The sequence below is a fragment of the Zalophus californianus genome, chromosome 13, assembly GCF_009762305.2.
Source record: "Zalophus californianus isolate mZalCal1 chromosome 13, mZalCal1.pri.v2, whole genome shotgun sequence".
Lineage (NCBI taxonomy): Eukaryota > Metazoa > Chordata > Mammalia > Carnivora > Otariidae > Zalophus > Zalophus californianus.
This window is the reverse complement of record NC_045607.1, coordinates 28251177-28395355: the sequence shown is the minus strand read 5'-3', so window position 1 is coordinate 28395355 and position 144179 is coordinate 28251177. Positions and strand designations below refer to the sequence as shown.

General features: G+C 37.4%; 1 protein-coding gene and 1 pseudogene across 1 annotated transcript; one reads left to right on the top strand and one right to left on the bottom strand.

Annotated features, from left to right (window-relative positions):
* Positions 1 to 1386: 1386 nt before the first annotated feature.
* LOC113935217 lies at positions 1387 to 1504 on the bottom strand (annotated as a pseudogene).
* A 48080-nt stretch (positions 1505 to 49584) lies between these two features.
* SMC2 (structural maintenance of chromosomes 2) lies at positions 49585 to 121675 on the top strand. The gene is made up of 25 exons (XM_027616772.2): positions 49585 to 49735; positions 50566 to 50794; positions 51415 to 51564; positions 53891 to 54013; positions 55044 to 55082; positions 57490 to 57600; positions 57774 to 57818; positions 59054 to 59287; positions 59502 to 59651; positions 61695 to 61928; positions 63705 to 63864; positions 71196 to 71313; positions 79367 to 79505; positions 79866 to 79985; positions 81860 to 82064; positions 92710 to 92845; positions 95064 to 95188; positions 99505 to 99698; positions 100663 to 100806; positions 104268 to 104462; positions 106634 to 106834; positions 108789 to 108905; positions 111963 to 112123; positions 115688 to 115835; positions 116911 to 121675. The coding sequence occupies exons 2-25, from the start codon at positions 50627 to 50629 to the stop codon at positions 117067 to 117069; spliced, it is 3576 nt and encodes a 1191-aa protein (XP_027472573.1). The 5' UTR covers positions 49585 to 49735; positions 50566 to 50626; the 3' UTR covers positions 117070 to 121675.
* Positions 121676 to 144179: the final 22504 nt, after the last annotated feature.

Sequence of the window (144179 nt, the reverse complement as noted above, 5' to 3'; positions counted from 1 at the left end):
CACTACTTTTGCATCTTTTGGGTAAATACCCTGTAGTGTAATTCCTGGGTCATAGGGTAGCTCTATTTTCAACTTTTTGAGGAACCTCCATCCTGTTTTCCAGAGTGGCTGCACCAGCTTACATTCCCACCAACAGTGTAGAAGGGTTCCCCTTTCTCCACAGCCTCACCAACATCTGTCATTTCCTGACTTGTTAATCTTAGGGTTTTCACAAGATATATAAAATGCTCTTCTGCTGAGCCATGATTCAGATTTTTAAACTCAGTCATTAGAGGGAAATAATCGCTAACAAATTATAAAAGTGTAGGTTTGCTTCAAAGGAAGTTTTTTCATTTATTCATGCATTCAATTATTTATGTATTCTTTTCAACAGGCACTTTTTAGTGTCTCCTATGTATTTAAAACCACATTAGGTGCTATAGGGAATGGAAAATAAAATATAATATAATCCCTATCTCAGGACCCTTATAATCTATTTTAAGAGACTAGAAAATCATATGTCACCTTTTGAAATCAAAGATGATTAACCAATAATTAAGTTCCAAAAGTATTGTGCAGGGAATTCATCCTCATAGACATTTATTGGAGACTGAAGTTGTTAGATGTCATTTCATGGAAAAGACCAAAGAGAAACAGAAAAGATTATGGACTGATTGTGGAAACTGCAAGGATGGCTGGAACAACTAAAGGGTGTGTGGCAGGGCAGCTGAGAGGGGGAATGAGCTGGTAGTGATGAAGCAGTAGGCAAAGGCAAGATCATGAAGGCCCTGACGTTCTCCTAATCCCAAAATCTGTTGGAAACCATGGCATAATTTTCCATGGTAGAAAGGGACAGGGCAGCAATGGCTTATACAAGGCAAAGAGATAAGCTATGAGTATTCTAGATAATCTAGATATGAAACATCAGAATATAGAAGAAAAAATTTTTTGTAATTGATTGAATACCATGAGGTGGAGGAGGTTGAATAAGATGTGGAAATAGAGTATCAGTTGTAGGATTCTTTTTTCAGAGATTGGGAAGAAGATGGCACCATTTACAGGAAAAGAAAAAAGAACTACTGAGCGTAACACATTTATGGCTAATCCAAGATTATTTGACTATATCAGGGCTTTCAATACATTGACCCTCCCAATTTTTTCATTATTCATTCCCCCAATCCATGTTCTCGCTTTTTACCCAGCTCAGACTCCATGCCTAGAATTAAAATAACCCTCTTGCATATACCCACATTTCCTTTCTCCCCCTCTCCCTCTGAAGAACTTATATGGTAAAACCCCTTCTCCTATTAATCACAACCTTCCACCTACTTCTTCCTCTGTACTTGAGCAGCTAAATGTATTGGGAGAAAAAGCATAAACATGCTCATTTGTCACACTATTTGTTAAAGCCTCAGCACCTGGTATTCCCAGATAGTCTCCCATCCAAGTACTAACCAGGCCAGATCCTGCTTAGCTTCCAAGATCAGACAAGATTTGGCGCATTCAAGGTGGTACGGCCATAGACTCATCTGTCACACTTTAAAGTCAAAATCACAAATGCATAGCAGATTTTTACCATTGCTGGACAACCCTACAACATATCCCTAATTTATGTACTCCCCATTTCCCATTATTCCCTCCTCTCTGCTCAAAATTTCAAAGCCCTTTCCTCTTCCCACTTTTAGCTGATGCCCTTATTTCTCACTTCATTGATAACAAACACATATGGCAAAAACTGCATAGAGTCAAATTAACTTTGAAAATTTCTTGGAAAGTTGCACCCTGGAGACTGACACATCCTTACTTAGGAAGTCTAATATGACCAGTTTTTGCCCTGGCATTGAAACTTTCCTTAGGTTAGTATCAGCTACAATATATAGACTACATTCGTGTTCATATTTTACCAATGTCTTTAGACATTATAATCCTACTTTCTACAGCTAGATGCTCACACTGTGAGAGCTGTTTGAGAAGTGACGTTGGCTGGGGAAGGAACATATTCACCTCTCCCATCTCACTCTCACTCTGGGGCATAGGCCCGCTGAATGAAATGGAAGGAAAATGTTTCTATAAATTTATATTCCTATAGCTTTTTAATCTCTCTTTTTTGGTGAGTGGAAGCTGATGAGTGTGAAATGTTAATTCACATTGTATTCACAGATGTATGATGTGACCCTGCTGAAAAACAGGATGCATTTTCTGCTTCTTGTCAAATGTAGCCATCTATTTAAAATGCTTAGCACAGTGCCTGGCATATAGTAAACAATAAGTGTAAGCTATTAGTAGTAGTAGTGTTAATATTCCAGAGTTTATGTTACAACTAAATGGAGAGGACATATGAATATAAAGATAAATGGTGGCATACGAGAAATACTATTACAGGTGCTTTAGAGCAGAGAGAGATCACCGTCAGATAAATCCTCAATGATTAGATTTAAAATGGTTTGTATAAAAATGCATGAGATTATAACAAGAAGAAAGCTAGCAGCTGTGAACCAACAGTTGAGATTAGATGCAGGACAACACTGGAGATCATTTCCAGACCATTTCCAGAAAAAATAAGCCACAAAATCAAAGTTTGCACACATATGCTTTATGGGTTTCAAGAAATATTTGCCTTCATTATCTGTCTCATTTAATCCTCATGGAACTTAGTTGATGGAAGGGAAGGTATTCCTGTCCTCATTTTACTAATGAAGAAACCGTCCCTTGGAGCTCTGCAACTTGCCTCAACCTCCCTCCACTCGGTGGCAGAGCCTGCCTGAGAGCTGCATTGGGTTCTCGGACTCTAAATCCAGCACATTTTCCATCGTATTCCTCCTTTTCCACCTGCAACGATAATTCAAAGAGAAGAGCATGTGCTCTGTTAAGTGCCAAGTTTGATATATTGCTGAAAGTACTTCAGTGTGTTGACAAAGTCCATTTAAAAAGAACAAGAGAATCTTTAAAAGTTGTGCAATCATCAATACTGTTACTCCATTAACTAGACATGCTGGTATCATCTTAATTTAAATATTTGTAAGCAGAAAAGAGATGCTCATTTTTATTCACAATGCCTTTGCTATCCCATCTGGCACAAGCAATTTCCTTTTTGTGTGCCTTTAAACTGTGTTATAAAGAAATTAATTTTACCCTGAGGGCTTTCACTATGAATCTCACAACTTTCATTCTGGTTATTTCTCAGTTTCATCATCAGTAACAAATTGTTCTTGTGGGGGGAATTGTACCTGTCAATTGTTCTAGTTTAGCCCATCAAATTTTTCATCAGGTGTTGCCACTAACAAATGCCTTTGTTTTCTTTCCAAAGTTGTTGGCAGCTATTATAATTATTTTATCAGAAAAACACAATTTACATTGGTATATATTTATTAATTGGAAAATTACCTTCCAAATTAGTTCATAATGACAGTGATTATGTTTACTATCACTTAGACAAGTGGTAAATAAAAGAGTCAATTCAAATAAAGTATGTGATTAATAATTAAAAATACAAATGGGTGTCTTGTCATTGTTTCACTGTACTTCTTGCCGAGTTTGTCTCAATAATTTCAGTAGGTGATTAGAAAAATCCAATGATGAGTAACCTCAGCTTCCTAAAGGTCAGTGGCCTTTGGGAGATGAAAGACAAAAGAGAGGCGCACCTGGGTGGCTCAGTCGGTTAAGCACCTGCCTTCGGCTCAGGTCATGATCCCAGGGTCCTGGGATTGAGCCCCACATTGGGCTCCCTGCTCTGCGGGAAGCCTGCTTCTCCCTTTCCCACTCCCCCTGCTTGTGTTCCCTCTCTTGTTGTGTCTCTCTCTGTCAAATAAATAAATAAAATCTTTAAAAAAAAAAAAAAAAGAAAGACAAAAGAGAGAAAAATGCTATTACTTTTTTAAAAAATATTTATTTTATTTGAGAGAGGGAGAGAGCACTCAGAGAGAGGGGCAGAGAGAGTCCTAAGCAAACTCCCCGCTGAGCGTGAAGCCTGATGAGGGAGCCGATCTCATGACCCTGAGATCAGGACCTGAACTAAAATCAAGAGTCAGATGCTTAACCAACTGCGCCACCCAGACACCCCGAAAAATGCTATTACTTTTATTAATTCTTTCTTGATTCACTTCTCTAAGTTGGACTTGGCTTTGTCATCAGGGCCATAAAGATAGACATGGCATAACTCCTGACATCAAAGAGGTCAGTCTAAAAATGTCACAGTGTCAACAGCCATCAATTACCCAACATTTCTACATAATGGGCAGAGGTCCAGGTTTTTTCACAAGGTACATAAATATTTTGTCATTTAAATATATTAACCTTGGAAGGAAAACACACTGTAAGGAATGTGAAATTCGCAGAGCTTACTTCCTAAAGGCTCTCAACCTAGGCAATAGGAGGATTCAGGCTGTGAACCTCAGTCTCCTTCTCTGTCTCTGTCTGTGTCTGTCTCTTTCTCCTTCTTGAACGACCATGAGATAAGAGCCATAATAGTGATGGAACCACCAGGCTATACAAACATAGAAAAGTCTCTGCCTTACTTTTCTTGGTCCCTGCTCCTCAGAAAGACCTAACCCTGAATGTTAGTCAAAGAAAACCCCATATACATTGAACTAGCCATTTTTCTAACATGCACTGTCATTAGAATACCCTGGAGACAATGTCTGTATCTGCAGCATCCCTCTCCACCAATCACCAAGTATTGCTGGGGTTTTTGGTCAGAGCTTCCAGGTGTCATCATGCTCTCTGTCTAAGCCTAGAGCCATGACCACTCAAACTCCCACCGTGGTATCATATCCCATCCTAACTTCAGATAAACAGATATTTCTGAGCCCAAACTGTGTGCCAGGAACTGAACTAGGAGATAGAGATAAATGAAAGATTAACACATGATGTCTGCCCTCAGAAATTCTAAAGGAGGATCCACTATAAACTCATTTTGATGAGGATGAAGAGTACAGGTGAAATTTATTCAGAGATAAACAGCAAAAAAAAATTATTTTTCTTATTAGAAATGTCCAAAGACTAAACATGCTCAGATGTTCTTCCTTGGGGGTGCTTGGCTGGCCCAGTGAGTAGAGCATGAGACTATTGACCTCAGGGTTGTGAGTTCAAGCCCCATGTTGGGTGTAAAGACTACTTAAAAATAAAATCAACAAAGAAAAAAGGAGGGGCGCCTGGGTGGCTCAGTCGTTAAGCGTCTGCCTTTGGCTCAGGTCATGATCCCAGGGTCCTGGGATAGAGCCATACATCGGGCTCCCTGCTCGGCGGGAAGCCTGCTTCTCCCCCTCCCACTCCCCCTGCCTGTGTTCTCTCTCTCACTGTGTCTCTCTCTGTCAAATAAATAAAAATCTTTAAAAAGAAAAGAAAAAAAGAGTATTCTACCTTGGTTGTCAATGGTGGGGGGAGATCTTGGTGGGAGAAGGATCTAAGTAAAGAACATTTAAACATTTAAAACAATTCCTAAAAATATTTATCAAAAATCAAACTAAAGAGGTGTTAAAAGTACAGACTGAGGTGGACAGATTAGATTTATTTATTTTTTTTATTATGTTATGTTAATCACTATACACTACATCATTGGTTTTTGATGCAGTGTTCCATGATTCATTGTTTGCATATAACACCCAGTGCTCCATTCAGTACGTGCCCTCTTTAATACCCCTCACCAGGCTAACCCATCCTCCCACCCCCCTCCCCTATAGAACCCTCAGTTTGTTTCTCAGAGTCCATAGTCTCTCATGGTTCGTCTCCTCCTCTGATTTCCCCTCCTTCATTTTTCCCTTCCTACTATCTTCTTTTTTTTTAACATATAATGTATTATTTCAGAAGTACAGGTCTATGATTCAACAGTCTTACACAATTCACAGCGCTCACCATAGCACATACCCTCCCCAGTGTCTACCACCCAGCCACCCCATCCCTCCCACCCCCACCACTCCAGCAACCCTCAGTTTGTTTCCTGAGATTAAGAATTCCTCATATCAGTGAGATCATATGATACATGTCTTTCTCTGATTGACTTATTTCGCTCAGCATAATACCCTCCAGTTCCATCCACGTTGTTGCAAATGGCAAGATTTCATTCCTTTTGATGGCTGCATAATATTCCATTGTGTGTGTGTGTGTGTGTGTGTGTGTGTGTGTGTGTGTGTGTGTGTGTCACATCTTTATCCATTCATCAGACAGGTTAGATTTAAAGCCTAGTTTATTACTTCTCTTAGACTCAGTTTCCTCATCTGAAAAAATGTTAGTAATGACATCTACTTTTTTTGTTGTATATATGATGCTAGAATGAGATAATGTGTGTCAGTGCTTAGCACTTATCTAGCACTTATTATTAAGGCAGACTGTGTACATATAACATAGAATTAGTATTTAAATTTTCAGGACACATGTAATTTACCTTCAGAGATTCTGGCTCATGTTATAAGATATAGACTATCAGGTTATAGGATATAGGATATCAGACAGTTTTGACAATTATTTTAGATGAGTATGTCCAATATTTATGTGTATGGAAGGGAATAGAACATCAGAAATGCTAGCTCATGTAATCCTATGATCGATGAAATATCAGATAATACTGATTTTTTTTTTATCATAGGGTTGTTATGAATGCTTTAAGCTGGAAGACCTCACATACTCAATATAAACCTGGATTTATACATCCTAGACCAGTATGTTCTTACACACTGACAAGAGTGGATCATAGTTACTGTGTAAATGCCTATGGCACCACCGTATTGTGATTTCTCACAGCAGGTACTGTGACTTCTGTCCTTGAATCTTGAGTGCCTGACATGTAGCAGGTACTTAATAAGTGCTGGTTGAAGGGAAACTAATAACTTTTACCCATTTAAACATTATAAATTTCATTTTTTATGATAGGTACATACATGACATAATTTCGGTTTCTAATCACAGTGTAATAGAATTATTGAGAAAATCACACAACTGGGGAAATTGATGTAATTAGTGTCACTTTAAATTCATGAACACCGTGATCACCAGCCTTTAATAGATATTCGCTTATGCCATGCAATGTTGCTCTGTTTCTCCAGGAAGCTTATTTTTCTATTCTTTACTCAGATAATTACTTTTTTTTAAGATTTTTTTTTTTTTGACAGAGAGAGACACAGTGAGAGAGGGAACACAAGCAAGAGAAGTGGGAGAGGGAGAAGCAGGCTTCCTGCAGAGCAGGGAGCCCCATGTGGGGCTCGATCCCAGGACCCTGGGATCATGACCTGAGCCGAAGGCAGACGCTCAATGACTGAGCCACCCAGGCGCCCCTCAGATAATTACTTTTTATTACTTTGCACACCGCCCCACACCATTTTATTATGCTGACCTTGTCTCATAGTTCACAGATAAAACAGAAGCCATGATATGGGAAGAATTCCCTCTGCCTGTCACTAAGTCAGCAAACCTGCCTGATCTGTACTTGCTTTTTCTACATTTCAGATGCAAAAGGAGAAGCTCCCCACACCAGCTGAAGTCATTCCCTCACTCCATGTCTCTTTGCCACTCACCTTTATTTTTTTTTATTTTATTACGTTAGTCACCATATAGTTCATCATTAGTTTTTGATGTAGTGATCCATGATTCATTGTTTGCGTATAACACTCAGTGCTCCATGCAGTATGTGCCCTCCTTAATACCCATCACCAGGCTAACCAACCCCACCCCCACCCCTCTCCCCTCTAAAACCCTCAGTTTATTGGGAGTCCAGTCTCTCATGGTTCATCTCTCCCTCCGATGCCCCCCCTTCATTTTTCCCTTCCTTCTCCTAATGTCCTCCCTGCTATTTCTTATGTTCCACAAATAAGTGAAACCATATGATAATTGACTTTCTCTGCTTGAGTCATTCACTTAGCATCATCTCCTCCAGTCCCATCCATGTTGATGTAAAAGTTGGGTATTCATCCTTTCTGATGGCTGAGTCATATTCCATTGTATATATGGACCACATCTTCTTTATCCATTCGTCTGTTGAAGGGCATCTCGGCTCCTTCCACAGTTTGGCTATTGCGGACATTGCTGCTATGAACACTGGGGTGCATAGGGCCCTTGTTTTCACTACATCTGTGTCTTTGGGGTAAATACCCAGTAGTGCAATTGTTGGGTCATGGGGTAGCTCTATTTTTAATTTTTTGAGGAAGCTCCACACTGTTTTCCAAAGTGGCTGTACCAACTTGCATTCCCACCAACAGTGTAAGAGGGTTCCCCTTTCTCCACAACCTCTCCAACATTTGTTGTTTCTTGCCTCGTCGATTTTTGCCATTCTAACTGGTGTAAGGTGGTATCTCAATGTGGTTTTGATTTGAATTTCCCTGATGGCTAATGATGATGAACATTTTTTTATGTGTCTGTTAGCCATTTGTATGTCTTCTTTGGAGCAGTGTCTGTTCATGTCTTCTGCCCATTTTTTGACTTGATTATTTGTTTTTTGTGTGTTGAGTTTGAGAAGTTCTTTATAGATCTTGGATACAAGCCCTTTATCTGTAGTGTCATTTGCAAATATCTTCTCCCATTCTGTGGGTTGCCTCTTTGTTTTGTTGACTGTTTTCCTTTGCTGTGCAGAAGCTTTTTATCTTGATGAAGTCCCAAAAGTTCATTTTCGCTTTTGTTTAACTTGCCTTTGGAGATGTATCTTGAAAGAAGTTGCTGTGGCCAATGTCGAAGAGGTTACTGCCTATATTCTCCTCTAGGATTTTGATGGATTCACCTTTGAAGGGTTTTGCTTCTTGATTATTTCCCCTGTCTTCTGCATCATCTGTCTCTCTGTAATGAATTATTCCTGCTGGCATGCAAAGACTGTGCACCATCACACATATTTAGACAATATTTCCTTACATCTTCTTTACGCATTCTCCATTTTTCTGCTCCCTTTCATAGCCAAACTTCTTGCAAGAGTTGTCAACACAAACTGTCTATACATCTTCTCCCAGCCGCTCACTCTTCAATTCCCTGCTGTTTAGCTTCTGCTCCCACCATTTCTCTAAAATTATTCTTGTCAAGGTCTCCAGGGACCCTCATGCTTTCCACTCTCACTGGACCTTCAACCGTGGACTGACTATTCCCTCACAAATTGCTCTTCTTTCTTAGAATCTGCAATACCACCTTGCTCTAACTTTTCTACTCGTTCTGTATACTCCTCAGTCTCCTTGATCGTCTTCCACTCTACAACCCCTTCTTTTCTCTCTACTCTCTTTCACTGGGTGATCTCACTCATTCCTATGTGCCAATTCCACAGTGTATATCTGTGGCCCAAACCTTTCTTCTCATCTGCAACCCCACAAAGCTAAATCCACTTAACACATAAACAATAAAATACATGTTTTTCCTTTTAAGATTTCTTTTTCCCTCTACTTTTCCTATTTCAGTAGATGGCATGACAACCTACTCAAACGCCCAAGCCATAAATCTAAACATCATGTTTAATGCCGTCTTTTTGTTTATCTTCTACATTCTATCTATCAACAATTTATATACCTTGAAAATGTATCCTTTCCTTTCCTTCTTTCTTGTTACCATCTGGCACCACATCACTAACATCTACCTCCCACCCCTGCAAATGTAACACTTCCCCTACAGGGACACTACACTTTCTTATTTTTCCCCTAATTCCCAAGGCATTCTTTACACATTGGACAGTCATCTTTTGTAAAAACCCAATCAGATTATGAGACTCCTCTGCTTTGAACCCTTCTACATAATTCCACATTATTTATAATGAATATAAATTGCTTTTGATAGCCTACAAGGAACACTATGATCTTGTTTCCATCTCCGGCTCACCTCTGGCCGTGTCCTGCCTTACCTCCTATACTTGAAGCACATAGGCCTTCTCTCAATTCATGAAACCACTAAGCTCATTCCTGCTATAGGGCCTTTCTCTCCCTGGCATGTTCTCCTTCTTGTTCTTTATGTAGTTAAATGCTTCACATCCTCAATACTGCTTTCTCAGAAGGAAACTTTAAGCATTAACTGCCCATCTTCCTAAGTAGCATTACCCACTTCCCATTATTCATCATAAAAACACCCTTCAAAGCAACTTTTTCATTTGTCATATTCATTGGTCAAATTCATCAGTGGACTTCCATGTTGCCAATCCAGTGATCATTTCTTAATATTTTTCTTGCTCATTCTATTGACAGCGTTTGACACAGCTTGGCAGTCCTGCTTCCTTTAAATATCTTACTTCGCTTTCAGGCAGTGGTATCCTGGAGCTTGCTTTGCAAGAGAGAGCTGTTAATTTTTTGGACTCTTGCAAGCCTATTGTTGAACAATAATACATAGCATAAAGTTGGTTATGGTAGAAGCACTTATACCACAGAAATTGGCAAGCACTAAAAATCAGGGCTTTTATTTTTAGAAGGCCATTTGGTAAACATTTATCATCACACTATTGAATCTGGGACATTGCTCTTTTAGTTCTTCTCCTGCCTTGCAAAAACATATTCCTGATCTTTCAACATTGGAGTGCCCCAGGACTATTAGTTCATTGACCTCTTCTCTTACTTATCTATACTCATTTTCCAGGTGATTTTATCCAGACCCATGGTTTTAAATACCATCTACTTGTTGATGACTCCAAAATTTTTCTCTCTAGCCCTGACTTTTTGCTGAACCTCATATTCCATCTATCCAACAGCCTTGTTAACATCTTCACTCCAATGTCTAAATAAGCATCTCAAACTTAATATTCTGAAACCAAATGTTTGGTTTGCCACCTCTCTTTCATGTATACCCCTCCAAAAGTCTTCCCCATGTCTCTGGTGAGAATCTTGGTGCTTTTGGGTTTTTTTTTAATTCTCTTGCTTTGACACCCCATATCTAATCCATCAGCAAATCTTTTTTGATTCCATCTTCAAAATATATTCTGAATCTGACCACTTCTCACCATCTCCTCTGCTGCTTTCCTACTTTAAAGCTCTGTAATTTCTTGTCAAAATTTTTGCAATAGCTTCCTAACTAGTATCCCTACTTCCCCCTTGCCTGACAACAATCTCTTCTCCGCTCATCAGCGTTAAAAGTCTTAGGGCTTTCTGCCTCATTCAGTGCAAAATTCAAAGTGATCACTAGGACCCATAAGGCCCTATGAACCTGGCCTCTGGCTGTCTGTCTGATCTTGTTACTTTCCACTGCCTTCCTCATTCTCTAGGCTCCAGACACACCAGTCCTACTGATGTGTTCCTGCAAGTTCTAAGAACCCTTCAATAAAAACCTTTACACCTGGTTTCCTCTTAGACTAGAATATTCATTGCCTGGATATCTGCAGGGCTCATTTCCTTCAGCTCTTTACTCAAATGTCACTTTCTTGGAAAAGACTTGCATGATCACCCCCAGTACTTTTATTTTTCTTTTATAACCTATATCAAAATATGGCATAATACTACATTTATGTGTTTATCATGATTCCCTTCATTAGAATATAAGCTCCAAGAGGTCAAAGATTTGTTCTGTTTTGTTAATTGCTGATTCCTCAACTTTTAGAACTGTGCCTGGCACTTAGTAATTATTTACTGAGTAAATGATGAATTAAATTTTTTTACCTACTTGTTTATTTTTGCTGAGTTATATGCTTTGGCTCCATGAGAGCCCACCAAAAAAAAAAAAAAAAAATTATATTTCTAATTAAATTATCACAGAAGCTGTTGAGAACCCTAATATACCTCCTTATACTTCCACCTAATTTTCCCAACAAAACTAAACTCAACATGTCAAAACCGAACTTAGCATTCTACCCATTGAAACAAGTCTTTCTGGACTTACTGTTTCCATCAGAACAATGTATTCTCTCAGTAATGTGAATTTAAATATTTAAAGCCTTTCACCTTTTATTCTACTGTCTTACTGTTATGTCTTACATCAACAGATGCCAAATTTTAAATTATCACTTCTGTAAGGACTCTTTGCCTCTTTCTTTCCATTCCCATTGCCACCACACTAGTTCAGACTTTTTTGTTTAAATTGCTTTAGTCATCTTCAAACTAGTCTCTTGGTCTTTACCTGTGAGTGTTTTCACATTATTTACTAATTAATCACTCTAAATCGTAGCTCTCACACTCAAATCTTTAAATGTCTAAAATGATCTATTCTAGCTGCAGTGACCATACAATTTATTGTCCAAAAAGGAACACTATCGAGAGTGAATTAATGTGTTATTAATTACCTTGGGACAGCAGGTATGGACCAGAACTCAAGAGGCAAACCAGGATATATGGTCACCATAACTTCCACAGCAACTGTTGGTTGCCTACGGAACAATCATGCCTTTCTTCTTCTTCCTTTTTAAAGATTTTATTTATTTATTTGTTTGTTTGTTTGTTTGTTTATTTAAGAGAGTGTAAAAGCAAGAGAGATCAGAGGGAAAAGCAGACTCGCCGCTAAGCGGAGAGCCTGACACGGGCCTCCATCCCAGGACCCTGGGATCATGACCTGAGCTGGAGGCAGACGCTTAACCAACTGAGCCACCCAGGCACCCCTTTATTCTTCTTCTGGAAGAAAAAAAATTTTTTTCTGGCATCCACCCCATCGACATAATTCAGTGATATAAATTGAATCATCTTAGCTGACGTGAACATCACATTCCGTTTGTCAGTAATTGCTTTAGGAAGGAGCATGTGATCTAATTTTAGCCTGTGAAATGTGAGAAATAGCTGCTTCGGGGAAAGCGATTTCTGAAAGATGTTTCTATACACACATAAAGACAGTTCGTATCCTTCTGCTGGCCGATGTCTTGTCTGCATTTGGTGCCTGGAACCACAGTGGGCAACTTGTAATCATGAGGTGACTGGCAGGGGACAAAGCTGATGTCCTAGCTTTGGCAGAGAGAAAGATGAAAAGAACTTGGTTCTTTGATTATGTCACTGAGATACTGAATCAACCAAACCTGAGGTACCATTATGTCCAGAAGCAGGGTACTCTTCTGCTTATGTGAGATAATAAATTTTCTTCATTGTTTAAATGAATTAAGCCAGAATTTTCAGTTAATTGCATTCCCATTTGATGCAAATCTCTCTCTCTCTCTCTCCCCCGTTTTCATGACCCTTCACCTTTTGGCCTCTCTCCCCTCTCCCACCCCTGCTTACTACAACCTATTTCAATACACTTCACTTTTGAACCAAATGGAAAGACTAAAATCTCTTTTTGAAAATATTTTTTACATCCCATAGCCATGTCTTTGCATAGGCTGCCCCGCATTTCAGAAATACTCTCTGTTCCATTTCTGCGTGCTAAAACCCTTAGGGCCCATTCATCTCAGATATTATCTCCTCATGAAGTTTTCCTGAATGCTGAAATTGTCTTATCCTTCTCTCTTTTGAACCTATGTTGCAATGATTTCATATGTCTTTCATCACCCAAATTTGACCCCACCCTATAGTACTACATACCATTCTAAATCTTCCCCCTACACTTACTCTTCTCTGTGAGCTTTCATAAAGCACCTGACACAGGATTTTGCGTATACAGGAAATATTTCTTAAATTGAAATTCTGAAAATATTTCACTATCTGTTTTATCTGTAGTTATTAGTGAGTTAAGTACTACTTTCTTATAATTTACAAGGCACCACTCTTAGAGTAGTTGGGTCTCTGTCCTCAAATAACTATCTCAAAATATAGAATAGGGAAAAAATGAGTATCTAATGATTAACACGTTTTTGATTGGCAAACCCTTGCTACAAATAATGTAGTACTTCTTTTGCACACACCTGCCCTAGGTAACTAGTTGGCCAAAGTGATCATTTTATTGGCAGTATATTTCCACAATATATGTCAGATACTTTAAAGAGATAAATGGAGCCTTGACGACATGATGCCAACTTCTTTATTGAATTAAAAGGGATGGAAGAAAAATACAGAAACGTATCAGTTTATGGTTCTATATCTTACTCAGATGAAATGCCTCTGATTTAGCACATTAAGATTTTAGAGATTTGAAATTCTATATCTGTTTCAGTTCTTTTATGTATGTATGTATGTATGTATGTGTATTTATTTATATTTATTTACAATTAATGTATTATGTTTAGCATTACATATGCTTAGGTCAGAAATCAGCCTTAGAAGACACCAGTTCCTTTATTTTAAAATACTGAATTTAGCAAGAGAGAGAAAGGCAGGGGGCAGGAAATGACTTACAGTGAATGAGTGCCTAATATGTGCCAGGCCCTATGTTAGGACCTTTGTGTACATTTTCTTATTTTATCCTCAGAATAATCCCCAACCCCACGAGTCTACTAATGAGAAAGTTGAGGCACAGAATAATGCCCACAAATACAGTCGTTAAATGATAGAGCCAGGATTTGAATCCAGGTAATTGGGTAACTAAACCCAGGTTAACTTTACCAAATATATAGGCAACGTAATATTTTGGATTAAAGGTCAAAAGCTCTGTTTAGCAATATAGAATTTTTAGGATATAAATTGAGGAACTCACAAGTTAGTAAAAGAGGCAAATGTTCATAAATAATATAATATAAAGAAAAATCCAATAAGACCATAGGACTTCAAAATTGAAATGCTAAGGTGTCTGAATTTAGATGCCCCTGAAGGATTTGGGTTGGGTAGGTTATTTATAAGGTAAGGGCAGAAGTCAAAGAGGGAGACAGGAAAGGGCAAAGCATCTGTAAAGGGTACATTAATAAACAGATACTATGAGCAACTGATGCTTAATCCCACTGGGAGCCTCTGAGTAATTGTGTGGAACACACTTCAAAATTACTCTACCAGCAGATAGGGAAGGTGGAGCAGTCACCTCCCCACTCTCTTCTCTCCTTGTTTCAGGATTATCCCTGAGGGGTGTTAAATCCCCTGCACTTCTGGGTTTCTTTGCACTCTAAGCACCGGCACTGGAGAATGCCCTAAGGCAGAGTCAGAGATGCAAGCACTTGAGGCAGGAAACTGTCAGATGGCATATATGCACATGCCCAGGACCTGTCTGCTAGGCTGCGGCAATAGAGCCACGTGTAGGGATGTAAAGGGGAGAATGTTTAAGGAATACTGAGGGAATCAGGGAGACATCAAAGAGGAGATGACTTCTGAACAGGGCATTGAAGGATGGGTAGAATATCACTCCGCTACATATGGTGAGGAAGAGAAGCAGGAAGTACAGTTGAGTTTGGGTCAATTTCAGTCAACGCCGACCACCCAGTTTAAAATTGCCTCCCATCCTTCCCACCATTCCTTACCACAATCGTGACCGCCACCCCCCTTATTTGATCTACTTGTTTTCCACAGCCATCATTAACACACTATAGAAATTATTCATTTGTTATATTTATTGTTTACTGTCCATGCTACTCACCTTCACTGGCATATAAATTCCAGGCAGGCAGGAATGTTTGTCTATTTTGTTCACTAATATATCCTAAGGGCTTAGGAGAGTGCCCAGTACTTCAGAGTTGTTTAATAAATATTTGTTGGGGTGCCTAGGTGGCTCAGTCGTTAAGTGTCTGCCTTTGGCTGGGGTCATGATCCCAGGGTCCTGGGATCGAGCCCTGCATCAGGCTCCCTGCTAGGCCAGAAGCCTGCTTCTCCCTCTCCCACTCCCCCTGCTGTGCTCCCTCTCTCACTGTGTCTCTCTCTCTGTCAAATAAATAAAATATTAAAAAATAAAATAAAATAAATATTTGTTGAATGAAAGAATGAACCTGATCATTCAGGTCTTGAGCTACTGGGTGACTGTCTCTAACTTCAATGATGATGGAGATTCTGAAAAGAGAAGGAAGCATCAGAAACAATTTAATGTGTTTAGTGTGGGACCCACTTAAATCCAAGGTACCCATGAGACATCCCAGTCATGTTTCACTACCTTGAGGAAGGGAGAACGGCGGGAATGAAGGCTGACTTACCACTCTGTGTCTTTGCTGTTTAACTGATATTCAGCATCATACACTTGGTACATTTTCGAGGATCTTGTTCCTCAGGAAATTATCTATATTTATAGTATTAATATAGTCTGGTAGGCACAATAATCTCACATTTTTCTGGCATCATCTACCCTCAGGGGCCCGTAGGCTTCTGTGCTGAAAAGTTATGTCTCTCATAGTTTTGCGTTTACTTTTTTAAACTGAGAGCATCTGTTACAGGAGTTGATTTTAGTTGGCAGCTCCCATCCGCTCAGTGGTGCCCTTAATATCACTACTAAACTCAGGAGTCTGGCTTTCCCTGAGACTCACTCTTCCACCCTAATGTGTCACAGGATTCTCCTCCGACGCTCGGTGGAACTATGAGATACAAAAGCCTTGGAAGTGGACACTGTCCTTTGTGTGTCATGTGCAGTCTTATAAGCAAGATTATCTTCCAGCTGGAACTGATACATATGCTAGTTCTTGGATGATCAGACAGACATACTATAGGTTCAGTGATAGCCCGTGTCAATTTCTGGCATCAAGTTCATACCTGCTTCACCCCGGCAAAATGAAATTCACTTATGTAGATCACCATAATTCGGAAATTTTCTTAATTAAGTTGCCGTTTACCTTTGTGCTAATGACGAAGAAATGGTTTATTAAGCAAATTAATAGAGGAACATCATTGAGAACAGAATGCTTAAAGTTTATAACTAATTCAAAGAAGAAATTACTTTCAGGCAATCTCAAGTACTTTAGTAGCATCATTTACATGTAAATACCTGGGATAATAGGCTAATTACAATTGTTTTTATTTATTCATTGAAACTATTTCCCTAAAGCATACTCTTAAACTACATTTTCATATTCTATCATCTAGTTTCCTTAAAAGTAAAACGTGTTTTTTTTTAAATAGTCAAGAATTTAGATTTGTCACTATGCTTCCGCCCAATTAATGAGGTTTACCTACAGTGAATTCACCAGTGATGAAGCAACGTCCTCAGATAAAAATGTCAAAAGCCCAATGGTAAATCTCAACATCAAGCAATTCGAGGTTTTATAGAGTTAGTTTGAAAAGAAGGAAAAAGCCGTGAGTGGATTTTATTTAAGCCAGATGCTACAGAGCCCCCTTGTGGACTACAGCACAGCAGGAGGACCCAGAGCCATGGAAAGCTGTCCTTTGACGGAACCCTGTGCCTTTAGTTGGTGAAGGAGCAAACAGGTGAAAAGTTACCACCCTTTGTTGACCTTCTGCAAGTGCCTTCTTGTCTGACCACTGATGTTTCCATTGTCTCTTTCATACTGCAAACTCTAACGTCTTTTTATCTTAAAAATTACAAGTATTAAAAGGCATCTCTTATGAATATTGGGTGGCTGCGTTCCTCCCTCCAATTACGGTTCTGCCTCTCCTGCAGCCAGAAGTCCTCCCTATTTATCTACTTCACATGAAATTGTTTGAAAAAAGAATTCGAAAAACATGGTTTTAGTGTTTTTCCTAGTAATCAGTGTGATGCTTTTAGTTTTTGTGTTTAACTCTATGTGACTGTATATAACACTACCCTTTGGTATAGAGATTCAGTGAATGAGTTTTTCTATGAATTCACACCAAATTTTCTTTTCTCATAATTTTTTTTTTTTATTCTAAAAGGAAATTTACAAAGCAAATGTGGGAAACAGACATACTGAGGACAGTTACTGGCTGGGACACTGGTGACATGAGAGGAATGTGAGTGGGTCAGCCTTACACAGGGCTGATCGGTTCTGTCTGTGCCCAGATTAGCTCTAGCATCTACCAAACAACTGAGCAAGGCAATTTAGTTGTTTATGCTTGGCTTAAACTCTTCTCTGTTGTTAGACCCCTACACTAACCTGGAGACTCCCTCGTTCTGTTTTTTTTTTTTCTTTCCGTAACAGGATTTTCTTGTCTCCTGCAGGGTGTGGAGGAAGCAGTAGCTGCTCTTTGTCTACATTTTCAAACCAGTCTCTCATTTTCATTTACCCCAACCCCTTTATCCGTCCTGACCTTCTGTGGTAAGTGTTGCTTCTAATTCTTTAGGCCTTTCCAGAGTGCTATGGAGAAAATAATCAACTTGTTCTCATAATATCTCTCCCTGTGAGCTCTTAAATTTGAAATTTTTCATTCTATTAAGTGAGGTGCTATTCCACATCCATTTCCATGGTCATATGTCTTAGCTTAGAGCTACAGACATTATCTAGAATATATGTTTAGAGTATGTGTTTCTGTGCCTTATTCTCCTTGTTGCCTCTGGGTGATTTTCCCCCAGAAAAGGGAATTGAAACCTGAAGTTGAGCATTCTTTCTTAGAAACACCTGAAGTTAAGTGAAACGGGAATGAGAGGAATGGGATTCCAGGCAAAGGCAACAATATGGTTTCCAAAGCTACTGTAAGGTGTATTTGCGGTAGGCAGAATACTGTCTGTCATCCCTATTTATTTATTCATTCATTTATTTATTCTCAGTTTTTCTTTTAATTCCAGTTACTTAACATACAGTGTTATATTAATTTCAGGTGTATAATATATCATTCAAAACTTCCATACATCACCCCGTGCTCATCACAAGTGCTCTCCTTAATCCCCATCACCTATTTCACACATCCCCCCCATCATCAGTTTGTTCCCTATAATTAAGAGTCCTTTTCTTGCTTTGTCTCTTTCCCTCTCTCTTTCATTTTTTTCCCCTTTGCTTGTTTGTTTGTTTTGTTTCTTAAATTCTACATATGAGTGAAATCATATGGTATTTGTGTTTCTCTGACTGACTTATTTCACTTAGCATTATATTCTCTAGCTCCGTCCATGTTATTGCAAATGGCAAGATTTCATTCTTTTTTTATGGCTGAATAATATTCCATTTGTATATACACCACATCTTCTTTACCCATTCACTAATTGATGGGCACTTGGGCTGCTTCCGTATCTTGGCTATTGTAAATAATGCTGCTATAAACATAGGGGTGCAGGTATCCCTTTGAATTAGTGTTTTTGTATTCTTTGGATAAATATCTGGTAGTGCAATTGCTGGACCATAAGGTAGTTCTCTTTTTAACTTTTTGAGAAACCTCCATACTGTTTTCTACAGTGGCTGCACAGTTTACATTCCCACCAACAGTGCGATAGGGTTCCATCTTCTCCACATCCTCACCAACACTTGCTGTTTCTTGAGTTTTTTATTCTAGCCATTCTGACGGGTGTGAGGTGATATCTCATTGTAGTTTTGATTTGCATTTCCTGATGATAAGTGATGAGAAGCATCTTTTCATGTACCTGTTGGCTGTCATTTCCATATCTTAATCCCCAGAATATGATACCTTACATGGCAAAAGGGACTTTGCAGATATGATTAAGTATCTTCAGGTGAGGAGATTATCCTAGGTTAGTTGGGTGGGTCCAACCTAATCACAAGGTGGTTAAAACATAAAGAAGGAGGAAGGAAGGGGAAGGTCAGAGAAGATGACCAGAAGCAGAGAGAATCAATATTTGAGGAAAGCACACTGCTGGCTTTGAAGATGGAGGAATGGGCCATAAACCTGGCTCTAGAAGTTAGAAAAGTCAAAGAAATGGATTCTCCTTAAGCCTCCAGAAGAAATGTGCCCTATTGACCCATTTTGAACTTCTGACCTTCAAAAATTGTAAGACAATAAATTTGTGTTATTTTAAGCCACTAAATATGTAGTAACTCTTCAAGGCCACACTAGAAAACCATGTTATATATATATGGAAAGACTATATATACACATATATCTGTATATATATGTATATATGTATATGGAAAAATGGAGGACATGTGAGTGTGCAGTAAGGTAGAAGACACTGAAGTGTCTGGTATATCAAGCTGAGAAATTTAAATTTTATCCTGAATGACAGTAATGACTACTGAGAGATTTCCAAACAGAGATTTCACAATTAGCTTTGTACGTTAAGCTTTCCAGTCCAACAAAAATTGGAATGGAGGACAAATTGGAAGGGCCAAAACTAGAAGTAAGTTAATTTGGAGACTGTCTCCATAACCCAGTCAATAAATGCTATGTTTGTTAGCTAAAATAGTCAATGAAATGGAGAAAAAGTAATAAGCCGAAGATATACTAAGGAAGTAGAACAAAAGATTAAATACGGAATAACTAAATAAAAAGCAGAATTCTAAGTGACTCACAAATGATTGGGAGGATTGTATTATTTTTCTTGAAGATAAAAAGAAAAGAGAGTTTCGTTTTGGTAAAGGTACAAGCTTGATTTTAGATTTTCTTTTTTTGAGGTGCCTATAAGATTTATAAGTAAAAAGATATTCAGTAGCAGTTGGGTATATGAGAAATGAATTAAGTTTTTCAATACACAAATATAGAAAATAACAAGCAGGACGGAATTTTAATGAAGAATAAATTAAAGAAGCTTCCCATTTCTTTTAACCTCATTTATATCCACGACTTTTACTAATATTTATACATCAACGATTCTAAATTTATAGCTTTAGCTCTAGTCCTTATAATCTAATCTGAACTGAGATCCCTACTTCACGGTTTTCTGGTAACACTATCTTGACTTTTAAAGGCCTATTAAATCCTATCTTTTATCTTCCTGACTAAGAGAATTACCACTCCTTGGTTCCCAAGCCAGAAACCTCATGTCCTCTTCAACAGCTCCTGTTCTCTCACTCATATCAAATCCATCACCAATTCCTGTCCATTTTACTTCTCTGGTATCTCTGGAACCTATTCCATCTACTCTATCACCACTGCCATTTCTTTGGTTCAGACTCCTGTAACAACCTTTTAACTCATTAATGCATCCTCTTTCCTCCAATCCATTCACTGCACTAGCACAGAAGCGACATGATAATATCATTGCTTCAGCATGGCTTCTAGCATCAGATGCCCACAAAACCCCTCTAAGGTAGGAAACAGACACCTTGCCTTCTCTCCTTTTATCGGGGGGCAAATTCCTTTGTAGGAGCCCTACCTTTCCACGCCATTTATTGGCCAGAACCAGATCACATGGTCAACCCTCCAGTCCCTAACATAGGGAAATATTTAGCTTCGACAACTCATGCTGAATTTTATGAACCTAGCATGTGACCTACTAAATACAATTAGGCGTTTTTAAAGGAGAAAAATGTGTGTGGCTAAGGATCACGGTTTATAGACAACCAACATCTGCTGCATCCTGAAATCAAGAAACAGCAAGACGGTAGCTTTCTTCCAGATTTAAAAATAAGTAAATAAAAAGAAAGAGAAAAAAACACTTAAATACAATGGTTAAACAGTGACATGCATCTCTTTATTTTTAGGAAGGTTCTTTGAACATTCATTCTGAAAAAGTTTTTTACACTGCTGAAAAACATGTGTATTGAATTCCCAGTAATCATATATATATAAAGATGTAGAGGAATGGATCAAGATAGTAATACATGTTTTATGTTTAAACATGGGAAAGCACAGGTGCACACAAAGGAGTTGGATCTAAGCTCACCTGAATAGATACCACACAGTTCATCTCATGTAATTCATCCGAAGGTCATACAAATAATTATTTGATCTCCATACGACTAGTCACTTTTTCATATTCATTTTAGAAGCTTAACCTAACACATTCTGACTTGTGTGTGTGAATACTGCTACCACCTGCCCTTGTAAGGGCAGCACAGCAATTGTAAAACAGTGGTCTGTGGTGTCCAAGTAAAGGAGAGATGGGGCCAAATGAAGAGAAGAGACTATCACAGCCTTTTAAAACTGCAGGTTTCAAAATGCATCGTCTGTATGACACATTCTGAATATCAGTAGCCTCTGTAATAATGGTTTCTTCACTTGGCCCTAAGCTGGAGCCCAATTTCTGTTTCTCAGTAATATATTATCTTGTTAATTATTTTACTTCCACGTAAAGCATTGATCATGTCAGATATCTTTGCACATACATTGTAAATAACTATTATACCAAAAGGCTTATGTTTCTTACAGCAAATTAACCATACAATCTACCAAATGTCCATTACCTACAATCATTTTTCTTCATGTACACTTCTCTTGGGTCTGTCTATTCCAGAATTTATACTGATAATGAGCTTTTGAATACTGATTCTGTATGACACAGGGTCATATTTGAAACATTTTTTATCAAAATAACTGTAGATATAATCTTAAATACACCTCATCAATACAGCTGTCTTTAATCTCCAGGGATAAATAGTGACAAATGAGGCTGACTTGTTTAGGGGCTGCTGAAACAGAGTGGCTGTTTAAATGGAGCTTTTAAGTGGATAATAGGCATGCAGTAAGCATTCTGAGGTATGATAATGAGCTCTACCTATGGATGCAGGACTATATTTTTCACTGTGTTTCTGCACAAGAAAGTATTTGCAATTTATAAAAGAATCAGAAGTCTATTTACATGGCCACTGGGATGTGTGCTAAATTTCCTTATGCATTTAAATATCCCTATTTTCACATCCACTACAACCATTATTTAGTTTGCAGATTCATTAAACTCTATAATGTGTTCTTATTAACTGCCAAAGAAATCATGTCAAATTAGGTGTGGATTTTTATTACTTAAAAAAATAGTGCACAATAATGCTCAAAATGTTTGAATAACAAAGTGGGTATGAAGAGAAGAAACTCTGGATAAAAATCTTTCATCCTAGCCTTCAAATTAATGTATTTAATGTTATTGTACTTCAATTACAGGAAAGTACTAGCTGTGATTTCAGGATTGGTTTAATGAAAGCAAATCTAGATCCTCTAATTGCTGAACACATAAATGATTACAACCAGAATACAGGAACCATGGAATCCTGACAAAGAAGTAGAAACTCTTGCTCTTGCAAATCTAAATATGGTTGGTATAAAAGAAAGAGTAAGCAGAGGTAAAAGTAAAAGCTATGGTTGATAACAGACATATGAAAAAATGTTCAACATCATTAGCCATCAGGGAAATTCAAATCAAAACCACGTTGAGATACCACCTTACACCAGTTAGAATGGCAAAAATTGACGAGGCAAGAAACAACAAATATTGGAGAGGTTGTGGAGAAAGGGGAACCTTCTTATACTGTTGGTAGGAATGCAAATTGGTACAGCCACTTTGGAAAACAGTGTGGAGGTTCCTCAAAAAGTTAAAAACAGAGCTACCCTATGACCCAGCAACCCAAAGACACAGATGTAGTAAAAAGAAGGGCCCTATGTACCCCAATGTTCATAGCAGCAATGTCCACAATAGCCAAACTGTGGAAGGAGCCAAGATGCCCTTCAGCAGACGAATGGATAAAGAAGATGTGGTCCATATATACAATGGAATATTACTCAGCCATCAGAAAGGATGAATAACGACCATTTGCATGAACATGGATGGAACTGGAGGAGATTATGCTAAGTGAAATAAGTCAAACCGAGAAAGACAATTACCATATGGTTTCACTTATTTGTGGAACATAAGAAATAGCATGGAGGACATTAGGAGAAGGAAGGGGAAAATGAAGGGGGGGAAACCAGAGGGGGAGACAAACCATGAGAGACTATGGACTCTGGGAATCAAACTGAAGGTTTTAGAGGGGGGCGGGGGATGGGTTAGCCCAGTGATGGGTATTAAGGAGGGCACGTACTGCATGGAGCACTGGGTGTTATATGCAAACAATGAATCATGGAACACTACTACATCAAAAACCAATGATGTACTGTACTGTGACTAATATAAAAAAATTATAATTAAAAAAATAAAAGCTATGGTTGAGTGCTCAGATAATAAAATATTCTGATTTCCTAATAAAGTCAACAATCGGTTTCCTGCAAATAAGATCATGTGAAAAACACATACAAGAACGAAAAATTTTATAAGGCCTCATATTTCCCACTATATGTACCCTACAGAAGATGGGAGTATGGTTTTTTGGAAACAGCATGGACTTTGGTCTGGATATAACACCTCCTAGTTATGTGGTTGTGAGCAACTTACATATCATCTTTATTATGTTTTCTTCTTATTAAAATGTAGCAGAGAGCAGAGTGTGTACTTCTGACTCAACTGATTAGGTGACTTCTACTTATAACCATGTGGAGTCAAGATATTCTGAAGGGCCTTCTAAAGAGTAAACAAATAGGTATTGTATCTGTGTATGTATGTATATGCTTTTTAAATCATCACTGGATTATAAGAAATAAAAAAATTGGGGGGCACCTGGGTGGCTCAGTCAGCAGGGGGAGTGGGAGAGGGAGAAGCAGACTCCCCACTGAGCAGGGAGCCCAAAGTGGGGCTTGATCACAGGACCTCAGGATCATGACCTGAGCCCAAGGCAGATGCTTAATGACTGAGCCACCCAGGGGCCCCTTGCTACCATCATACTTAATGGTGAGAGACTGAATGTTTTTCCTCTAAGTTTGAGAAGGCAAGGATGTACTCTCTTATTACCCCTAATCAACTTGGAACTGTAAGTACTAACTAGTAAGTACAATAAAAAAAAGAAGTAGAAGTAAAAGAAAAGACCTGTAGACTAGATAGAAAAATTGTATTCATAGAAGACATGTTTGTTTATTTAGAAAATTCCAAAGAATCTACAAAAGCAGCTCCAATAACTGAGTGAGCTTAACAAGGTCATAGGCTACAAAGTCTATATATAGAAGTCAATCATATTTCCAAATACCATCAATGATGGGGCAGGTATAGGATAGACATTCCCATTCCAAAAATGAGAAAGGGGGAGAAAGAAAGGAGTGACAGATTTCAAGTTTGTCCAAAACCCAGCAAGGCAAACTTCATTCAACCTTAAGGCTCAAAAATAATCCTCTTTGGTTTGAAGCTCTGCCCTCCAGACCCACTGGGTGGCAACAAGAATTTGGTTGGAAGCCATCTGGCCTGTTGAGGTGGTCACCTGGATGATCTCTGGATCATCCTTGGGGTCCTTCTCTTTTCTTGAAGGACAGCATAAGTTCACAGCCAAACAGCTTTATTTATGGTCCAGTCCTGTAGGGTCTAAGAAGTCCAACAACTTTTCTTCATTTCATCCCACTTTCTCTGTCCTCTTAAGTTCAAACCAGCAGTGTCTTCTAATGTCCTTGCATCCCTATTCTTGGCTTCTGTTGAGATGGCTGATAAGATCTGTGGTTCATGCCCAAACTTAATCTCCTTATAAAAAAGACAAACCTTTGGTGTTCTCATTTTTTGTGATATGGACAGGCTGAGAATTTTACAAAGTTCCAAGTTCTGATTTCTTTTTGCTAATTCCATCTTCAATTTATCAATTTTGCTAATTCCATCTTCAATTTCTCTCTCTCCTGCCATATATTTTTTTAAAGATTTTATTTATTTGACAGAGCACAAGTAGGCAGAGAGGCAGAAGGGAGAGGGAGAAGCAAGCTTCCCGCAGAGCATCTCTCCTGTCATATTTTAACATAAATAGGAGGAACCAAGCCTCTCCTTCAATATTTTGCTTAGAAATCTCAGCTAATAATCCATTCTTATTGCTTGCAAGGTCTATCTTCCAGAAAACACTAGGACACAAAACACAATTCAACCATGTTCTTTGCTACTTTACAACAGGAATTGCCTTTTCTCCATTGTCCAGTAACATGTTCCTTATCTCCATCTGACACCTCCTCAGAATGGCCTTTACCATCATATTTCTACCAGCATTCTGTACATGATTATTAATGTATTTTTTAAGAAGATGGAAGTTCTCTCTACAGCTTTCCTCTTTCCATTCTGAGCCCTCACCAGAGTTGCCTTTACAAATCCTTTTTACAGCAATATTGGATTTTGCTGGCATTTACCTCAAAACTCTACTAGCCTCTGCCCATTATCCACCTCCAAAGCCACTTGCACATTTTTAGGTATTTGTTACAATGGAACCCCCCTTCTTGGTACCAATTTCCATCTTGGTTCCAACTCCCATCATGGGGTCTTTACTCCTATGACCTCATGCAAACCTAATGACTTCCTAAAGGACCCACCTCTAAATCCCATCACATTGGTGATTAGGAAGTCAACATGAATTTTGAGAGCACAGAAACATTCAGTCCATAGCACTGCCATAATGCCCTACCATAAAATGTATCAAATTGTACTGTTATTGCCTATTGGCCTGTGGAATAAGATCTTTGCCATTTTTATGGTTGTATTCGATGTATCTAGCACAGTGACTATAGGCCCCAAATAAATATTTATTGATTGACCAAGGAATTGATATGTAAAATAGAAAGATAATAATGGTTTTTTCTTTTTGTAATAGAACATTTTCAATATTTATTAATACCTCTCTATGGGGTAGCAAGTGCAATTTTATTATTTTATATTTTTCCAGTGAATTCACAGTTCTTTTCATTAATTTATAGTTTGTTATAACTTTTCCTGAGAAGCAGAGGAAAGAGAAATTACTATCAGTTTATAAATAAGATCACTGAAGCTCAAAGCAGGTAATATCTCTTTCAGAAGTTAGTACTAGCTTTTGGATTGAAATCTCCTAAAAATTAGCATTCAGCACACAAAAATGATTCTTTCAAATGTTCAATGTTATGATGGTCTTTCTGTGATATGGCTAGAAAAAGATAGAGCTCTGTATTTCTTATAAAGAATTGTATAACTCAAAGTGGAATATGAATGATGTAATTAGCTAAAATTCATATAGCTATTATTACTGAAAAAAGTGTTCTCATTTTTTCAAAACATAACCCACAGACATTGAAAATACCATTTTCAAGAATTCATTTTTTTCTTTTTCCCAGTCCAAGCTGTAGTGAAATATTGAGGAACTGGTGAGTAATTGTTTTATCATTCATTCTAAACTCTACACAATGGAGGCTACATAAATCCAGCCTATTATTCTTACAGTATTTATTTCATGTTGATGTCAATTTATAGCTACAAGAACATTTAATTGCATCTGTTGAAGAAAGGACATGAAGCATTTCTGGAAATAGGAAATTACACCGATATTGGTAAACTGTAAAGAATCAACCTGTAGGTGCCTTCAAAATCTGACATAGGAGTAATTAGTTCCATATTATTAATTTCTAATCCTGTCTTCTATTTGTAGCACTAGAAGCATTAGACCAATAATGAAAGAAAGAAATAAAAAGAAAAATCTCTTACAATCCCACATCACTAGCAAATCCTTTGTTTTCACATTTTGTGTTCTCTCGATCAGAGGAAAACAATTTTATGTGTTTGGAAATATAGTGTACATTTTAATGTTTTTTTTTCATTTGACATTATGTTATAAACATTTTTATATGTTGCTTTTCTTCACAATAATACTTTTTAATGGTGGTTTCTAGCTTACAAATTGACATTCTGTCATTTACTGAACCATTTCTCAGTTTTTATTTTTTTATTTTTTTAATTTATTTATTAGAGAGAGAGAGAATGAGAGATAGAGAGCACAAAGGGGAAGAGGGTCAGAGGGAGAAGCAGACTCCCTGCTGAGCAGGGAGCCCGATGTGGGACTCGATCCCGGGACTCCAAGGTCATGACCTGAGCTGAAGGCAGTCGCTTAACCAACTGAGCCACCCAGGCGCCCCCCATTTCTCAGTTTTTAGACATTAAGCTGCTTTCAGGTTTTCACTGTTATAAATAAGTTAGCAATGTTTCACTAGCCTTTGGAGATGTATCTCGAAAGAAGTTGCTGTGGCCGATGCCAAAGAGGTTACTGCCTATGTTCTCCTCTAGGATTTTGATGGATTCCTGTCTCACATGGAGGTCTTTCTTCCATTTTGAGCTTATATTTGTGTATGGTGTTAGAGAATGGTCGAATTTCATTCTTCTATATATAGCTGTCCAATTTTCCCAGCACCATTTATTGAAGAGACTGTCTTTTTATCCATTGCATATTTTTTCCTTTTGTCGAAGATTATTTGACCATAGAGTTGAGGGTCCATATCTGGACTCTCTATTCTGTTCCATTGGTCTATATGTCTGTTTTTGTGCCAGTACCATGCTGTCTTGGTAATCACTGCTTTGTAATATAGCTTGAAATCGGGCAATGTGATGCTTCCATTTTTGTTTTCTTTTTCAACATTTCCTTGGAGATTTGGGGTCTTTTCTGATTCCATACAAATTTTAGGATTGTTTGTTCCAGCACTTTGAAAAATGTCATTGGAATTTTGATCGGGATGGCATTGAAGGTATAGATTGCTCTGGGTAGCATAGACATTTTAACAATGTTTATTCTTCTGATCCATGAGCATGGAAGGTTTTTCCATCTCTTTTGTGTCTTCTTCAATTTCTTTCATGAGTGTTCTGTAGTTCCTAGAGTATAGATCCTTTACCTCTTTGGTTAGGTTTATTCCAAGGTATCTTATGGTTTTTGGTGCTATTGTAAATGGAATCCTTTCTCTAATTTCTCTTTCTACAGTTGCATTGTTAGTGTATAAGAAAGCAGCTGATTTCTGTGCATTGATTTTGTATCCTGCCACATTACTGAATTGCTGTATGAGTTCTAGTAATTTGGAGGTGGAGTCTTTTGGGTTTTCCACATAAAGTATCATGTTGTCTGTGAAAAGAGAGAGTTTGACTTCTTCTTTTCCAATTTGAATACGTTTTATTTATTTTTGTTGCCTGATTGCTGTTGCTAGGACTTCTAGTAGTATGTTGAGCAATAGTGGCGAGAGTGGGCATCCTTGACGTGTTCCTGAACTTAAGGGAAAGGCTCTCAGCTTTTCCCCACTGAAGATGATATTCACTGTGGGTTTTTCATAGATGGATTTTATGAACTTGAGGAATGTTCCCTCTATCCCTATACTCTGAAAAGTTTTAATCAGGAAAGGATGCTGTATTTTGTCAAATGCTTTTTCTGCATCAATTGAGAAGACCATATGGTTCTTCTCTCTCCTCTTATTAGTGTGTTCTATCACATTGATTGATTTGCAAATGTTGAACCACCCTTGCATCCCGGGGATAGATCCCACTTGGTCGTGTTGGATGATCCTTTTAATGTATTGTTGGATCCTATTAGCTAGGATTTTGTTGAGGATTTTGGAATCCATATTCATCAGGGATATCGGTCTGAAATTTTCCTTTTTGATGGGGTCTTTGCCTGGTTTGGGGATTAAGGTAATGTTGGCCTCATAAAATGAGTCTGGAAGCTTTCAGACCTCATCAAGATAAAAAGCTTCTGCACAGCAAAGGAAAGAGTCAACAAAACAAAGAGGCAACCCACAGAATGGGAGAAGATATTTGCAAATGACACTACAGATAAAGGGCTTGTATCCAAGATCTATAAAGAACTTCTCAAACTCAACACACAAAAAACAAATAATCAAGTCCAAAAATGGGCAGAAGACATGAACAGACACTTCTCCAAAGAAGATATACAAATGGCTAACAGACACATGAAAAAATGTTCATCATCATTAGCCATCAGGGAAATTCAAATCAAAACCACATTGAGATACCACCTTACACCAGTTAGAATGGCAAAAATCGACGAGGCAAGAAACAACAAATGTTGGAGAGGTTGTGGAGAAAGGGTAACCCAGTGTAACCCTCTTACACTGTTGGTGGGAATGCAAGTTGGTACAGCCACTTTGGAAAACAGTGTGGAGATTCCTCAAAAAATTAAAAATAGAGCTACCCTATGACCCAGCAATTGCATTACTGGGTATTTACCCCAAAGACACAGAGGTAGTGAAAAGAAGGGCCATATGCACCCCAATGTTCATAGCAGCGATGTCCACAATAGCCAAACTGTGGAAGGAGCCGAGATGCCCTTCAACAGATGAATGGATAAAGAAGATGTGGTCCATATATACAATGGAATATGACTCAGCCATCAGAAAGGATGAATACCCAACTTTTACATCAACATGGATGGGACTGGAGGAGATTATGCTAAGTGAAATAAGTCAAGCAGAGAAAGTCAATTATCATATGGTTTCACTTATTTGTGGAACATAAGAAATAGCATGGAGAACATTAGGATAAAGAAGGGAAAAATGAAGCGGGGGAAATTGGAAGGAGAGATGAACCATGAGAGACTATGGACTCTGAGAAACAAACTGAGGGTTCTAGAGGGGAAGGGGGTGGGGGGGATGGATTAGCCTGGTGAGGGGTATTAAGGAGGGCATGTACTTCATGGAGCACTGGGTGTTGTACAAAAACAATGAATCGTGGATCACCACATCAAAAACTAATGATGTAATGTATGGTGATTAACATAACATAATAAAATTAAATTAAAGAAATAAGTTAGCAATGAGTACTTTTGCATGTGATTTTTACTTTTTCCTTAAAATAATAGAGTGTCAACAATAGCAATAGCAGGTCAAAACACTTGACAATTTTCCAAGTTTTTGCCACTTTGTTTTCAAAAGATGACTATAATTTATACTCAGAAGTATGCATTAGTGCACTAGTTTCAGTACAAACTCACTTGTACGTATTTGTTAATAACTGGAAAAAGATACAGCATTGGATTTTCTCCTTTAATAGTCACACTAGTTTTGTTTCATATGTGACTGTTGGTGTGTGGATTCATTATCCCCTTCTAGATTGCTGGTCCCTGATAGGTCTCTTAAGACAATGGCAAGTTTATAAGGACAGTTGATAAACCTCTGAGGGGAATATGATCCCACCCCTAATTTACCCCTTTCCAATTTGCTGGTTCATTCTTCAACTGTGTTTGATAGAAATTCATTTTACACTTTATTCTTACCACAAAAATCACTAATTCAATGTTTTCTGGTGTTGGAACACGATATATTTCATCTTGTGGAGGAAGCAGGGATTAAGATGAGTTTCTGCAGGTTCCATAATTGCAGAATAGCATAAATATTTCTATTTGACATATAACCTAAGAAATCATGTAAGTAAATATGAAGAATCACTCCAGTTAAGAACACCACTGAATTTATTCATGGTTGTGTCCATCTTTAAGGTCACTAGTGAAACTTTGATTCTAAGAGGATTTTTAAAAATGTATTAAATGCTGATTTTGTAAAAATAGCTACTATGTATCAAGTGCCTACTATGTGCTGGACATTTCTATATAGGTTATGCCTAATTTTCCCAACAATCCTATGAAATAGTTATTCATTGTCTCCATTCTGCTGATTAGGAAACTAGGTCTCAGAGATGTTAAGGATCTTGTCTGTGTCCAGGCAGTAAATGGCTAAGCTGAATTTCACATCCAGTGTTGCCTCTCCAACATCTCTGACCTTTCAGTTATATCGAGTCATTTAAAAAGGTAAGTATATCTTCTTCTCGAAACACCAATTTTTTATTATAAATTATGCTTTGACATTTGTATATTTTAATTCAGAACATGATGAAATTATAACCAAGTAATCAAAACACTCAACCAATTACTATTTCTGCTTATGAACTAATCGCAATTTCTTTCCATATAAATTTTATCTGAATGAAAAAAAAAAACTAGTATGAATAAAAACCACTCTTGGGGCCTTATCTCCCAATGCTCTTTTCTGCCAACTGTACTTTGTGGGTAACAGCCTCATTGACCATTCTTTGAACATAATTTTCACCTTCTTGCTTTTGTACCTTAGCTCATTTTTCAACTGCAAGCCTCCTTCTCTAGCTATTAAGGGCACAATCCAAAGAAAATCTTCCTTATAACAGCTTTTTTAATCATGTCAATCAAAGTTACCCCTACCTGTTTGGAATAGCTTTACTACTTTGGTCTATACACTTCTACATTATTTATATCCCATGCAATGTATGGAAAGAACATGAGCTTTGATGTTATACAGGTGTGATTCAATAGTCACCTCTAATCTAAATTATGTCACTTTTTTGAGATCAGTGTGTCACTTAACTATTGCTGTGTAACAAATTATTTCAAAATTCAGTGGCTTAAAACAATAAGCATTTCTGGGGCACCTGGGTGGTTCAGTCAGTTAAGCATCTGCCTTCAGCTCAGGTCATGATTTCAGGGTCCTGGGATTGAGCCTGGCATTGGGCTCCATGCTCAGTGGGGAGTCTGCTTCTCCCTCTCTCTCTGCCCCTCATGCTCTCTTTCTTTCTCTCTCTCTCAAATAAATGGATAAAATCTTTAGGAAAAAAAAAAGCATTTCTGAATGCTTTTTTTTAAGAAAATGAGAACTTTTAAGATTTACTATTAGCAACTTTCAAATATACAATACAGTATTATTAATTATAGTTTTATTATTGACTTAGAATCCTATTTCTCTTAAATCTATGAGCAACCTAGGTGGTTCTTCTGGGCTTGGCTGGGCTTACACATCTGCAATGAGACTTGTATAAAGGGTGCAACTTTACTGATCTTGGCTGCGTTCCTTCCCATGTTTGGTAGTTGGCTGGCAATAAGATGATGTAGGATAACCTCAGTTAGGACAAGTGGCTCTTAGGACAACTGGCTCTTTCCACATAATTTCTCATCCTCCAGTAAGCTAGCCTGAGCTAGAAAATCTCACATGGAAGTGAGAATGCCAAGAGAAAGCAAGTAGAAGATTTCTTAGAACCTGAGCTCAGAAATGACAGTCAATTCTACTGCATTCTGTTGACCAAAATTAACCAAAAGGGAAGTTCAGAGTCAAGTCATGGGATATAGATTCTACTTGATGAGAGGAGCTGCCAAAATCAACATAGTGGGAATATCTGCATTTCAGAGCTACTGTAAAATAAGATATGATTGAGAAGTTCTTGGCAAATGCTTTTAATATATAAATTCGGTACATGCTAAATTGTATGTTCCTCATGCATCTTGGTCCCCCATATCCTGCACATGGTAGGTCTACAAGAAGTACTAAATGAATGGATTATAGAAATATGTAATTTAGAAGACTTCCTGAAAAGTTTTTAAAAATATTTTAATAAAAATATGCAATTAAATAGACACATTATTGCCTCAAAATTATATTTAGTTCAAGCTATGTAAAATATATAGCAAAATAAAAACTGATGCTAAAAGCCATGATAATTTTAACCATTTTTCTTCAAACTCTGGTTTCCTAATTTATATTTTTATGTCACATAAAAAGTGGGATTTTTTAAAAGGAGGTATTTGATCATTTTCAATATATAATATGTGCAGGACCATTATTTTTGGCAATAGATTTTCTTTTATGGGAGTGAAATAGAGTATATAAATTCTCCATCGCATGCTGGGAGAACATCAGTATGGCTACACACTTCTCATGCTTCAAGGATTTTTACTATAATAGAAATCTACAGGAACATGACACCTTCGAACTTCATTGCCTCAATGTGTCTTAGACAGACACGGTGAGAATGCATTCTTATGAGTTTTACTTGCTGAAACAAAGCACACATCAGGTTTAGTAGCCAAACAAATGTGCTGACTTTACTTACAATTTTAGAAGCTACCTTTTCTTGTCAAAGAGCTTGGAAACAATAATCTGAAAAAAACCAATATGTCAATTTTAGAAATGGGTAAATTACAGAAAATTGAAATACCTGTGCTTATATATGTGGTAAAACTCAGAGCCAGAATATTAGTCATACAAATGGATAAAATTTCTCTCATTCAGTAAGAAGATAAAATCCTCTATGATAATGAAACCCATAATTCCCCTAATTTATCTCCTCTTACAGGTTTATATGTTTCTACAGAATCCAGAGGTGATAATTCAATGTTTCTAACATTTGATTGGCATCCTATCCTTTATACATGTCAAAGGCAATTTTTATACCCATTAAAAAATACACAAGCTTGAACGTGCTTCATATAATGTTTAAACTTTTTAAATTTGTATTTCAAGATTAAGTAGTTCAAAAAACTCAGACAACAATATTGAATGCCATAATAAAAATCATGTGCTCAGCATCTAGTTTTATCATACTTTCACATTATTCCATATTTGCTTTTGTTATTGTTGGGGTTCTCTCTAAAATCCTTGGTATTTCCATGACCTTGGTTCCTTCTCAGAGGTAGTCTCATTAATTCAATGTTTATCACTTATAGTTAGGTTTTCTACTATTTCTACACTTGTATTTATCTCTAAACAATATATATTATAATTTTGCAGAATTTTAAACTTTATATAAATAGTATCATATTACAGGTATTATTTTGCAAAGTGCTTTGTTTTACTTAACATTATGTTTGTGAGTGTCATCCATATTAATATATGTGTTGCTCTGGTTTGCTTATTTTGACTGCTTTATATTTGTAGCATTCTATTTCATGACTAAATCACACAATTTATTTTTTCTCCTGTTGAGGGACACTTTGTTTCTAATTCTTTCCCTTTTCAACCAGTGCTGCCATAAAATCTTGAACATATCTCTTTTTATACACATGGCAGAATTTCTCCTATAAAAGAAGCTGCTGAGTTGTAGGGAATATACACCTTCAATGTCACTAGATATTACCAATTTACAATTCATTCATTGTGTATGAGAGTTCCCTTTATCCACATTTTTTCCCTAAAGTAAGTTACGTGCTTTCTTGTTATCATGTAATGTGCTGTGATCCCTTTTTCGTCTTTGACCTCAGTGTGTATGTACTCAACTATGTAACTGTCAGACTCTTTCTTCATCAAGATCATGGATCATCATTACACAGTAGAGAGGAACCATATCAGTTCCTCCACCATGGTTTGCAGCAAGGAAGAGGTTTCATTCTGTGGGAGGAAGAAATCAGGAATGTTGAGTAGGCACACCTCTTTCTGCTCCCATACGGAAGGACTGTTTGATTAAAGGCTGACTATCTACAAGTGAGTCCTCTGCAAATAAGCATACAGATCTCATAGGACAAGACTTTTGTATTATGTAGCCTGGGAATCACTAAACATCCTTACCCTTCCACCCCCAGATTCTCCTAGAAAGCCTTATATTGAAAAGCACATTTTGTCTTTGGAATGAGGCACCTTTGGTATGTGTTGTGTTACTGTCCAAGAGTCGGCAATGTTTGCCTTCCTCCCTCCATCCCCCAGAAGGTGATAAACCTACTTTGCTTACTGCTCTGATTCTGATGTTCCATGTAGTATCAAATTTGCCTGATATTACACCAAGATATTAACTTCTTCAATTCCTAATTGCCTCATTTATGGTGGGAGAGGCAATTGGGAATCAGAGGGAAAGCATTTTCTCAACACAGCTGGAAAGTAGCAATTCCTGAAATGTAACTCAGTCCTGCTTCTTGAAAAATGCTTTTCTACTATACCTTTCTTCCAAAATGATTTCTTTTGTTTTCTCTAGTTTTTCCTCTGCAGATTTTTTTTTTGGTATTTTCTAAAGAAAACTGAGTTTTATAATGTATTTCTAGAAATAATATTATATAAACATGAACTTTAGTCTCAACATAGGTCCTCCGCATGCAATATTCTATCCCCTGTCAAGCCTTACAAGCCACAGAATTTCAGAGCAAGAAGGGATCCTCAAAAAGTTGTCTCAACACTCTCAATTTCCAGATATGACAAAGACGAAAAATTAAATATAAAGAGGGTATTTGCCCAGTGTTGTCCTGCTAGGAACAGGCAGAGCCACAGTCATAGTAATTTTTCCTCTTCATAACAGTAAAGAATAAAACTAAACTACAAAATCCTACCAAATATAGATAGCAACTATTAAAATATCATTGTTTCTCCAGTCAAAGTATCCATTAACAGGAGAATAGATAACTAAATTGGGTGTTTATTTAATACGACAATAATTACTGTAATCCACTTGGGTTTAATTTCAGTCTAGGCATTTATTAGATGTGTGACTTGAGCAAATTATTTAATCTCCCTGAGCCTCAGTTTCCCACATCTGTAAATACCGGGAAATAGTTTTGAGTTAGGTGTAATACAGGAGAAAACTGAGAACAATATCTGCCAATTATCAGTGCTCGATAAAGCATAACTATTATTCTGTCTAAGTAAAAACATAGACTGTGTGCTTCATTATAATAGGAAAGATACTTTTATATTTCATGTGTATTCTATTTGGCTATATACACATAGTTTCTACATAGGATACTCTATATTCTTTAAATGTGTGTGTTTCTCTCTCCTTTTTTTTTTTTCTAAGTAGGCTCCACGCCCAGTGTGGAACCCAACATGGGGCTTGAACTCATGACCCTAAGATCAGAAGTCGGATGCTTGACTGAGCCACCCAGGTGCGCCCTCTCTCCTTTTTTATAAAGGGATCTATCAGATCAATCAGAAATTTGAGCTATGTTGACCATGATTTTATATTAGGAGTTGGCATCCTACTGGGCCACACCTAAAAAGTAATTATGTCCTGGAACAGACAATCAGTTCAGTGGGAGAATTTGCATCACACACCCAACCACACCTTCGTCTGGAGCAGTTAGAGTTATATGTGCATTACAGATCAGAAAAAAAGTGACAACGTCTATAAAATATGACCTTAGCTATCTATAAAAAATTTGTATATTAAGAATATGTATGTAATACACAAATACATATTTAAATTAGGAAAAAATATGCCAGGATGTTATCATGTACTTTTCTGAATTCCTAGGATGAATTATGGTACTTTTATAATAAGAAAATTCATAAAAGAAAAATGAAGGGATGTCTTCTCCCCTCTGTGAATTACTTCTATCTGAAACATAATCCATATTTTTAATTGAAGACAAAGACAAATCTGCAGGTGTCCAACTTAGACTGATTTAATACTTTATGTCATGAGTTAGGCTACCTCTTCATGGCTTTACCTGTGTTGTTCCAAATGCCTGTATCTCCTTTGCTTCTTTTGCCTCCAACACTCCATTATCACCCTGAAGAAGAAAACTTAACCACATCTCCAGATACATCTTATTTCTCCTCCTGAATTAAGATCTTATTAATTACTAACAATTGGCCTCTCCTATCTTTGTGACCCCCTGTGGCTTGAGCATATATATATATATTTGTCATGAACCTGAAATAATTATTTTGCACCTTTCCAAATATATGTCTGTACCTTGGGATTACAGACTCTGTCTAATTCATCTTTGTTTCCGCAGTATTTAACAGAATAGGTGCTCTGTGAATATTTGTTAAAGATAAGTAGGAAGGAGAAAGAGGGAGAAGGAAGGAAAGTAGGAAAGATGGATTGTATTACATTGGAAACAGACTGTTGTAATGGACAACAGAGCTTCTGCCAAGAGAATTCTCTTTAAGAATGGCAGGAATTAGTCTGAAAAGAAACTGGCCCCTTTCAGTGTTAAGTTTTTATTTGTATCCATCCTAACCCAGCTATGATTGCGTATAGGTCCAGGGAGAATAAAAGGGGCTATGTATCAATTGAAAGGTCTGTTTCACTAGACTCAGTAATGATTTGCGACCCAAATATCTCTGCTGTGGAATACTTCTTTTTACAACTGAACATAACATACTTCCCAAATGCTGTGGTGTTAGCACGGTGGTAGCAGTAATGTTGTCTGATGCCATCACAGGCCACCGGACACGGTGTCTTTGAAAATAAAGACAAAACAGTTTCAGAGGCCAGCACCTGGGAAATCTCCATCGTATGAGTGATTCTGGCTGTGACATCAGCAGATTTTGTGAGTGGCTGGTATTCAATAAGTAGTAGTGGTAGAGGTGGCCTGATTCTAAGGCCACTAAGAGCTATCTCTGCTTAGGACAGATATATCTTCTTGGGGAAGCATCTCTATAGAATTGTTGAAGCTGGTGGCTGTTGATTCCTGAATTAGTTAAAAGAATTTAATTAGTTCATTTCTTCACCAATTTATGTGTCATATATTTACCTAGTGCTTACTCTGTGTAAATCGTAGACCTAAGTTTTTGCAGGTGCTGGACACACACTAGGGAATGGAACAAATGAATTTTCTGCTCTCATGGAGCTAAAATTTGAGGAGGAGGAAACAGAAAATAAATAGATGAGCAAATGAGTAATATAATTTCAGGTATTTTCATCCAGGATGCAAAAGAAAGGAATCAAGGATGACTTCTAGGTTCTGGAGAATGGTTATGCCATTTACTGAACTATAGAAGCGTAGGGGTTTCAGTGGACAAAATCGGGTGTTTGGTTTTGAACCAGTGTATTTTGAGATGCTGACTCAATATTAATGGAAATGTTGATTAAGCAGTTGGATAAAGGAGTCTCTGGAGCTTGAAGGATAGGTTGGATCACAGCAATGACTCTCCTCTGCAGCAACCCTGGAATCAGGGATAGGAGCATTAGTAGTGCAGCCTGGAGCAGTAAATAAAGGCTGACAGCCACTGGCATCTGGACTGACTTGTAGTGCAGATATCCCATCTAGGGGCATTCCCATGTATGTTCAAGGATGGCTACTCTGAAAGGAAAGTAGCTGGAATTGTTGGAGAAGTATGTGGGAGCTTGAAGTGAGCAAGAAGATTTGAGGGCTAATGCTGATGTGATCTCATTAATACCTTCAAATTAGGAAGGTATGGCATGTTCTGGTAATAGATGTACATGCAAAGTGCTATATAATTGCTAAAGTGTCCCAATGTGATTATATATTTTCACTGTATAATTAATTCACAATTAACATTTCTTAATGTCTACAGAGTAGTGATGTTATATTAGTAGAGACAGTATGGTATAATATGAGGGTACTGGATTTGGAGCCAAAGTAAGTAATTCTCCTTTAATGAAGAACTTGTTGCCTCAGCTGCTGGGAGTCCTGTTGGCAGACGGTCGTCAGCTGTCACCACCTTCAGGGACTGCTTCAGCCGCAGAGAACCATGTTTGCTAAGTTCATACCCCTTCCTGGGGTGGCCCACGTCTAAAGTGGAAAGACTGTGGGCAGGCCACAGAGAAAGTTGGGCCTGAGAAGCCCCAACAGTTCTCATATAGGATGTTTGAATCTTCCCAGCCCAGGCATCAAACAGTGAGTGAAATCTTTGAGGTGACCTCAGCCCCAGTGATCACGTGATTGCATGATCCCAAGGGAGGATTGACTAGCTGAGCCCAGTCAGCCCTCAGATGAGCAAGATAAATGAATGCCATTATCTTAAGCCACCATTTGAAGGTGGTTTGTTCACAGCTATAAATAACTGCAACTATAATTAAATTATTTTATTTCTTTCAGCCTCAATTTCTCTATCTATGATATGGGAATAATTTTATTAAAACTTCCCGAACCCATTTCATGAGCATGTTGTGGAAATAACTTTAATAGTATATGTAAACCTGCTTTATAAGCTGTAAGAGGCATTAGAGGTGCAACTTATTGTAATTATCACCATAAATCATCATTAACTTGGAAGAGAGTGTACAGAATACCAAAAAAGCATGGCTCCTGGTTTCAAGGCGCAATGATATTAGCTTTCAGTTCATTATAATTTATCCTAAGCACGTGAAGATTTGTGGTGCTGTATATGGGAAACAATTTTAGATGTAAATAGAAAGGTCTTAAATGGGAAGGGGGAAATGAAAATCAAGAAGTAGGTTTAAAAACAATAGTATAACATTCACTTTTCCTTATCTAGCTCTTCTATATAGCTCAAATCAGAAGAGTATTTTCTTTTTTTTTTTAAGATTTTATTTATTTATTTGTCAGAGAGAGAAAGCGAGAGCACAAGCAGGGGGAGTGACAGGCAGAGGGAGAGAGAGAAGCAGACTCACCGCTGAACAGGGAGCCCGATGCGGGGCTTGATCCCAGGACCCTGGGATTATGACCTGAGCCGAAGGCAGATGCTTAACTGACTGAGCCACCTAGGCGCCCCAGAAGAGTCTTTTCAAGTGTATTTGTAGAGGGCACAGTTTTGTCCTGTCCAGCTTCAAACATAAAACTTGGCACTTAACAATTTCCTCCTTTGCATTCACTTAACATTGCCTCTATCTTGTCTTTGTTCTCTCCTCCTATATACTTCAAATGCCTGTATCTCCAACTAGGTACAAATGTATTTAAAGAAACATTCCAGAGAGATTTCAGAGTTATGCTCCAAGAGTAACAATCATAGCACTTTTTAAATAGAAGGTACCTAACACATGTTTATAAAATAAATGTAAAAATCTAAACAGTGCAGATATGATTTGAAAGATAATAAAGGATAATAAAGGTACTTACTACCAAGCTTTTTAAAAATTTCATTGAAAATTGAGAATTCAACTACCACTTTAACCAGATTTTTCTTTAAATTTTTATTTTCGAGATGGGGGGGAGCAGGGGGGAGGGGTAGAGAGAGAATCTCAAGCATACTCTGCACCAATGGAGCCTGACACTGGGCTCTATCTCACAACCCTGAGATCATGACCTGAGCTGAAACCAAGAATCAGATGCTTAACTGAGCCACCCAGGGGCCCGGAGATCTATAAGGTTCTAAGGGAGAGACTACTCCATTAGACTATCTCCCATGGTGACTATAATAAGCAGCAATATCTCTTCCCCCTGCTGGCCTACAGTGGATCCAATAGCATGAACAAGAAATAAACTCCTGTTGCTTTTTAAGCCTTTGATAATTTTTGTTTGGTTTTGGTTTTATTTTGTTTTCCCACAGCATAATTTCCTGATACAATCTTACTAATAGAGCTCTTAACACTTAGTGACCAGAACTGATTGACAGGCTTGGCAAAGCTTGAGGACAGCCAAATCACAGCTCAAGTACAATTTCTCTCCTTTCCAGTTCTTTGTCAGTGGAATATAAATTGGTTTAGTAATTCAGCACTTAATTTGCAATGCCAACTTGTTATACCACAGACACCACAAGCCAGCACTTCTAATCATATATACTATTTAGGCTTTCCCAATTCTTTGTTAAATGTTGTTAAAATAGCCTATAGTGTCTCAAATTATATCTGGAGTTTTCTTAGGGGGTTTCCCAGAGAATACAGTGAGACCCAGAGACTGCTATGCAGAAAGCCAGTTCAAGAGTGCTGTCCAGAACAACACCTGTGACCAAGTGCAGAAAACAGAACTGGCCCCAGGGAGATGCTGAACTGCGAGGCTGTCACAAGGCCCCTGCTGACTGTATGGGCAACTGTTTAGATGACCCTGGTTGAAGCAAAGGGGCTTTTGTGTCCAAGCATCAGCCAGTCATTGGAGGTAGCTGTTCACAGAAGAGGAGGTGTGATTTCAGCGAGGCAGCTTGCTTCAGGGGAGAGCAGTGCCTGGGAAGGGGCTCAGCTGTGTGCTATCAGCAGCCATCACTCCTGGCAGCTGAAGGAACTTCTGCCTCTGTCCTGAAGGGTATTCTGTGTGGGACAACACATCATCCACGACAAGAGTAATATAAATTCCTAATAAAATCATTGGCGCCTGTACCAGGTTATCTCTTACGGAAACCATTACCTCTTAGTTTTTGTCCACAATGATCTGTCCACTTGGACTGTTGTTTCCCAATCTCCAACTGTCAAAAGCATATTTACCTTTAAGGATTCAGCTCAAAAGCCATCTAGGGAAACCCTACCAGGAAATGATGCTGTTCTCAACCATAATTTTTTTTTCCTTGTTTGGACTGTCTTAGCGCTCTACACCAGTCCTGTGTTATATTTGCTTTGAATGGGGAAGTCCCCCTAAGTGAATGACTATGAAGCTGCTCCTCAAGCCTGAGGCATAGAGAAACTAAGATGGAAGCTGGTGGGGGGTGGGGGGGTATAACATGATAAATTAAGACAGGACATTCTAGTGCCATTTGATTCTCTGGGGTCTCGCACAGATGACCCTAAACCTGGGAGTCCCAGAGTATCTGCTGTCCCGTGTCATGACTTGTAAGCTAGGTTCTTCTCTCTGTCACCATATTCTATGGACTGTTTCTCTGTTATTCTAAAGCTTCAGTAGAAGATTGGTTAAATGTTCCATTCTTGACTTGGCCTTGTTTCAGAGACTTAAAGGGAGAGCAGGTCATTTCAAGGCCTTCTGTCCCCATTCCCCACCTCTGACCCCATTGCATTCATGGCTGAATCCTGCATGGTGGTTGTGGTTAAGTGTGGAGGAATTTTGCCGAGGGTGAGGGAAATGTCAGAGAGTTAAGCATCTGAGCTGTAAGGTCTAACTGTTCTTTTCCAAGCAGAATGTCTCCCTCCAGAGTCAACCTCTGATTATCTGTTTTAATTTTTATTTTGCAGGGAAGTAATTTCTTTAAGCTTTGAATTAAAATTATTCATACGCATGTTTTATTTCTTCATTAGACCTTAATTTACTTGAGATAAAGAGTAAATATAGGAAAATCACTAGAAGACTTAATTTTCCCATTGGCAAAATGAGTGGCTATAATTCTTCAAAGGCTCTTCCATCTGTAGAACTTACTAATTTTATGTGAGTCAGCCTAAAATGATAGGATGTCACAATTCTAGAAAGGTTGAGAATACCTTATCTCCAGTTTCCATATTAGTTTGGTGGCAGATATGCTGCCTACATCTTTTTGTTACTGTCAAGTGAAATAACTGCTCTGGAACAGAGGACGAGAATAACACGAAGAAAGTAAAACAAAGAAATTTCACAACAGCCACCATCAGGAACTCAGGGGCAATTTGACTTAAAGCAGCTTGAAATTTTAAAAGAAAAACAGAAAATGCAATCTTTTCTTATTTGTTTCCTGTTTCTTCTTTAAACAAGCACACTCTACCTCCCCAAAGATTTTCCCCTAAAAAGAAAACACATTGCACAGCTTGACCTGTAATTTAAATCACAATGAAGCTTCCAGTTGGAATGTATCTTCATCATAAATCGGCTATAAATCCCCCAGTGTTTGGTTAAATTCCCTTACCCTCTTAAACAACATGACCCCAGTTTTATTTTCCCTAGATGTAAAAGGTTGAATTATAGCTTATTTATTAGCTTCATGAATAAGACTAATCTGATTGCCATTTATAGAGAAATTCTCACTAGGTTATTACACTTCTAGATCCCATTAACTAATAAGAAATATTCAAAATAAAATTACTCCAAATTAGCCTAAGCAGACTTGCTGGCAACATTTCTTTGTATAAAAAGAAGATGCCACTGACCAGCACCATGAAGAACATTTCCTCCTATCGTCCCTGCTCAGTACTTCGACCTATGCTAAATCCAATCTGCTTTTTATAAACATTTACAAATCTACCTGTCTAGCCTGTCATTTATTCTTAGTGGGATATTACTTCTTCACTAAGAGTCCACTCCCTGTGAGCAGTGGTTAAAATTGTTCAGGTTTTATGTTTTTGACCTAAACCTGGGGTACCCACTATAAATCCAAACTTGATGGAGAATGTCCAGCATCCGGTGAAATAGGTCAGCTGGGGTTTCAATGACCTGAGGGCTTCGGTAGTCACATGGAGAGGAAAATTACTGCTAGTTATTTCTAGGGCAGTATAAGATTATTGCAAAAAGTTATGCTTTGTAATCAATAAAATAAAAACTGATATCCACTACAATCTAAGCTCCAATAAGGCAGAAATTTTTGTTGTACTGTCCACTGACATTGTAAGCACTCAAGCATTTGTTGAATAAATGGATGGACTTTAGTCCTGGCTTTTCTCTGTGATCAAAGTCTAGTTCTATGATCCCGTTTCTTCATCTATAAAGTAGAGATAATAAAAGAATTGTTGGGGTGCCTGGGTGACTCAGTTGGTTAAGAGTCTGACTCTTCATCTCAGCTCAGTTCTTGATCTCAGGGTTGTGAGTTCAAGCCCCACATTGGGCTCCATGTTGGGCATGGACATACTTAAAAAAAAAAATTAAATAAATAAAAAAATACTTGCTGAGTTACATAAAGTAACTTAGGAAAAGTGTTTAGAACTTGGCACAGCACAAGTATACATCAATATTTTAAGCAATAAAATTACTTAATAACAATAAGATGACTCAAGCCAAGTCTGAAATTAGATTATTTTAAATCCTTGAAGAGCAGTGATGGGCATGACTGTTGTCTGAAAGTGGCAAGGCCTGTTTTTTCCCCTGAAATGTGAAGGTTTAAACTTTTAGGGATGAAAAGCCTTTGTTTTTAGAGAATCATCTGAATGGATACTCAAGTTTACACAAATGTAGAGCAATGGTTCTCTGCTAGAACAGAAAGATTTTAGATATATAGCATCAAGAAAATAAACAGCTTTGCTTAATATTATAACATATTTATATTACTGTAGGCAAAATTTGTTTCTCTTAAAAACATGGTCCTTTACTATGTATGAATCTAGATTATTCTATGCCATACATTATTGCTTGTCCTTATAAAAGTCAATAAACAATTTCTTTTTTTCCAAACAGTGACCCATAGAAATTGGAAGAGGAGAACTGGAAATGACAGAGAAGACTGGGAGACATGATTTTCATTGCCCACTGACAAAGGATATAAAGAGAATTAGATCTGGATTGCTGAAGCCCCACATGAGCTCTGCTGTTAATGTCCATAAAAATGCTGTATTTTGAAGGAAAAACACCCTCAAACTCTTAGAAATGTATTGATGTTACATTATCCTGGTCTGAAGTTCCTTGGGAAACAAAGGGCAAGACCCCACCCTTATGTGTAGGAGTGGGATTTGGGGAGAAGAGTGGAGACTGAAAGGGAATAGCCAGAGATATCATATTTCTGATACAGAAACATAAGTATTTTGTACAACTTTAGAGAGGGCAGAGACTGGTACTAATACATATTTGTTGAAGTGGGAATTTAAGTCAGAATTCAAAGAATAAGAAATACTTGTGGCTCTAGAGGACTGAAGAATGATGTAGAGGAGTACAGAGAAAAATGTTAATTACAGAAGAGGCAGAGTTTGTGAAATAAAAATCCAAAAGTGAAGAGTCTGTTTGAATCTAATAAGAACTAACTTAGTAATAAAAGGAAACCAATTGGAGGAAGATCAAGCAGATGTGTATGGATTTGAAATAAAGAGATAACGTGATGACAAAGACAACAATGAAATGAGAATTACATTTGAGAAAGGGGAGCACAAGTTGATTACCACAAGTAATCATCTTCATAAAGGAAGGGGTGTGGCAAAACAGAAGAAAGGAGATGAGTAGCTTTGGCCATAAGCCAGCATGGAAGTGATAAAAGCCAAAGAGAGCTGAAAAACTGAAATTACAAATATGAAATAAGAAAATTTTGCATTTTATGAGTACTGTGTGAAAATATTTTCTTAAGAGCTAGTTGGTACCAGACTTCTTTCTGTTTTTTAGGAAAAGCTACTTTCTATATGGAATGTAAGAATCTGAAAGCAATGCTTGGCAGGGGCAAAACAGAGATCATTGATGTTCTTCATGAAAAGTAAACGAGAATGATGAGGGAACAGAAGGCAAGCTGAGGACAAAGCACAAGCTGACACCCTGCAAACCTCCACCCCCACTCCCACGTGGGATATATGTGACATTCCTTAGGCACTCCCGGCTGCCCTCAAACTAAGGAAAGGGAAAAAAAAAAAAAAACAACAAAAACAAATGGTTCAACTAATAGAGATCACAGTCCCACAAGACATGAGCCTCTATCAGTTTACAAATGTCTTAGTGATTTACAAGGAAAAAGCATTCTTATCAATAGCCCAACTTCCATAGACCCATAGACTCAAATTTCCTGGAGCCCTAACATCACCTACCCATCCATAGTGATGTGGGAAACAAAGGTAGAAGGGACTGTAAATAAAATAAAATTTCCTGGTAACCTGCAGCCCACGGACAAGGACTTGTGATAGGCAGAGTATAACTTTAACCTCCCAAGTGTCTTAATGTTAATGCTTTGCTAGAGGGGAAAAACCACCCTAACTTGACAATGGCAAGGTCTCAATATCCTGTGGGTCCTCTTTAGCATAAAAATGTTCTTTTGAAAACCTCCCTTCTCCCTTAGCTCCCCCCCAACTCCCAAGTATGTAATCAGCCATTCCTCAAAACTTCAGTGCAGCAACTCTTTCTGCCCATGGGTCCCGTCCCCATCCTTTAATAAAACCACCTTTTTGCACCAAAGAGGTCTTAAGAATTCTTTCTTGGTTGCCGGCTCCAGACCTCACCCCGCCAACACCAACTCACCTACATTCAAAAACGACATCAAGAAGACCTCTAATATGGCTGACTGAACTTCCCTTTATATAGTAATACTGGATAAAATATAATAATAATTATATAAACCATATGCCCAGCTCAATAACAAAAACCAAAAAAAAAAAAACCACCCAAAAAACAAAACAAAACAAAAAAACACGACAGGAAATTCTCAGTGCCAGAAACAAACTGAAAAATTGCACCACTCCCACATTTTATAACCTGGCTATATGGCTCAGGAGCCAGTGGCTAGGTTTCAGGGCACAAGCATAAGGCCTGGAGCCTCAGTGAGGCGGAGGAGCAGGAACTAAGCCCTCAGGTAAAACCTCAAGCCTTAAGCAACTGCCAGTCACTGGGACCGAAAAATCCCACCTGCTGGTCTGGGGAAGAAGAGAAGTTTGTTCTTTGCTTGGGGCTTTGAATAGGGGTTACAAACAAAAGGTACCTGTGAGAAATAAAAACCCCAGGCCTGCATGACATAAATTTACAATATCTGCATAATTCAGGAACCACAAACTGAGAAATAATCATTCACAAATGCCCCAGCATATTTAAGAGCCAAAAAACCCTGGCAGAAACAAATACATAACTGTTCTGAAGGGACTCTTTCACAACTCAGGGCATAAGAGACTCCCGTAAACAAAACCACCCCATCCCAGAACAGTACCAGGGGAGGATATAAATCACCATGAGTAAAACTCAGCATATGTTGTAAACAGTAGAGTTAGGAACTCAAAAGCTGGAAGTACCTGAAAGGGAAAATAAAGATATTTGATTAAAGAGGCAAAATAGCAGAAATTATGATGAAAGAATATAGGCAGATTTCACAAAGAATCAAACATAACATGTAGTACTCAAAACAGTTTTGTCATTGAAATGAAAGTGAACAGGTCTAACCCGATCCCATAGGTAAATGAATGGTCACCTCCTTTTCTATTACTTAAATTATGTTCAGCTATATTTGTTATTGTCAAACAGGTTATACCTGGTGTATTCAAAATGTGCTGCTATGCAATACAGTTTTACAATATGAACTTCCCATCATTATCAATTCATTCCTTTGAACCCCAAGTTAATCTCTCAACAAAATGAATCAACCTTTCCTTATGTCTGCAGGGAAGGTAAAGTCCTTTCATTTTTTCTTCAGTCCTAAGTTGCAGGGAGAGAGGATTCATCTAAGTCCCAAGAAGAGCTACTTTAGAACTCTAAAATTAGAAATGTGCACCCAGGGAAAGACTGTCCTTCCGTGTCCTGGAAGAGTAGACCAAATCTTTTTCCTAGGACCCCCTTATGGCTTTATCAGTGCCTTTGTTGGTGCTGCCGCCTTATACATAAGGACCAAAACTCCACCGGCCTGCCAATCTTGAAACTTTCAAAAGATTTTGATCCATGGTGATGAAACAAGAACAGTGTTTTATTTTTACTACATTTACCTTATGGTCTATCTTTACTTCCAGCCCTTCCCTCTCCAAATTAGGGGAGTATGAGTGGCTTTGTGCCTTGATCTTCTCCACTTCCCTGTGATCTCAGAAGGCATTAGTTATTTCCTCAAGTCCATCCGTAGTAAAGGAAATTCCTTACTGTTCCTGGCATACTGGAAGACTAAAATGGATATAGATCTCTCCTTTAATAAGCAATTTTCATTTTAGTAAACACTTTCAGTGGAAGTAGATATGTATATTTTTATAACAACTCCGAAGTGCTCATCTGGCAAAAGTGCATTTGCATCTGTTTTCATCCATTTGACTTAAATATATAAACAATCCATTAAATAAGTGCAAAGGCGAATAGCGTCCATTTTCACCCCCAAAGAAATGTTTATTTCACAACTTGGTAAAGCCCACTTTAGGGTTTGTTGGCAAATTAAAATTCTTTCCTCACAAAGTGATGAAGGGGACATTGTTGAAAATAAATGTATATTAAAATTGAATAGACCATTGCAATGACATGGATGGAGCTAGAGAATTATGCTAAGCTAAAAAGTCAGAGTGGAGCGACTGGGTGGCTCAGTTGGCTAAGCTACTGCCTTTGGCTCAGGTCATGATCCCGGAATCCCAGGATCGAGTCCCACGGCGGGCTCGCTGCTCAGTGGGGAGTCTGCTTCTCCCTCTGACCCTCCCCCACTCATGCCCTCTCTCAGTCTCTCTCTTAAATAAATGAAATCTTTAAAAAAAAAAAGTCGGAGAAAGACAAATACCACATGATCTCACTCATATGTGGAATTTAAGAAACAAAAGAAACAAGCAAAGATTAAAAAGAGACAAACCAAGAAACAGACTCTTAACTAGAGAAAAAACTGAGGTTTACCAGAGAAGAGGTGGGTGGGGGGATGGGTTAAATAGGTGATGGGGATTAAGGCTTGCACTTGTAAACACTGGGTGTTGTATGAAAGTGTTTAATCATTATATCGCACCCCTGAAACTAATATAACATTGTATATTAATGATACTGCAATTAAAATAAAAAATTAATTAAAAAATTGAATAGAACCAATATATGAGTTGTAGAATGTAGCAGATGTAGGAACCAAAGTAGACAAAGATAAATACTTAACTAAAAGATGTTAGGCCAGTAACCATTGACAGTACAGAAGGGGATGGGATATGAGTAAATAATTCTTAGTAAACAAACCAAAACCACCCCAAACTTATTTTATCTTCTTAAGTAGACAAAGAATGTCAAAACAGAGGCCCATTCTTGGTAATTCTTGGCAGTTTGACCGGTGTCCAATGCTGCAAAGCCACGGCGGGGGGCGGGGGTAGTTTTAAATATATGGTTTAAAATAGTATACCAGCTGCAACATCTTTCTATACATCACCTAGGGATAGTACTACAATGCACTCTGAAGCGGTCCTTCCTAAATTACTGTTATCAGTACGCTCAACTGTGAGTAAATTGGTCAGTTTTGTTTGTTAAGAACAAAACACACTAGTAAGTGTAGAGTCTGTTCTTAGTGGTCCTGGATTCTGAACACGAAGAGGAATAGTATATAGCAATTTAAGAGTACGCGCTATGGAGCTAGACTGCTTGGGAACAAATCCCAGCTTCTCCACTTACTACTGGAAGTAAGTTCGCTCATCTACAAAATGAAAACAGTGTCACGGATTTCACAGAGTTGTTGCAGGATTTTAAAGCCCTTGGAACCCAGCCGGTCACACAAAGCTCAATAAATATTAGCTGTCGGGTTTCCAAAGAAATTCTCCGAAATGTTAGTTCTGCCACTGCTTTATCGAAGTGCAGGGAGGGGAACACCTATTTGTCCACCTCCTGCTGCCGGCCCTACACGATTTCTCCTCTGGGATCAGCACGGCTTTCGGCAGCCGCCGCGAAAACTAACGTCCCTGCCCATTGCGAAATTTGAGATGAAAAAGCCCGCCAGGGTCCGGAGCCGGGAGGGGCGGAGCCAGAACGCGCCCCACAGTCCGCCCAAATTCCGCGCCTCCGCAGCCCGGACAAAGCGCAGCCTCCCATTTTTGATAAATGTGAGCCAAATCGGGTAAATTCTGAGGCTTCTGAAATACAACGAGGACACCGGCAACAAGGATTCCCACCTCCCTGCCTCCACGACTCTAAGACTACAGCGGCCGTACAAGCGAGTCCCGCCAAGCCCGCGGCACTCCGGGAGGGGCGGGGCCTCCGGGAGGACCCGAGGCCTACGGGGCCTGGGGTGGGGCGGGGCCGGCGAGGCGCGAGGCCCCGAGGCTGAGGTGCGTGGCTGCCCAAGGAGTGCCGGATGCTAAGCTCAACACATGCCACTTGCTGTTTTAGTCCTCAGGCCCCAGCCGTCGCATCCCCAGAGCTGCCCTTGTCGTGACGCTCTTTCCTATCTCCCTGGCACTTTGGTTGTTCGATGGGAGGGAAAAATGGAACCTCTACGTCAGGCATCTCCGAGGCACCGGCCACTGAAATAGGCAGTGGAGGTGGGGTCCTTTGCTCGCGCCGAAATTCAAAGGTATAAATATTTCCGGCCCTGGGTGCGGAGCGCGGGGCGAGTGTTGCAGCCGCTAGGGAGGGATTCTCTTAGTAGGGCCCGAAGCCCGGCAAAGTGGACCGGCTTTCTGCTCTTGTAACCAGGATTAGCTTCTAGGGCGCCTCAAGCCGGGGCGGCCTGGCGCAGCGGTGAGGCGGGTGCGTGCGCGCGGCAGGTTGGGCCTAGTCTGGCATTTCTTGCCTGGAGAGGAGGACGGGTTTTTTTGTTTGTGTACCAGGGGAGAGAGGGGTTAGCAAGAGGAGCCCTCAAACTAAAGTCAGCCCTAATGGGTTCCCTGACAGAGTGGCTACTTCCTTTCCAGCATTGGAGTCGGGCAAACGTGCTGATAGAAAGGCCTGGTGGGGCTAGGGAACAGGCAGAGTGAAAACAAGCTGGAGAGTATGTGGGATTCATCTATTTAGTGAATATTGATGGCACTCCCCTTTCCCGGCGCCCTAGAGTCAGGCACTATTCCAGCATACAGCGGTGGACGCAGGCAAAGATTCTGCATTACGATAGTCTGGATAGACGGATAAATAAATACTGTTTAGTGTCATCCTAAGTACGATGAAGGAAAAAGCAGAGTGAGGGGAGGGGGACAGGTGCGTTTTTAAATAGGGAAGTCAGAAAAAACCCTAGTAAGGTTGCGTTTGAGCAAGGACTTGAGTGTAGTAAAGAGCGAGTCATGTCTTTTTGGGAGTAGGACATTATGGGCAAAGGGGGTAGGATATGAAATAATCAGTAGTTTGTTAGAGTATGATAAAGATGGAAGGTAAGCCTAGAAAAGTAAGTCGTTGACTTCAGGTTGAATTAATGGTTTAATTCCAATTAATTAAGTTGGAAAAAGGTGTCTTTACGTCAGAGGAAGTTGCTCGGCAAGTGGCTGTTTTCTCTTAAGCTGTCATTCTTACGTTTTAGTCTTTTACATACATTATGATTACAGATTTCTGTCCCACTTATGAATTTCTGTTTTATACAGAGCTGCTTTGTGGCCTGTTGGATTCCTAGCAGATGTTTACTTGTCCAAGTCAGTAGTGAAAATGCATGTTAAGTCAATCATCCTTGAAGGATTTAAGTCCTATGCTCAGAGGACTGAAGTCAATGGTTTTGACCCCCTCTTCAATGCTATCACTGGTTTAAATGGTAGTGGGAAATCCAACATACTGGACTCCATCTGCTTTTTGCTGGGCATCTCCAACCTATCTCAGGTAAATTTTCTGATTTATGTGAATTATAAGTTTGGGGACCCTGAGGGGAATCCACATTGAACTTAGAGACTATTGCCAGTATTCTCTTCATTTGCATTTTTGTTTATGCAAATTATCTTACACCTCACCACAATCCGTTAGAGGTAGATAGTATTACTCCATCTTTCAGGTGAGAAAACAGAAACTTGGTGTTGCATAAGGTTCATCCCTTTAAGATGTTCGGAGCAACACTCAAAGTCAGGCATTCTTTAAGGCAGTCTTCTTCCAGAGTCTATGCCTACCCATTCACCCTGCATTATAATGCCTTTTCAGGATCTAAAGGAATTGGACGAACAGTGAAATTCTTAGATGCTGTCTTCCTAAATCTTTCAAACGAACTTCAGTTAAGAAATGAATGGAAAACAATTCAATGCAGGGGTGGAAAAGTCGTGTGGGGAAAGGCACTCATTTTAGGTGGTTTCCCATTTTCCTTGATTTTCTTGGTTCTGAATGCAGCTGTCTGTCCTTGGCTACTTAATGGATACTACATGGGTGGTTTTCCAACAGCAAGAAACCCAATTTTAATGCCATTTTGTGCAGTATGGGGTTTTGTAATTGATACACTTTTCTTTTTTTTTTAGGTTCGGGCTTCTAATTTGCAAGATTTAGTTTACAAAAATGGGCAGGCTGGTATTACCAAAGCTTCAGTGTCAATCACATTTGATAATTCTGACAAAAAGCAAAGCCCTTTAGGATTTGAGGTTCATGATGAAATTACAGTAACAAGGCAGGTGAGTGGCTTCAAAATATTTGGATATCTAAGAACTTATGTCTGAGGTGTTTTTTGGCAATATGACTTTCGTGGAGAGAAAGTTTATGAGTAAAATTGATCAAATACTGACTAGATTTCTTTTTTTTTTTAAGATTTATTTATTTGACAGAAACAGTGAGAGAGGGAACACAAGCAGAGGGAGTGGGAGAGGGAGAAGCAGGCTTCCCGTGGAGCAGGGAGCCCGATGCAGTGCGGGGTTCCATCCGAGGACCCTGGGATCATGCATGACCTGAGCTGAAGGCAGATGTTTAACTGACTGAGCCGCTCAGGCACCCTCTGACTAGATTTCTTAAGAATATCTTCCTTATGTTAAAAATTTGATCATACAGATTCTACCATTTACCAAGAGGATTGAAAGGGATTTGAAAAGCCATCAATCAGTGTAGACACTCAACCATGCTTAAATCTTGAACCATACTTGAATCTTCTCTGTGCTGGAATACCTGTAGTTGGGATCTTGTTTTCTTCTGAGGTAATCTATTCTGTTATTGGACAGGTCTAATTGAAAAGTTATTCCTATAAAATGAGCCAAAGTATTGTCATCAACTTTTACACATTAAATCTGGTTCCTTGAGAGCATCGAAAAGCAAATCTAATGTATTCCATAATTTTAATATTTAGGTTTAATATTTAGGTGTTAAATATTTAATATTTAAGCTAAATCTCTCTAGGTCTTTCAACTGATAATTGTTTCTATTTCCTTCACTTGTCTGATCACACTGAACACAAATTTGCTCTAGTTTTTTATGCCCTTATTTTTAATGCATGGCACCTTAAATTGCATTTATCAGAATTAGTCTCCTTAGGACAAGATTAAGCAGAATTGTCATTTCTTTAATTTTAAGTGCCCTTCTGTTTTCCCATATATGACATTGGAGAGTTCATAATACATTATGAGTTCATATCTGATTTACTTAAAATCACTCTAATTTTTTAAATGTGTGTTATTAGCTGTGTTACTGCCATTTCTGTATGTAAGCAGGTTTTTAAAACCAGTGCAGGACCATACATCTGTCCCTTTTTCTTATAGTCATACAATGTTACTTTGTCAGTTTTTAAAAATTATGTTAAGTCCTGTTTACTCTCCATCTTAGCATTATGTAACTTATGAGTCCCCTATTTTAATAAAAACCTATGGTTAAAAAAAAAATAAGGCATTGACTAGGATAAAATCCTGTTATGTGTCATTAAGCATCCATCAAATACCTTTTAGGAATTTTCAGTAAGTCTGCTACTAATCTACCTAAAAATCCTTTCCTCACGCATTCCATATGCCTGTATTTTCACCAAAATTTTGTCATAACGATTTTGTTAAAATATTTATCTATATTAGGTCTGTTCAAATATATTAATATATGATCAGCTTCATACTCCTGTCAGGAAATGAATTAACACTCATTCAGTATTTTATTAAATGTTTGCTGTGTGCTGGGCATTCTTGAAGGCACTGGGAAATATGGATAGAAGAATGAGAAACATCTTATTAAGGACCTCAAAATACTATGGGTGAGATGATGATTTAGGTCACAGTAGAAGTGCAATAGTAGAGTCTGAACAAGCTGGTGTCTGGTATAAGTTGTTCTTTGAAGCTCTATGATTACTCTTTTTCTTTCAAGAATTCACAAGTCATGTCTTTATTAACCCCTTTTAGAATCTTGTCAAGGATTGTTATCAAACTGCTTGTCTTTGGGGCACCTGGGTGGCTCAGTTGGTTAAGCATCTGACTCTTGATTTCAGCTCAGGTCATGATCTCGGGGTTGTGAGATCAAGCCCCCTCGTGGTTCTTAACGCAGGGCGTGAAACCTGCTTAAGATTCTCTCTCCTTTTCCCTCTTAAAAACAAAAACAACAAAAACCAAAACAAAACTGCTTGTCTTTAGTTTTTAGTATCTGACTTCTGTTCTTTGGAAATTAAAAAGTGGGGGAAAGAGGGGTTAACCTCTGAGGGTGGAAAAATTGCAGAAAGAGTGATCAGGGTTAGAATATGTTTTACACATACTTGGAAACAAAGTCAAAAGTGACCTTAGAGATCTAGTCCAATGCAGGGGAAGTTAGGAGGATTGTGTATAGTTATATAACTAGTTAGCAAAAATTTTTGGATTGAGTCAGGACAATTGACTTCTATATTCTTGTTGACCATCTCACACTTCCTCCATTATTTACTCAGGATTGGTTTTATTTACCATTAGTTGGACAGAACAAACAAGTGAAACATATTTGGGAATTTATCGTCTTAATTCAAGATGTGTATGTTCATTTATATTTTTTAAAATACTTCCCTTTTAGGTGGTTATTGGTGGTAGAAATAAATATTTAATCAATGGAGTAAATGCAAACAATACCAGAGTACAAGATCTCTTCTGTTCTGTTGGCCTTAATGTTAACAACCCTCACTTTCTCATCATGCAGGTATTTTATTTATGGTCTTTATATAATGGTTTTGACATCGTTTATTTTTTAAGTTATTATAATAGAAGTGCTTCTTTTTGGGTTTTCCATTTTTTGTTTTCTATTGTACTGGTATTTGGGTACCTGTTAAGAGTATAGGTTGTTTATATGTACTGATATGTTCTAAGATACACATTTGAAGTTTGAAGAATGTCTAGAAGTAATTTTCCTTGACTTATTTTGTTATTGCAAGAATAATACACAGTCACTGTAAAAATTTTTTAAAAAATATATTGTCATAATGTATCCTTTTAAAGTACTGGATTCAAGCATTTTATTATTTCAAATATATATTAAATTTTAGGTAATTTTCTTCCTTAGAAACTTACTCAAATGAAAAATAAGTGCTAATATCGTCTTGCCTTTATATTATCTCACTTGACCCATCCATCTGTCCTCTTAGAAAGTCTCAGCAAGGCCAATGGCAGGATCCTAATGCAACCAAAATAACATTATTTTTACCACATCACAGCCTCAAAGCTGAAAATTGATTTCAAATGAATCTAAATCCTAGTAATATGATGCCCTGAGAGTTGAGTTAGTAGGGTTTTGTTTTGTTTTTTGATAGTGGTATGCTGGCATTGAAATAAAAGATTTTACTCTTTTATTTGAGGCCCAGAAGTGGGCAATGTATTTCTAGAAATTATCTTGGAGCACAGCCATTAAAAAAAAAAAAAATCAAGAAGTGTTCAACAGTTATGCCAACATTTATATATTTATATACTTGCTGGAGACTTCTATGTCATTAATATTGTTTCAGAAATATGGTCTGAGTTAACTTTGTATTATTTAATAACTGTATGTCACTGGTAAGTGAAAAGGTAAATAGCAAATTTCTGGAATTATAAGGTACCTTTGGTCTCAAATGTAATGTAGGTAAAAGAAAGAACTCCCAAAAGATTCGTATATTAGGATGGAACAACTTCAGGGCGGATAAACATGTATGCCTATATGACTCTATCATTATAGTAACTGCCATTTCATTTTTCAGGGCCGAATTACAAAAGTATTGAATATGAAACCTCCAGAGGTAAGGATACTATTTGTGGACAGTAAAAATTATAACTGTAGATATTGTTTTTAATCTTTTAAATCAATTTTTTAAGCATAATTTCTTCCATTAAAATTCTTGGAAACATTACTAAGAATGATTAGTAAAGAAAGTCATTTTTTGTTTTTTTTTTTTGTTTTTTACTATTTGGCACTGTGTCACCTCACCTTTTTAAAGCTGTATAACATAACCCTTCTGAGCCTTTGTTTCCTCATCTGTAAATTAGAGTCAAAAGTTCTTCCCTCATGTATTTTGAGGATTAAATGAGAAGGTTTAAGAAAAGCCACGGGTCATTGTTGAGCAGATTTTTTTTATTTTTATTTATTTTTTAAAAGATTTTATTTATTTATTTGAGAGAGAGAGCACGAGAGGGAAGAGGGTCAGAGGGAGAAGCAGACACCCTGCTCAGTTTTTTCTTTTTTTCTTTTTAGATTCCACATACAAGTAAGATAATACAGTATTTGTCTTTCTCTGTCTGACTTATTTCACTTAGCATAATGCCCTCAAGTTCCATCCATTTTGTCACAAATGGCAAGATTGTATTTTTTTAAATAACTGAATAATATTCCATTGTGTATATACATATCACATTTTTTTATCCATTCATCTGTCAGTGGACACTTTGTTTTCATGTCTTGGTATTATAAATGAGGTTGCAGATACCTTTTTAAGTTAGTGTCTTTGTATTCTTTGGATAAATATCCAGAAGTGGCATTGCTGGATTATATGGTAGGTAGTTCTATTTTTAATTTTTTGAGGAACCTTCATAGTTTTCCATAATGGCTGCACCCAATTTACATTCCTACCAACAGTACATAAGGTTTCCCTTTTCTCCACAGCATCACCAACTCTTGTTTTTTCTTGTCTTTGTGATAATAACCATTCTGACAGAAGTAGTAGCTCATGGTTTTAATTTGCATTTCCCAGATGATTAGTGATGTTGAGTACCTTTCATATACATACTGGCCATCTGTATGTTTTTTGTGAAAAATGTTTGTTCCCATACACACGTTCCTTACATATTTGAATATTAACCCCTTAGCAGATTCATGACTTATAACTATTTTCTCCCGTTCCATAGGTTGCCTTTTCATTTTGTTTGTGGTTTCCTTTGTTGTGCAGGTTTTCAGCTTGATATAATCCCACTTGTTTATTTTTGCCTTTGTTGCCTTTGCTTTGGTGTTAAATCCAAAAAAAAATCCTCACCATGACCGATGTCAAGGAGCTTAACCTCCTGTTTTCTTCTAAGAGTTTTATGTGCCCAATATTAAAAGAAATTTGACTGTATCAAGCAGCCTTTCTCAACCACTGTTCCGTGTCAGAGTTAAACCCTACAGAAAAAGATTTGAGTGAAATTAATTCATTGCATACAGTGGATTTCTTAGGGCATAGGGTATTAAGATTTAATTTTAATTTTTTCTTGAAGCCCCCTTGAAAAGAGTTGGTATGAAGGAATGAATGTTTTGTGTAAGAACAAAGGCTCTATAGTTACTCTCTTCTATTGAGAAGAACTAAGAAGAAAACATCATTGATAACACCAGTCTGGTTTGAACATAGGTCTTGCATATCTTCTTTAGATAACATTTTAAGGGAAACTTCTAATTTGAAACCTGTCAAATACATAGAAATCAAAATGGTTTCAAGAGAAATAATCCTCTCGAGATAAGGATTGATGGTGAGTAGAAGCTTCTGAAAAAGGAGTGCTGGTAAAATTGTTCTACTTTTAAAACACAATTGACTAGTGTTTGCCTTTTTCAGAGTGCTTTTCACATGAATTACTTTGTGTAATTCTCAACAGTGTTGTGAGATGTTAAGTACCCTGTGGATGAAGAAACTGTGGCACAAAAAATTAAGTTACTTGCCGAAGTTCTTAATGCATGTGCCGTGTTTGGAATGCATATGTTATGTCATGCTTCATCCTGTTGGCAAAAAATGACTGAAATCCCTTGCAACAATTTTAATTAGAAATTTCTGAAGTGACAACTGAGTGTTGTTAGTCTTTACTTTCTTAGACTTCTATATGAAGGAAAAGAGGAGGGAGGAATTACTGGCTTCAATGGGGCTCAGACCCACAACCCCAAAATCAAGAGTCACATGCTCAGCTGACTGAGCCAGTCAGACACCCCTGGCTTCAATTTTAAAAGAGATTTACTCTGCAACCTCAGTGTAGCATGCAGTTTGATTTTAGGATTGGAGTAAAGGTCAGAAATACTTCTTGAATGTTAGGGCTACGGGTAATACATGCACTTAACGTCTCTGATCCATTTGGGACACTATTTGGTAAAATGCTGAGTGAAGTTAAGGCCTTAAATTATATACTTTTTGTAAACTCCAATGAAGTTCTTTATCTTGGATTCTAAAAACATTAATATAATTGTCTTTCCAGATTTTGTCCATGATAGAAGAAGCAGCTGGAACCAGGATGTATGAGTACAAAAAAATAGCTGCCCAGAAAACTATAGAAAAAAAAGAGGCTAAGCTGAAAGAAATTAAGACGGTAATTAAATTTACATAAAACATTTTTAAAGACGAGAGTAATTTCAGAGTTTCTCTGCTGTAAAGAGGAAATTCCCCCTCCCTAGTTTTCCTTGGACTTCATGCTTCTTTTCCTTTTCAGTGTTTTTAATGGTACTTTCATACTGAAAAATTTGATTTTCCTTTATTTTCCAGATACTTGAAGAAGAGATTACTCCAACCATTCAAAAATTAAAAGAGGTATATACTGTATAGAGGATAGCCAGCTAGAGCGTCTCTCAAAAATGGTGACATATTCAAGATTATACAAATAGAGATGAAATGTATACCACATCTCAGGAATTTTTCTGTGGGAGAGATTGGAGTTAAGAGTTGGTACTTGATAATCAGCCTTCTTGTAGAGGCCATGTTCTTCCTATCTATTAATCATTGCTCTTCATAATCTCAGAAAATGATATGCTAGATTGTAATAATTTGTTGAAGAGAAGTCTGAATTTTCCTGGATAATTGGAATTAGTGGACTATTTCTTGAGGATATCACAGTCCTAGTAACCCTGTTGGTAGAGTGAATATCTCCTAGGATAATAGGGGCTATCACTGCAATTACTGCTGTCAAGACAGTTGGTAAGTGAGGGGTACTGAAACAGATGTCCAGATTTTTTCTGTAATCTTTGTAGCTTCTGACATCATCAATGTTTCAGTGAAAAAATGCACTTAGACCGCATTGATTTTAAAGTTATGCATTTAGGAATTCATTAAATGCTCATTAAAATTTGATACTTCTCAAAAGTTGTCTTCTGAATCCATATAGTAGTGTGGATGTTATTAGAAAAACTGAAAAGTGATCTTGAAGGTATCCTGTTTATATGAACAGTTAGTAGAAAACACTAGATCATGAGTTTAAACCCAGGTTTTATACCCAATTTTGCCAAATTCTTTCTAAATCTAACAACACGGAGAGGTCATTTAACCACACTGAATTCATTTCTTCACCTGCAAGTTCAAGATTTTAATTATTATTCTGTCTGCCCTAGCAGGTCCTTATTGGAATCAAGCTTAGTAATGTGTGAGCATATGTTTGTAAGTAGTTACATGATTGAATGTTGGGTAGGCATCTCGGTAATACTACTACAAAATACATGTAATAGTATATCATTGGTGGTTCTATAGGTCATATTTATAGACTACTTACTGACCCCAGTTTATGAACCTTATGTCTACATTTCTTTGTTAATCCCAACTGCCTGATTATATATTAGAAGAAATAGCCACATGAGATTCACTGGAGATGGTATAATTCTGTCTGAAAAGCCAGAGGTCTAATGTTAAAGTCTCTATAATCCATGATCACTAATCTAAGACAAAATCTATTATGTGATGGGAAATTTTATACATGTTGCTATAGTTTGAGTCTTTCTAAATTTGTTGAAAAATATGAAGTTTGAATTATACTTTATTGGTGATTTCTGTTCTAGGAAAGATCTTCCTACTTGGAATACCAAAAAGTAATGAGGGAAATAGAACATTTGAGTCGTTTATATATTGCCTATCAGTTTTTGCTGGCTGAAGATACAAAAGAACGCTCAGCCGAGGAGTTAAAAGAAATGCAAGATAAAGTTGTAAAGCTTCAAGAAAAATTGTCTGAGAATGATAAAAAAATAAAAGCACTTAGTCATGAAATAGAAGAGTTGGAAAAAGGAAAAGATAAGGTCAGATATATACGTAAGAATAGATAATATACTGTGAAAAAGTTATATATAATAACTAATATTTACTGGGCATGGTCTTCTATATTGATTTGTTAATCTTAATGTATGATAATAAATAGCTTATAAAAAGTAAATCTTCTAGAAGTCATACAAGAAGATGATGACATGAGTAAATTATAAGTACGTTGATTGAATTGGGTGCATTTGATTATAGGAAATTGGAGGTATACTCCGATCTTTAGAAGATGCTCTTGCAGAAGCTCAGCGAGTTAATACTAAATCTCAAAGTGCCTTTGATCTCAAGAAGAAAAATCTGGCAAGTGAAGAGAACAAACGCAAAGAGCTAGAGAAAAATATGATTGAGGTAAGTAAATATGAAGTTCAGTTTAATTCCACTAGTATACACTTGTCTTTAATTAATATTTATTGAGTGTGTGCTATGGACCAAGTATAATTTGGGCTAGGAATATAGCGGTGGATTTTTGTCTTTGACAATTGGAAATATCGTTACCATTAGCTTAGTAGAGAATAGAAAGAAGTACAGTGTGAACGTAATAGGCTTGAGGTGCCTGTTAAACATTTAAGTAGAGATGTTGATTAGGTAGTTGAATATGGGAATATTGAATCCAGTCTAGATAGACAAATCAAAACACAAAAAGGCTTCTTTTATATGCACTCATTTCTTAGGTAATCCCATCCAGCCTGGTAGCCCTAAAATACCATCTGCAGGGTGATGTTCAGATCTATAATTAACCTTGACTCCTTCCCTGAACATTTGTCCAGCTATTGGATTGATGTTTTACATATATGATTAACAAAAAGTCTAAAACTTAATGTATCAAAAATAGAACTCTTAAATTTTCCCTGCCTACTCAAACCTGTTTTATTATTATTTTTTTAAGATTTTATTTATTTATTTGACAGAGAGATAGCGAGAGCAGAAACACAAGCAGGGGGAGCGGGAGAGGGAGAAGCAGGCTTCCCGCCAAGCAGGGAGCCCAATGCGGGGCTCAGTCCCAGGACCCTAGGATCATGACCTGAGCCCAGGGCAGACATCTAACTACTGAGCCACCCACACGCCCCCCAAACTTCTTTTAGTAGTTGAATTTTCTCCATGTTAGAAAATGGTACCAGGCACCACTATTAACCTAATTGTTCAGTCCAGAAATCCTGGAGTCTTCCTGCATTCCACCTTTTTTCTCAAACTCCATATCTAATCCATCAGCAAACTCTCTTGACTTTTAAAGGACATCCTGAATACAGCCACTTTTCATCACCTCCATCACTGCTAACCTGCAAGCCATCACCACCCATGAAGGATGCTGTAATAGTGTCCATATCAGTTATCCTGCTTTTACTCTTGCTGCTCTACAGTCAGCTCTTTACAGAAGCTGAAATATAAATTGTATGACATCACTCTTGTGCTTAAAATTCTTTAATGGTTTCAAAGTCACATGTATAATTGAGCCTTTACCATCCCTACCTGATAGGACTCCTGGCTCCTTTTCCACTTGTTCACTGTGTTCCAAGCACAGTTCCTCAAACACCTAAGCATATTCTGCAGAGTGTGCCTAGTATTTGTCCCCTTAGTATCAGCATGATCATTCCTTTTATTTCATGTAGGTTTCTGCTCAAAATGTCACCACAAAAAGGCCTTCCCTCATTGTTCTTAAAATAGTAGTTCCCATCACTTTCGGTCCCTTTACCTTGCTTTATTTTTTCCTATGTCTTCCATTCTAGAATATAGGGTCCCTGAGGACCATGTCTTTAATGTCTAGAACAATGCCTGGTACATGGTAAACATCTAATAAATATTTAATGAATCATGAGTTAAACATGTGGGCCAAAACTTCTGGTCACTTTCATGTAAATAATATAGCTGGATTCTATTTTTTTTCCAGTGCTGGTATCTTAGTATATATGGTGTTATAGTGCATATAACTTAAAAGATGTTAAGTATTAGTAATGCTGTTCCCACAAGTATTTAATATTTAAATTTTATGGTCTTTGATAGTTTATAAATTTTCATGTACACGCTCCTAATCTTATAGTCTCTACTTTGAAGCTTAGAGTAGAATGGTTATTCAATTTTGAAGCTCTAGAAAGTGATTTTTAGTTTCTTCAAATGGTTGGTTTGCACTATAATATTTTAGCTAATTTCTAGATTAGACTATAACATATGGAATGAAAGTACTTCTGGTAGTATAAGGGCACATTTATCTGAAAAACGGTGAATTTCAAAATGGAAATAAAGTATTTAAAGTTATGATGGTTAAATTATTTTCCTTTTAACCATGTCCACTTCAAAATGCTATGAAATTTGATGACCTAAAGGTATTGGTGTATAGGAAAAAATGGATGTCTTTCCTAAAACCTAATACTTTCCAATTTGAAACTCTTTCTGAAGGATTCTAGAACTTTAGCAGCAAAGGAAAAAGAGGTTAAAAAGATAACAGATGGGCTGAACGCCCTTCAGGAAGCAGGTAACAAAGATGCTGAAGCTTTGGCTGCTGCACAGCAGCACTTCAATGCTGTTTCTGCCGGACTGTCTAGCAGTGACGACGGAGCCGAAGCAACTCTTGCTGGTCAAATGATGGCCTGTAAAAATGACATAAGTAAAGCTCAGACAGAAGCCAAACAGGTAAATACAGACATTAACAACGTGTGATTGTTTGTTTTTTGTTTTGTTTTTAAAGAAGCTGCTTCACATTATGCTTTGGCAGTTGTTGTAAAACATTGACAATAATCAGATCAGTGTCATGGAATTTGTTATTCTGCCGCTCTATATCTTAACTGCTAAATATTGATGACAACAGTTTAAGATGCTATACAACATTAACTACCTTCATAGATTAGTTGAAATTGTAAATTCAATAAGTGCTTTATTTGTAGTATTGTATGGAATATTTGAGGTTAATTTCTTTTTTCTTATTTTCCCTGTTTTTGTTGGCAACATAAAGTTGCAGTCTAAGACTGCAGGAAACAGGAAAACAAACATCCTGTCCATTTCTGTGCCCACCACACTTAGTCCTTACTTTTTGTCCTTGGAAGTACCTTTACCTCCCTCTCACCCCCATTCTAGTCTTCCCTTTCCCTACACTGATTTCATAATCTTTAAGGCTTGTCAGTGAAGGCTTTCAGATTCATTTTTTTTTTAAAGATTTTATTTATTGATTTGACAGAGAGAGACACAGCGAGAGAGGGAATACAAGCAAGGGGAGTGGGAGAAGGAGAAGCAGGCTCCCTGCTCAGATGCGGGGCTCGATCCCAGGACCCTGGGATCATGACCTGAGCCAAAGGCAGACGCTTAACGGCTGAGCCACCCAGGCGCCCCTCAAATTTGTTGAGATAGTTGTGCAGCTTTTAAAGTCCTATGGATGCAAGAGTTGAGGGCAGAAAGAAAAAATACATATATTTTTTCACGTATTTTTAATTTTTTTTAAAAGACAACTCCTCTTTAAAAGTATATACAGATGTTCATGTCTGTGTTGGTATTAATCCTGCTCAACATTTTCTGTTACGCGTTTGCAACTTTTCCATTCAAAGATGATGGTCACAAAAATCTGTAAGAAATCAATAGAAAAACTTTCAGGTCCTCTCAGTTTTTCTGTTAACTTACTATATATTGGGAAAAGTCCACCATTATTCAGTTTTAGATGAGGTGACATCCACCTAGATCTCAGAATACTGGTTCATTCTTTTAAGGAACAGTGTACTCAGTTATATAAACTAGCATTTGAATATCCAACTCCTAGCACTGAAATTTCTCTTGTCAGTTTCCCATTCCAGTGTAATTTTTCTTATTGCTCAATACAGTTTCTCCACTGTTAATTGAACAACACTCACAAATACAAATACACATATGAAAGGAGAACTAGAGTTCTGATTACTAGCTTTCTGTGTGTTTTAATTTAACCAGCTAATGACAGTTATTCTTTGATATAATTTTTGAACTCAGTAATGTCATCTTTAATAAGTATTAAAAATATGGACATAAATTATTTGATGAATTATGGTAAGCATATATTCATTTAGACTCAGTAGTTTTCTGAGGAGAAAATACTGGGAAATGATTCATCTCTTGAGATATTAATGCAAGTGACCTAACAGTTACATTTTCAAGGCTGATGTTTCTTTTTTTTTATATTTTATTTATTTATTTGAGAGAGAGAATGAGATAGAGTACATGAGAAGGGGGAGGGTCAGAGGAAGAAGCTGACTCCCTGCTGAGCAGGGAGCCCGATGCGGGACTCAATCCCGGGACTCCAGGATCACGACCCGAGCTGAAGGCAGTTGCTTAACCAACTGAGCCACCCAGGCGCCCAAGGCTGATGTTTCTTAAACCAATCTGCATTTGCGGCCATTTAATCATTTAGCACTGTCTGCCTCACATAGTCTATTAAATTTTCAATAACAGGCTCAGATGAAGTTGAAACATGCCCAACAAGAATTAAAGACTAAACAGGCTGAAGTTAAGAAGATGGATAGTGGCTACAGGAAGGATCAAGAAGCTTTAGAGGCTGTGAAGAAACTTAAAGAAAAACTTGAAGCCGAAATGAAAAAGCTAAATTATGAAGGTTTGCATTTAAACACTTGATATTAAATCATTAGGAGGTAGTGATTGTTGATAGAAATGAAATTAAATAAAGGAAATAGCAAGTAGGAATTTCTTTTTTTTACTCTATTAATAGGTGTTAGTGTAAGAAATATTTCTAAATACAGTTGATCCCTGAACATAAGCTTGAACTGCATGGGTCTACTTACTTGAGGCTTTTTTTTGTTTTGATAAATACAATTTAGTACTGTAAATGTATTTTCTTTAACTTAATTAATTGTAAGAACACAATATATAATACATAAAACATGCAAACTATGTGTTAACCATTTATCTTCTCCATAAAGCTTCTTGTTAACATTTGACCATTAGTTAAGTTTGAGGGTCAAAAGTTAAACACAGATTTAGGGTTGTCTGCTTCAGTGGGTAGAGCATACAACTCTTGATCTCAGGGTGGTGAATTCAAACCCTATGTTGGGCATGGAGGTTACTTAAAAAAAAAAAAAAATTCATCATGGATTTAGAACTGTGTGGGGCAGGGGTGTCAGTGCCCCAACCTTCCTCCCAAGTCACCCCATTGTTTAAGGGTCAACTAAGTATAAAACAGCTGTTTTTTTTAATCCCAGTATAGTTAATATACAGTGTTATTTTAGTTTCAGGTGTATAGTGATTCAACAGTTCTGTACATTACTCAGTGCTCATCATGATTAAGTGTACTTTTAATCCATTTTACCTGTTACATTTCACCCATCCGCCTACCACCTTCCCCATCAATTTGTTAACTATAGTTGGTGGTTTTTTGGTTTGTCTCTTTTTTCCTTATTTGCTGCTTTGTTTCTTAAATTCCACATGAGTGAAATCATATGGTAATTGTCTTTTTCTGACTGACTTATTTCACTTAGCGTTGTACTCACTAGATCTGTCTGCATTGCAAATGGCAAGATTTCATTCTTTTTTGTGGCTGGGTAATATTCCATTGTGTATCTATATCATATCTTTATCCATTCATCTATTGATAGACACATGGCCTGCTTCCATAATTTGGCTATTGCAAGTAATGCAGCAATAAACATAGGGTTGTATATTTTTTCAAATTAGTGTTTTCATTTTCTTTGGGTAAATACCCAGTATTTGAAATTATTGGATTAGATGGTAATCATATTTTTAATTTTTTGAGGAGCCTCCATACTGTTTTCCATAGTGGCTACACCAGTTTGCGTTCCCACCAACAGTGCACAAGTGTTCCTTTTTCCCCACAAGCTTGCCAACACTTGTTGTCTCTTGTGTTTTTTGAGTATAGCTATTCTGACAGGTGTGAAGTAATATCTCGTGGTTTGGATTTGCATTTCCCTGGTGATTAGTGATGTTGAGCATCTTTTCATGTGTCTGTTGGCCATCTCTTATCTTTGCAGAAAGGTCTGTTTATGTCTTCTGCACATTTTTAATTGGATTATTTGTTTTTTTTAGTGTGGAGTTGTTTAAGTTCTTTGTATATTTTGGATACTAACCCTTAATGGATATGTCATTTGTAAATATCTTCTCCCATTCCATAGGTTGTCTTAATTTTGTTGGTTGTTTCCTTTGCTGTGCAGAAGCTTTTTATTTTGACATAGTCCAATAGTTTATTTTTGCTTTTGTTTTCCATACCTCAGGAGACCTATCTAGAAAAATGTTGGTATAGCTGATGGCAGAGAAATTATTGCCTATGCTTTCTTCTAGGATTTTTATGGTTTCAAGTCTCACGTTTAGGTCCTTAATTCATTTTGAGTTTATTTTTGTGTATGGTGTAAGAAAGTGTCCAGTTCCCCAGTATCGTTTGTTGAAGAGACTTTTTCCCATTGTATATTCTTTTCTGCTTAGTCGAAGGTTAATTGACCGTATAATCACGGATCTATTTTGGGGCGCTGTATTCTATTCCATTGATCTATGTGTCTACTTTTGTGCCTGTACCATACTCTTTTGATTATTGCAACTTTATAGTATATCTTGAAATGTAGGATTGTGATACCTCCAGCTTTGTTCTTCTTTTTCAAGATTGCTTTGGCTCTTCAGGGTCTTTTGTGGTTCCGTACAAATTTTGGGATTGTTTGTTGTAGTTCTGTGAAAAATGATACTGGTATTTTGATAGAGATTGCATTACATCTGTAGATTGCTTTGGGTAGTATGATGAATTTAACATTATTTGTTCTTCCAGTACATGAATCTGGAATACCTTCTCATTTGTGTATGTTATCTATAATTTTATTCATCAGTGCTTTATAGTTTTCAGTGTACAGGTCTTTTACCCTCTTGGTTAAGTTTATTTCTAGGTGTTTTATTATTTTTGGTGCAATTGTAAACGGGAATATTAATTTTTCTGCTGTTTCATTATTGGTGTATAATTTTTCGGCTGTTTGATTATTGGTACATAGAAGGCAACAGATTTCTGTACATTGATTTTGTATCCTGCAACTTTACTGACTTCATTTATCAGTTCTAGCAGTTTTTTGGTAGATCTTTTGCTTTCTATATATAGTATCATGTCATCTGGAAATTGTGAGAGTTTTACTTCTTCCTTGCCAGTTTGGATGCCTTTTATTTCTTTTTGTTGGCTGATTGGTGTGGCTAGGACTTTAGTATCATGTTGCATACAAGTGGTGAGAGTAGGCATCCTTGTTTTGTTCCTGATCTTAGGGGAAAAGCTCTGTTTTTCCCCATTGAGTATGTTGTTAGCTGTGGGTTATTCATATAGGGCCTTTATTATATTGAGGTATATATCCTCTAAACCTAGTTTGTTGAGGGCTTTTATCATGAATGGATGTTGTACTTTGTCAAATGCTTTTTCTCCATCTACTGAAATGATTGTATGGTTTTTATTCCTTATTTTGTTGATGTGATATATCACATTGACTGATTTGTGAATATTTAACCACCTTTTAACCCAGGAATAAATCACATTTGATTGTGGTGAATCATTTCTTTTAATGTATTGTTGGATTTGGTTTATTAATATTTTGTTGAGGATTTTTGCATTTATATTCATCAGAGATACTGCCTGTAGTTCTTTTTTTAGTGTCTTTATCTGTTTGTTTTTTTTTTTTTTTAATCAAGGTAATGCTGGCTTCATAGAATGAATTTGGAAGTTTTCCTTCCTTTTCTATTTTTTGGAATAGTTTGAGAAGAATAGGTATTAACTGTTCTTTAAGTGTTTGATAGAGGGGCACCTGGGTGGCTCAGTCGTTAATCGTCTGCCTTCGGCTCTGGTCATGATCCCAGGGTCCTGGGATCAAGCCCCACGTCAGGCTCCCTGCTCTGCAGGAAACTTGCTTCTCCCTCTCCCTCTCCCACTCCCCCTGCTTGTGTTTCCTACCGTGCTGTGTCTCTCTCTGTCAAATAAATAAAAATCTTAAAAAAAAAAAAAGTTTGATAGAATTTGTCTATGAAACTGTCTGGTCCTGGACTTTGGCTTTTTGGGAGTTTTTATATTACTTACTCAGTTTCATTTTTGGTAGTCAGTCTGTTAAACTGAAACAGGAAGAAATAAATTTTTGTTGGGTTATATGTTTCTGGGAATTTATCCATTCTAGGTTGTCCAGTTTGTTGGTATATATTTCTTCATAATATATTCTCTTACAGTTGTTTGTATTTCTGTGGTGTTGGTTGTTATTTCTCATTTCTGATTTCATTTGAGTCTTCTTTATTTTCTTGCTGAGTCTGGCTAAAGGTTTATCAATTTTGTTTGATCTTTAAAAAACCAACTCCTGGTTTCTTTTATTCTTTTCTTTTAGTTTCTATTTTATTTGTTTCTACTCTAATCTGTATTATTTCTTTCTGCTGGTTTTGGGTTTTGTTTGTTTTTCTAGCTCCTTTAGGTATAAGGTTAGGATGTTTGAGGTACTTCTTGCTTCTTGAGGTAGGCCTGTATTGCTATAAACTTCCCCCTTAGAACAGCTTACTGCCTCCCAAAGATTTTGGACCACTGTGTTTTCATTTTCATTTGTCTCCATGTACTTATTTCCCTTTTTTTTTTTCTTGGTTGACCCATTCATTCTTTAGTAGCATGTTTTTATCCTTCATGTGTTTGTACTTTTTGAAGACTTTCTTGTGGTTGATTTCTAGTTTCTTAGCATTGTGGTAAGAATTTGTTGAGACTTCTTTGTGGCCTAATATGTGATCTATTCTTTAAAATGTTCCATGTGCACTTAAAAAGAATGATGGCCTTGCTGGATAGAATACTCTTGGCTACAGGCTTTTTTTCTTTCAGCACTTGAATATAGCATGCCACTCCCTTCTGGCTTACAAGGTTTGCACCGAAAAATCAACTGATAGCCTACGGAGTTTCCCTTGCTTGTAACTGTTTTCTCTTGATGCTTTTAAAATTCTCTATAACACTTTTTGCCATTTTAATTACTGTGTGTCTTGGTTTGGACCCCCTTGAGTTGATTTTGTTGGGGGCTCTCTTTGCCTTCTGGATCTAGATCTGTTTCCTTCCCTAGATTCAAGAAGTTTTCAGTTATTCTTTCTTCAGATTTTCTGCCCCCTTTTCTCTCTCTCCTGGAATCTCTATAATGGGAAAGTTATTACACTTGATGGTATTGCTGAGTTCCCTAAGTCTGTTATCATTTTTTGTTATTTTGTCTTATCACCTGTTCAGCTTGATTGCCTTCTGTTACTTTGTCCTCCAGGTTGCTGATCCATTCTTCTGCCTCTAGTCTACTATTTGTTCCATCTTGAGTATTTTTAATTTCATTTATTGAGTTCTTCATCTCTGATTGGTTCTCCTTTGTTTTCTCTTTGTTAAGGATCTCACTGAAGTTCAGTCTTTTCCAGGTCCAGTGAGTATTTTTATGATCATGACTTTAAATTCTTTATCAGGCATATTCCTCCTCTCTGTTTCATTGAGCTCTTGCTGTGATTTTGTCCTCCTCTTTCCTTTGGGATATAGCCCTGCATCTCCTCATTTTGTCTCTCTGTGTCTGTTTCTACACATTAGGAACATTAGCTACATCTCTTGCTCTTGAGAGTAATGACCTGAAGAAGAAGAGTCCTGTAATGCCCTCAGCGCAGTGTCCCCTGTTCACCAGAACCTGATGCTTTAGTGGTATCTCCTGTACCCTATATGTACCCTACTATTGTGGCTAAGCTGCTTTTGCCCTTAGTCTACTCGTCTGGAATGTCTCTCTTTGCCTGTCATGGACAGGGTTTGAACTCTGTGTTGTTAGTGGGCCAGTCTGGGGCTGCCTTGGGCTTGACTTGAGTCAGACCAGGTGTTTGCCAGAGAGGAAGAAGCTGCTGAGACTACACGGAGACCCCAACACTGCCCTGAAATCTGGGGGCATCAGCAGCTAGTGTCAGGGGAAGTAAGGTGGGGAGGGGAGAAGAGGTAGGTAGTGATGGCCCACTAGCACAGAACTGCTGGGGTAGCTGGGGTAGAACTGCTTGTTGTTTTCCCCTGAGAAAGTCCTCGGTGGGTGAGGCCTGCAGTCAGACCAGGTATCTGACCCCAGCCTACTGCTGAGGCCGCAGTAGGACTGGTATATATAGTTATCTTCCCCTCTCTGCAGCGTAGGGAGTTATTTTAGAGTGGGGTTGGTCCCTGTTGGAGCTGTTTGTACCCTGCCTGGCTTGTACTGCTTTGGATGGGCTCTGACCCAGAGCGTATTGGAGGGGGCAGGTCCACACGAGAAAGCAGAGCGGGGCAGCAGTTTTATCAAGGTTTGCACAGGTCGGGGCGCCTGGGTGGCTCAGTTGGTTGGGCGACTGCCTTTGGCTCAGGTCATGATCCTGGAGTGCCTGGATCGAGTCCCGCATCGGGCTCCCTGCTCGGCAGGGAGTCTGCTTCTCCCTCTGACCCTCCCCCCATCTCATGTGCTTTCTCTCTCATTCTCTCTCTCTCTCTCTCTCAAATAAATAAATAAAATCTTTAAAAAAAAATAAATAAAAAAAAAAAGGTTTGCACAGGTCTGTTGTGGGAAGGGACGTGTCTGCAAAACTTGGGTGAGATGCACTGTTAGCAAGCTAGGTGGAGACCTATGCTGGTTCCTGCAAGTGTCTGTGTGTCTAGGATCTGGGGGGTGGCAGAGGAGGAAAATAGTGCCTGCCAGCTCTTTTGTTCCCGGAGAAGTCTCCCAAGGATCCCTGCCCCTCCAGCACATGCTCTGAGATTGGTAAACAAATCTCTCACCAGAATACTCCAGGCAGCTTTTCAGACTGCTGCTTTTATCGTGCTATCTCTTTAGGGACGGGGAGTCTGTTTCCTCTCACCCTCCCAGCTCTCTTAGAGCTGAGCCTGCTGAGTTTTAAAGTTCCAAGTGTTTGAGCCTGCTGAGTTTTAAAGTTCCAAGTGTTAGGCCCTACAGATCATAAGAACTTGTGAAGTAATGCCCCTCTGGTTTTCAAAGGGAAATGGTTTTTTAGTGTTTTTTGTTTTGTTTTGTTTTTTTCAGATTTTATTTATTTGAGAGGGGGAGAGAGAGAGTGAGCACGAGAGAGCACAAGCAGGTAGAGGGAGAAGCCGACAATGCTGAGCAGGGAGCCCGATGCGGGGCTTGATCCCAGGACCCTAGGCTCATGACCTGAGCCGAAGGCAGACGCTTAACTGACTGAGCCACCCAGGCGCCGCTCAGTGGGGATTTGTCTTCCCCTTGCGGTTCCCTGTGCTTGGGATGCCTGGTGTGACTACAGTCCATTTCTCTCCCCTTTTTGTGTCCTCGGTGTCCCTCCCTTCCATTGACAGTCCCACAGGTCTGCTTGGCTCCTGACTATCTCTGCCCTTCCTACCCTATTTCATGTGGCCTCTTCTCTACATTTAGCTGTGGAGAGTCTGTTCTGTAAGTGTTTGGGATGTTTTCTGGGTTACACTGATGTAGGTGTTATCTAGTTGAATCCATGGGATGTGGTGAGGTTAAGATTCTCCACTTTACCATCTTCCCAGCTCTTTGAATTTTTGAAAACTCACTACTGACAGTTTCCTGCTTCGGTTACCAAAGTGCCATTTGAAAACTCCCAAAATGTCGTTTGTATATTTCCACATTGAATAGTTAATTTTAGTTATATAATAGTTAAATAGTTAAAAATGGTTATATTTTTATAACTATAAAAATAGTTATATTTTATATATTTATAAAATAGTTATATTTCCAAATGAATAGTTATTCAATTCATACATTGTTTTTGGAATGAAAATTTCTGTTACTTATTGGTAATAATTGTCTACTTGATCTTTGATGTTAAGCATGCTTTTTATTTAATACCAGAAATTTGTGTTTTGCTTCTAGGAATCCTTTGGAAATAGAGGTTATTGATAGTTTCTTTAAACTGTAGAATATTTGCATTTTTAAAACTGTTTCAATTTACTTGTGATTTACTGTTCAGAAAACAAAGAGGAAGGACTTCTGGAAAAGCGCAGGCAGCTATCTCGTGATATCAGTAGATTGAAAGAAACATATGAAGCTCTCTTAGCCAGATTTCCTAATATTCAATTTGCCTACAGGTAAGAGATTTAATTTAAACCTTAAATTTTAACATGGTAATAGCCAAGATATATTTTTATTTAAGCTCGAAGACAATCTGAAAATTTCATTACATCAAGATTTCTGTATGAAAAATATTGTAAGCTACTTTTCCTTAATTGGTATTTTTTCCCTAAACACTTACTGAAATGTTAACCAAGATATATTTTCATTTAAGATGGAAGACAATCTGAATATTTTGTTAACATTAAGATTTTTGTATGAAAAATATTGTAAGCTGCTTATCCTTAATTGGCATTTTTTTTTCTTAAATGTTTATTGAAATGTTTCAAGTGTTGGCAGTGGGAATTCTTAAGACCAAAATGAGGGAAATTAAATCTCAGTCGAAAGATTCCTTAAATATCTAAATTAACATTTTAAAATTTACAAATTTACATGGGTTTTTTTCATGGAATACTTAGAGTAATATATGTATTACAAAGATTATAGCCTCGGGGGAGCCTGAGTGGCTCAGTCGGTTGAGTGACTCGGTTTCAGCTCAGGTCATGATCTCAGGCTTCTGAGATTGAGCCCTGTGTGGGGCTCCGCACTCACTCTCTCTCAAATAAATAAAGTTGTTTTTTGTTTTTTGTTTTTTGTTTTTTTTTTTTAAAGAGATAGAGCAGGAACACAAGCAGGGGGATTGGGAGAGGAAGAAGCAGGCTTCCCGCAGAGCAGGGAGCCTGATGTGGGTCTTGATTCCAGGACCCTGGGATCATGACCTGAGCCGAAGGCAGATGCTTAACGACTGAGCCACCCAGGCGCTCCTGAAATAAGTCTTTAAAAAAAAAGATTATAATTTCGGGGGCGGAGCAAGATGGTGGACGAGTAGGAGACCTAGATTTCATCTGGTCTCAGGAATTCAGCTGAATAGGGATCAAAGCATTCTGAACACCTATGAACCCAACAGGAGATCGAAGAGGAGAGTAGCAACAACTCTCTGAACAGAGAAGCGACCACTTACTGGAAGGTAGGACATGTGGAGAAGTGAATCCGAGGCGATATTCGGGAGGATAGACGGCTGGGGAGAGGGCCTCCGTCGGCCGCTTCTGGCAAGTGATAGAGCCGCGGAGCACAAAATCGGACCTTTTAGAAGCCGGCTCCACTGAGGGATGTTGCTGCAGTGGCTAACCGGAGGGTGGAATCCTCCCGGGACAGTGCGGTCTCAGGACCCTCGGGGGTCACAGAAAGACCAGGGGTGCCTGACTGTGGCAGAGCTCCCAGGTATCGGAGCGGGAAAGCTGGCTGCAGAGACAAAGCCAAGGCGTGGGCTCTCAGCTCAGGGTTGCCAAAAACTGTGATCCGTGGCCCAGTCGGCCCACTGCTTCTCCAGCAGGGACCCAACAAGCGGCAGAGCTGGGGAGACTCCCCTTTCTACCCCGGGAGGAGTGGCGCGGAAACGCACCGCAGGGATCTGCTGGGTTTGGAGACTCCACACGGGGTCAGGTGCCAGAGATACAAACACTCGGTCACAGGCCGGGTGAGCATGGAGTGCGGCCGGAGACCGGGGAGACGGGAGTGACTGCTTTTCTCTGGGGGCACACTGAGGAGCAGGGTCCTGAGTTCTCAGCTCCTCCGGGTGGAGATTGGGAGGCCACCATTTTCACCCTGGTCCTCTAAAGCTGTACCAGAGCTTGCAGGGAACAAAAGCTCCTGAGAGCAAACCCGAGCAGCTTGCTTAGCCCAGACTGACAAGGGTGGGGCAATTCAGCCTCCAGCAAAGACATTTGGAAACCACGGCAACAGGCCCCTCCCGCAGAAGATCAGCACGAACAGCCAGCAAGCCAAGACCAAGTTTACTGATCAAGGAGAACGGGAGAACTCCAGCGCTAGGGGAATACTGCACATCGAATTCATGGCTTTTTTTTACCATGATTCATTAGTTCATCAAAGTTAATTTTTTAACTTTTTTTTTAATTTTTCTTTTTCCTTATTCAAACAACATCTTATCAATACCTTTTTTAAAAAAAAATTTATTTTTCATTTTTAGAGTCATATTTTATCCCTTCATAGTAGTTACCCTTATTTTTGGCATATATATATAAGTTGTTCCCTCTTCAAAATTTTGAGATACAGTTTCTTCTAAAAGATGAAAATATACCCTAAATCACTAGTGTATGGCTTTGTTCTAGTCTCCTGCCTGATCACATTCTCTCCCTTTTTTCTTTTTTTTTTTTAATCTTCTTTCTTTTTTTCAAACAACTTATCAATTCCTTTTATAAAATCTTTTATAATTCACATCTTTACAGTCATCTTCCATCCCTTCATTGTATCAACCCTTATTTTGTACATATATGTTTTTCTTCCTTTAAAATTTTAGGAGGCACTTTTTTCTAACATGCCAAAATACGCCCAAAATCTAGTGTGTGGCACTGATCTATGCACTAGCCTGATCATATTTGATCATATTCTGCTTTTTTTGTATTGTTCTGTTTTTCTTTTTATCTTTTTTTCTCTTTCTTTTTTCTTTCCTTCCCTTTCTTTTCCCCTGGTTTCAGGTCTTTTCTGATTTGTATACAGTATATTTGCTGGGGACATTGTTAACCTGTTAGCATTTTGTTCTCTCATTCATCTATTCTCCTCTGGACAAAATGACAAGACGAAAAAAATCACCTCAGCAAAAAGAACAAGAGGTAGTACCGTCAGCCAGGGACCTACACAATACGAACATTAGTACGATGTCGGACCTAGAGTTCAGAATCATGACTTTAAAGATACTAGCTGGGCTTGAAAAAAGCGTGGAAGTTATTAGAGAAACCCTTTCTGGAGAAATAAAAGAACTAAAATCTAACCAAGTCGAAATCAAAAAGGCTATTGATGAGGTGCAATCAAAAATGGGGGCACTAACTGCTAGGATAAATGAGGCAGAAGAGAGAATCAGTAATATAGAAGACCAAATGATGGAAAATAAAGAAGCTGAGAAAAAGAGAGATAAACAACTATAGGATCGCGAGGGCAGAATTCGAGAGATAAGCGATATGATAAGACGAAACATTAGAATAATTGGGATCCCAGAAGAAGAAGAAAGACAGAGAGGGGCAGAAGGTATATTGGAGCAAATAATAGCAGAGAACGTCCCTAATGTGAGGAAGGAAACGGGCATCAAAATCCAGGAGGCACAGAGAACCCCTCTCAAAATCAATAAAAATAAGTCAACCCCCCGACATCTAATAGTAAAACTTACGAGTCTCAGAGACAAAGAGAAAATCCTGAAAGCAGCTTGGGAGAAGAGATGTGTAACCTATAATGGTAGAAATATTAGATTGGCAACAGACCTATCCACAGAGACCTGGCAGGCCAGAAAGGACTGGCAAGATATCTTCAGAGCACTAAACGAGAAAAATATGCAGCCAAGAATACTATATCCTGCTAGGCTGTCATTGAAAATAAAAGGAGAGATAAAAAGCTTCCAGGACAAACAAAAACTAAAGGAATTTGCACACACAAAACCAGCCCTCCAAGAAATGTTGAAAGGGGTCCTCTAAGCAAAGAGAGAGCCTAAAAGCAGCATAGATCAGAAAGGAACACAGACAATATATAGTCACAGTCACCTTACAGGCAGTACAATGGCACTAAATTCATACCTTTCAATAGTTACCCTGAATGTAAATGGACTCAGTGCCCCAATCAAAAGACACAGGCTATCAGATTGGGTTAAAAAACAAGACCCATCAATATGCTGTCTGCAAGAGACTCATTTGAGACCCAAACACACCCCCAGATTGAAAGTGAGGGCATGGAAAACCATGTACCATGCTAATGGACACCAAAAGAAAGCTGGGGTGGCAATCCTTATCTCAGACAAATTAGATTTTAAAACAAAGACTGTAATAAGAGATGAGGAAGGACACTATATCCTACTTAAAGGGTCTACCAACAAGAAGATCTAACAATTGTAAATATCTATGCCCCTAACATGGGAGCAGCCAATTATATAAGGCAATAACAAAAGCGAAGAAACACATTGACAACAATACAATAATAGTGGGGGACTTTAACACCCTCCTGACTAAAATGGACAGATCATCTAAGCAAAAGATCAAAAAGGAAATAAAGACTTTACATGACACACTGGACCAAATGGACTTCAGAGATATATATATTCAGAACATTCCATCCCAAAGCAATGGAATACACATTCTTCTCTAGTGCCCATGGAACATTCTCCAGAATCGATCACATATTAGGTCACAAATCAGGTCTCAACCGGTACCAAAAGATTGGGATCATTCCCTGCATATTTTCAGACCACAGTGCTTTGAAACTAGAACTCAATCACAAGAGGAAAGTCGGAAAGAACTCAAATACATGGAGGCTAAAGAGCATCCTCCTAAAGAATGAATGGGTCAACCAGGAAATTAAAGAAGAATTTAAAAAATTCATGGAAACCAATGAAAATGAAAACACAACTGTTCAAAATCTTTGGGATACAGCAAAGGCAGTCCTGAGAGGAAAGTGTATAGCAATACAAGCCTTTCTCAAGAAACAAGAAAGGTCTCAAATGCACAGCCTAACCCTACACCTAAAGGAGCTGGAGAAAGAACAGCAAATAAAGCCTAAACCCAGCAGGAGAAGAGAAATAATAAAGATCAGAGCAGAAATCAATGAACTAGAAATGAAAGAACAGTAGAACAGATCAACAAAACTAGGAGCTGGTTCTTTGAAAGAATTAACAAGATTGATAAAGCCCTGGCCAGCCTTATCAAAAAGAAAAGAGAAATGACCCAAATCCACAAAATCATGAATGAAAGAGGAGAGATCACAACCAACACCAAAGAAATACAAACAATTATAAGAACATATTATGAGCAACTCTATGCCAGCAATTTAGATAACCTGGAAGAAATGGGTGCATTCCTAGAGATGTATCAACTACCAAAATTGAACCAGGAAGAAATAGAAAACCTGAACAGACCTATAGCCACTAAGGAAATTGAAGCAGTCATCAAAAATCTCCCAAGAAACAAAAGCCCAGGGCCAGATGGCTTCCCAGGGGAATTCTATCACACATTTAAAGAAGATTAATACCTATTCTCCTGAAACTGTTACAAAAAATAGAAATGGAAGGAAAACGTCCAAACTCATTTTATGAGGCCACCATTACCTTGATCCCAAAACCAGACAAAGACCCCATCAAAAAGGAGAATTACAGACCAATATCCTTGATGAACATGGATGCAAAAATTCTCACCAAAATACTAGCCAATAGGATCCAACAGTCCATTAAAAGCATTATTCACCACGACTAAGAGGGATGTATCCTTGGGCTGCAAGGCTGGTTCAACATCCGCAAATCAATCAACGTGAAACAATACATTAACAAAAGAAAGAACAAGAATCATATGATCCTCTCAATAGATGCACAAAAAGCATTTGACAAAGTACAGCATCCTTTCTTGATCAAGACGCTATAGAGTATAGGGATAGAGGGTACATACCTCAATATCATAAAAGCCATCTATGAAAAACCTACAGCAAATATCATTCTCAATGGGGAAAAGCTGAGAGCTTTTCCCCTAAGGTCAGGAACGCGGCAGGGATGTCCAGTCTCACCACTGCTATTCAACATAGTATTAGAAGTCCTAGCCACAGCAATCAGACAACAAAAAGAAATCCAAGGCATCCAAATCTCAAAGAGGAAGTCAAACTCTCTTTGCAGATGATATGATACTGTATGTGGAAAACTCAAAAGACTCCACCCCAAAACTGTTAGAACTCATACAGGAATTCAGTGAAGTAGCAGGATATAAAATCAATGCACAGAAATCAGTGGCATTCATATACACCAACAACAAGACAGAAGAAAGAGAAATTAAGGAGTCGATTGCATTTACAACTGCACCCGAAACCATAAGATACCTAGGAATAAATTTAATCAAAGAGGCAAAGGATCTGTACTCAGAAAACTATAAAATACTCATGAAAGAAATTGAAGACAGAAAGAAATGGAAAAACGGTCCATGCCCATGGATTGGAAGAATGAACATTGTGAAGATAGTGCTACCTAGAGCAATCTACACATTCAATGCAATCCCTATCAAAATACCATCCACTTTTTTCAAAGAAATGTAACAAATAATCCTAAAATTTGTATGGAACCAGAAGAGACCCCGAATAGCCAGAGGCATATTGAAAAAGAAAAGCAAAGCTGGTGGCATCACAATTCCGGACTTCCAACTCTATTACAAAGCTGTCATCATCAAGACACTATGGTAATGGCACAAAAACAGACACATAGATTAATGGAACAGAATCGAGAGCCCAGAAATGGACCCTCAACTCTATGGTCAACTCATCTTTGACAAAGCAGGCAAGAATGTCCAATGGAAAAAACACAGTCTCTTCAACCAATGGTGTTGGGAAAACTGGACAGCCACATGCAGAAGAATGAAACTGGACCATTTCCTTACACCGCACCCAAAAACAGACTCCAAATGGTTGAAAGACCTAAACGTGAGACAGGAGTCCAAGAAAATCCGAAAGAACACAGGTAGCAACCTCTTCGACCTCAGCCGCATTAACTTCTTCCTAGAAACATCACCAAAGGCAAGCGAAGGAAGGGCAAAAATGAACTATTGGGATTTCATCAAGATAAAAAGCTTTGGCACAGCAAAAGAAACAGTCCACAAAACCAAAAGACAACCGAGAGAATGTGAAAAAATATTTGCAAATGACATATCAGATAAAGGGCTAGTATCCAAAATCTATAAAGAACTTCTCAAACTCAACACCCAAAGAACAAATAATCCAATGAAGAAATGGGCAGAAGGCATGAACAGACATTTATCCAAAGGAGACATCCAAATGGCCAACAGACTCATGAAAAAGTGCTCAACATCGCTCACATCAGTGAAATCCAAATCAAAACCTCAATGAGATACCACCTCACACCAGTCAGAATGGCTAAAATTAACAAGTCAGAAAACGAGAGATGTTGGCAGGGATGTGGAGAAAGGGGAACCCTCCTACACTGTTGATGGGAATGCAAGCTGGTGCAACCCCTCTGGAAAACAGTATGGAGGTTCCTCAAACAGTTGAAATAGAGCTACCCTACGATCCAGCAATTTCACTACTGGGTATTTACCACAAAGAAATGTAGGGATCCGAAGGGGTACATGCACCCCAATGTTTATAGCAGCAGTGTCCACAATAGCCAAACTGTGGAAAGAGCCAAGATGTCCATCGACAGATGAATGGATAAAGAAGAGGTGGTATATATATACGATGGAATATTATGCAGCCATAAAAGGAATGAGATCATGCCAGTTGCAACGACGTGGATGGAACTGGAGGGTGTTATACTGCGTGAAATAAGTCAATCACAGAAAGATATGTATCATATGACCTCACTGATAAGAGGGATTCTTAATCTCAGGAAACAAACTGAGTGTTGCTGGAGTGGTGGGGGGTGGGACGGATGGGGTGGCTGGGTGATAGACATTGGGTAGGGTATGTGCTATGGTGAGTGCTGTGAATTGTGCAAGACTGTTGAATCACAGATCTGTACTTCTGAAACAAATAATGCAACATGTTGAGAAAAAAGAAAAGATAACAGGAGGGGAAGAATGAAGGGGAGTAAGTTGGAAGGGGAGACGAACCATGAGAGATGATGGACTCTGAAAAACAAACAGGGTTCTAGAGGGGAGGAGCGTAGGGGTATGAGTTAGCCTGGTGATGGGTATTAAAGAGGGCACATTCTGCATGGAGCACTGGGTGTAATGCACAACAATGAATCATGGAACACTACATCAAAAACTAATGATGTAACATCTGGTGATCAACATAACAAGAAAATTAAAAAAAATAAAAGATTAAAACATCAAAGTTATTTTTGTTTCATTGAAAACTATGTACTGAAAGATCTGTTGAGTGACTTAAAACAAGATTTGGCTAGTCATCTGAACATTAAATTTTTGTATTTTTTACAAGCGTATATGCTTCTGATGTGTTGCTAGGACGAGCTCTTGACTAGTAAAATACAAATTTTTCTGTTTTATTGTTTCAGATTAATTTTTGTCAACTGTTCTATTTTAGGGATCCAGAGAAGAACTGGAATAGAAATTGTGTGAAAGGACTTGTAGCTTCTCTGATTAGTGTGAAAGATACTTCTGCAACCACAGCTTTAGAATTGGTGGCTGGGGAACGGCTCTACAATGTTATAGTAGACACAGAGGTAAATTAAAGAAAATTTACAATTCCTCCTTAGCTGGAAAAGTCATGAGTTGCTAGAATTAAGTACTTTCTTGATGTTTTAAGCTATTCCTAAGGTTTCTTATCTTTACAGGTATAGCTATTCAGTTAATAACTTTTTATTATATTATTGATTATAGTATATTTGATAAACTATATTCCCAAAGAAGTCTCATGCTTACTTAGGAATCCAGAATGCATATTATCAGTTTTAGACTTGCCTTTGTTCAGGGTACTAGGCACTAAAGATTTAATTGTGGATTTCTAAACTTGCACTCTTTCCCTCTGAATGTTTTCTGTCATTGATATTTTATTTCCTTATTTCAAATGCACAATTTTTTAGGTTACTGGAAAAAAGTTACTAGAAAAGGGGGAATTGAAACGTCGATACACTATAATTCCACTCAATAAAATTTCAGCCAGATGTATTGCTCCAGAAACTCTGAGGGTCGCTCAGAATCTTGTAAGTCTTCTTTATGTTTTATGTAGATCTTGTTTTTTAGTTTGGTTTTGTTTTGTTTTAGTTAGGCGACGTTAACTTGGGGGACATAATTATACGTAGAACCACAAAATTTTGTTGTTACCATGCCTTAAACATTTAAGCTACAAAAAAAGGGTTGGCTTTTGTGAAAATAGATGGAAGAACAATAGAAACAGTGGAAAACTAAAACTACCTTTGATATTACAAAGTTGTAATGTTAAAATGTCTTTGAACCTTCAGTCCGGTTACATGACTATCGCATGATACTAAATTTCCAATCTCTGAGTTACGAGAATTACAGAGCTTATAAATACCAGAATTCTTCAGTTTTTTTTCATGCCAGACACAGTTTAACTGCCCATAGTGACAACTGTTATCTGTCAGTCTTATAGAGATGTTTTTCTATTAGAGTTTCTCTCGGTTGCCTTCCAGCCTCTGTACATACAAAGCAGGGGACCAGGATACCCATTCAGCTGCTGAGGTGGATCTAAAGTGGTATAGCTATTAGTAAAAAAATAAAAACAAACCCCAGAGGAGTACAAGGCTATACATTTAAAAGGCAATTATAGTTGTGTAATATTGGGTAATAACATGAAGCCAGTCCTAATATTCAACAGTGTTACCAGTTTGTTATTGAGCAGGCATTCCAAGTGCATCATTTGAAAAGACAGTTCTATGAAACTTAGAAATGCATTTATAATTAAGATACTAAATGGATATTCAGTGTTCTTGCTATTGAGAAGCCTTCGGTGAAAATTATTTTAAAATACTGTTGTATTGACATGTGTACTCTCAGGAGAAGGAAAATGAGTGCAGAGTAATTGAAAGGTGGTGTTTCTGGTTAGTACTTTGTTTACTTTGAAAAATCACCATTGGGTCTGGAAGGTTTTGGAAGTTACTTCAGCTTTTGGACAAGTCCCAGTGTAAGAAGTGGGGTTTCAGGTAGCAGCAAAAATACTTCCAGCCAGGTCCCTTAGCCAAACCTTTTTAATGATAGCTGCTATGTCAGAGGGCAATGCTGAAAATTTGTTATACAGAGCTACTTTCATTTTGATTTCTCTTGCTGCTACTCAGTTCCTTAAAGGATGCTTAGTTGTTTTAAAAAGATGGGCAGAAGTATACATCAACAAAGGTTGAGAAGAGGCAGTTGGATCAAAATAAAACAGGGTTTTAAAATGTTTTTTACCTTCTCTCTCTTTTTTTTTTAAGATTTTATTTATTTATTTGAGAGAGAGAGAATGAGAGATAGAGGGCACGAGGGGGAAGAGGGTCAGAGGGAGAAGCAGACTCCCTGCCGAGCAGGGAGCCCAACGCAGGACTCAATCCCGGGACTCCAGGATCATGAGCTGAGCCAAAGGCAGTCGCTTAACCAACTGAGCCACCCAGGCGCCCTGTTTTTTACCTTCTCAATTGCTAGTTGTGTTTTTCTGTAACTGATAGGTGGCTGCTTAGCATGTTTAATTTGAATGAAAAAGTATTCACTATAGAATAAGCAAATTAATAATTGAAATAAAACATTTTATATAATTGTGTTGATCCAGCAATTGCTGTATTTTAACTAAGAGAGTGTGTCCAAATAGTCTATTTTGGATTTAGAAACTTGGTACTGGCTCCTGCTTAATAGACACTCTCATAATACTGGTACTTTAAATATTTTACTTACCATAGAAGTTTCAATGTTTACACTTGAAATTTTTTCTAAAACTCTTGTTTTCCATAGTATTTTAGAAAGTTCAAAAGGAATTGTAGTGCTAGGTAAGTAGTACTTAAATTTCTAGTATAGCAGTTCTGTTTTGTAAAATATTTGAAAAGAAAGGGGTAGTATGTACTGTGACATATTTGTTGTTTTCTCACAGGTTGGTCCTAACAATGTTCACGTGGCTCTTTCCCTGGTTGAATACAAACCAGAACTTCAGAAAGCAATGGAATTTGTCTTTGGAACAACGTTTGTTTGTAATAATATGGATAATGCAAAAAAAGTGGCGTTTGATAAAAGGATAATGACTAGAACTGTAACTCTAGGGGGTGATGTATTTGATCCTCATGGGACATTGAGTGGAGGTAGGTTGCTTTTTTGTTTGTTTGCAAAGAATAAAAATAGCTAATATTTAATTAATTCTGTGCCAGGTGCTATACATATTTGCTTTTTTTTCCCCCCTCATTTATTCCTTACAACTATTCTATAAAGTTTTATTTTCCCACTTCTTTAGGAAAATGAAATTGAAATTAGAAAAGTTTAGTAATGCATTCAATGGCAAATAGTGTTAGAGCTAGCATTTTAACTCAGAGAGTTGAATTTCAGAGCTAATGTTGAACCTCTACTAAATATTCTTTCCTCTGTGTGTTTATTGAGAACTTAGGATATGCCAGGAACAATACCATTAGTTCATTTAACATTTCAATAGCTCTAAGAGATGGGTAAGATTGTAAAAAGGAGAAGCAGAAACAGTTATTAAGCATATCAGTTTACTAATGACTTAAAAATATACTGAAGTGCAAAGATTTATGGATTTAACTATTTATTTACTTTAGGGTTGGTTGTGGTTTTTTTGGGCTTTACTTCTGGGCTTAAACCTAAATGATAAAAAAAAAGGTAAAAATAAATAACTAAAAAGATACATAAGATACGAGACAAACAGCAACAAAAAGAAAGCCTAGAAGACAAGATTAATACTCAGTACTAAATGTATTGGAACTGGAACTTTAAACTCAAAATGAATGAAAGACCTGTGAGACAGGAATCTGTCAAAATCCTAGAGAAAAACACAGGCAGCAACCTCTTTGACCTCGACCACAGCAACTTCTTTCAAGATACATCTCCAAAGGCAAGGGAAACAAAAGCAAAAACGAACTATTGGGACTTCATCAAGATAAAAAGCTTTTGCACAGCAAAGGAAACGGTCAACAAAATTAAAAGGCAGCCTACGGAATGGGAGAAGATACTTGCAAATGACATATCAGATAAAGGGCTAGAATCCAAAATCTATAAAGAACTTTTTAAATTCAACACCGAAAAAACAATCCATTCAAGAAGTGGACAGAAGAACAGATATTTCTCCAAAGAAGACATACAAATGGCCAACAGACACATGAAAGAAAAATGCTCAATGTCACTTGGCATCAGGGAAATACAAATCAAAACTACAGTGAGATGGGGTGCCTGGGTGGCTCAGCCATTAAGCATCTGGCTTCGGCTCAGGTCATGATCCCAGGGTCCTGGGATCGAGCCCCGCATCAGGCTCCATGCTCCGGAGGAAGCCTGCTTCTCCCTCTCTCACTCCCACTGCTTGTGTTCCCTCTCTCACTGTGTCTCTGTCAAATAAATAAATGAAAATCTTTAAAAAAAAAAAAAAACAGTGAGATACCACGTCACACCAGTCAGAATGGCTAAATTTAACAACTCGGGAAATAACAGGTGTTGCCGAGGATGTGGAAAAAGGAGAACCGTCTTATACTGTTGGTGGGAATGAGAACTGGTGCAGCCACTCTGGAAAACAGTATGGATGTTCCTCAAAAAGTTAAAAATAGAGCTACCCTACTACCCAGCAATTGCACTACTGGGTATTTACCCCAAAGGTACAAACAGTGATCCGAAGGGGCACATGCACCCCAATGTTTATAGCCACAATGGCCACAATAGCCAAACTATGGAAAGAGCCCAGATGTCCATCTACAGATGAATGGATAAAGAAGATGTGGTATAAAATACACATACATACTTACACAATGGACTATTACTTAGCCATCAAAAAGAATGAAATCTTGCCATTTGCAATGACATGGATAGAACTAGGGGGTATTATGCTAAGTGAAATAAGTCCGAGAAAGACAAAAATCATACAGTTGCACTCATGTGGAATTTAAGAAACAAAGCAATGAACATAAGGGAAGGGAAGGAAAAATGTGGAAAAGAGGAAGGCAAACCATAAGAGACTCTTAACTCTAGGAAACAAACTGAGGGTTGCTGGAGGGAAGGTGGGGGCGATGGGGTAACAGTGATGGGCATTAAGGCGGGCACTTGATGGAATGAGCACTAGGTGTTATATGCAACTTGTGATCACTAAATTCTACCTCTGAAACTAATACAGTATGTGTTAGTTAAATTGAATTTAAATAAGACTCAAAAACAAAACAAAAAAGTAAAAAGAATCATTATGCAATATTGATTGTATCAGTTTTTTCTTTGTAACATACAGTGATGTATTAATTCCAGGTGTACAATTTAGTGATTCAACAATTACATGCAATACCTAGTGCTCGTCCCAACAAATGCACTCCTTAATCCCTGTAACCCATTTCACCCATCACCTTACCAACCCTCCATCTGGTAACCATCAGTTTGTTCTCTGTAGTTCAGTCTGTTTCTTGACTTACCTCTCTTTTTCTTCTTTGTTTCTTAAATTCCACATATGAATGAAGTCATATGGTATTTCTCTGACTGACTTATTTCACTTAGCCTTATACTTCCTAGTTCTATCCATGTTTTTGCAAATGGCAAGATTTCCTTCTTTCTTTTTTGTTTAATTTTTTTATTGTTATGTTAATCACCATACATTACATCATTAGTTTTTGAAGATTTCCTTCTTTCTTATAGCCGAATAATATTCCATGGTGTGTGTGTGTGTGGGTGTGTGTGTGTGTGTGTGGGTGTGTGTGTGTGTGTACATACACACACACACACACACACACACACCCCCACACACCATCTCTTCTTTAGCCATTCATCATGCGATGGACGGGTGGGCTGGTTCCATAATTTGGATATTGTAAATAATGCTGCAGTAGACATAAGGTGCATGTATCCCTTTGAATTAGTGTTTTTGTATTTTTTGTGTAAATACCCAGTGGTGTGATTGATAGACCATAGGGTAGTCCATTTTTAACCTTTTGAGGAACCTCCATATACTGTTTTTCACAGTGGTTGCACTAGTTTGCATTCCCACCTACAGTGCAAAAGAATTCCTGTTTTTTAACATCCTCTGCCACACTTGCCTCTTGTGTTTTTCATTTTAGCCATTCTGACAGATGTGAGGTGATAACCTCATAGTGTTGATTTGCATTTCCTTGCGGAGTGATGAGCATCTTTTCATGTGTCTAATGGCCATCTATATTTCTTATTTGGAGAAATGCCTCTTCGTGTCTTCTCATTTTTTAATTGGATTTTTTGGGTTTTGGGTGTTGAGTTTTATCAGTTTTTTTTTATATATATTTTGGATACTTATCAGATATTTCAGATGCAAATATCGTCTCCGATTCTGTAGGCTGTCTTTTAGTATTGTTGATTGTTTCCTTTGCTGTGCGGAAGCTTTTTATTTTCATGTAGTCCCAAATGTTTATTTTTGCTTCTATTTCCCTTGCCTTGAGAGATGTGTCTAGAAAAAGGTTGCTATGACCTCTGTCAGTGACATTACTGTCGGTACTGTCTTCCAGGAATTTTATGGTTTTAGGTTTTACAGTTCCGTCTATTCCATCTTGAGTTTATTTTTGTGTGTGGTATAGGAAAGTGGTCTGGTTTTATTGAATGTAGCTGACCAGTTTCCCAACACCATTTGTTGAAGAGATGTCTTTTTCCCATTGGATATCTTTCCGCCTTTGTCAAAGATTAATTGACCATATAATTGTGAATTTATTTCTAGGTTTCCTGTTCTGTTCCATTGATCTGTGAGTATGTTTTTGTGCCAGTACCATATTATTTTGAATACAGATTTTTAATATAACTTGAAGTCTGGAATTGTGATACCTCCAGATTTGCTTTTCTTTTTCAAGATTGCTTTGACTATTTGGGGTCTTTTGGGGTTCCATACAAATTTGAGGATTGTTCTAGTCTGTGAAAAACCCTGGTTGGTATTTTGAGAGGGATTGCATTAAATGTGTAGATTGCTTTGCGTAGTTTGGACATTTCAACAATATTTGTTCCATTCCATGAACGTGGAGTATCTTTTCTTTCTGTCACCTCTATTTCTTTCATCAGTTTTTTGTAGAGTTTGGAAATACAGGTGTTTCATCCCCGTGATTAAGTTTATTTCTAGGTATCTTATTATTCTCAGTGCACTTGTAAGTGGGATTGTTTTCTTAGTTTCTCTTTTGGGTGCTTCATTGTTAGTATATAGAAGTACAACATTTCTGCACATTGATTTTTGTATCCTGAATCTACTGAATTCACAGATCAGTTCTAGGAGTTTTTTGGTGGAGTCTAGGATTTTCTATATATTGTATCATGTCATTTGGAAATTGTGCAAGTTTTACTTCTTCCTTACCAATTTGGATGCCTTTTATTTCTTTTTTGTTGGCTGATTGCTCTGGCTAGGACTTCAGTACCATGTTGAATAGAAATGGTGAGAGTGGGCATCCTTGTCATGTTCCATACCTTAGAGTAAAAGCTCTGTTTTTCCCCATTGAGTAGGATGTTAGCTGTAGGGTTTTTGTAGATAGATGGCCATTATTATGTTGAGGTATGTTCCCTTTAAACCTTCTTTTTTGAGGGCTTTTATTACGAATGGATGTTCTACTCTGTGGGATGCTTTTTCTGCATCTGTTGAAATGATCATATGGTTTTTGTCCTTTCTCTTGATGATGTGATGTATCACATTGATTAATTTGCGAATGTTGACCCACCCTTGCATCCTGGGAGTAAATCCCACTTGATTATGGTGAATGATTTTTTTTAAATGTAGTTTTGGATTTGGTTTGCTAACATTTTGTTGAGGATTTATGCATATGTGTTCATCAGAGATACTAGCCTATAGTTCTCTTTTTTGTGGTGTCTTTATCTGGTTTTGGTATTAGGGTAATGCCTCATAAAAGGAATTTGGAAGGAATTTTCCTTTTTCTATTTTTTTGGAATAGTTTGAGAAGAATAGGTATGTTAACTGTTCTTTAAATGTTTGGTAGAATTTGCACGTGAAGCCATCTCGTCCTGGACTTCGGCTTTTTGGCAGTTTTTATATTACTGATTCAATCTCTGCTGGTAATCACTCTTTTCAGATTCTCTATTTCTTTCTGTTTCAGTTTTAGTAGTTTATGTTTCTAGGAGTTCATCCATTTCTTCTAGGTTGTCCAGTTCGTTGGCATATAGTTCTTCATAATATTAGAGTTGTTTTTATTATCTGTGTGGTTGGTTGGTACTCTCTTTCATTTGTATTTTTGTTTGAGTCTTTTCTCTTGTTCTTTCATAAGCCTGACTGAAGATTTATCAGCTTTATCCATCTTTCTAAAGAATCAGCTCCTGGTTTCATTTATTCTGTTCTTTTAATTTCTATATCATTTATTCCTGCTCTAATCCTTATGATTCCCTTTCTTCTGCTGGTTTTGGTTTTTGTTCTTTTTTTTTTTTCTTAGCTCCTTTGGGTATAAGGTTAGGTTATTTACTTGAAATTTTTCTTGCTTCTTGAGATAGGACTGTATTGCTGTAACCTTCCCTCTTGGAACTGCTTTTGCTGCATCTCAAAGTTCTTGGACTGTTGTGTTTTCATTTTTATTTGTTTCTGTGTATCTTTGGATTTCTTTGATTTTTTTTTTTTTTTTTTTTGGTTGACCCATTCATTATTTAGTAGCAGTTTTTGTCTTCCATGTATTTGTGCTCTTTGTAGATTTTTCCTTGTGGTTGATTTCTAGTTTCATAGTGTTGTGGTCTGAAAAGATGCATGGTACAACTTCAATTCTTTTTGAATTTGTTGAGACTTCTTTTGTGGCCCAATATGTGATTTATTCTGGAGAATTTTCCATGTGTACCTGAATAGAATGTGTGTTCTGCTATTTAGGATGGAATGTTCTGAATATATTTGTTAAATCCATTTGGTCCAGTGTGTCCTTCAAAGCCACTGTTTCCTTGTGGATTTTCTGACTGATCTATCCATTGATGTAAGTGGGGTGTTAAAGTCTCCCTACTATTATTGTGTGGCTATTGATTAGTTCATTTATGTTACTGTTTTATGTATTTGGGTACTCCCATGTTGAGTGTGTAAATATTTACAATTGTTATGTCTTTTTGTTGGATAGTCTCCTTTATTATTTTGTGGTGACTTTGTCTCTTGTTACAGCCTTTGCTTTAAAATCTGTTTTGTCTGATGTGTCTGTTCCAGCTTTCTTTTGACATCCGTGTGTATGATAAATGTTTCTCCATTCCTTCACTTTCAACTTCAGGTGTCTTTAGGTCTGAAATGTGTCTCTTATAGGCAGCATATAGAAGGGTCTTTTTTTTTTTTATGCATTCTGTCACCTATTTTGATTGGAGCATTTAGTCCATTTACATTCAAAATAATTATTGATAGGTGTATACTTACTGTCATTTTGTTACTTGTTTCTGAAGTTTTTCTCATCCTTTCTCCTCTTTCACGGTGTGCTGGTTTTCTTTAGTGACATATTTGCATTCCTTTTTCTTTGCATTTCTTTTAGTGGTTTTTAATTTCTGGCTATTTTTTGATTTGTATATAATATCTTTTGAATATAGCAGTCTATATTAGGAAACAGTTTGCTTAAGTTTGAACCCATTTTTACCATTCTCTCCACATTTAGGTATTTGGATATTTCATATCATTGTGTTTTGTGAGTTCTTTAACTGATTTCTTACAGAAATACTCATTTTTATTACTTTTGTGTTTCCTGCTTTCTTACTGTCACTTTGGTCTTTCCTTCCTAGTCAGTTCTCTTGCATGTCTGGTTTAGTGGTCAGGAACTGCTTTAATTTTTGTTTCTTTGGGAAACTTTCTCCTTTTATTCTGAATGATAGCCTTGCTGGATAGAGTATTCTTGGCTGCATCTTTTTTGTATTCACTTTTAGTATATCATGCCACTCCCTTCTGGCCTTCAAAGATTTTGCTGAAAATCTGCTGATAGCCTTATGTAGTTTCCCTGGTAGGTTACTGTCTTCTTTTGCTCCTTTTTAAAGTTTATAACTACATTTAGACATCTTAATTATAATATGTCTTCATGTGGATCTGCTTTTGTGGATTTTTGGGGGGCGTTCATGTCTCCTGGGTCTGGTTATCTGTTTCCTTCCCCAGATTAGGGAAATTTTCAGGTATTATTTCTTCAAACTTTCTACCCCCTTTTCTCTCTCTTATTCTTCTCGGATCCCTACAATATGAATATTATTACATTTAATGGAAGTCACTGAGTTCCCTAAGTCTGTTCTCTTTTTGCATAATTCTTTTTTCTCTCTTCTGTTAAGTTTGATTATTTTCCATCCCTCTGTCTTCCAGGTCATTAATTTGTTTTTCTGCTTCTCTGAGCCTACTGTTTGTTGCATCATGGGTGTTTGTAATTTTATTTATTGCACTCTTCATCTCTGATTGGTTCTTTTTTTATTTCTGCCTTAAGGGTCTCACTGATGTCTTCCACTTTTCTTTAAAGTGCAGTACCTTTATGATCATTACTTTAAATTCTCTTTCAGGGCACCTGGGTGGCTCAGTTGATTAAGCTTCTGCCTTCAGCTCAGGTCATGATCCCAGGGTCCTGGGATCAAGTCCCACATCGGGCTCCCTGTTCAGTGGGGAGTCTGCTTCTCCCTCTGCTTGTGTGCTCATGTGCTTGCTCTTTCTCTCTCAAAAAATAAAATCTTTAAAATTAAATCAATAAATTCTCTTCCACTCATGTTACTTGTATTTGTTTTGCTTGGATCTGTGGCTGTGGCCTTTTCCTGTTCTTTGGGACAAATTCCTCTGTTTTCTCATTTTGTCTAAGTTTCTGCCTATTTCTCTGTGTTAGGAAAGTCATCTCCTTTTCTTGATGGTAATGGCTTGAGGGAGAAGAGGTCTCTGTAGTGCCTAGCAGTATAGTGTCCCCTATTCTCCAGGACCTGGTGTTTCCACGAGTGTCTGCAGTGTGTCCAGGCCTCTTTATCCTTCTGGCCAGTTGTCTGCAGAGGCTCTCTTTGCCTAATGTGGGCAACACTGTTTAGTCCCTGGCCTGAATGTGGAGCATTTTTAACTAGGTATGCTCTGGTCTGTTTGTGAAATGAGACCTGTTGCCAGTGGAACCGAAGCCCTGTAAACTTCCCAGGTCGGGAGACATGGTGTTGCCAGGGGTTTGCACTGGTCTTCTGGGGGTGGGAGCCTGCTATTCCGGGCCTGAGGCAAGAGTGATTGGGAAGGGGGAAACCACCTGAGGATGGGAGATGGAGTTTGGTGTAAGGATGTTAGGTAGCAAGTGTCTGTTGGGTTGGTTCTCACATGTGGCCCTGTGTTTATACTGAGAGGTGGGAGAGGGAAATGATGCCTACTCGTTCCTTTGTTCTAGGAGGGGTCTGTCTGTGAACGCTGCCTCTCTGGGACATGCTTCTGGATGAGCTCACAACCTCCCCACTGTGTGCCCCAGGTGCTCTGCAGAAAGCTGTTACCATGCTGTTTGCTGGTGGGCTGTTTGCCCTACTCTGTCCAAAGAACAATACTTTGGGGCTCTTCCAGAGCCAAGCACACTGACCTTTAAAATTGTAGGTTCTAAGCTCTGCTGGTTGCCAAAACTCATGAATTTGACTCCTCTCACTTTCGAAGCTAGTTGTTATGGGGATCTTTCTTTCCTGTGTGGCCTCCTCCGTGTGCTAGTCCTGCTCTGACCATAACTCCCACCCCATCACGGCAGCCGTTTCTCTCCCAAACCACGTCTTCATACTTCCTACCTTCTTTGATGTGGTCTCTTTTCTGCCTTTACTTGTGGAGTTTGTTCTGCCAGTCTTCAGGTCGATTTCTGGGGCATTTTGGATGATTTCATAGTTATCTAGTTCTATTCATGGTATGAGGTGAGCCTAGGGTCCTTCTTTTCTGCTTCCATCTTCCCCGCAAATCTCGGAGGTAGGTTTTATATTATTTTGTCCTCAAAATTCTGTGTGGTAAATAGGATGGGACTTTTTTGTTTTGTTTTTTAAAATAGGGAATTGTGGGTTTGGAATGACTTAATCCAGAGTTTTATTTCTAACTTAAGGATTGGGTTTTCTTTTGATTACCTACCATGTCACAGCTATTTATTTAAATACTGAGAAATTATAGAGTATTTTAGCTCTCAAGGAGCTCATAGTGCAGTAATCAGTCCTGTTGCTTTTATTTTTCTCAAGTAAGTCTGTTCCTGTTTTTGGGGGTTTTTTGTTTTGTGTTGTTTTGTTTTTCTCCTCCTGCATTTTGCCCTATTAGGATATTCTAGTCACTGGAAAATTTTTTTTAATTCAGTACATTTTTACCCTTGTTCAGGAAATGCTAAGTTCTAATTTGAGTATATGCCACTGCATCTGTGAAAAGTAAAACAAAAGAATTAAATCTGCCCTTGAGAATAAGATAATGATCATATTCTTCTTATTCTAATATTTGCTACATTGAGTTTCCAAATCTATGTTGAATGATCAAGTAGCTAACAAACACTGAATAGTACTTCCTGTGTACCAGGCAACATTCTAAGACTGCGCCATTCAGTATAGCAGCCAAATGTGGCTCTTTACATTTAATTAAGATAATTAAAGTTAAATAAGAATAATTTACTCAATTGTCCTAGTCACATTTCAAGGACTCTGTGACCACAAATAGTTAATGGGTAAACGCAATGCAGATACACAACATTTTTATCATTTTATGAAGACCTATTCTCAGGGCTTTAAATAATTAACTCTTTTCATCCTTATAGCAACAATGTGGCAAGTGTATTACTATCATCTGCAGTATACAGTTGTAGAAACTAATGTACAGAGTGGTTAAATAACTCGCAGGTAAGTGGCAAAGCCCAGGATTTGAATTCAGGTTATCTGTTTTCCCAGTTTGTGCTTTTAACCAAACCAAGAGACTGTATAATGCCTGTTGAAGTATCAAGTGACTTAATTTCTTTCTAGGCCAAGAAAACAATAGCCAGCGAAATGAATTCCAGTATATACAATAAGAGGATTAATATCTAATTGGAGGATAAAGAGAGATCAAATATTTTTAAATATGTAAAATAGAAGAAACTTTAGATTTCATTGATTTGGATGTTCTTGAAGTTCCTACTTCAGGGATGGCAAATATCTGTCCCTGTATCATATTACCAAAGTGCTCATAATAGCATTGTTAATTGACCTTTGCATTCTCCCATCAAACCTAGAGTTTTCTTGCCAACATAACTCAACCTGTTGTCAGACAATTATAGTTGCTTGTAAAGTGAAACCAATTTCCTCTGCTTCCTCTGTTATATCAAAGTTTAGGCCAGGTTATGATGTAAAAAATAGCCCCCAAATCTCAGTGGCTTAAAATAAGTACCATAATTATGCTACTTTACCTGTAGGTAATTTTTCTCTCTGTTCCGTGTTATTCTCATTCTAGAACCCAGGCTGAAGGAAAAATAGCCCCTACTTTGAACATGCTTTTCTCAGCGGAGAGGGAAAACAAATGGTGAATTATGTGCTCCCTTTTAAAACTTACTTTCAAAAGAGGCACATTTTCCATTTCATTGGCCAGAGAAAACTACACGGCTAAGCTGATATTGGAGAGGAAATTGGTCCTGAGAGGGATGGGCCCAGTAGGAAGGGGCAGTGGTTATTTTGAATAAACAACCCACCACATCTGCTTAGAAGTATTTCTTATCAAGTATATATGCCCTAAGATTCTAATGGTGAAATGAATTCTGTATCTTTATAAGCTTACTATAAAATATTTGCCATTGAATCTTTTCAAGTATAATTCTTAGAAAGTTTTTGTCTACTAAATATGTTGTAACTTAATGTCTGAGGCCTGTTAAAATTTGTTTCTATCAGGTGCTCGATCCCAGGCAGCTTCTATTTTAACCAAGTTTCAAGAACTCAAAGATGTTCAAGATGAGCTGAGAATCAAGGAGAATAAGCTACAGACTCTAGACGAGGAATTAGCAGGTCTTAAAAACACAGCTGAAAAGTAAGACTTCTGTCAGATTAAATTAAATTTTAAAGTTTCTTTCTGGTCAAAGACTTGCATGGTAGAAAATGAAAGAATTTTATCTAAAGAAATACAACTTTGGCTTTTTTTATAATATCCTTGGTTTTATTTGAATAAATTGTGAGTTGATAACTTATATATCAGTTATTTTTTCTGATAAAAATAATGTCTTTGTTATAAGAAAAGAGGGAAAGCTAATTAAACAAAAGGAAGAAAACATCAGCCAGGTATTTTTCTTTCCCTTTTGAGATATACTGTTAACATTCTACTGGGATTGATGGGGAAATCCATAGATACTCTGGAGCTTGATACCAGAGGATACTGGAGTCCTTGATTTGAAATGATAAACGGTATAGCATTGATCAGATGTCAACATTAAGTTTAGCAGCTTGTGGCTGTCTGATAGATAATAAAGATCACGGGGTTTCCCACTGAGGAAGTAAACAAGTTCGTGTCAGAAAGTGTACTGTTAAAGTGTTTCCTTACAGTGTTTCTTCTGTGTAGGTGTGGATGTGGGTATGCATGTGTGCTTTTCAACATTACTTCTGTTTGTGTATGATATGGGTAGATACATATTTTTACTTTTTTGAAATTGGGATCATGCTATTTAATGTAACCTCTTTTTGTCAGCTAATGTTATTTACTACTGAGTGTCTCCTATGTCCCAAGTACTCCTTTAGGAGCGGGAATGTAGCAGTGAACCAAACAGATAAATCTCATCCTTCTTGTTTTCATATATATAGCTGGGAAAACACAATAAAAAAAGTTAAATTGGTAAAACATATTAGATAATGCTAAGCTCTAAGAGGAAAAATGCCACAAACTTAAAAAGTACATTACTTGAAACTTTCTGATTTTTTTCCAGTCTCTCTGAAGATGACAAATGGGAACAGAGTTAAAATTAAAATCACTTTATTTGGAATTTGCAATACTGAATAAGGGTTAAAATATGTATGTAGATAAACTTCAATATATATATATATTTGTAAATTTTTAGCTTTCATTTTCTGAATTATCAAAGCTTGGAATGGTGCCAAAACTTTTTTGGAATACTATACATATGGAAGAGATGGTCATAATCGTTCTAAGATAGAAATTGTATCAGAATGCCTACTTTGAAACAGATACATATGTAAAGCCTGATTTTACCTTCATTAACATAAATTACCAAAAAGTGAATGAACTTTTCTCTGAAAAAGTTGTGAAGATTTCTGAGATCTGTGGAAGCTTTGGCAAGGCAATGAGTTTGTAGTTGCATTTGGCTTACTGTTGGATGATCCAATACTACTGAATAAAGTTATTTTACAGAACTGTCTTGTGGACTGATTGTGGCATTGAGGTCAAGGAAAGGAAATAGATTGTTAAAAATATGAGAGTGGAAGGCCCCTGGGTGGCTCAGTCAGTTAAGCATCCGACTCTTGATTTCAGCTCAGGTCTTGATCTCAAGGTCATGAGTTCAAGCCCTGTGTTAGGCTCCATGCACCCTGCATGGAACCTACTTAAAAAATATGAGAGTGGAAAAGTCCTAAAGCCATTCTTTCATGGACTATATTAGGAAAAAAGTTTCTAACTTTTTTTCAAATTTCTGCATTCCACATTTTTAAACGAATTGAGAAATGGCTTGAAAATTACGGTTTTAATTGCTGTCAAGCATTCTCAGGCAAGAATACTCAAGGGAATATTTATGCTTTCTAAGTTGCTTCCTTCCTTTTTCCTCAGACCTCATGAATTTCTAGTGCCAAGCTTCCTTGTGATTTTATTACAGCTTGAAATTTCACTGCAGCTGAATTAGCTAAATACCTTCCAAAGAAAGAATTTTCAGCAGCTAGAAATGGGCTAGAATTACAGGATTTGCAAGAAGAGTGCACTGTAATGTTTAAGTTCAGTACTGTGCCTTTTTAAACTATCGATCTCATTACAAAATGTAGGGAACTTTAATATTTGAAAATGAGAATTGATAACCAGATTTTTGAAATTTTGTGTGGTGGTTACATTTTAATGTGTTTTTGTGGTGGGGAGCTATTGTGGAGTTTTTCTTCTTGGTAAGGATCAGTAGGAGAGACCATTTTTAAGGGAACCTATTTATTCCAAAGTTATTTTATATTGTGAGATTACTTTAAAGAGCCTACAATTTAAATGCATATCTCAAATACCAGAAAAGTTGTGATTATTTATTGTAAATTTCTCTTTTTCTGAGGTATTGCCAACTAAAACAGCAATGGGAGATGAAAACTGAGGAGGCAGATTTATTGCAAACCAAGCTTCAGCAAAGCTCATATCATAAGCAACAAGAAGAATTAGATGCCCTTAAAAAAATCATTGGTAAGAAAAACATTCTGTGTTTAACTATTTCTATTGATAACCTTACTTTAGACATTTTAGATCTCCTCTTTATTATATATTTATTTGAATTGATAACTAAATATTTTTATTAGATATTACTATTATATTGCCAAGTTCTGCCCATTTGCAACAGTATACATTTCCACCAGTGGCAAATGAAAGTTCTCATTTCTCCAAAGCCTTTCTTTTCTGGAAAGACTAAAATATCTCCAAATCTGATTGTTCTGAAGAGATAGCATATTAGTATTTTAACTTGCAGATCCTTGATTTGCTGGTGAAGCTAGGGATCTATATATGTTCCTTGGACCTTTTGGTTTCTACTTCTATTTTCTGAATTTTCTATTTCTTTTCCCCATTTTTCTTTTGAGTTGTTTATGGTTTTTTTCTATTCTCATACTTGAGTGCTGATTTCTTGTAGATTATCTGCATTACAAATATCTTTTGGTTTATGTGCTTGTCTTTTAACTTTGTTTATAGTATTTTTATTAAACAGAAATTTTTAATGTTTGACGTAATTCAATTTATAGCCGCCTCTACCCCTAATTTTAAGAACTTGTCTTACACGTAATTAGAATTTAATTGTATAGGGTAGTTTTAGTTTTTCTCATTCTTTAGGACAATATTCCCACTAATATATTTTCTTTCCTTTTTATAAAAGTAATTTACCCATTTTGTTCACCCCCCTACCTCTGCCAACCATTAATCTGTTCTCTGTATGCGTTAGCTAGGATTTTTTTTAATTGGTTAAGATTCCACATGTAAGTGATACTGTATCATATTTCTCTTTCTCTTTTTTAGCATAATGCCTTCAAGGTTCATCCATGTTGTTGCAAATAGCAAGGTTTTCTTTTTTGTGGCTGAATAATATTTCATTGTATATACACATACATTTTCTTTATCTGTTCATCCATGGGTGGATGCTTAGGTTGTTTCCCTATCTTGGTTATTATAAATAATGCTGCAGTGAACATAGGGGTGCATATATATTTTTTTGAGTTAGTGTTTTTGTTTTCTTCAAATACCCAGAAGTGGAACTTTTATTTAGATCATATCTATTTTTTAATTATTTGAGGAACTTCCGTATTGTTTTTCATAGTTGCTGCACCAACTTTCATTCCTACCAACAGTGTGTGAGGGTTCCTTTTTCTCCACGTCATCTTAAGCACTTGTTATTTCTTGTTTTTTGATAATGGCCCTTGTAACAGGTGTGAGATGGTATCTCATCGTAGTTAAGATTTGCATTTCCCTGATGCTTAGTGATGAGCATCTTTTCATGTAACTGTTGACTGTGTGTCTTCTGTAGAAAAATGTGTATTCAGATACTCTACCCATTTTTTAATCAGACTGTTTGGCTTTTTCTTTTGAGTTGTATGGGTTCTTTATTGGGGTATTAACCCCTTATCGATAAATGATGTGCAGATATTTTCTCTCATTTGTTAGGTTGCCTTTTGTTGATGGTTTTTTTTTGCTCTAGCTTTTTAGTTTGATATTGTCCACTTATCTTTGTTTTTGCTGCATTTGCTTTTAGTGTAAAATCCAAAAAAAATCACTGCTGAGACCAGTGCCAGGGAGCTTATCACTCATGTTTTCTTCTAGGAGTTTTATGGTTTCAAGTCTTACATTCAAGTCTTTAATCTATTGTGAGTGAAGTTTTATGTGTGGTATAAGGTAGTGGTCCAGTTTCATTCATTTGCATGTGGCTGTCCAATTTTCCTAGCACCATTTATTGAAGAAACTGTCCCAACATTGCATGTTCTTGGCTCCTTTGTCATAAATTAATTGACCATACATGCATAGGTTTATTCCTGGGCTCGTTTTGTTCCATTGATCAATGTGTCTGTTTTTAATGCCAATTCCATACTGTTACTAAAACTTTGTATTATAGTTTAAATCAGGGAGCATAATGCCTCCACCTTTGTTGTTCTTTCTAAAGATAGCTTTGGCTACTCAGGATCTTTTATGGTTCCATACAGATTTTAGGATTGTTTTATTTCTGAAAAAAATGCCATTAGAATTTTGATAGGGATTTCAACAAATCTGCAGATTGCTTTGGGTAGTCTGAACATTTTAACAGTATTCTCCCAATCCATGAGTACAGCGTATCTTTCCATTTATTTGTGCCTTCTTCAGTTTCTTTTATCAGTGCTTTAGTTTTCTGTGTACACATCTTTCTACCTCCTTGGTAAATTTATTCCTTCGTATTTTGTTCTTTTTGATGCAATTATAAATAGGATTGTTTTTTTAATTTCTCTAACAGTTCATTATTAGTATATAGAAATGCAACAGATTTTTGTACATTGGTGTTGTATCCTGCAACTTTATTGAAATATATATAATTTATTAGTTCTGACAGTTTTTTTGTGGAGTCTTTAGGATTTTCTGCATATAATATGTCATGTGCAAATAGAGATAGTTTAACTCTTTTCTAAGTTGGATGCCTTTGTTTCTTTCGCCTCTTTACTCTGACTAGGACTTCTAGTACTATGTTGAGTAAAAGTGGCAAGAGTCCTCTTTGTCTTGTTTCTGATCTTAGAGGAAAAACTCAGCCTCTCAGGATTGAGTACAATGTTAGCTGTGGGCTTGTCTTGCATGGCCTTTTTTATGTTGAGATACATTTCATTTATACCCACTTTGTTGACTTTTATCATAAATGGATGTTGAAATTGGTCTAATGTTTTTCTGCATCCATTGAAAACATGCTCTTTATCCTTCATTTGGTTAATGTGGTGTAGCATATTGATTGCAAATGTTAAACCAGCCTTGCATCCTTGGAATAAATCCCACTTGATCATGGTGTATCATCCTTTTTTAATGTATCGTTTAATTCAGTTTGCTGATATTTGCTGAAGATTTTTGTGTCTGGGTTCATCAGGGTTATTAGGCTATAATTTTTTTTTCCTCTGGTGTCCTTGTCTGGTTTTGATATCAGGGTAATGCTGGTCTTACGAGTTTCGAAGTGTGCCCTCCTCTTCTGTTTTTTTGTAAGACTTCAAGATAGGTATTAAATCTTTGAATGTTTGGTAGAATTCACCAGTAAAGCCATCTGGCCCTGGGCTTTTGTTTGTTAAGAGGTTTTTGATTACTGATTCAGTCTCCTTACCGATTACTAATTGGTCTGTTCAGATTTTGTTTCTCATGATTCAGTCTTTGTAGGTTTCTAGGAATTTATCTGTTTCTTCTAGGTTGTCCTATTTCTTGGTATATAATTGTTCATAATAGTCTCTTGGGGTCCTTTGTATTTTTGTGGTATCAGTTGTAATGTCTCCCTTGTTTTTCTGATTTTATCTGAGCCCTTTCTTAGGCTAGCTTAAAGTGTGTCGATTCCTTCTTTCTTAGAACTGGCTTTTACTTTCATAGAACTTTTCTATTATTTTTTGGTCTCTTTCATTTTACCTTTGCTCTGATCTTTATTTCATTCCTTCTACTAACCTGGGCTTTGTTTTTTGTTTGTTTTTTAGTTCCTTTACATGTAAGTTAGATTGTTAGAGATTTTTCTTGTTTCTTAATGTAGGCAGTTATAAACTTTACTCTTAGAACTGCCTTTGCTGCATCCCATAAAGTTTTGGTATGTTGTATTTCCATTTTCATTTGTTTTAAGGTATTTTTTAAAAAGTTTTCTTTGATTTCTTATAGTGATATTATGCACTGAAAAGTAGTATAGGACATTGTGTAGTCATGGTCTCCAGGATTATATTTGTATCTACATTCTAAAACAGTGTATGGCAGTTGTAACAGTAATATGCTCATTTTATCTTGGTTTTATTTTTTTCTTTGTAAATTAGAGATATTTCTCCTATGCTTCATCCTAGACAAGTTTTCTCAGTATTTCTCTACTTTAAGAAAAGTAGAGAGCAAAGAGTGAGCCAAGAATACAACATAAGCTTATTTATGAAATTAACTGTAAGCCTTTGGCAATTAAGTAAGGGGAAAATACCATAGTTATACTGTCGATTCTGGTTTAAGAAGCATATTAAAGGTATTAAAAAGATGATCTGTGATCTTTTAAGTAAGTTGCAGGTAAAGTTTATTATGTTCCTCAAGTTCATATGCTTGGAAATACTTCCTTCATAGATCTTTAGATGATTCAAGTATGGCTCTTAGGTAGGATCTGTGTTTCAACATAACATTTCTAGAATAAGGTTGGAACAGTTAATTTTTTTAAATTTTAGCCTCCAATTTTTCAGACCATTTCTTCTATTAAAAGATGCATTTATAAGGCATTTATAAACCATTACCTGTAACTACTGATAGTTGAAGGACCTCATTAAGCCACATTTGCCTACTTTATGATGCAGAGGAAAGTGAGGAGACCTTAAAAAACACCAAAGAAATTCAAAAAAAAGCAGAAGAAAAGTATGAAGTATTGGAGAATAAAATGAAAAATGCAGAGGCTGAAAGGGAGCGGGAACTGAAGGATGCTCAGGAAAAACTGGATTTTGCCAAAACGAAAGCAGATGCTTCTAGTAAGAAAATGAAAGAAAAACAACAGGTAATAACCTTTCTTGAAGCGGAACCAATCTTCTGTTGTCAATATAGAGCTGAAGGTGGCCTTACTCATCAGTATTCACCACAACATCTAAAAGCACACTATGGTTCTTTAGGAAATAAAGTATTCATCTTCTAAGTCATTTTGCTGAAAACCTTATAATGGAGGTCATAATTGTAAGGATGGGTTGCAATGTCTTGCTAATTTTAGAGAAAGAGCAAAATTGCCTTTTTGAAAATGCTTCACTTAAGAGTAGACCAAAGCTTGTATCCTGTAGTAGAGCTATGTCCTATTGGCTTGAGTGGTGACATTTCTATTAGGTGATCATCTATGTGAATGGATACTGTGAAACATACAAGACAAAACATGTTACTTTACAAAGTGCCATTCAGTTGTAGACTGGTGGTGAAAACTGCTTTTATCTTTTGGATAGTGCCAAAGCTGGAATTTGAACCTAGCCTTTTCTGTCTCCAAAGGCTGTGCTCTGAATCACTTTTCTAGATGATTTTATTTAAATCTATTTTTCTTCATATTCTGTCCCTAAATACCTGCACAGAGTATTTTCTAACAAACTGAAGGGTATAATGGGAAAGAAGAAAATTGAGAAACTATTTTTTTTTTTTACTTTGAATAATTATGTTTTAAAAAAGGCTTTTCCTCTGCTAATTTATCTTATGTAGAATTCTATATTTTTCTCTGTAGGAATAAAAGGATAAAGGAAATAGTTTATGCTAAGTTCTTTGAACCTGTAAAAACTACATACATTTGTCATCATTTTAAGTGTAGGAAAATAAATTTCCTTTCTCCTTCCTTCTTCAGGGGAAACAGCTTACATGTCTTTTGGTAGTTGAATAACTAAGCTGTGGGTCTTATCTGAATGAGAATCTTACAAAGTTTGTTGACATGTATGTATTCATTTTTCAGTAATGAATAGCCTGTTGAATGTGTAGATAATGGTTTCTTATAGGAAGTTGAAGCTATCACTCTGGAGCTGGAAGAGCTCAAGAGAGAGCACGCATCCTATAAGCAACAGCTTGAAGCTGTAAATGAAGCTATCAAATCCTATGAAGTACAGATTGAAGTAATGGCAGCTGAGGTCGCTAAAAATAAGGTAATGTTTACTTACCATATTGGAGAAATAGCAAATGTTAATCACTTACAAAATGTTGGCTTGAAGATGTTTGACTTTAGAGGTCTCAATCTCTTCATTCTTGTCTTGATGAGAGGCAAAAACAGTAATTACTGACCCAGAAAGAGTTCTGAAATAATACTAATTGTTTTAGTCTGGCTCTACTCTGAAGACAAAAAGTACACAGTAATTTGAACAGGCTAAGTTTAAAAAACTGACTACATAGGAGTTTGGAATGATGTGTGCTTGATCACTAAAGAGTAAAAAGAATGCTAAATGATATAGGAGCAGCAGATATGGGGAGTAGGGCTGAGGATGTGCACCCATGGAAGGAACAAATCTGGCAAAGAGCCTCATTTAACTTTGTAGGGCTGCAAACCAGATCTAGTTGGGGAAGGCATAACTGTGGCCCCCTGGTGGTGAAGTTTGAAATGCCACATGGGATGCCAGGGGGCATTGGCCATATGAACATGCTGCAAAGCCCCGCGCTCCTCTCCCTCCCCTCCCCCCCCAGCCGCCCGCTTGATGTTGGTACAGCCATGCAAGCTGCTAGCCCTGGCACATGACAAACTTGCTTTTGAGAAAAGCATGCCAGAACCAGGATGTAAAACCTCTTTCTACAGTTTCCCTACAGCATCCTTTACTGGTGAGGCTGACTATATATATTAGTTGCTGCTGGTGGGGGAGAAATGTTCTGATATCAGAAGCGGGGAAGTAAAGGATTTAGGGCTGAGGGGATTTCCCATGTTAGACATTCTGTCACCTGCAAATTCATATTGTGGTATGTCTTTATTAGAGATTGTCCCTCCTGAATATTGGCTACTCTCTTGTCCCTTTTTGACTTTGAATTGTTTTGTTTCATATTGAGGTATAATTGATATGTATTAGTTTCAAGGGTACAGCATAATGATTTATTTGTATATATTGCAAAATGACCATCCCAGTGAGTCTAGTTAACATCTGTCACCACACAGTTATAATTTTTTTTCTTGTGATCAGAACTGTTACAATCTGCTCTCTCAGCAACTTTTAAATATACAGTACGGTATCATGATAGTTACCATGCTATTAAAGTTTTCTCTCATGTTGCTATTGATACTATCAGTAAATATCCTTGATTTTCATTTTAACTGAATGTAGATAGCTTTCAAAAAGGGAGTTGCATTCATTTGACATTCATTATGGTGTTTTTGCCTTACTTGTGTCATCTACTTCTACATTTTCTTTTATGTTTTTCCTTTGAAATGATTGTTTTAATGTTGTAGTATGTGGTATTTTGGAAAGTAGGTCTTTCCTCTTGATTCTCTTCTTGGCTAAATTCAAGTTTTTTTGTTTGTAACATATTGGCAAATCACTAGAATAAAGTTTTTACTTTTTTTGAAATTAAGAGATCAAAATGCTTCTCAGCTTTGTGTTTTGTGTTGCTGATTAAATTTTCTAGTTTCTCTTCAGTTTCTATTTTGCCTCCAAAGTAAATTTTAGTTTTTTAAAAGTATCTTCAGTTTTTTTCTGATTTGTTGTCTTAATCTCGTATTTTTCATGTGGAATTTAAAAATTAGATACGCGTTTCCAAAAATAAATGTGAAAATAAATAATTAGGTATTCCATTCTCAATCTAAATAAAGTCAAAGTTAGAACATGTACCTATTTCCATTTCTCTTTATGGGAAAGTATAAAATGGATCTCTTAGTTTTTAAAGGTTGTTCTTTCAGGCTCTGCATTCTAAATTGTTTCCTTTCCTTGATGAGAGTATCAAAGGACACTCCCAGGAGTCTAAGAAAAGAAACTGCCTATAACTAGACAAAACTAAAATTTCATTTTTGCTCAACCTTAGTGACAGATTTCTATTATAAAAAAGATTAAAATAGTCAAAACTGCAATGCAATTTTTTTTTTTAAGGATTTTATTATTTGAGAGAGAGCAAGCACAAGCAGGGGTAGCTACAGTGAGAGAGGGAGAAGCAGGCTCCCCACGGAGCAGGGAACCCAATACAGGGCTCGATCCCAGGACACTGGGATCATGACCTGAGCCAAAGGCAGACGCTCAACCTACTGAGCCACCCAGGTGCCCCTGCAATGCAATTTTTAACCTGTAGCCCTGAGAGAATCTTCATAAACATGGTTTTTTTACATATGGTGTTAGTTAATAAACCTGTGTCTGTTATTTTTCCCTTTGGTTAATATCACCAGAGTATTTTTCACTTGCTTTTCTTGTTCTTCAAAGGTTTCAAAAAGCTAAAATATCTTTTAAGTTTTTATTTGAACGCCATGATTTATTTTCCTTTCTCAAAAGACCCTCTAATGACACAGTTTAAACATTATAAGGAATTTAGAGCACTTTGAGAACATTCAATAACCTAACCATAACATTAAGTATTCTTTGTTGCTCAAAATGATAATTTCCTAATGAGCATGCCTAAAATATTGCTAAATTTTTTATTTGTGCTTTTCATCATGAAGAACCGTTCTTCCTCAGATACTTGTAGCAAGTTGTCTTACTTCGGTTTTCCCCCTACCTAAATATGAGTTGAACTAGGTTTTTTTTTGGTTTAGATATTTGTGTGAGTTCTTTTAAGATCTAGGATGAAGCAAAGGGGTTTGCAGGGCAGGGGATTAGTGATAGACTGAATTGCAGTTATAATTACCACTTTGGAGATTGAGTAGCTTCAGCCTTGGGAAGTAGGAGATAATAAAAATCAAAGCAAGAAAGTTTTTCTTTGTGCCACAGATCTATTTATTTAGAAAGTTTCTCTTTTATTTTTCTGTTTTGACCCTTGTGCTAGAAAGGGGTTTGCAGGGCAGGGGGTTAGTGATAGACTGAATTGCAGTTATAATTACCACTTTGGCGATTGAGTAGTTTCAACATTGGGAAGTAGGGAATAATAAAAGTCAAAGCAAGAAAGTTTTTCTTTGTGCCACAGATCTATTTATTCAGAAAGTTTCTCTTAGAATTTTTCTGTTTTGACCCTTGTACTAGAACCAAACATTATGACCTTCCATTGTCACTGGTAAATATGGCTTATAACTATAGAAGGGAAAAGTAGAAAGCCGCAGCCCACATTCTACCCCTCCTGGTAAATGATATTTGGGGATCTGTCATATTATCTTCTCGTTAAGTACCAAAAAATGCTACTTCTCTGAGACCTCAAAGTCAGATTCCTATAGTCTCTCCTCCCTTCTGCAAGTTGATCCTAACTACACTGTATCCAGCAGAAACTTTGTTGCTTCCAGCATGAATGCTGCATCACATCTTATTTCTACTGGTAAAACAAGTTTTCTCCTGTATGTAAATTAGCCATTTTAATATGAAATGTAGAGGGTTAGGTGACCATCTGCCTGTAATCACATTCCCATCTTGCCCTAAAATTTGTTAGATGATCTTTTAATAAACTAAAAATATGTCCATATTACCTTGCTATATGTTGTCTTCGAATTATGTTTCAGGAGTCTGTAAATAAAGCCCAAGAAGAGGTGACCAAGCAAAAAGAAGTGATAACAGCCCAAGACAATGTAATTAAAGCTAAATATGGCGAAGTAGCAACACATAAGGAACAAAACAATGATTCTCAGCTTAAAATTAAGGAACTGGACCACAACATCAGCAAACATAAACGGGAAGCTGAAGATGCTGCTGCAAAGGCATGTTTGTGTTGTTTATTTTTACCCATAATCAGATTTTTACTTCTGAGTTGTTGAAATATTCTGGTAAACTGCTCAATGAAGAATTCAGTAAAATGGCAGAACTACTGTGTAACATAATTTTGAGGCTTATAGCTATTGTAATGGCTTCTCAGCAATGTTCATTTTCACCAAATGGCATAAATGTTTTATTTCTAAATTTCAGGTATTCCTAGCTCCAAGATGTTTTACTGAATAGTGGTCTCCCATAGAACTGACCATTTTTTAATACCCAAATATTCACAGAACTATTAATATATTAATAGTAATTATATTTCAAAATGAATTAAAAACTCAGAGAAATATATATACAGGCAACTTCTAAAATAAGGACTTAATTGGCTTCCAGATGTCCTTGTGAGGATCTGTACAGTCAATTTTGCAGCCTCATCTGAAATCTGATTTTTTTTTTTTAAAGGATTTTTATTTATTTGACAGAGATACAGCAAGAGAGGGAACACAAGCAGGGGGAGTGCGAGAGGGAGAAGCAGGCTTCCTGTAGAGCAGGGAGCCCGATGCAGGGCTTGATCCCAGGACTCCGGGATCACAACCTGAGCTGAAGGCAGACGCTTAACTACTGAGCCACCCAGGCGCCCCTGGAATCTGATGTTTTGCTAAGCAGCTGTCTTTTTGAGGTTATCTCAGTTTTTGGTCACTCTTAAAAAGTTTCTTCCTTCTATGTATCACAGTGTCTTAAGTACTTTAAAGAGAATACATGCTTTTGCAGAAATTCATTGCTTGGTTAAGAGGCTGTACCCATGAAGTCTTAGTCTTCTAAACTGTAACAGTTTGGTGCCTTTTAAATCTTCTTTAGCACCTTAAAAGTAGAAGAGATTTAACTTCAAAAAAAAGTCAGAACAGACAAAACAGTCACCCTACCCTCTAAAAGAGCCATGTGTGCCTGTTCAGTTCATTACTTAATTTAAAAAATATAAATATTTTCATAGCCACATCATTAATATCCTAATATTTTATTGTTGATTTCCCATTAGCCTAGTATCCTAATATTAGTGGATTCACTGAAATATTACCAATGTTAATATTGTTAATAGTTTTTTGTAATTGAACATGCCAGTAGTGGTGATTGCTGGGTGATTTTATTTACAGTTAAGGAAGTGAAAAGGAGACTCACAAGTGGAACTGCTAAAAAGTCAAGGATTCTTTAAAGTATATAGTTTATCAAATATTTATTGCATACCAAGTAGTATAGATAGTAGCCAGGCCCTGAAGATAAGGATAAGCAACTTGTACCCAGAATGCCTTCATAGAGCTTATGGATCATCAGAGAAGGCAGACTGGAAAGGATCCTCTTTGGGGCCTGGAGGTGAGACCGTACCCATGGAATCAATGAGGACAAATGGACAAAGATTCAATTCTACCAGTCAGAACCAACCTTAAACAATTTTAGTAGAAGAAAGTCTTCCTTAAGCACTATAATTTAAAATTTTTAACTGTTTATATTATATAAAGTACATTACTGTGCCTTGTTAAAAGGGAGCGACTAAGGGAATGGAGTCAACATTTAGGGAGTTTTTTATTTATCTAATAATTCTCCTCAGAATTGTCAGTCAGGATCAGGCTTCCATAAATTTACCAAATCTATGACTTAAGTATTCCTATAAGAATTTTAACTTTCACAAGTTGTTTTTGAAGCAATTGATTGAGTTTGGTAAAATGTGAAGGAGCTTTATCTGACTTATATTTCATTCTAACAGAGGTGTTTTACATATACTTTGCATAAATTTGAGCTGGCTGGCTCTTCTTCCAGTGCTTAAGTAATGGGCAGATCTTTTTTTTGAGCCTATCCTCCAGGTAAAAATATCATACTTAGTGTAGGTTTACTGTTCACAGTGATCCTCATTTTTACAAATGAGTCATTGATTTAAAATTACTAAATATTTAAGAAACTTTTTTTTTTAGATTTGAGAGAGTACCAGCAGGGGTAGGGGCAGAGGGAGAGGGAGAGGATCCTCAAGCAGACTCCCTTGCTGAGCTCAGAGCCCAGGACCCTGAGATCATGACCTGACCCAAAACCAAGAGTCAGAGGCTCAATCGATTGAGCCACCCAGGCGCCCCAAGAAACTGTCCGTTTGTAAACAATGATAGATGCTTCTATTATCCTCTGTGGCTAGGTCTCCAAAATGTTGAAAGACTATGACTGGATTAATGCAGAGAAACACCTCTTTGGGCAACCTAATAGTGCCTATGATTTCAAAACCAACAACCCAAAAGAAGCTGGTCAGAGACTTCAGAAGTTGCAAGAAATGAAGGAGAAACTGGGGAGAAATGTCAACATGAGAGCTATGAATGTTCTGACAGAAGCTGAAGAGCGGGTAAGTCCTTTTCCTTGGACTGGCCACCCAAGTAGCTTCAGTGGCTGTCTAGGACCCCGGCAACAAGTACTAGAGGAAATATGTTGCTTGATGCCCTTGATACCGAATTTCTTTCTATTTTCCCTTTTTCAGTTCTTTCTTATTTTATTGTTTTGCATCATTAATTATTTATATATTCTGTTGTACCTTGAATAACTTTTCTATTGGCTTTGCCACAAACATATTCTACCCTTTTCTTATTCTTGGTGTAAATAAAAACTCTTTTTGTTCTAGTTAACTTTTCACATTTCTATCCTTTCTTTCACTTGCCTTGAAAGGGCTTTGAAAAACAAGGTGTACTCTGCTGTCTGCCTCCTTACTAGTCATTCCATAACTGTTGTCTTCCTTTTGACTCTAGGGCATACTAGAACCATTACCTAAGTAATGGCTAATACTGTTAGATGCATAACCACCCCTCTATTAATCTGTAAGTCCAGCAGCATCTTCTGTTTTAATGCTCATTTACTTAATAATAATGTTATTCATCTCCCCAACCCTGACAAAACTTTTATAGTCTGCCATGTTACTAGAAAAATCCACAGAGGAAAGCAATCTGTATTCTTGACAGCTCCATAGGAAATAGCTGTCTGAGTAATTTTGTTATGCCTTATACCACCTTTAATTTTGCAAAATTCTGTTTGAATTTGTATCATAGAGTTATGAGAGCTCTCTAAAAGTGGTAATACTTATGAGCTCAATTACTTTTAAGAAGTTTTGCTATAATGGGGTTTTTTGTAATTGTTATTGACATTAGTGTCTACAAAGAATATATATTATGTTAGACACCAAATAGGCTAATAATGCTCATGTTGTGATCTATCTGTAAAATGTTCCTGCTGGTTTTTATTTCTCCATTAAAGCTTTGCAATATATGCCATATTTGTGGAGGAAAATCTTTGGTCTGAATTTGAACTGCATATCATGAAACTTATTCACTTGTTTGCTTTTATTAGATAATGATAACTCGTCTAATATTTTTTAAAAGAATTCTCCAACTCCCATTTCCTTACCAGAAGGAAAGGCTCTGTCGTTAAGATGGCCTTTTGTTTTGTTGTATTTTGTGTTTGTCCAAATAAGAAGCAACATGGAATTATGAAGGAATAAGAGAAAATTGTAGAGAGGAGTTTTAGGAGCTTGGCCATTAAGCAGAGAGACAGCAAGGAAGCGAGCAGGACTGGCTAGAACTTTTCAGGGAGAATTTGAAGCCTCCTTTGAAGCTTTGAGGAGAAATGAGTTAAGAGGATTTTTAGAAAGTTCTGCTGCTACTCATGGTGTAATTATCCCTCTGCAGCCTCCCTCAAGTTTTTTTCAGTGAGTTTCTACATTCACCAGGAAAAGACCGCTCTGAAGATGTGATGTTTGAGCTGAAACTTGAGGTACCAATTATGTCAGATACAGAGAAAGAGCATTCTGGGAAGAGAGAACGATGCAGGGGCTAGCAGGCTGTAGTGAGCTTATTATGTTCAAGGAACTGAAAAAAAGACCATATGGCTGGAGCCTGGGGAGAACTGGGATGCCAAAAAGTCAGATAAGTAAGGGCCCAATTCTGTAGGACTCATCATACATCATGATGAGGAATTGAACTTTTGTGTCACTGCTAAAACTGACCTTAAGAAGAAAGCATGCCAGGGCTACTTTTGAGTTTACGTACGACACATTTTTCCTTTTTTGCCTTGGCTGCTAGAAAGATCTGGTGGAGCTTGTCTTATAAATTCTCAATAGCAACTAAATTTTACCTATAGGTGATATATTTACTTTCATGATTTGGTTTACATTATAACTCTTAATGCAATGTATCTTTCTGTTACACAGGAGTGTACATATTATATATAAAAATTAAACCTCTAATCCTGAATTCTAGAATATAAAGAAAATTTTATATTTTTCCAATTAAGTATGCTTTTTATCTTACTAGTATAACGACTTGATGAAGAAGAAGAGAATTGTAGAAAATGACAAATCCAAAATCCTTGCAACTATAGAAGACCTTGACCAAAAGAAAAACCAAGCCCTAAATATTGCTTGGCAAAAGGTATTTGAACCAAAAATATTATCATTTATTCTATATGAGGAAAGGATGAAGAATGGTCAGTAGGTTTATACACTAAGATGAATTTAAAATGGATGATTTGCACACACTCATGCTTTAAAACCTTCTAGACTTGACTGCTACCAATTTGCAAAGGTAAATTTGTGTCCCTCCATCATACTCTCACAGTCTACTTCTCTGGTTCCTAAGTTATATTAAATTTCTAACTTTCTAGATTTCTTTATTTTCATTCTTAACCTTGTTTCCACATCTGTGTTACTTTCAAAGGAGATACCATTTGTCTGAAACCTTAGATTCTGTCCAATTTCTGCCATACCCCACCGCTGGGAAGCTGGAAGCAGTCTCAGTTTTGCACTGGGGAAGCTGTGATTGTTGGAAAGCACCTCCCGAGGACCCCTTTGGTTCTAACTTCCTTGGTTTCTCTGGCCCAGGCTCACAGAGGTCAAATATTCCTTCTCTCAGAACATTACTCTAACAAGATTGGCATATTCCTTACCACTTACAAGTTATTAATTGCATTTCAGAATTCATAATTATGCATTCTGTAGGTTTTTAGCAAAGCATTTTGTACGTTAAATTAATAATTCCATAACTGATAGTTAGCCATCCATATTTTATAGATGAAGAAATCAAAGCCTAGAAAGTTGAAATAGCCTAAGATCATATAGCCAGAGGTGGAAAAACTGGAATTCTTTTTCTAAATTAGAACCAAAGTTAAAATTGCCTTTAGTTGCTAACTGCTGTCGTCCTTGTTGCCCTTAAAAAAATGGGCAGTAAGCAAGGAATGGGCAGTAAGCAAGGAAGTTTAGCAAACTTTAGCAAACTGCTGTCATTCAGCAAAATCCGAAGTGCCTTTTTTGTTTTATCTTATGACAACTTTGGCAGATTTCAAGATTCTTTACTATTATTTGTACTTCCCTGACTGCATGTATTTGTCTCCTGTAGGATAATTCCTTAGCCTCTTATGTGGAAGTTTTCCTGTATCTGTCCTAGCAAAAGACTCTCAGCCCAAAGATTCCAAACATAGTTACTGTGCTGTTTGGTACTTCAACAGTCCCAAGCCTCTGGGATTTAATTGGGCACCTTGCTTCTTTTTTGGTTTTTAATTCTGTAATTATTCATAATTCTGAAAACTTCATTTTCAGTAATGGCAGCATAATTATCCCTTTCAGTCACCTTGTTTTTACTACTCTGTAACTTATTTTCAGTGTTCCATCTCTCTGTGGTGTTTGTTTTAAAATACATGCAATACATTTTAAAATACATGTTGGTCCCATTATTCTTGTATAAATGTGGACTTAACACTGGATCTGAGAGGTTTTGTCTCTTGTTTTCCCCATGGTTCCTGGACTTAGTGCAAGCACAGATTTATCCTTTAAATTGATGTTCCCCCAATTTCCAAGGTTCTCTCAAAGCAGGTAAATTTATTGAATACTTATTGTATGTCAGGTACCATTCTCATATTAATTTTCTCATTTAATCCTCACAATAACCTATTGAGGTAGTTGTGTTATTATCAGCATTATATATTTCCTTCTGGCTTCCAGCACACTTCATTCAGAAAGCCAGAGTATTTTTGGCATTGGCTATGTTTATTTTTGTTTCCTTCTTAACGTATTGGATTTTCAGAATTTGATTGCATTTCACCTTTATGTCTGTCCATGAATGTAGTGCATTTTCTATCTTGAATAGGGCTATGTTCTTCTCTGCCCATTAACTGATAAGTTTCTCTTTTACCCTTTGGAGGAATTTCCCCATGGTATCCATGGTCATGTTAAGGGTTTAGTAGTAGTCTACTGTTTTAATCCTCTGTTCAGTGCTTTTCTCTTGCCTGGCCAAAAAATTTAAGAAAAGAAAAAGAACCAAAGGTGTTTATAAACGCTGCTATCTTTATCATTCCCAAAAAAGACAGTGGTCCTCTCCATTGTGATGAACCTCACCTAGCCCTAGAAATCTATCCCAGATAAAACTAAAACCTATTAACTCTGTGTAGAATATTACTCAGCATGTAATGCAATTGCTCTTAAAACTGTATTCCTTAATACATCTGTATTCAGTAGCACTGATTGATTGTACCTGGATCTCCTTAGTACCAATATTCATGCACTTGAATTTGGGGATTTCTCTGGAGAACATGACTGTCAGATCCTCATGGGTTTGTGCCTGTGAATATACACACTCAAATTTGATGAACTCTAAGATTATTAGTTGTATATTTGAAGACAGATGACCAAATTCTCAAATCATTGATCAAGTGTGTATGCATAGAAATTACCCAATTACAATTCAAATATTGACCTAAATCTCTAGGTAATCTGTGGCTTAATGGGGATAAACCAAACAGCTTCTTTAGCCTTTTTCTGTTGGGGTCCAGTCCTGTTCCTGTCTTGTGACAACTTCTTTGTCTGAGAAGAAGCCTACAGAAAAGGACCATTCAACACCTTGAACAGATCTGGTGGTTTGATTTCATGCATCTTTTTTTCCTAGACTTCACCTTGATCTTAGGCTTTTTAAGGTTGGCTGATAACCACTGGCCTATCAAAACAGTCAAAAGAAAACAAGTTTTATGAGAGAACATTTTATGCCAAAAAAGAGTTTTTCTTTTCTGCCTCTCCCAACTGCAACTTCAGTTTCCTATGTTATACAGTTGTGTGTCTCTGAAGATGCCTATAATATAGCTTACAAAAGTATCAGAATTCCAGGGTAGAGTTAGAAGTATAGCCTTTAGTTCCCCTTGGAAGTTAGAGCAGAGCTCAGTAAATTTTTTGTGTAAAGGGGCAGGTAATAAATATTTCTGGCTTTGTGAGCCATATAGTCTCCGTTGCAATTACCAGACTACTGTTTTAGTGCTAACAGCCATAGACAATATTTAAATGAATGGGCATGGCCAGATTTGTCACATGGGCCATAATATGTCAGAACCTGAGTTAGTAACAGACAACAAAATGCATCTGCTAGATTGAATATATACATACCAACATTTGATTATTCTTGGAAAGCTTTCTATAATATTTTAATCTTTTTTTTTTTTAAATCCAGGTGAACAAGGACTTTGGGTCTATTTTTTCTACTCTTTTGCCTGGTGCTAATGCTATGCTTGCACCACCAGAGGGGCAAACTGTATTGGATGGTCTGGAGTTTAAGGTTGCTTTAGGAAATACTTGGAAAGAAAACCTAACCGAACTTAGTGGTGGTCAGAGGTAAGTAATCCCTTTGCAGTATTATAATTTCTCATTCCTCTTAGTGTATTATAATCCATCATGATCTCACAGCTAAGCAAAACAAAATTGAAAATTAGGTCATCTTTACATGTAGAATTTAAGGAGCTTAATATGTAAGACTGCAGATTTTTTTAAGAACATTTGATTAAAATAGTAGGCAACAGGGGTGCCTGGATGGCTTGGTTGAGCATCCAACATCTGATTTCAGCTCAGGTCATGATCTCAGGGTCATGGGATTGAGCCTCACATTGGGCTCCACGCTCAGTTGGGAGTCTGCTTGGGATTCTCTCCCTCTCCACCCGCTTGCATGTGCGTGCTCTCTCTCAAATAAATAAATAAACCTTTAAGATAGTAGGCAACAAAGGAGAAATAAGGATAAGCGATTAGAAAACTAGATAAAATATATGAAAAACAACTGTTTTCAGACTTTGGGAAATGAATAGGCCAAGAATATGATACCTGAGAGCAATGAAACAAAAGTGCTGAGCTCAGTGTTCACCCCAGCTTTCTCCATAGGACAATTTCTGGTTTGCAGGTACAGGGAGGGGAATCCATACGAAGGCTAGTAGTCTTATTAAATTAAAGAAACAGATTAGAACTTTGGGAGGCCCCTGCTTAGCATTCAGTCTGTACTGTTCCCGAAGTGAAAGCTACTCTACATACACAGCAGAGTTCGTCACACACCCTGAAGAGAGCAAGCTGATCCTCATGTAACTTGAGACTCTAACATAACACAGTGTCTGGCATCTGATAAAAAGCACCGGACAGAAATCAAGAAAATGTGACTTATAGCCTAGAGAAAAATTATTCGATGGAAACATCCAGAAATGACATGTGATAAAAATAGGAGACAAGGAAGTTATAGAATTATGTTAGTTATTTCCAAGAATTACAGGGGAAAAAGAACCTAGTAGAATTTCTGGAGATAAAAAAATATGCCTGAAAGGAAAAGTTCACCACATGACATTAATAGATTAGACAGTGTAAAAGAAACATGAATGACTTTGAAGGCACAGCAAATAGAAACTATTAAAGCTAAACTGAGAAACACAAAACTATAAAAACAGAGCTTCAGTGACCATCAAGCCGTCTAACATACGTGTATTTGGAGTTCCAAAAAGAAAGGAAGAGGCAAAACAGAAAAATACTTGAAATAAAAAATAAGATTTTCCCAATTTGATGAGTTCTATAAACCCACAATCTTCATTTCTGTGAACCCTCGCTAGGATAAACACATCCCCTACCCCCCCCCCCACATACATACAATAACACAGCAAAGTATGTTATATGAAATTGTGGTTTTTATATGCCAATGATTAGAAAAATATTAAAGCAGCCAAGGGACAAAGATAAAAATGGCTTCGGGCTTATTGTCAAAACTGTGCAAGCCAGAAGTCTGGAACAACATCTAGAAAGTGCTAAAAGAAAAACATGTCAACCAAGAATTCTATGTCTAATCGAACTATTCTTTAAATTGAAGTCAATATAAATATTTTTTTCAGAAAAGCAAAAGCTAGAGGAGTTTGATCCCAGCAGAACTGTACAAGTTAAAGGAAGTTTTCAGGTGAAAGGAAAAGGATTTACTAGAAGGAAACTTGGATCTACATAAAGGAATGAATTCAGATAATCAGCATACTAAGGAGAAACTTAAGAGGTCATGTGGCCTCCCTCCTTACCTGCTGCAGAGAACCAAATAATTAAAACCTACTAAGAGAAAATTGTGAATATTCACATTAAAGATGGTTATTAATTTTTTTTTCCCTTTCAGGATGTGCAATCCTAGTCCTTAAATTGTTCTCATGTGCCATATGATGCCATTCATGTTACTCTTACATATGTAGAAAATACTAAGACCTGTTAATTTTCCTTGTGAAATCCTTTGTCATTTTTATAACTAGAATAGTGGTCCCTTGATTTATTTCATTATAAGATTCCTAAATATTTTAACAGCATAAAATATATTCTGGTGACTGTTAAAATTGAATTCCAGAGTTCAGATCCCAATATCTAACTTATTTTGCCAAAGTCCTAGAAAATATTTTGAGGAAAACCTAAAATGTATGCTTATTTTCTTATTGGGACCTGAAAATTATTTCCATAATTAAGATACAAAATTATTTTTAGATATATACCATTATTTTAGATGTATATCCAGCACAGTAGTTTTAACTCTTGGTGAGATATTTTTTTTCTGAAAGATTAAGTTGGAAGAAAGCTCAGTGCTGTAAGCATTTGGCACAGAGAAGGCCAATGAAAAATAATTTTAGGTTGCTTGAATGACCTCAGCTCCCCTCTCTTGAGGTAGAGTCAGTCTCATTGTTTTTTGCACTGTTTCATACATTTCCCTTGCTAGATATTTTGGTTTCACCTTAAAAAAAAAAGGCTTTTTTAAATAAAATGTTTAAGAAAAAAATATAAGAATTATTATGATTCTGAACAAAACCAGCTACAGTTACAGGGGATGGTTAGCAAGAAGAGAACTGAAAAAGACCTATAGAATCTGAGATGCCCAACTACAAATTTTAAATAAGGTTTATTATTAGGGTTCTCTGGAGAAACAGAACCAGTAGGGTGTGTCTGTGTATGAAGAGGTGGTTTTATAATAAGGAATTGGCTCATCTTATTGTGGAAACTGAGAAGTCCCACGGTTTGTTGTCTGCAAGCTGGAAGTCCGGGAGGACCAGTGGTGTAATTCAGTCTGGGTGTGAAGGCCTGAGAACCAGGAACACTGAGGCAGAATATCCATGTCCCAGCTCAAGTAACGAGGCAGGAAAGAACAAATTCTTTCCTCTACCTTTCTTAATATTGAGTCCTTCAGCAGACTGTGTGATGTCCACCCACATTGGAGAGGACAAACTGCTTTACTGAGTCTTCCAATTCAAATGCAAATTTCACCCAGAAATACCCTCACACACAAACCCAGAAATAAAGTTCAGCCAAATATTTGAGTACTCCGTGATCCAAATAAGTTGACACACAAAATTAACCATCACATAATAATTGTGTGAACTAATGACACTGGGAAGTAATGGGCTATAATCTATACAACTTACTCTTAAATGGTGCCAATAAAAATGTGTGTGTGTGTCTGTACTCATAGATGCATGCATAGTAAAAGTTTGAAAGAGGGCCAAACCAGTTACAGTATCACGAAGCAGTAGCTCTTGTCTTAACCAGTAAGTGTATAGCCCTCACTCGCCTGCTACCTAGGCATCTAACAGCAATTGGGGAAGGAAAGAGAATACTTAACATGATCTTTCCTTAAGAATAAGTGCCAATTATCCTGATTCTTTGATTGGAAAGAATATAAACCTGTTCAAAATAAAACTCCATTGAAGAGAAAAAAGGAAAAGCCAAAATAAGAGACCATTTTAATACAGCAAAAATGTTGAAGTTTGAAACTTAACATTCTTTATTTCTATGGTGATCTTTCAGTTAAATCTGCACTATTCCATAATAAGAGGATAGCAGATTTGTTTTAGTGTTTTGGTGAAGAGTGGTAAAATCAAGTTTTGATAACTTCTCTTTTGGTCTTTTTTGCAGGTCGTTAGTAGCTTTGTCATTAATATTATCCATGCTCCTCTTCAAACCTGCTCCAATATATATCCTGGATGAGGTAGATGCAGCCTTGGACCTTTCTCACACCCAGAATATTGGACAGATGCTGCGTACTCATTTCACACATTCTCAGGTAAGAACCAGAAAAAACGTCTCCGGGATAGTTTTAGTTATTTGTTCTTCGGAAATTATTCTTTAGTAATGGCTAATATGAAGATATTTAGGATTGAGAAATATTAAAGCATTGTGTATCTCTTTAACTATATAGTGAATATTTACATATACTTACATTCAAATGGATGTAGAAGGAAAAAAGGTTTGGTTTCCTATTAAAGAAAGAGCCAGGCGTTACCACTGTTGGTTGTACCCTGAGGGAGAATCTCATGTTTTCCATAAGTTGGAATTATGGAAATCTTGTAAGTTTTCCATAATTTGGAATTAATTTATGGTTAACATTATTTTTTTTCTCTAGCTAGCTGCCAGAGAATACACAACCAAAGCAAGACTGTTTTAGGAAATCAGAAAATCATGTGGTACTTGATGGGGGCAGTCGTCATTTTTCCTGAGTAGGAAATAGAGAAAAGCCCCTTTATTTAAGAACAGTTTGTTTTTATTGAACTGTTGCTGCAGGAACTGGGGCTGCCACATATGGTTATATTGATAATGCAACATACAACTCCAGGGGGCTTCACTTATCGTAGTTATCACAGACTATATTATTATGGTAGTCTTTTTAGCAGGTAGCAGTGAAGTGGTACCCTTCCTTAATTATGTAAATGTTCCATTTGAGCTAGTGGTAGTGCTTGTAGGAACTAGTAGCATTCTTTGATACTCTTAAAATTTCAGAGAGAAAGCTATTTCATCAGGGCATTTAGAGCTAGCAGCAAAACAGTGATGCCAGCTAGCTGCAGAGGACAGCAACAAGCAGTCAAGCAGCAGGAATTAGTAAACCTGGGTAATGACGCACTCCAGGTAAAATTAAGAGACTCCTAAAACCAAATTTAGAAAGCTAGAATTCATCTAGGTGCCCAATATTAGAACTATTTGTTACTTGCATTTGAGGATGGTGCATTTGCTTTGAGCCAAGCTTTGAAAGAAATAACAAAATCAGCATATCTCCAGACAGTTCTTAACCCCAGAATAAAAACAGTAGTGCATTTCTTCAGATTACAAAAAGTATCTTTTATGTTTTCTCTTTTTCCCTTAAGTTCATTGTGGTGTCACTGAAGGAGGGTATGTTCAACAATGCAAATGTCCTTTTCAAAACCAAGTTTGTGGATGGTGTTTCTACAGTAGCCAGATTTACTCAGTGTCAAAATGGAAAGATTCCAAAAGAAACCACATCCAAGGCAAAAGGACCCAAATGACCACATCTGGAAGTTAAAAGTACAAATTTACTCCTTCACCTTGACCTGTTTTTTAAACAAAGAACTTTGGCTTTACTTATTTATGTAAAGATGTAATGTTTTGTTACTTAACCCATATCTTCTCTTCCTTTATGTAATCTCTTATAAATGAGTATAGATTCCTCTCTTCTTAATTAGTGTAACTGTGGTCCAATTACTGTGATTGTGATTTTATGCATGTCCTCAAATGCTTTTTTCTTACGCAGTTCTTTTATATATACATATAGATATAGATATAGATATAGATATTGGGGAGCCTGAGATATATGGTTGGTGGTAAATTCTAAAAAATCAAAGAAACAGATGAAATTAAATTATAGGATAAATATAGCTGATAGTCAGCTTTTAATTCGTTTAATTCCTAAGGTAATATTAGTGTGTTTTCTGTTGTTAAGAAAGTCATTTAGGTAAGGAAGACTTATAAAGCAAGTATCTGGACCAACAATGGGAACACAAAGGACACTGTTAGGCATGCAGGAGCTGTTTGTGGTTAGTTCTGTGAAGATACAATGCCAGAGCCCTGATGTAGACTCAGTGATGTTTGGATATCATGTTTCTATATGCTTAGTAATTGGTCTGTGCAATCTTAAGTTTTTCAAAAGTCTTCACCGGTTTTTAATAGAAGTCTGGGAGAAGGTCTGTTGCATGCTGCCCTCCACGTTTATCTGAAGTCTCCTGTTTTCAGAGATTTTTGTCAGGCTTTTCATAGTCCAATCAGTACAATCTATTGGTGAATGAGAATGTATTTATTTTTCCTTCATTCTGATACATTTATAAAAAGATCCATCTATTTTACCAAAAGAACTCAAAATTTGTTGATTTTTATATTTCTTAGTGTCTTCTGCTTTCCAGTTCAAAAGGTTGAATATCCTTTAAGAACTCAAAAGAAGCACTACCACCCACCATAAGATTACTGTATGTAGGTCCTATTATCTCTAGGTACATCGCCAGAGCAGTGTCTCCAAACTTTGAATCTTGAAAGCTCTCATATGATCTAATCCCATCTTGAGTGTGTTATTTTGGCCCCACATCCCTTCTTGATACTTGAGTCTTACTAGTTCCTTTATGTTATCCTTCCCCTATATATGCTTATAGTTCTTGACCTTGGCTTTAACATTTCTCATCCTTCCTTCTCATGTCAGATAACACATCGGAAAGGATTGAATCTGGAATTAGTTCTTGTCCATTGTGGGAGGAGAGGGAGACAAAGCCGTAAATGCTGAAGTACAGGAGGTCTAATACCACATATGAGACAGACAGGAGTTTATTTCCTCTCAAATGCATTGCATATTGTTTGCCAGTCAGTTCACACTTGCAGCAAGGTCACGTACCTGTTGACCACAACCCAGTCAGCACTGGCTATTAGTTTTATTACTTCTGATTTATTAGTTATAAAATGGTACTTCATTGCTGTTTTAAGTAGCACTTTCTCAACAACTTGTGAGGTTGAATATTTTGCCATATGAACCAATTTTCTTTACTGCAAATTTTCTATATGTTTGCTTCCCTAATTTTTGTCATATATAATCTTGCTCTTGGATGAAAATCCTCAAACATTAAATTTTTGTGAGTCATGTTGACTAGAAGAAGACATGAAGGGGAAATGAGGACATTTATTTCACAGATCTGCAATAATAGGAGTAACTGACATTTACTGAGCTCTTATATATCAGATGCTATTCTCATTTGCACATGTTTTCACATTTTGAGGTAAGTACTGTTGATCGGCATTATATAATTGAGGAAATTGAATTGAGCAGACAAGTTAAGAAACTTGTTCACGGTGACAGTACAGTTAGAGGCAGAGTCAAGATACCAGTCTTGGCAGGGGTCTCCAGAATCTATGATATATTACCCTTCTGATAGTTGGAACATTTGTGTTTATTGTACATAATAAATTTAAGACCCACCTCGATGAACAGTATGCAGAATGTGAGAAAATTATTTTAGGAAGAATGTCAAACATTTGAAAAGGATTTGTTTGGTTTGTTTGGGCATTTCATGTACACTAACAAAGGCAAAAGCAAAAACTTGAGAATCCTTTTTCTAATATGGTAAAGTAATCAAATAGGCCAGCCACTTCCACAATCATGTCATCTGCAAATCGGGGCAGGTTTTCTTCCTTTTCTTTCCTTTTCTTAACTGCCCTGGCTTGAAGTTCCAGCCCAGTGTTGTATAAGAGTAATAATGAGAGCTGGCATATTTGCCTTTTCCCCAGAATTCTGAGGAAAGCATTCAGTCTTTCACCACCTAAATGTTAGCTCTAGGTTTTTGGTTTATATTCTTTATCAAGGTAAAGAAGTTTCCTTCTATTCTTAGTTTGATCGGTTTTGTCATGGATGCGCTATTGAATTTTCATTGCCCTTTCTGCATTGATTGATATGATCATGTAACTTCTTTAACCTCTTAATATTATGAATTACATTACTTAATTTTTGAATATTAAACTTGCCTGGTATTTCTAAATTAAACCCCATTTGGCCATGGTCTATAATTCTTTTTATGTATAGGCATACTTTGTTTTATTATGATTCACTGATAACTGCATGTTTGTTTTTTTTATACAAATTGAAGGTTTGTGGCACCTGTGCAGCAAGCAAGTCTGTCAGTTTGGTAATTCCCATTATAATTTCAAATTTTTTATGGTGATCCATGATCAGTGATTACAACTCAAAGCTTAGATAGATGATGGTTAGCATTTTTTAGCAATAAGGTATTTTTTAATTAAGGTATATACATATGCTGTCACACACTTAATAGACTATTATAATTTTGATATGCACTGGGAAACCCAAAATTTTGCCTTGTGATACTTGCTTTGTTGTGGTTGTATGGAACAGAACCTGAAATAGCTCCAGGGTATGCCTTTATTACAGGATTCTGTTTGCTCATAGTTTGGTCGTGATTTTTGTGTATGTTCATGAAGATATTTCTTTGACCAGTATGTTTTCTTTTTCTTTTCTTTTTGTTTTTCCCTACTGGCTTTCTTTGGTTTTGGGGTAATGCTACCTTTATAAAATGAATTGGGAAATGTTCTTCCATTTTCTGTAGAATTATATAGAATTTTTCTTAATCCTTTAAATATTAGCATCCTCCTCTGAAACTGGGCCTAGAGATTGGGGGGTGGGATGGGGAGAATATAAAGTACAATTTCTTTAATAGTTATGGGGCTACTTAAATTTATTTTATAATGGGTGACTTGTGATAGTTTGTGTTTTTTGTGGAATTTTTTTCCTTCTAAATTGTCAAATTTATAATTTGTGTAGAGGTCAGGGTATTTCCTCATTATCGTTTTGATGTCTTCAAGCTCTGAAGTGGTATCACTTGTTTCATTCCTGGTATGGGTAATTTATGTTTTTTTCTCTTTGTCAATCTTGCTGAAGTTTGTCGATTTTATTGTCTTTTCAAAGAACCAGTTTATTGTTTCATTGACTTTCTTTATTGTCTTTCAGTTTTCAATTCTTTGATTTCTGCTCTTTCCTTTTTTTCTGCTTGCTTTGGGCTTACTTTGCTCTTCTCTAGCTTTATGGTAGAAGTTTAGATTATTGACTTGAGACCTTTCTTTCTAACAAGCTATACCATTTAGCTTCATCTCACAGAATTTGATATGTTGCATTGTCATCTTTAAGTTCAAAATATATTCTAATTTGCTTTGACATTTCTTCTGTTGGATTCTTTTGGAATGTATTTAATTTCCAGGTAGTATTTTCTTACAGATTTCTAGTTTTTTCTGTTATGGTCAGGAATCCTTTTTCTTTTCTTTTTTTTTTTTTTTTGGTTAAAAAAAATGATAGATTTAGAAAACCAAAAGAGGTGCAAATTCAATGGTCTAATACTCTATTTTCTAAATAAATAAGAACAAAGTAAATAGAAAGGTGGAAATAATAAAAGGTAGAAGTCAGCATATATAGGACTGAAGAACAGTGGAGAAAAAAATTAGTGAAACTGCTAACTGGTTCTCGAACAACAAAATCGTCTAATATCAAGATGGAAAGAAGAGTTACTACTATGGCTCTTACCTAAATTTAAAGGGTACCTAAAATAAAATTATTATGATTTTTATGCCAATAAATGAGGCAGTTTAGACAAATTGGAAAACTAAAACTCTGGAAAACTAAAACTCAACCAAAACTGACAAGAATAGACAAAACCAGAATAGTCTCACATCTTTTAATGCAATTCAAATGATTAAATATCCTCCCAAAAGGAACACTTTAGTCCCATGGGGTTTCACTTGTAAATTTTACCATTCAAGGAAGAAGTAACACCAGTCTTAACAGTCTTTCAGAGAACAGAGGGGGAGAGGAACACTTCCAACTTGTTTTATGAGGCCAGGGTTTTAATACTAAAACTTGACAAAGACATTACAAAACAATATTACAGGACGGTAGTCCTCATGAACATAGCAGAAATCCAGAAAATATTAGCAGACTGAATCTAACGACATCTATAAAAGATAAAAAAAAAAAAACATGAAAACGGTTTATTAAGATTTATTTATTTATTGGACAGAGAGAGACACAGAGAGGGAACAGAAGCAGTGGGAGAAGGAGAGGGAGAAGCAGGCTTCCCGCTGAGCAGGGAGCCTGATGCAGGGCTCGATCCCAGGACCCTGAGATCATGACCTGAGCTGAAGGCAGACGCTTAATGACTGAGCCACCCAGGCGCCCCCTGTTTTCATGTTTTTAACAGATGGTACTGACAGCTAGATATTTATAAAGACAAACCCTGCCCTTCACAACATACACAAAAAAATAACTAAAGAGTCATAGCCTAAAAGCAATAGTTTTAACACTTCTAGAAGGAACGAAATCTTTGTGACCTTAGATTAGGCAGATTTCCTAGAATGCAAAAAAAAAAAAAATTAAAAATATATCATCCAAAGGCTCTTAAGAAAATGAAAAGACAAAGCACAGAATAGACAAAATTATTTGCATGTACAGAGCTGACAGAATTGCATGCAGAATATATAAACTTGCAAGTCCCGTGTGAACATTTGCACGAAGGGTGGGAAAAACTGTCACCTGAACATAAAGCAAGGCAGGGCAGTGCACTGTATTAGCAATACTGACTACATTTTTTCACTGCTGTGCATTTGAGGGTTTCTTTTTTTTTTTTTCAAGATTTTATTTATTTATTTGAGAGAGAGCACAAGTGGGAAGAGGGTCAGAGGGAGAAGCAGACCCCCTGCTGAGCAGGGAGCCTGATGTGGGACTCGATCCCGGGACTCCAGGATCATGACCTGAGCCGAAAGCAGTCGCTTAACCAACTGAGCCACCCAGGCGCCCGCATTTGAGTGTTTCTTAAGGGCAGGCTCACTTAAGAGTATCTTTGATGAAGCCGTAAAAATTTTATCTCCTCCTCCTACATCTTTCAGAATCTGATAAAGTGGGAATTAGATAAAAAGCACTGTGTATACCAAAACATGGTTATTTTAATGCAGCAATGCAGTTATTTCAGTTGGAGTCTGAAGTAACTGTTTTCATGAATACCATTTTTATTTGAATAGATGACTAAGACAAACTATGGTTATTGAGTCTATGGTATTTGGTAGACATTTCTTAAAAATGAACAAAGTGAGCCTGTCATATTAACCTGACGTTTGTTGCAAATAGTAAAATTGTAGCTTTCAAATGAAAATTAGAATTTTGGCAAACTTGTATTTGTCATTGTGAGCTGGACATCTCAATAAAGACTTTTCTGATAATATTGGCGGTAATATCAACAAGCAGGATTTTTTTTTAAAGATTTTATTTATTTATTTGAGAGAGAGAGTGAGAGAGAGCACGAGAGGGAAGAGGGTCAGAGGGAGATGCAGACTCCCCGCTGAGCAGGGAGCCCGACACAGGACTCGATCCTGGGACTCCAGGATCATGACCCAAGCCAAAGGCAGTCGCTCAACCAACTGAGCCACCCAGGTGCCCAAGCAGGATTTTTTTTTTTAATATATTGTATTCTGAAATGTGTTAACATTTTGAAGATTTGTATAACTCAATAAATGGTATTTTCCCATGACAAATGTATGATGCTACAAAATCCTGCATGGGTAAAATAGCCCTTCATTATTGTACCCTGTAACATTAAAATTGTACTAATCTTGTACTCAAGACCAATTTCAATGTTACAGAGTACAATTTTATTGATAAGGTTTCAGATTCCAGGTGGCAACAGACTATTAAGAAGTGATCACTTGTTGCATTGTTGTTAGTGTCAAGAAAGAATATATTATCTAATACTCTTCCTTTTCCAGCTACATATTTATTCTCAACTCTAGGTATGAAACTTGAATAACTTGTCCAATGTTACACATCTAGAAAATGGGTGGGAGAGGGGAGCCAGGATTTAAACTTGGACTATCTATCTGAAGACTCCATCCATACTCTTAGCTATTAGAATATAACAAACCATGAGTTAGGTATACTCCTGTGTTTGTGCCTAGAGCTGAGATAACACTCCCATTCTACCTTGGATAGACAAGATTCTCTTGTTACTTGCCATGCATGGGTGGGAGCAAGGAGAGATACATGTAAATCCACTGTAGAAAACAAAGATTGCAATTAAAGCTCGTGCCACTGGTCATTTTATACCAATCTAGTGAGATAATGTGGCTACTATTCCTTAATTGTATGACAGAATGGTAGGCATAAGCTGCCCCATTTCTTGCCACCAGTTAAGGACCAGAGTTTTCTTTCATATTACCAAAGACAACTTATGTGGTTTGTAGGATGGGCTCTGTTATTTGATGGTCCTAAGTATCTTCTAAAGTTTACCTCAAGGCTCATTGCTCCTTTCTGCATATTGTTCCTTGTGTACATTACTACCCTGTTTAACAGTTTGGCATTCTACACCTCTAAGCACCCACTTTATGGAGTTCCAGCCTATCCTAACCTAACTGCCTTTATGAACCCCACATGCCACCCAAGCTGCAACAGTTGCCACTCCTGGACACAGCTTGCTTCTTTGTCTGTTTTGGTTCATGTTCTTCTCAATTTGGAACATTCTGTACCATTCCTATCAACAACATACCCATCTTGCAAGGCTCTACTCAGAAAACATCACCTCTATGGATCATTCTCTATTCCCATCTTCCTTTCATAAGGCATCAAAAAATATTGCCTAATAGTAATAACTGTACTCATCTTATTAAAGTTCTAGTAGATTGAAAACTGCTAAGTGCAACTCTTTAAGAGCCCATAACCTATTAAATGACTTGATCTCAAAGATGATTTCCTAATGAAATAGTGTAAGAACTCATAAAAGTTAAAGATGAAATAGACCATGGTACTTAGCTCATGAACCACACTATGGATGAGCAAACTGAGATTGACCCATGTTCACTATGAAAAGTTACCATTAGGGTTTGACATACAATCATATGTGTAATGAAGTCCCACAGTAAAATTTTATAAGCAAAGATTTCATGCTAGAGACTTTTCCTCCAAGGAATTCAAAGAATCTATAGTATCAGCCCTTTTTATATGTTCTATCTATTACTTTCTCTTCTGTGTTTCGTAGGTGTGGGAAGTATGTAAGTTGTCTAAACTATTGTGTTCCAGAGTTGAACGGTTTTTATTTCACATCTGTCAGCTTTCATGAAAAATGGAAGATGACACACAAAAATGGAAATATGTTCTGTGCTTATGGATTGGAAGAACTGTGTTAAAATGTCCACACTACCCAAAGCAATCTACAGATTCAGTGCAATCCCTTATCATACCACCAGCATTTTTCACAGAACTAGAACAAATGATACTAAAATTTGTATGGAGCCACAAAATAGCCAAAGCAATCTTAAAGAACAAAGCTGGAGGTATCACAATCCCCAGGATCAAGATTCACCACAAAGCTATAATAATCAAAATAGTGTGGTACTGGCACAAAAGTCGACCTTAGATCCATGGAACAGGATAAAGTGTTCAGAAATAAAACTGCTTATCTGGCCATCAATCTGCCACAAAGGAGGCAAGAATATACAAAACTTTAAATTGCTTAGTAATTTAGATCTAGAAGTTTGCTTTTATACTAATTAAGATTAAAAATTCAAGGCATATTAATTTGAAGAGAAAAAAATATATAAAAAAATATTTATCCGGAGATTGCTTCTAGCTCAACATAAGGAATCAGGAATTAAACACATCCTGATTACCTCTGCTTCGGGAACCAGAAAGAGTATGAGTTAATTACTTTTGTAAGTAATTCCAATGCTTTAAGCCATATTTTCCACTCCCTCTCATAATTTCTATCAGGGCTAAATGGACCAAAAATGCACTGTGCTGCTAATCTATGCCCATGCTATTCCCTGGTTGCTGCTAAAACATTTAGACGGCAATGGGCGCCTGGGTGGCTCAGTTGGTTGGGCGACTGCCTTCGGCTCGGGTCATGATCCTGGAGTCCCGGGATCGGGTCCCGCATCGGGCTTCCTGCTCAGCGGGGAGTCTGCTTCTCCCTCTGACCCTCTTCCCTCTCGTGCTCTCTCTCTCTCTCATTCTCTGTCTCTCCAATAAATAAATAAAATCTTAAAAAAAAAAAAAAATTTAGACGGCAAAATGTAGATTCAGGATAAAGAGAAAAGAAAACAAGCATACAGTGACTGCACCCAGTTTCATCTATGACCTGATTTTAACAGCTCAACAAAGTTGCCATTAGCATTCTCAACAGATGAGAAAACACAGGCTCAAGACAAGTTACTTTCCTTGCTTAGTTAAGGTGCAGCCAATCAGAATTTGATTATGTCTCTAAGTCCAAAGTTCATGATCTTTCAACCACACAATTGTTTCCAACACATTATTTAGTAATGTAAAAACTATTTAAAGGGAAAACCTTTTCACGGGAGATTTAAATATGTATGAGCATAAACTTTGAAATGAACTCCTTTTGCCTCCAGTCTCATAAAACTGTAAAATAACAAAAAAAAAAAATACAAAATAAGTACAAATCACCACAGAAACAAAACTTTAGCTCAGCATTTATCTAATTATGCAGATGAAGGGTGAAATAAAGTTGTTGCTTAGAATGAGACTGTGATGCTATCTGCTACAGAGCAAATTCTTTTAATTTTCACACGTTAATGTGAACCATGACTAATTTTTCCCACCACTGCCCTCACCTTGCACCACAATAAAACCTTGCACAGTATGCCATAATGGCATTTGGTCATCACCTACTAGGAATACACCATATACAGATTAAGAATAATCCTTTCTCCCCTCGGGCAAGGGAAGCAAAAGCAAAAATAAGCAATTGAGACAATACCAAAATAAAAAGATTTTGCACAGCAAATGGAACCATCAGCAAAACCAAAGGTAATCTACTGAGTGGGAGAAGATATTTGCAAATGATATATCCAATAAGGAGTTAATATCCAAAATACATAAAGAACCTAGGCAACTCAACACGAAAAACAAACCAAAAATAAATAATCCTACTAAAAAATGGGCGGATGACCTGAATAGACATTTCTTCAAAGAAGATCTACAGATGGCCAACAGACACATGAAAAGATGCTCAACATCACTCATCATCAGGGAAATACAAACCAAAACGATGAGATCACCTTACTCCTGTCAGAATGGCTAAAATCAAAAAGATAAATAAGTTTCGTGAGGGTATGGAAAGAAAGGAACCCACTGTTGGGAATGTAGATTGGTGCAGCCACTGTGCAAAATAGCATGGAGGTTCCTCAAAGAATTAAAAATAGAATTAGTATACGATCCAGCATCCCACTACTAGGCATTTACTCAAAGACAAAAACACTAATTCAAAAAGACAGATGTGTCAGTTACTATTATGGAATTTTTCTGATGCCTTATGAAAGGGATGGGTATAGAGAAGGATCCATAGATGTGGTGTCTTTTGAATAGAACCTTGAAGAATGGGTATGCTGTTGATGAGAATGTTATGGAGGGACTGCTCCACTGAGAGAAGCAGGAGTAAAAACAGACTGGAAACAGAAGGCGATGCCATTCCAGGCAAGAGAGAAGAACATGCATAAGGCATGACAACAGGACACTGAATGTTAGGGAAATGAATTTTTTTCTATATGCGTGGATTATAGACTGTGCACATGTAATCAAGAAATGAAGCTGAAGGATACGGAAGAAAAAGGAACCCTAGGTTCTGTTGGTGGGAACGTAAATTGGTGCAGGAACTACGGAAAACATAGTTTGGAAGACCCTCAAAAAATTGAAAGTAGAACTGCCATTTGAAGAAAACAAAACACTATCTGAAGAAAACAAAAATACTAACTTGAAAAGATACCTGCACCCCTGTGTTCACTGCAGCGTTATTTACAATATCCAAAATATGAAAACAGCCTGTGCATCCATCGATGGATGAATGGATAAAGAAAATGTGGTGTGTATATACACAGTGGAATATTATCCAGCCTTAAAAAAAGAAGGAAACCTTGCCATTTGTGACAATATGGAGTTTGAGGGCATTTGCAAAGTCAGAGAAAGACAAATATTGTATGATCTCACTTACATGTGGAATGTAAAATAAACCAACAAAAACCCCAAGCTCATAGATACAGAGAATAGACTGGTGGTTGCCAGAGGCGGGGGGTGTGCAAAATGGGTGAAGGGGGTCAGAAGGTACAAACATCTAGTCATGGGGTTGTACAGCATGGGGACCGAGGTTAACAAACGGTATTGTACATTTGATAGTTTGTTTTTTTTTAAGATTTTATTTATTTGAGAGAGAATGAGAGAGAGAGAGAGAGAGAGAGGGAAGAAGGTCAGAGGGAGAAGCAGACTCCCCACTGAGCAGGGAGCCCGATGCGGAACTCGATCCCGGGACTCCAGGATCATGACCTGAGCCGAAGGCAGTCGCCTAACCAACTGAGCCACCCAGGTGCCCCATTTGATAGCTTAAAGGTATCTTAAAAGTTCCCATCACAAGAAAAGAATTTGTAACAATGTATGGTGACAGACACATACAAATATTGAATCATTATGTTGTATACCAGAAACTAATGTTATACAGGTCAGTAAAAGAAAATGACTGGGAAAGCAGTCAAGGACTGGACTGAAAAAACTTTTCGACTTTAAACTGTCCTCTTAACAAGTCTGATGTGAATGGAAAATTGATACTAGAAAATCTAATCAGAAATCAGGAAAACAAAAATGGAAACTCCCTCCTAAAATATAAAAAGAAAATGGTCAGGGGTGCCTCGGTGGCTCAGTTGTTTAAGTGTCCAACTCTTGGTTTTAGCTCAGATCATGGTCTCAGGGTCCTGGGATCAAGCCCCGCATCAGGCTCTGCATTCAGCATGGTGTCTGCTGGAGATTGTCTCCCTCTCCCTCTCCCTCTGCTCCTCCCCTGCTCGCTCGCTCTCTAAAATAGGTAAAATCTTTAAAAAAATAAATTTAAAAATTAAAAAAAAAGGAAAATGGTCAAACGAGAAAATATGATGAAAGTCATTAATACGTGGATATGGACCCAAGATGCAACCTTGGAAATTTAGCACAATTCTAACAAAAGCAGTAACAAGAGACATGATTAAAATCTTCCTGAATGGGGAGAAAAACACTGCAGAGGCAGGTAAAAGATATTCATGTATTTTTGGCAAAATCAGTGGAAAAGAAAACACAACAGAAACTATCCACTTCCGATTTGCTTTTTGTCACAAAGGCATCATCCATAACTAAATTGAAGTTTGATACATTCAAACTTGAATTCATGGTGTGTCAACTGTCAATTCACTAACTCTTCAACTCCAGGCTCACTATGAAAATCTACACTTTTCTGCTGCCACTTGCTTTGTGTAAACTACAGACATGATGGACAGACCTAACAGTAACAAGGATGGGAATCAGGTTTGACCCATGTTAGGTGCTTAACCCTTAGAGAAAGTCTGTATGACAGAGTATCAGAATCAAGTGTCTTTAACCCGCCTCAGGTACCCCCCCTCTCTCCTTCCTTCCTCCTGAACCTACCCAGTCAAGTCCTGCTGACAAACCTGAGCTCACATTTTCACCCAGCCTCCTTTTGGTCTTTAATCACTGGCAAGCTCCTGTAGGTCCCACGCCAGAATTAATGCAGGACATTTTCCCCCTCAAACCACGGTTTTTTCTCCAAAGCCCTGTTCCTCCCAGACTCCCAGGTCCAGCCTTAGCTTCTAGAACAATAGTGCAGGCTAGGCTAAGCCTTGGATCCCTTGCTTGTCTGGGAAGGAAGTTTGGACCCTTGTAATATTTTTAACAAAATATTCTAAAGGGCAACATGAGTCATTACATTTTTTCTTTCTCAAATGAACATCAAAAGTTTGAGAGTGGGTGGGGCGCCTGGGTGGCTCAGTCGTTAAGCGTCTGCCTTCGGCTCAGGTCATGATCCCAGGGTCTTGGGATCGAGCCCCACATCGGGCTCCCTGCTCTGCGGGAAGCCTGCTTCACTTCTCCCTCTCCCACTCCTCCTGCTTGTGTTCCCTCTCTCACTGTGTCTCTCTCTGTCAAATAAATAAATAAAATCTTTAAAAAAAAAAAAAAGTTTGAGAGTGGGGCGCCTGGGTGGTTCAGTCGGGTAAGCTTCTGCCTTTGGCTCAGGTCATGATCCTAGGGTCTTGGGATTGAGCCCCGCATCAGGCCCCCTACTCAGCCGGCAGCTTGCTTCTCCCTCTCCCTCTGCTGCTCCCCCTGCTTGTGCTCTCTCTCTGTCAAATAGATAAAATCTTTAAAAAAAAGTTTGAGTAATGCCAACTAATCTAAGCAAACAGTTATTGCAGAATCCCCTTAAATCAATGATGTCCTCTAACATATCACTGGGAACATTAGCGAATAATCCAGATAAAAAGTCTTGTTGCACGTAAAGTTTATATATGTAGCAACTGCCACAAATGGAAGGATTTCTTAGTGCTGAATCATTCAGGGTCAAAAACATCAGATTAACTAAGTGTACACAAGCCTGTTTTAGTCATGTGCAGTTTGTTACAGATTCCACTGAAACTGCAATTAGCAGTCTTTGTGTTTTTACATCCTTCCTGAGAACACATGCTCACAGCTTTTCAGTCCTAGTTTTTAACCTCTCACCCAAATTGCCATTCTTAATCTGAATTCCTGTTTGCAGAAAACACTCCATTTCAATTGGTATGTTCTTACAGCATGTATAGATTACTGAATGTTAAAAGGTTTCAGAATGAGTTTTTTTTTTTTAATAAAACCTACATCTTTTTGATTAATATGATTCAGGATATAAAATAAGTAGGCAGCAATTATTTTGAGAGAAAATATGGAGGCAAACTATACGCTGAACACTTGTGCTATTGGGCATTTCTTAAGAAAGCAAAACAGCCTCAAACAACAAAAAGGTTTTCCATTCCCTATGCATATGGAACAAAATTAAAACGTACTAACAGTAGTGCTAGGATTTTAGAATTATTCTGGGGTATTCTACTCTTTTTAAACTTTAAATTATATCATTAAAATCATGAAATTTTTAAAAAATGGATGTGCACAGCAAAAGAAGTGCAAAATTGATATTTGTAAATGAAAAAGAAAATGGTTTCTCTCCCTCTCCACCCACATTCCTATCTCCAGACTAAACCCTTTAGATCACTTCTGTTTTAGTCTTTCTTTTCTAATCAGTATTCCCATCCCACTGCATTAGTATCACCTGTCAGTATCACCAAGTTCCAAGGTTTTATTTGAACAACTTTCTTGTTGATCTAGAAGATATGGAAGTGACCTTCCTATTTAATTGGCTTTGAACAGAAATTCCATCATGCGTTCTACTTTCTTTTTAATTAAGATATTTTTAAAAAAAATTATTTGACACAGAGAGAGAGAACACAAGCAAGGAGCCCCATGCGGGGCTCAATCCCAGGACCCCAGGTTCACCACCTGAGCCAAAGGCAGACACTTAACTGACTGAGCCACCCAGGTGCCCGTGTGTTCTACTTCTTATTTGCATTCTCAATTAAATATTGTCATCTGACTACTCTTTGTTGGGTATTGGACTTCTCACAAGCTAGACGTGGCAGATCCCAACTCTAGCCTAAGACTCAGATTTGAGTGCTATAACAATCAATCACTCTTACTCTAAACATAGAACATGAGTTTGTCTCTAACCCCATTCGGTTATTTTAACAAAAGAATTCAAGACAATGTTTTGTGTCAGGCTTTCTGCTGATAATATCTAGTTATTTATGTTTTAACAGTGAATGGTATAGTTTCTGTATAGGTTGAACTTTGTTTAGATAATGTTGAATCAATTTTACCATGGTCCACTGATCTTTCTCACTCCCCTCTGGGTAGAAAGAAAATTATATACTGAGGGAGGAACAAACTCTCTAGGCCCCAGAGCCTTATAAAGGTTTTCTTGGTTCAAACAAATATTTTTCCTTATTTATTCATAATTTTTCCTTATTTATAAATGTGAACGCTTTTACGAGAATACATATATTTACTTTTTTTGCTTATTATATCAAGTGGTAAAAGATTACATAAAAGGTTTAGAAGATGGTATGCAAAAAATGTGAAATCACAGGACAGTGATTTCAATGAATTCTTTATATTCAAATAATTCATCCATATTATTGTTATAGTAGTATACTTCATGTTTTTATTTTTTTTTAAAGATTTTTATTTATTTATTTGTCAGAGAGAGAGAGAGAGCACAAGCAGGGGGAGCAGTAGAGGGAGAGGGAGAAGCAGGCTCCTCACTGAGCAAGGAGCCTGATGTGGGACTTGATCCCAGGACCCCGGGATCATGACCTGAGCCGAAGGCAGATGCTTAATGACTGAGCCACCCAGGTGTCCCTTTTTTTTTTTTAAGATTTTTATTTATTTATTTGTCAGAGAGAGTACAAGCAGGGGGAGCAGTAGAGGGAGAGGGAGAAGCAGGCTCCTCACTGAGCAAGGAGCCCGTACTTCATGTTTTTAAAGTGTTTTTCAGGATAATATTGTGAAAAAGGCTAGGAACAACCATACTTTGTATCTGAATTGGATGCTGGGACACAAAGGAAGTTGAAACAGATTCAATGTAGAAGAAGCCTGGTGACTAATGTGAAATTTCCCAGCTTAAACAGGATATCCTTAACTCTATTTTGTTTCCAAATCAGTCTAGTCTTAGCTGATCATACATATTTATAGCAATTTATTAGCCATCATCTGAAAAAAGGAAGATTCTAACAGCAGTGAAAGTGGATAGAGAGAATATCTAAGAAATAACCACCTACATAATGAAGAAGCAGTAGGCTATCAGAAGCTTCTAGTAGTTAAACAAATTAACCAAAAAAAAAAAAAAAATCACCTAGACTATTGCATATGACGATTCTGCAATATAAAGTATTCCCAATAGAGAAAATATGCTTTAAAACTTTTAAAACTATAAATACTCAAAAAATTAGGAATTAAGCAATTCCTTTTCCCAATATTTATGAAACAAGATAAAATATATAAAACAATATATGATAAATGAAACAAGAGCCTGAAATAAAATAGTGCTGAGAGACAAATTAAAAGAAACAGCATAAGACAAAATTTATGGTGATAGCAAATAGAATAAAATTTACATTACCAGCAGTTAAGATCAGTCTGAAAAATCAAATTGATATTACGGGAAAAAAATGTAAGGTACTCCTTCAGTTACAGAAAAAGAAAGAACAGGGAAAAAGAATTAAAATAACGTAGAATTTAGTCAAAAGAGACAACACACAATAATTACTTCTTGAAGAAGAGTCCAGAACAAATGGACCAAAAAAAAATAAAGATAGAAGAATATTTTCCTAAGGTGAAGAAAGATTTGAGCTGAAAAGGTCTGAGTGTTTAATGCTTAATAAAAACACATGGATAAATCCTTTAAATATATGATATTTAAGTATATATAAAATTTAAATGTAAATAGATAATATATAAATATTCATTTAAAATATAATTTCAGGGCGCCTGGGTGGCTCAGTCGGTTAAGTGGCTGCCTTTGGCTCAGGTCATGATCCCAGGGTCCTGGGATCAAGGCCCACATCAGGCTCCCTGCTTGGTGGAGAGCCTGCTTTTCCTTCTCCCTCTGTCTGCCGTTCTGCCTACCTGTGCTCTCTCTCTGTTAAATAAATAAATAAAAATCTTTAAAAATAAATAAATAAAATAAAATATAAATAATTTCATAAGCATTTTGGCAAAGATGCTGTACCAAGGGAAATACTCTGGCTGGTCTTGACATCTCCATCACAATATTATATATCAGAAGATATTTAGAATCTACATGGGAAAAATATTGTTACAGATGAATTCTATATTCAGCCAATTTGTTAAATCAGGTGAGAAAGCAATAGAATAGCATCTCAGATATGCAAAGTTAGAGAAAAAAAAAGTATCACCTACTTAGTCTTCCTGGGAAAGCAAAACAAACCAACAACAAAAAAACCTCCAATAAATAGTCCAGGTACACAAGGGATAAATCAAAATATAGAATCAAATAGGGATGTTTGTTTGTGTGTTTTGATGTTTAAGATGTTTGATGGTGACCACTGAAATTGGTATTGTTGAAATTATTTTTAAATAATCTTATAAAATAATGCAAATGTAAAAATAATTACTGAAAGAAAACAATCAATTGACCACGAGATGTACCTGGTCAACAAATGGAGAACTGTAGGCAGAATCAATCTTTGAGGTGTGCCAAAATATCACATACTTTTCTTAAAAAATTATCAGGGAAAAAGGCTTTAATCCTGCTTCCATAGATGTACACTAACAAGTACTGATCCCTTATTTGTTCGTAGGAAATGGAATAAAGTGGATAGAAAACAATTGTTTTAGTTCATATTTGTATAATATCTCTACTAGGCACTTTACTCTCTCTACTGGGTGCTATTTTTGCATGCTTAATTCTTACAACATGTTGAAAGGTAGTATCATCAAGTCTATTATACAGATGTGGACAATAAGAATCAGGCTGTTAAGTAATGTGTCCAAGATTGTATGGATAATATATGATAGAACTAAGATTTGAATACAGGTCATGTCACTCCAAAGCCTGGACATTCCATTCCAAAGCCTGGGCATTTCCTGTCCACATTATACCATGCCCATCAATGCCCAGTTAAATGGTTTCACCAATGACTTAAGACAGAAACTTTTTATCTTCATCTTATCCTAGGCTAAGCTTAGCAGTTTAACATTGAGCAGCCTCCCTTTTTTCAATAAATGTGTACTGTATAAATTATTCTAAGATTACACCTGTTTGACCCATTTTAAAATCCATGGTGATTGTTCTCATGAATCATCACAGAGAACCATATACCATATATATATATATATATATATATATATATATATATATCACCTTTTAAAACAGGAAAACCCCAAAAAAACATGTCCTAAAGTGATTTCACACAGCAAAATAATTCCAAAGCAATGTTTCCATTTAAAATTGCATATAGTCTGCAATCTACAGATGTAATGCAATCCCTATCAAAATACCAACAGCATTTTTCACAGAACTAGAACAAATAATCCTAAAATGTGTATGGAGCCACAAAAGACCCCAAATAACCAAAGCAATCTTGAAAAAAGAACAAAACCAGAGGTATCACAATCCCAGATTTCAACATATACTACAAAACTGTAGTAATCAAAACAGTATGGTACTGGCACAAAAATACACACAATTGATCAATAGAACAGAACAAGGAGCCTAGAAATAGACCCACAATTATACAGTAAGTTCATCTTTGATAAAGGAGGCAAGAATATGTAATGGGAAAAAGATAGTCTGTTCAACAGTGTTGAGAAAACTGTATAGCTACATGCAAAAGAATGAAACTGGGCCACTTTTTAACCTCATATACAAAAATAAACTCAAATGGACTAAGGACCTAAATGTAAGACCTGAAACCAAGAAAGTCCTCAAAGAGAGCACAGGCATTAATTCCTCTGACATCAGCCACAGTAACATTTTCTAGATATGTTCCCTGAGGCAAGGGAAACAAAAGCAAAAATAAATTACTGGGACTCCATCAAAATAAAAAGCTTCTGTACAGTGAAAGAAACAGTCAACAAAACTAAAAGACAACCTACTGAATGGGAGAAGATATTTTTTTTTAAAGATTTTATTTATTTATTTGAGAGAGAGAATGAAAGATAGCACGAGAGGGAAGAGGGTCAGAGGGAGAAGCAGACTCCCTGCCGAGCAGGGAGCCTGATGCAGGACTCGATCCCGGAACTCCAGGATCATGACCTGAGCCGAAGGCAGTCGCTTAACCAACTGAGCCACCCAGGCGCCCGGGAGAAGATATGTGTAAATGATATATCCAATAAAGGATTAGTATCCAAAATATATAAAGAACTTATACAACACCAAAAAAAAAAAAAAAACCCGAAATGGGCAGAAGACATGAACAGACATTTCTCCAAAGAAGACATACAGGTGGCCAACAGACACATGAAAAGATGCTCAACATCACTCATCATCAGGGAAAAGCAAATCAAAACCAAAATAAGATCACCTCACACTTGTCAGAAAGGCTAAAATCAAGAACACAGGAGACAGTAAGTGGTGATGACAACGCAAAGAAAAAGGAACCTTCATGCACCATTGGTGGGAATGCAAGCTGGTGTAACCACTATGGAAAATAGTATGGAAGTTCCTCAAAAAATTAAAAAATGGAGGTATCATATGATCCAGTGATTACACTACTGCCCAAAGATTAGAAAACACTAATTTGAAAAAATATGCACCCTATCTTTATTACAGCATTATTTACAATAATCAAATTATGGAAGCAGCCCAAGTGTCCATTGATAGATGAATGGATAAAGATGTCAAACACACACACACACACACACACACACACACACACACACACACACCCCAGAATATTACTCAGCCATAAAAAAGAATGAAATCTTGCTATTTGCAACAACATGGGTGGAGCTAGAGAGTATAATGCTCAGTGAAATAAGTCAGAGAAAGACAACACATGGTTTCACTCATGTGTAATTTAAGACACAAGCAAAAAACATACTCTTAACCATAGAGAACAAACTAGTCACCAGAGGAAAGGCAGGTGGGGGATGGGTGAAACAGGTGAAGGGGGATCAAGAGCACACTTATCAGGATGAGCACTGAGTAATGTACAGAATTGTTGGATCGCTGTATTGTACACTTGAAACTAATATAGCCCTATATGTTAACTATACCAGAATTAAATTTTAAATTGCACGTAGTCTTTATTACATCCCAGTGGTGCCCAACTTAAATGCTTTTCCTTCTGATTTTTAAAATTAACAAACTACCTGAACAGAATTCAAATAGGTTAGATTTACAGTGTACAACTGAGTTTCATAAAACAGAGAAGCTGTACAGCACAGTGATGTTTACTACATTTCCATTAGAAGTCTACATTCTAATTATTAAGTGGTCACAAATCTGTATTTCATGAAAATAAAAATTTGTTATAATCATAATGTATTATAATTATGCTGCCTTAAATTTATTGGGGCTTTAAATTTTATTAGAAGCATTAAGATAAAATTGGAAACAATTTAGCTCCCAATATACTGATACTGTTAAAGAAAAAGTCAACCTCACAGGCCAAATTAACTCCATGTGTGCATTTAAACATTAATTAAGTACATGTGGTTCAGATTGGTGCCCATGGATCTGGATTTAGGATGAATACTTCTATGCCATGAACTTGGAGACAGTCTTAATCTGGTATAAGCCACTCTGCTCTAAAGTTAAGGTAACACTCAGAAATGCAGGAAAACCATAACAGAACTAAGACTCAGATATTGATACTTAAGTTCAAAAGATTTGTAAGTAACCATCATGTATAGATAGTCACCAGTTCAAACACAGGCAAACATGTTCACCTTCCATCTTGCATACACAGGTGATAAAATAGATGGTACAAATTTTTATTGGCCTTTGCAAACTCATAAAACAAAGGACAAGTTCTGACTATATGTTTTTAACAAACTTTTTACAAAAATGTAGTTCACTATTGAAAACACACGAAAGATAATAAAAATCACTTGCAAAGAAATAAAAATAAAATAAATCAAAAACATAAAAATCACTTGCAGTGTCATTACCCAATTATGACCAGTCCATATGGGCACATCTTGGTACTTCTATTATATGTAAGGCATATACTTTTTTTTTTTAAGGTGCGTGTTTTTACATTATTTTTTCTTTAACAACGTATGAACAAAACTTGCATATCTTTAAATGTTCTTTTACTACATAATTTAAAATGGTATGTATAATTAAACTCCTTCCATCAGTTATAGCATTTGTTTTTATATGTGACATCTTACTATACACATGGTAAGTTAGAGTCTACATCTGGGCTGTACACAGCACTCCAGCTGGGCTTAAGGGTTAACTTGCTTCAAGTTTATGCAGTCCTTGCTTATTGACCTAAGTCTCTTGATCTGTAGCAGAACTTACTTTCTCTGAGATTTGCAGACCACTGGCCTTAGGAGTGGAGGACCAAACTTCCCCAGAAGGTAAGGTCTAACTTCATTCTCATACAGTTGCCACAGATGTCAGCGAGTCTGTTCAGGGTCGTGTCCACATTCCACTCACCGCCTGGGCACCTACTTGTCCTGCACATAGGGCACCCCCCACCGCCGCGTTTTCCCCATGTCTTCCCCTTTAAAGCCCTCTAGCTTCGCCTGGACAGGGAAGATGGCCTTTGAGACATTAGTTCACCATCTTCCTAGGTTGCCAATTTCCTGAATAAAGCACATTTTCTTTCCCACCATCACTTGTTTCTTGAGTACTGATTTTCAAGCAGCGAGCAGCTGAACCTGAGTTTGGAACCTGTTCTCTATCTGGTAACACTATGATGGAATGCATTTACATTTAAATGACAAATAATTCTGGAAATTGTTCCTATTTTAAAAAAATGTACAAAAGTCATGTGCCTTTTTAAAAAGTTGTGTATATACATACTATATAGGTATCATGTGTATGTGCAAAATAGAAAAATATTTTAGGCAATCTAATAATTGTGGGTCCTTTGATTATTTGCAGATTTTTTAGTTATAACTTTCCAACGAACAGTGCTATAATTAAATCTTTTGCACATACCCTATATATCTGCTTTTTCAATGCTTGATACAAGATAGGTATCTAACAAGTGTTTATTAAATGAATAATTTTCAAAGTCTTTATAGATGTAATTTCAAACATATAATTCTGCCTTTGATAAGATCTTTCCAACACTTAAAATATGTTAAATATGATAGTTTTATTTCTAAGATTTTTGCCAGAGCCTTGTAACAGGTCTTGTCTTTTGTCTGTTTTTCATGAGTCCATTGCTCACGCTACTTCCAGTATCCTTCTAAAATGCAGATCTGATCATCTCATTCTCTTTAAACTCTCTATTTATTCCCCTTTAGCCATAAACTGAGTATGCAAAGGCAGTCATACTTAAACTGTTCTGCGCTGCCAGGCCAGCCTCCACTACAGGACTCCTTGGCTCCCACTCAGCTTGCTCCAGGGGTAGCGTGAGGCACACGCTCATTTTTGCCTCACACCTCAGGCAGCATTTCTTCCTGATGAACCCTCATTCTTGAAAGCCCAATGTAAGCATGACTTTCTTTGCATCATGCATTTCTCCATGCACCTAGGCTTCCAAGAAGCTAGTTTTTCCATTAGAGCCCTCATGACTCTGAACTGTATTTGTTTGTATTTCTGTATCCTAAATTAGACCATCAACTGCTTGAGTTCAAGAACAATATTTTCACCTATGTTTCCCTAGCACCTTCATGACAATTAGTGAATAATCCATTTTCCTCAGAGCGGGTTCAGAATAAAGGGAGTAACTACAATGCTTCACACACTCCTGATGATTTTCAGCATCTCGCTTTCAGTAATCAAAGTGACCAAAACCTGTTACACTTTACAGAGCAGAACTGGTAGTCTCAGGAACTTGGCATTTACAAAGTCCATTTTTTGGCAAAGACAGACACTACAACTGACTTCTGGAGTTCACCTATCTCCAGTTTCAAACAAAATGAGTTTAAAACATAATCTCTATAATACGGTTTCATTTTTTCTGTGCTCAAGCTCCGTATTCTTTGTGTGACTAGGAGAAAAGTCCACAAACAAAACTCCACAGTAATTAGAAGAGCGACTTCAAAGTGTCCTAAAGGAAAAAAAGTTTTATCCAGGGTAGCATAGTTGAGGTAGATTAGGGTTATTCAGTCTTGTCATGATATAACTTATCTATAGACAATTTTTACTCTTGTCCTCCAGATTTATCACTTAAATGAGCTTTCCTGACTCATGGAAACTCATAACCTTCTCATACTCTGAATTTTCTCACCCCAGTCAACCAGGGAACCAGGTCAAGATGAACTTTAAATAACAGTGCTGAGTATGTTTTATGACCTGCTTCAACATTAGAGAACAGAAACATTTATATTATGTGCAAAAACAGGCTGCTGATGTGGGTATATTGGGGTCACTACAGGATGGGTGTTCAGGAGGGCACAGGGAGTGGGGCAGGGCCTATAAAAACGGACCCTGAAACAGGCTGATGCTTGATAAGGCCCTGGGGTGGAAGAGTCCTTATTCTGTCATCTGGAGATGCCACTGAGGCAGTTAGGGACATAGCAAGGAGAATCCAGGAAGACCTGGAGTCACCGAGGAGCTCTGGAAACATCAAGCAGAGAAGCACGAGATAAGCTATTTTTATTAAAAACATTGCTGGGTTTAACCAAAAGGCGAGACGACTCAGTCTTCAGGGGCTTTTCTAGCTGCTTGCCTTCTTTGCACACACACACCCCTCTCCGTGCCAAACAGAGATGACTTTATCCACCCACCCTGAGCAGCTTTTATCAGTCCCCTCAACCACGCAGACTTTCTCTTACCAAATCTTGTTTCCTCTAAGAGATATAGCCACTTTTTTCCACACCCTTGGCATTCTGTACTCAGCCCTCTTGTTTTCTGCTTATATTTTTTACTTTAATAAACATCTTGTTAAGTACAACATGGTATAGAAAAGTATACAAATCATGAGTATAGCTTGATGAATTAGAATGAATGCATCTACCCAAGTGGCTGGGGACCCATTGTTTCCAGAATATCTGTATAGAAGTTAGGACTGGAAATATTATCGGAAAGGGAGGTAGTCCTGGGGACATGACTTGAAGTTGAATTTATATAGTTCCATTCCCAGAAAAGAACATGAACAGTAAAGAAGAAACACAGTCCTAAGATCCGGGCCAAGGAGGGAGTGAATAAGGAGTGTTATGATTCAGCTTCTAAGGGACCACTAGGTGTATCCCTGATATACTAAAGTATTCTGACTACAAGTGAAGCCTCAGAGAAGACCAATGCTAGCAGTTGTTGGGAGGTGGGATGTGGAGGGCGAATCAGTGGTGGAGAAGGAGGTTCTGGAAAGTGGGGATTGAAGGAACAGAGAGAAAAGGAAGTGCTCAAATGAGTTACAAGTGGCAAATAACGAGCTTTCTCTATTTCTACACTGGTCTTATTACCAGGCTCATAGGGAGAGAATAAAACGCTTTTATTTTTCCAGGCTTATTGAGATATAATTGGCATCCAACACTGTATAAGTTTAATGTATAAAACATGATGATTTGATATACATTGCAAAATGATTACCACAGTACGGTTAGTTAATACATCCATCATACCATTTGTGTGGGTGTGGTGAGAACACTTAAAATCTATTCTCTTAGCGGCTATCAAGTACACAATACAGTGTTGTTAACTATAGTCACCATGCTGTACATTAGATCCCCAGAACCTACTCATCTGTAGCTGGAAGTTTGTACCCTTTGAACAACATCTTACTGCATTTGAGAATAAGATCTCCTCCAGCTTTTACAGGTTTGCTTTGGCAGGGAAAGACCTTCAGTCAGCTCAGCCTGGGGGGCTGCGTGGGTCAGCTGGTAGCATCCACAAGCAGGCAGGGCTTTCTGTTGGGGTCTGTAGTCAGGTGAGGATGCTGCCCATGTTCTGAGGTGGGGAGCTGGTGAGGAATGGCCACTTACTGGGCTCCTTGGCTGGTGGGGCTGCTAGGTGGGCTCTGCAGTCAGCCAGGGACCCTTCTCGGACTCCTCAGTCACAGCAGATGGGTGGGAATGGCAGACGGTTCTCCCTGGCCTGCTGGTGCCCCCAGTGGAATTCCAAAATTGGGGAGGGCTCCCCAATGACTCCTGGTTGGGTGGGACCTCAGGCTGTGCTCCCCCACTGGATGGTGCCACTGGCTGTACTCCACATTCAGGTAGGACTGCAGGCAGGGCTTCTCAATTGGATGGGGACACAGATGGGGCCACGGGGTACATCCAGTAGTTGGGTTTGCTCAATGGGCTGGCAGCTGGTTAGGCTCTGCATTTGGACATGGTTTCTGCCTGGACTCCCTATTCAGATAGGGCTTCTAGCTATACCATGCACCTTAGTGGGGATGGAAGCTGTGCTGTATAGTTGGGTGGGGTCAGTGGCTGGGCTCCCTGTCAGATAGGGGCCACAGGCTGGGCTTTGCATTTGGGCAGGGCCTTAGCCTGGACTGGCTGCTGGGGGGAGCTGTAGGCTGGGCTCTCTGAAGAGTGGGTGTTTGTAATATTGTGATTATAGGACATCTACAGTTGGTTTAGTCCCGGGATGTCAGCAAGGAGCGCCTAAAGCTCCTAGAATTTGCTAAGTGAAGAGAATGATAAAAGTGTCTTTTGTTATGTTAATGAATGACTATTGAACCCCCCCCCCCCCAGGTAACCTAAGGACTGGGGCTGGTTGCTAGGGGAACCAACAGCCTGATTAGAGGGTTGGAATTTTCAGCCCTCACACCCCTCTCCCTCCCCAACCTCTGAGGAAGGGAGACTCTGGAGATTGAGTTCAGTTACCAATGGCCAATGATTTAATTAATCATGAAGCCTCCATAAAAACCCAAAAGGCTGGGCTTGGGCTGGCTTCCAGGTTGGTGAGTTGTGGAGGCGCTGGGAGAGTGACACAATGAGAGTGGGCATGGAAGCTCCAGGCCCCTTCCCCACACCTTGTCCTGTGGATCTTTCCATGTGGCTGTTCATTCATATCTTTAATAAGTTTTGTAATAAACCCATAATCTAATAAACTGGTTTCCTGAGTTTGGTGAGCTGCTCTAGCAAATTAATGAAACCCAAGAAGAAGCTTGTGGGATCTTTATAGACAGTGGTCAGACACATGGGTAACCATCTGGACCTGAAATTGATATCTGAAGTTTGGGCAGTCTTCTGGGACTAAGCCCTTAATCTGTGGAATCTGACACCATCCCCAGGTAGATAGTATCAGAATGGAGTTAAATTTGTGGGACATGGGGTCAGTGTCTGCCGAGAATTGAGTTAATTGCTTGGTGGTGCTGGAAAAAATACACGTAGAAGTCTGGGCCCCATGGCTGCCTGGAGTCCTTTATCAGGTCCCCTGGTCAGGCGGAGCTGGAGTCTATGCTGCACCAAGGGCAGGCCTTGGTTCCTGCAGTAGCACAGATCTGTCTGCCCAGGGTCTCTGACCAGGCCTCCCGGTCAGGCAGGGCTGGAGGCTATGCTCCTCAGTGTATAACACATTTAAATATGCAATATATTTTAATCAACATTCTTATTTCAAAGTCAATTATTTCTCACTTATCCCCTTAGAAACAGGCTTAACTTGCTCTCACTCTATATTTGTATTTATTCCTATAGAGAACTTAGAGATGAGAATTCAGAGCTATATGGATTAAAACGAGGAACTGGAGAGAGAATAGACATGACTGGGATTTACAATATCTCACTGAAACACACTTACAGAAACCAGAAGCAAGCGGAGAGGCTTAAGCAAATCTGCCCTAGAAGTGTGTCCTTCCCTGTGGTCCACGAGCCTGTAGGAGCTGCTAGGACTACCCGGGCTCTCGGGGCAGATAGCATCCTTCATTCTTTTCTTGTTCCATGGCAGGCCTGACTCTCACTACTTTAATGAAAATGTAACAAGGAATAGAATTTGTGATTTTTGCTCAGTGCAATGATAGTGCGTTGTTCCGGCAAGATTTTTACATAAGAGAACGAGAGGCACAGAGCAAGGAATACATCGCACAAACACCACTCCGAGAAGCTGCAGCACAGATGACTTGCTTAGGATGGTTGTTAGTAAGGGGGGCGGGGGGGAGTAGAAAAAAGTCTTTTATGTTTTTAATTTAAATGTCATGACCAGGACTAAATTATTTATGGGAATTTGATGAAGGTAAGAATTTTTAGGAGGCATTGGCAATTATTAGAAGCTAAGTTTTTCTTTTTTATTATAAGAACTATTTAATTTAGTGCATCACCAAGGCATAGTATTATGGTCAACGTTCTTGTTATGCTGCATTTAAAAAAGTTTTAGTTGTGCAAAGAGAACATAGAGATGCTATTATATTATTGTGCTGTAGAGGTTAAAATCATTTTTTCAATAAAGCAATTTAGTCTCAAAAATGACTAAAATCCTTAACATTTAAGAAGTCATTTCACTTAGAAAAACACACTAAAATTAAGATATCTTTACTCTTTGTACTAGAAATGTCAAACAACTGCATTCATTCATAAATAGGTCAAATGAGCCATTTGGCAAACAAACACTTAAAGTCTTTATTATATCAAGGAGTGCTGAAATCATTTAATGCATGAGAAGAACTGAAGCTACAGGATAATTCAAAAACCAGCCAAGTGAAAATGGTCTAATAAGAAAGAAGCTACTGAATGTTCCTTACTGTTATTTTGTTTAGGTTTCTTAAATGTCATGACCCTAATTTATCAGAATAGTAATGACTAAGTAATGCTTAACATTCTTTTGTGAGGTTCACAATAATCTATTTCTAAATTTTTTAGACTGGCTTTTGGGGTTCAAATTCCAATTAGGATGGAATAAACACACTCCACCCTACTTCTTCCACTTATTAAGACTTATTAAAAGCTCTAGACCAAATACATGAAGGCACTAACTGAGAAGTCTGAAAAGTAAATAACAGCAAGCAGATTTCAGAGAGAAATTAAAACTCAAAGAATAACCAATACAGCCTTGAGTCTCCTGTTTTGTTTTTTTCTCGCATGACTCCTACCTTAGGTTTTAGGGTACCCCAAATCTGTGGGTATGGACAGAAAAAGAATCACCAA

Excerpts from the sequence above, each read along its gene's own strand:
- SMC2 (XM_027616772.2), top strand. The coding sequence starts at position 50,627 with ATGCATGTTAAGTCAATCATCCTTGAAGGATTTAAGTCCTATGCTCAG. Across the intron at positions 61,929-63,704 it reads CTCAGACAGAAGCCAAACAG|GCTCAGATGAAGTTGAAACA; the intron begins GTAAATACAGAC and ends TTTCAATAACAG. Across the intron at positions 104,463-106,633 it reads CTGAAGATGCTGCTGCAAAG|GTCTCCAAAATGTTGAAAGA; the intron begins GCATGTTTGTGT and ends CTCTGTGGCTAG.